The sequence below is a fragment of the Myiozetetes cayanensis genome, unplaced genomic scaffold (genome assembly GCF_022539395.1).
Source record: "Myiozetetes cayanensis isolate MyiCay16 unplaced genomic scaffold, myiCay2020 scf5-8, whole genome shotgun sequence".
NCBI lineage: Eukaryota > Metazoa > Chordata > Aves > Passeriformes > Tyrannidae > Myiozetetes > Myiozetetes cayanensis.
Window position 1 is genome coordinate 1,780,439 of NW_026087742.1, and position 140,345 is coordinate 1,920,783.

Consider the following 140,345-nt stretch of genomic DNA (forward strand, 5'->3'; position numbering starts at 1 on the left):
ACACAGTGCAGAAACACTGCCCTCCACCTTGTCCCCACGGCTGTCCCACAACCTGTGCCCCATCACCCAGGCCAGGAGGGAGCTGCCCTGCACATGGCATCCTGCCAGAGCCCCCTGCAGCCAGGAGGGGAAAGGGCAGGAGCTGCGGGGCTGAGGAACACGCGGGGGGAAAGGTTTCTCCTGGGCCGAGGAGGAGCTGCGGGGAGAGACCCGCGGGGGGACAGGGACAGCTCTGCACCTCTCCCTGCCCCTGTTCCCGTCCCTCTGCCTGTCTCTGCCCTGTCCCTGTCACAGAATCACAGAATGGCAGAATCACAGAATGGCAGAATCGCAGAATAGTGACTGGAAGAGGGTTGAGAGGGACCTCTGGAGATCACCCAGTCCAACCTCGCTGCCAAGGGGCAGGGTCACCTGGAGCAGGTGACACAGGGGCGTATCCAGCTGGAGACGGGGTTTGGAATGCCTCCAGAGAGGGAGACTCCGTGCCCTCCCCGGGCAGCTGTTCCAGTGCTCTGCCACTGTCCCTCTGTCTGTCCCTGTCCCTGTCCCTGCCCCTGCCCAACGCGGGTCCGGCCGTGCCGGGGAGCGCCAGCACCGCTCCGCGCTCGTCCCTCCGTGTCCCCCCCACCCGTGTGCGCGGATCGCCGGCCCCGCCCGGCCCCGCCCGGGGCCGCCCCGCGGGAGGAGCCGCCCGTCCCCATCCCCATCCCCGTGGCCGTGCCCTCCCTCGCTGCCGGCGGCGGCGGGGGGCGAGGGCAGCGCGGCAGCCGCGGCGGGAGCGCGGAGCCCCCGCGCCATGGGCCCCGCCGGGGGTGTCCGCCCGCCGGGCCCCCCATGAACTGAGCATGGCGAGCGCCCTCGGCCCGCGGTGGCCCCGCCGCACGGCCCCGGGCGGCGGCGGCGGTGGCGGTGGCGGTGGTAGTGGTGGTGGCGGGGGGCTCCTCTTCGTGCTGCTCTGCGCCTCGGCGGGGCTGCCCCGGAGCGCCCAGCAAGTGCTGCGGATCGGTGAGTGCCGCGGGGGGCTGCGGGAGGGACGGGGGGAGGCTCCGGGGATCTTCCCATCCTGCGGGCAGCGCGTTGTGCCGGGCAGCGCGACCCGCGTCCCTCTCGCTCGGGGAGCCGCCGCTCCGCGGCTGGGGATGCCCGGCTCCGCCGCTCCGGGTTTGAGGATGCTCCGCTTCTCTGCCGGGATCCGCTGCCGGGATCCACCTCTTTGGATCGGCGGGGCTCCGCGGGAACCGCTCCCGAAAGTTTTACCGCGGGATGTGGGAAGTTGGGCGCGGGCATCCCGGCGGATCATCCCCCGGAGCCGCTCGGGGCTGGGCGCGGGGGTGGCAGCGCTGGGGGGCTCCGCTGAGAGGTGCCCCCCAAAGCCGGGCACGCACCGCCGCAGGAATGATTCAGTGACCTTAAAATACATCCTGGGTTTCCCGGGTGGGACCGGGGAACGAGCGGCTGTGGCATGGGAAGGGAAACCTCGTAGGACGGGGATGTTTGCCCTCCCGGGGCTGCACGGAGGTGTAGCTCCGGAAAACAGGAATTTATTTTCTTTTTTTTTAAGTAGAAAACTCCGCACCATGGAAACGGGGCTCGGTTCACAGGAAGCCTCGCTCCCTACAGTGGGTTTCTTGTGTCAGTCAAGTGCGATAGTGAATACAAAGTATCACAGGAGTTCGGGGTGAGGGAAGACTGTGGGAAAGATGTAGGCAGAATCTGCCACGCTTCTGTTTCTGTCTATCCCTCTTTTGCTTGACAAACACTGAACATGAGGCAAGAAAAAAAAAAAAGAGAGAGAGAGAAAAAAAAAGAAAGGAAAGAAGCTGTTTATGCCAGCCGGGGAGATGCTTTCCGCAATTCCCAAAGGCGCGTTCCTGCGCGGACCTAAAGATTGATGCCTTTTGACCTGGCAAGCATTAACCCCACTCAGCTTTCCTTTAAACATCGAGTGGAAGCATCATTCCTCTTGTGCTCAGAGAGCAGAGGTGACTGAAACATTTAAATAAATTAAGGAGAACAGTCCTTCAAACTGCGGGGCAAAGTCAGCACCAGCGGGGCGAGGGGGAGCAAAGCTGAGGGCACTCAGCGCCTTGCAGCTGAAAATCTGTGTTAAATTCCTGACCGTCCGTATCCAGAGTGTGCTCGCTTTCCCCCCGAGGATTCAGGTGGAGTTGGCTGTTTCTCTGCTGGCCGCTGCAGTGTAGCCGAGGGGGATGGATGCCCGTGCACACGCACAGAGCACACGAAACACGGAGTTGTGTGATCCCACAAACGGGTGAATTCAGGGCCAGCTAAACTGGGGGGAAGGAAACAAACCGTGTTCAAATAAGTAAGCCACCAGCGCCCAGTGGGATGATTTGGAAATACATCCCAAGCATCATTGCTGCCAGGCTGCCTGAACTTCCTCCGTTCCTTCTGAAGGAAGAAGGAGCATACCTGAGTTTAAATGGGAGAATATTTGCTTGAGCTCAGCCTAAATGCACTAAACCCTCGGCATCAGCATTGCAGTGACCCAGGCAGAGCTCTGGGGTCTGCACTCCTCCCTCTGGCACCCTCTCCATTGCATAACTTCTTGTGCTGCTTCTGTTGGGTCTAGCAAGGCTACCAGGCAGTTGCCCACGTTGTTTTTCCCTAAAATTGCTCTGTGTGGTGTGTTGACTCTGTGCTGCAAGGTCTGAGGGTGTTTCTGGTTTGGACTCACCCTGTCAGGGCGCACAGTGATGGGACCCTAACGCTGAGTGCCCTCTGTTCCTTCCACCAGGATACAAAGAGCCATTAAGTGTGACAAACTGCTCAGCTTTTCAATCACGGCAACCAAACACCCATCCGGGGAGATGTGCAGCAGAATAAATGCTCCATGTGTGTTACGTGGCTGTGAATGCATAAAATATTAAATGTATTCTTACTGCTATAGTTATCCTGCCTATAAAGTAATGATGTTATAAAATATTAATCCTTCCCATCCGTTAACAGCAGCGAGTTCCTCTGCGGAGTCTGCCACTCTGGGAGGTGACAAAGAGAAGTAATGGCAATAACTCCTCCAACACTCTTTGTGATAACATAATAAAATCATCCCGAAGCGTTTCTGACAGTGAAGAAAATGCCATTAAGCCATCAAGATTTTCTTCTCCGTGTTTTAGTTAATTAAGGAAGGGAAAGCACTTCCACACAATGGTGCAGCAGTTTGCACCAGAATTAATACACTGAGAGTTTAATTGCATTTTCCACTCTTAGGGAGCTTTCAGGGTTTTTTTCTATTATTATTATTTTTTTCTGGTGTATAATACAAATGAATGGATTCTCATGTTGGTATTTAATTAGCTGAGAAAGGACATGTAAGCAATATGAATTTAGTTATTTTTTCAGCACGTAGCTAATGACTCCTTTTCTAGCCCTCTAAGCAAGAAAATTAGGGATGACAATGTGATCAGTAAAACTGACTCGTTAGGATAAAAGTAATTGATTTGGAGATAAGATGCAGTTTTAAGTCTCAGGTAATAAAATAAAGTGTTAATACCTTTCTGAGTATTTCTTTCCCAACCGTGTGGAAAAGCTTTTCCCTTGATACATGAACCTATGGAGCTGTCCAAGGAAACACCATCTTTATCTACACATTACCCACTAGACTATGTTATATAAAGGTATATTTAAAGTTCATGACCCTAATATTTTTGATTTAATACCGAGGAGTTCCTAGTTTTTACACTGAGTCAATCTAACCTTCTTATCTATCCTACTTGTATAAAATACATGAAACACAAGGAAGAATAAAAATTAACTCAAGCAGGTGTTAAGTTGCAGAAACAGCTTCCAAAGAAATCTCAGCAACAACAGAATAATTCATCTGTTAATGCTGGATTCAGAGCTTTCTCATTTCTTACTGGATGTCCTTAAGGCCATTACAGTTTCTGATTAGGTTGTAAGAATGTAATTCGGTAATATTATGTGAAAATTTATAGGTGCAGCTCATTGGAGCTACATTCTGGTTTAGAACTAACCAATAGCAAGTTATTAACAAAGCTCTGGAGTTAATTAAAAAGAGAACGTGGCAGTTTTCAACAAATACCTGCGGGAAGCTACTTGGGTGAATCTTGGAATTATCTCTAAAATTAACAGCTCCTGGAGATGAGCAAATGAGTAGACTTTGTAGGAGTTGCTGTAGGTGATGAAATAGAAACCCTTCAGTTTGTACCAGAAGTAATTTTCAGTAATTTGTGTGTTCCTCTAGTTAAATGGAATATTTAAGTACGGGTTCATACTCTGCACTGATTTATTCCTTACTTAAGCAAAATTCCCAGGGATTTAGTGAATTGTGTTTTCCACAATGCAGAATTAGCCCCATAATATTTCTCTCCAAATGAGAAATATTAGATTTAGAACCAAGCACACATAAGTCGACCTAACCCACAAAATATAGTTTTCTAATAAGTTGAAAATTTCAATAAGGATTTTAAGATCTATGTCTGTACTTCCCCAAGCAGGGCTAAAGCTGTGAGTTCTTTTCCTGGGTGGTATTACCATCTCCACCTCGTGACAATGATAAAGACAGAAACCTCATTAATTTCGCTGCAAATTTGCTATTTTTTGTCAACTCTTTTTGAGGTTTTGTTCGTGAAAGGAATGATGTTAATACACATCTGAGCTTCGTCAGTGAGACACGGCAAAACCCCTTCCTGGAAAAGTCTCTATCAGACTTGAACATCATGAAAATTGTTAGTTTTCAGAAGTATTTCTTACTAGATGTCTGCAAGTTAGTCTGTTTTATGATATTATTATTATAGGAAGTGTGGCTGCATTTTTACCACCAGATGATGAGACATTGAATACACTTTGTTCACTGGATCCTGAAAGCTCAGTGGTTTATCAGGTCACTGTGATACAATTTACCTACATTTCCTCATTCTACACCGAAAAGAAAACTATTTTCCTGCTAGTATTTCCGAAGGAATACTGGCCAAAGCAGGTCCTATGTGTCTTTAGCCCTTGTTTTATGAGCTGGAGTTGCTTCTGTCCCGGACCTGAGAGCAGGAAGTGAAAACTGAAGAAGCAAGGTTGGATTTGTCCAGCTTGGACAAGAGTTAGGATGGTGAAAAGCCAAGTGAGTTATAGGAAAATGAAATGGAAGCAACCCAAGGCACCGATACCTGTGCTGGGGTATTTTTTATTATTTTCTCTTAACTCCTGCAAAGTGTATCCTGGAGTGCCCCCGTGCTAAACACGGCCCGTGGAGCTCCAGATGGGCTGGTAAATAGGGCATCCTGCTGTGCTTCTCCAGGGCCTCAAGTGCGTTTATGTAACATGTGCAGCGGTTCAGACAGCGAAGATCTTCACAGAACGCAGGATGAAATCTTCGAAACAGGGAAAGTGCTGAGGTTTTGCCAAAGGATAAGAGTTTTTCCTGTCAGATATTTTGTTTATGTGAAGTGGCTGTTACTCACCTGGGTACTCTTCCAGTTCAGGAGGAATGTTTCTTATAAATAAAATAAAGTGTGCAGTTTCTCTGAACTTCATTTCTTGCATAACAGCCTGTTTGGAGTGTCGAGGTGCAATAGTTTTATATTTAATTCCCGTGACTTGCCCATAACCCCTAATTTCACTTATTCAAGAGGGCATTTGCCTCGGCATCAGTTCTTGCTGGAACTATAAGCTCCTCCATATGGCCCTGCCTTCGCTCAACAATTTCCATTCAGACTTCAAATACAATCCCAATGCTGGTTTTTTTTTTTTTTTCATTACAGTCTGCTTTGTATATCCTGGTCGGTAATAAAGCTTAAATCCTGCTCCCCCTTCAATACTTTAAACAACTGCCTCTAATCTTCTTTTCTCAGAAAGGCTTGATTTGACCAACTAGACCATAGATTGTACTGCAGGGGGAAAAAAAAATCCTATCCAAGAACTGATTAGTTTTACTCCACAGCTTTGGATCTGTAACCTGCAAGCCCAGTATGTCCTAGTTTTTGGTTGACTTTAGATTTTAGTTTGCAGTAATGAGTTTATGATTTTGGGAAAACTTTGCAGTGGGAATGTTATTACCCTCCCCTCTCCCTTTCTGCTGAAGGTTATAGGGTATTATCTAGAAAATGATTAGCTTTCAAATGATGAATTTGCTTTCTTTCTCTGAGCAAAATCCAAATTCAAAATTAAAACTGTTTCATTATCCCAAATAGGCATTGTTTTCTCTTCAGCTGGGGGAGTGAGGATCTGATAGGGCTGCTAAAGTATCTTCTTTTTTTCCTCCTTTTTTTTTTTTTTTTAATTCCTCTGACAGTCCAGAAGGTTCCTTAAATTATCTTTACAGCTTCACCTGCACAAGACACTAAACTAGGGTGGCACAAACACAGGGAAACGTGAATCATTTCTATGACCTAGCAGTACAAACAAAGAGTTAGAACTGTCTCAAAAACCCGGTTTTGAGCTTCTTTTCTTGGGTCCATCAGGCTTTTTACAATCACACCTCCTAGTTGTTGCGGTGGTTTTTTTTTCCCCTTGAGCTTTCAGGCTGCACCAACACAAGTTTAAAAGAGGAGAGTTATTTAAATTCCTTTAGCATTGAAATTGTTCCCACATCGTGCCATCGGATCTGCCCATGCAAACCGGGGCTATTTCAAGGAAAATTCTGTTTACAGCACATTGATTCTGGCTGGGCTTCAGGCCCTGCCACCCTCCCATATTGCTGAGCAGCACTGAGGTCCTGCTGCAGTGCTGAGGAGGTGGAAGTGACAGTCAGTGTGCAGGAGCACCTCCAGAAATACACAGCAGGGCTTGTTCTGGGGCGAGCAAATGTGCAAAAATCAAAAAACCTGCAGTCCCCACAAGTGTAGGAGCAGCGAGGCATCCCATGGCTGTTGTGACCAAGTGACACTGTCTGGGAGCGTCACACGGATGCTGAGGCTTTGCTTTGGCTCTCAGGGGGGCAAGGACAGAGCCCCCCTGAATTCAGAGGTACACCACTGAGACCTTAAAATCACCGTGTTTTTGCATGCTCTCCTTCAGAGAAATAAAAAAAAACCCAAAAAACCAACAAACCAACAAAAACCCAACACTTTTTTTTCTTTTAAAAGATCAAGCAAGCTGAAATATAGTCAGAGGCACTCAGGACGCTGTGAGTAATGCAGGCTCTTCAGTTCTAAATGTTTTGGGCAGAATAAACAGGAAGAGACATTGGTGTCTGCTGCAGATCAAAGGGTTTGGAGACAGGGAAAAAAGCTATTTTAAAAGAACAACATTAGGTAGCTATAAGAAAGGGGAAAAATTTGATTATATAAATCAGGTTCAATGTGATTCTGCAAGACAGCACTGAGGAGAAAAGCTGTATATATATATTATTTTTATATATATATATAAAATTAATATATATATTTATATATAATATATATATTTATATATAATATCTATTTATATTAATATATATATTTATATATCTTTATATTTATATATATATACTCTTATACTCTTGAATCATGTAATTAGAAGGCAAATCCATGGAAATTGGTGCTTTTGTGGTATTACCATGTGATGGAATGTTATATTGAACTAACCAGAAGCCTCTCAGAGGCCACCAACATCCATGGAAGGGCCTTTTTCCCACTCAGGTTTCTTCTGAGCATCTTTTCAGCACTTGTTACCTTGTCCTCACCAGCCTCTGGAGTTGCATCTGCTCAGCAAAGGGGAGTTCTGCTGAAGGTCAGGTGTGGTAACTCTTAGCAAGGGTTGGACACCTTTAGAGTAGAGGAGAATTTCCAGTTTTTGCCCCCTTATTTTGGCACTCCCACAGACTTCTCCACTATGGCACATGTGCCCTCTGTAATAATATATATTTTAAATAGAGAAGCATTTTGTTCTTTAAGCCCTTCCCAGAAAGGTTTTACGTACCTTGGGAAGGCAGGTAAGTATTTTGCTGGTCTTTAACTCACTGGAAAATACAGAATTGCCCTGACTCATTCTCTTGGATCATGTTTGTGTTTCCCTCTTCCACTCCGAGGTCTAAGCAGTTGGGAAGAGGCTTTCAGGGCACTCAAGCCTTTTGCAGGGGTGAGATTGTACCATCAAAAGTGCTGAAATCTTCCTCAAAACTGCAGGTGTCCTTCTGGAATCCTACAGCCACAGGAATTAACTCTGGCTTCGGGAAAGACACATCCCAGTGCTTACCATCCTTGGCTTTCACTGTCTTGGTCTCATCCAAGGGATGAAGATACGGAGAAATGAAAATCAGATGCACAGGGAGGGGGAGAACAACCCTCAAGAATTTAACTTGTACTTTGACAGAAATGATCTTTTTTCCACTTATGTTCAAGACAGAAACACAAGAGAAGCCAAAGCCAATTTAGGCCTTCTTCCCATGATGCAAACGACTTTCTCCTGAATATCCTAGGGGCCCTGTGCCAACCCAGTCATTCCTGTAAAGGTCAGGACTGGGAAAGTCAGGGCTGGCGGAATGTGAGGAGAAATAGTCGCTTCATATTCGAGGAACTGCAAATTAATCCTGATTTCTCTGGAGCTGTCCCAAGGGATTAATCCCAAGGCATCTGAGCCCACATCAGGCTCGGAGGCTGCCTACCAGCAGTCAGGGGAGAGGAGGCCAGGTTGCTGCAGCAACAGTGTGACATATGTAAAACTCGGTTTGATTATGTCAGGATCACAGAGGAAGCTGTTTAAGAGTTAGGTCAGGTTTTTGAGCTGTACTCCACTTTTTCCAGAGACTGTCAGTCACTGTCAGGTTGGCTGGGGAGTGGAAATGCACGATGAATAACTTCAGCAGTCTCCCCTGGGTTGCAAGTTAGCTGTCCACATCCAACAACGTGGCTATAAGCTGTTGAGAACTGTTAAGGGAACTGGTAGTAAGCCACTTAAGGATTCTGCCCCACAATTTGGAGACAAAGTTACGATTTCTGATTAAAATATTTATTTTGTTCTGGGTTTGATTGCCTTTATTCATCTTAGAATTCAGAAAGAGCATAGCAAATTATTTAAAATTCAGACAGATGATCTTTGATAGTCTGTTGGAATGGGAGATGAATGAGTAAATATCTTGCACAGGGCACAAGAAGGACGTGGAGTCACCGCTGTGCTGTTTTCACTTACGATCGTTCCAATGCCTTTTGTGTGGTGAACTGTGCTCAGGCTCAAACAAATGGCTTTGTTAATAGAGTGCTATAACCCCAATTTATTTGCCCACACTTAAAAGTATTGAATGCAAAATACTACAGTGAAGAAGTGCAGTAAGTGAGGCAGAAACCTCGAAGGGTAGTGATGTAGTTAGGTAACAAAAATGGGATTTGGAAGTTGCTCGGTCAACATTAGTGGGATGTTTCCCATCTTCTGGGGTTTTTGCTTTTTGACAGTAGATGTTCATAAGAAAAGCTTTTGGTGTTGTTCTCTATCACTGTGTAAAACAAACACAACCAGAAGTGCCAGGAACGTTCCCCCCACACCTTGCAGACCCAGCAAGGATCCTCAGGGCAGTGTGGGATGGAGAGCTCTGTCACCCATCCCTGCAGGTGTGGCTGTTCTCCCTACAGAAGGATGAGGTGCTCTCCTGCTGGTGTTTTCCAGAGGCATTTGGTGACGGGAAGCTTTTGTGCAGGAAGTTTATGAGGAGGTTATGAGGAAGCTGAGTGTCATTGCAGCTCGATGGATTGGGTGGATTTGCTTCCCTGACCTGAGAACCTTTAAGCCTCCCAGCCTTGCCCCTTCTGCTTCTTTTCCCCCTTCCCTCATGGAGACGCTCCCGTGCTCTGGTGTCGGATTCCATCCTGCCACCAAGGCCACTGGCAGAACTTTAGTGCAAAAATGATGTCTTTCTCTTTTTTTGCTATCTCTGATCCAACAACCCGTACACAAAAAGGGTTTCATTCTTCCAAAGCTGCTTCCTTTCAACTCCACCAAACCTCCCCAAACCCTTATCAGTGGGGCACTGCAGCTGCAGCCTCATGTGAGCTCGTGCTTTCCCTGCTGGAACTACCTTGGAAACTTTCAAATTGTTTACTTATCTGCTAGAAACACATGTTAAGGGAAGTCAAGGCTCTGTTGCCCAAGGTGCATTTTAAACCGGGGGAAGAGCCTGCTTCAGATATTTCACGTTACATCTTCCAGCTTTATCTGGTGCTGTAAATTATAGAGCTGCTCCATTGAGCTGAATGAAGATTAAATTTTTGAACACTGTTTTCTGAAGAATGGGGATTTTTTTCTCTTTGAAATGAAGAACCTGTGGTGCGTCAGTGTGGCTCCCTGCACGCTTTGCTGCCCAAGCCTTCCTCTTTTCTCTGAGGGTGCCCGGCTGTGCCCTGGGGACCGTGTCCTGTCGCTGATCCATGTACTGACATTAAAGAGCATCTGCAGAGGGAGTGAGTGTGGGATGTGCCCTGAACAGCAAGCGGTTGGGGAAACTGTAATCCTTCTGCTGTCATCTGGAAATCAGACCTGTCATGAAGGAAAACTGGCTGGAAAAATTTATCTTCTCGTCTGTGCAGGCCTTCTCCTGTGGATGCCCGATGCACGTGTGATGTACAGACGTATTTCAAATAAACAAGTGGAGTATTTACACACTGCTGTTTTCCTCAGGTGCGTGTCTCTGTCAGGCTGAATTCCTGGCTTCCAGCCCTCATCTCTCCCAGTGTGGGGAGATCTCCTCTCTAATTTCTTCCTTTGCCTAACGCAGGCCCCCAGGAGGAAGCTGAGTGGGTGCCTCCTTCAAAGCAGCATAGTACCAAGTGGATCCAGTTTTATTGAAATACTTTGTACAGCAAACTGATGAGAGAAAAAAATATTCTTTGTTTAAATCCTGAATGATTGGTATGACAGCTGCTGTTTTAGGATGACTTGTGTGCTAATTTAATTCTGCAGGCCCTTAAGCGAAACGGTGATGAGATATCCCACCTTTCTTACCTTCCACAAAGGTAATTTTCAGGAAGCTGTCGTATAAATGTTTGTTCCTGAGTTTTATTGTGAGCACTAAATTGCTGCCATGCATTGTCAATAACCAGGGCAACCTCATTCCTGGGCACCTGTGCGTATCCTTAGCCCTTCCCCTCTGTCCTGTGGGAATCACAGAGTCATGGAATAGCCTGGGTTGGAATGGATTTTAAAGGCAGGGGCACACAGGGTGATTCTTGGGGTGTCCTGTGCAGGGACAGGAGTGGGACTCGATGATCCTGATGGGTCCCTTGCAACTCAGCATATCCTGTGATTCTGTGAGTGCAATTCCATTCCCCATCCTCTCTGTACTACTCAGGGGGAGGAGGTAGAGGAGATGGAAATGAAGTTGTGAAACTGAGTCTGGGTTAAGGGGGAAGGATGTTGTTTTAAGTTGCCTTTGCTATCCCAATGTATTTACATCGGGAAAAAATTAAACTTATTTTCCCCAAGTGGAGTCTGTTTTGCCCATTACAGTGACTGTGATCTCCCTGTCTTAGCCTTGATCCCCCAGCTTTTTAATCCAAGTGTTCTCCCTGTGTCCTGGTGAGGAGAGGGAGTGAGAGAGCATGTGACAGCCAGCCATGTCATCCCACCACAACTAGGGTGTGGAAAAATCGAGAAATTTTATTTCCACGGCATTTATATTGGAATTGATAATTCAAACAACTTCTAACAAGAATAGATGAAGCTGTGTGATGGCTTTTAACTGCTGTTGTTGAGCCTGAGCTGCTCAGTGAAACCAGCTGACTGTACATCTGCACAGCAAGAAGGGGGTTTTTTAAATAATTTAAAACAGATAATTTAGGAGATGCAGAGCAAACTTTGCTGGGGACCTTTAATTACTGCTGGAATTCCAGACTTTTATGTTTGTACTCATCTGTTTGCAGTACCAGGAGAGCATATTTTATTGCAGTTCTTAGAAAGAGGCTTGATTCCTGCTAAGTGAAGTAGTGCTGAGAAGCTCATGCATCATATTAAAACCACTTCCTACTTCTGGCAGGGCTGAAGGAAGTGGGTACAGACTTTCAAAGATTCAAAACTTGGTCCTTTGTTATAAACTTCATTGGCCACAGGTAAAGCCCAGTGAATTCCCATCCAGCTTCCCCAGGACATTTCAGCGACACGCGCTTTAAATTTAATAGATTAACTGCAAAACTTCTTTGAAAACCAAACCCTTGCTCTTATCTGGGAGTTCTCACAGAAAATCTGTGAGAAAATTGGGTACAAAATCATCTCTTCTGGTTCTCTGCCCTTTGTTTTAAGTGGCAGACTGCTTTTTCTCGGGGGGAAAAATAAAAAATGAACAAATGACCCAAAGGCTACTTCAGCTCTGCCTCTCCCAGAGTCAATGGAGCTGCAGCAGTTTATAGTGATGAGGTTCTGGCAAGTGTATTATTCTGCCAGAAGAGAACAGTTGGGCAATTTACTGCAGCTCATCCAAACTGCACATGAAAATCCTTTATTCCCTTAGTTTGAGGAGATCAGAGGGAAAAGGCCTCCTCCTCTTTCCCTTTTTCTCCAGCTGCTGATTTTGCCAAGGTCTCCCACTTTTGGAAAGGTTGCCTTCTCTGCCCTGCTTGTTCTCAGCAAGGCAGAGGCGTGGAAAGAATGCCAAAATCCACTAGTTTGTAGTAAGAACTGATGCCATTGGGTATAAGTCATTCCAGCTCCTGATGGTGCTGGAAGAGGAGAGCTGGAATGTCTTGTGGCCACAGTTTCCAGAAATAGCATTATTGTTTACATATAACCACATGGCTGGAGCTTGGGCAGCAGACAATAAAAGCACAAACCTCTATTTATATAGAAGAATGTCTTGTTAGAAAAGAATCTTCCCTTGCTTTGTGCAGCTTAGCACAGAGCTGCTGATTCCGTACACGAATATATCAAATAAGGTCAAGTATGACACAATTTTGGTGTCATGCTGAATTCATGGTGGAGCTAATATTGTTACAGTCCTGTTGTGACTGACATAAAGCTGTCACATTTTCAATAGGGTGATTCATGAGAGATCCAGGAGAATCAATGGGGATAAAAATAGGTAATGCAATAGCAGCATCCATCTCATCATAATTTTTGCTTGTATTACACTGAGTAACCTGATTAAAAGAGTCATATTTAAGCATAATGTGGCAAAACTGCTTATAGAAATGGGAGTGAGAGAGGAGCAACCCAAACAGGTGAGCAACCCCAAACTGGGGGTGTCCACAGGGCCACCAGCAGCGAACTCCCTGCATGAAGTGGGGGGACAGTGGGCAGCCCCCACCATTCCTGAAGCCTGTTCTCAGCTGGAGAACTGCAGCCAGCCTGGCACATTCCTGCCTGGTGGGAGTCAAAGTGAGATAAGCCCCCCCCCCTCCAGAATGGTGTGCAAAGAGGTAAGAAATCTCCTTTGTGTTCATTTAAATACAAATATATATACTAGAACATGTATAATCTAGAGATGAATGCTTTGTCCAAGGATCTCCAGGTCCCCCTCTGAACATTCTGAGGCCATTCAGTCACTCCTATCACTGTTTTAGGATGGGCTTATCTTCTGCCATTCTTCATGACATACTCAGTGGGCTCAGGAGCGTGTTATCCAAACAAGACAGCTCTGAACATAGAAAACAGCTCTACAGCTTAGCTATAATTTATTAATTTTAACTATCCCCCCACATTATTGAGCTCTAAATGCACACGGGTACTTTGGGTGAGGCCTGATGTAAATCTGAAGGGATCCCTGACCTCCAAAGAGCCACAGGAATTCATGGCATCCAAGGACCAGAATCTGTTCAGTTTGCACTGCATCCCAAAAAATGAAATGTTAGTGCTGCATCCCTTTTGCTGGCTAATGACGCTGCCTTAATTCTGAGACACACTGAGGTGTATAAAGCAAATCAGAAGGAAGGAAATAAAGAAAGATCCAAGAAACAAACTATTTGTGGACCTAACGAAGTTTAGACTTGTCTTCTGCTTCTCCCCATCCTACAGTTGGTGAAACCTCAACTGACCTTCTTGTTCCCTCCTTGCCCTTTTCCCTGCAGCAGCACCTGTGCTTCTCCTTCTTCAAAGTCCCCCTGCCTAGTCCCAGATGACAAGTGGCAGGAGACATTAGTGTTGTTCCCAAGAGACACAAAGCCAGCAGACCAAACCTGCAGGTTTTGCAAACACCTTGTTCCCCTGGAAAACCTGCCTGAAGAAGGGATTCGAAGTGTTTGGATTAATGTTACCCACAAGTTAGATGATACCTAGGATAGCCCAAAAACACAGGTTTCCCCAGGCTACACTCCGTGAAGATGTATAATCAGAACCCAAGTGGTGTTGCTCTTGCCATGAAATTTGTGCATTTGCAAAAGGTTGGATCTGGGGACATTCGTGTTCCTGGTAGGGCAAGAGTGGCCTAAGATGTGGTGCCACTTTCATTCCAGCCATGCAGCATTTTTGCCAACAAGATCTTTCCTGTCCCTCCAGCCCAGGATCGGTGCAATCAGGACTCAGACAGACATCAAAGGGAAAAGCTTTGATAGCAATTTCTGGAATATCAGAACCCATCTCTCTTCATTCCAGGCAAACATGTTTCAAGAAATCAAGGCTCCTGAGAAGCTCAGAAGTGCGCTGATGTTTGTTATTCCAAAAGTGTGATCCCCATCCTCGCCGCGGCCCAGAATTCGGGCTGCTCTGTTGTGCTGGGGATGATAAGCACGAAATCAAAGGGAGGATTTTTCATCTCGCCATAAAAACCCTTTGCAACAGAGAATATTCATCATAAACAGCTATGTTTGAATTAGGAGGAAGGGAAAAATCCCTGCAGCAGAGACAGCAGGGAGCAGTCGAGGGAGATGATGTCCTCTTGCTCCCTAAAGTGGAAGAGGAGCTGGGATGGGAGTGCCATTTTGTCGGTGGCTCAGGCTGCTCCATGAGGACATGGAGGCACTCAGAAAGCAGATGATGTGTCTGTGCAGTGACACCTGCATATGGTGACACAGCTGATGTGTATGGACACATATGGGAACAGCCCCCGGAGCAGGACTTGCTTGGCTGCAGTGTTTTGCTGCCGTATTAACACAGGTTATGGTCCTCCAAATTCCTGCCATTTTTCAATCTGTGCTCCTTTCCCCAGCCCTAAAAACTGGAGCTGGAGGTGCTGGCATGTCTGGGATTCAGTGGTGGGAGTTGTGCTACAACAGCTCTGCACTGCACCCTTGCTATCTCCTGTCATCACGGGCTCAAGCACCGGTACACAAGCAGGATAAAGAAAAGGAAATAAAATGGGAAAAAAATCTCAGATAAGAGGGAACTGGCAGGTTGATGATTATCTTAAGTATGTGGAACTGTGTTTATGCACGTTTTCTAGTTAAACTCAAGTGCTTTCCATGCTTAAGAGATTACAGAGTGTGGGGTTTATTGCAAGAGCTGTCAGGAAATTCTCGAATACACTCCTTTTATCCTGGCATATTGTGTTGTGCCCCAAACTTGAAAGAACACCACAGTGGGAACTCAGGCATCTAGCAAATCATCTGAATGTGCTTACAAAACCACCAAGATGGTATCAGAATGTATTTGCAGCTAATGGGGAGTCAAGGATTTATTCATTTTCCTTTCAGGGGTACCTTTGTGTTAAGACTCAAAGACGTTCGCTGTTTCTTGGTAGGATCAGAGGAAAAAAAAAAAAAAGACTAAATTGTGAGAAAGACAGCAAGTTTCCTGTCTTTGTAAGTCTTAAAAATTCAAATAAGTGGCAGTGCCCAAGCAGCAACGGCTCTGACTGCTGCTGACAGTCGGTTACTTTTACAATCACCTTCCAGAGCTTTATTGTTTATCATCAGATAGAACAGTTGGCCCCCATGGAAAAAACAGGTTGCTGCAGATGACAGGATCTTTACAACGGGCAATCATGATGGTATTAGTGTTTATCCACTGCAGTCAGTGTATAAATCACAGCAAATGGGCTTCCCCTCCGAGATGGAATCTGCTGTTGTTATTTTTGCCCAGCCACAAATATTTATCCACCAAATGGTGGAATTGCCAGACACATTTCCTGCCTAGTCCAGTGAGCAGTTAAGAGATTGCTGGCCACAGATCACAAGCCTGGTATCAGGATGCCACTGGGAGACACAGAGGTTAAATGAAAGGTGGGTTGTGGAGTTATGAGAGAGTTCTCCCCGCTCTCTGTGTCTTATCAGTGGAAATGAGCACGGGGTTTAATGGGTGCTCTCCCTCTCATGAGGTCTCTGGTGGGACAGTGAGGTAACAGATTCTGGACATGGAGCTGCAGAATGTCCCCAGGTCATGTAGGAGACTCACTGTTGTCAGTGGTCTTAGAAACAGCAGGTTAATTTTACCCAGGTAGATACTGATATGCAGCTCGAGCTCAGCACTCAGTTTATTTTTACAGAATAGGCGCTTCCCAGAAATTGTTACATACATCAGAAGAATTACAATATAGGCATCCTCTGGAGCTTTCTCATCTCAGTTTTCAATGTCAGACTGTGTTCAGTGTTTGAAAGGAAGAAATTAGAAGCCCTGTAATGGAGTATTATGGAAAGATATCCCTCAAGAAAGCTCTTCCCAGCTCCTCACCCTCTGGTGTTTCGCCTATTACCAGCACGCGTGAATTGTGCATTTAATCTTATCCCATGTAATCATGTTCTCATTCTCCCCGTGTCTCATCTTTGCTTGAATCCCACTGAACTCTCAGTTCTCAGCATCACCTTGTTCCCCAAGTTAATTACTCCTTGTATCAAGCAGCGTTTTCTTTTATCCCTTTCGAATTTGGTGCTTTCCTATTTCACTGAGCATCTGCATGTATCCACACAAATGGAAAGGATCAACTGGAGAGGATAATCTTCCTCCTGCATCCCTCTTGCTGTTTGCTGTATCTGCATCCCATTTTCTCTGCTTGGTTCCATCTGTTGGCCTGTCCATCCCCCAAGGCTGTGAGCTGGGCTGTGATCTAGCCTTCAGCTCCCTTAGTATTAACTCTCAGTCCCAAATTTGTGTGGTTAAACACCATGCTGGTTTGTGGAGAGGGAAGGAAAGAACCAGCTAAGAGAACAGAGGCTCGACTGCTTTTCCTTCCAGAGGCATCCTAATGGGAATTTCTGGCCCTGAGAGGAAAACTCCAAGGTTAAACAACAGGAGCAGAAATTTCACAGCTTGGAGAGTGCTCTCTCTCATCCCTTTGTCAGGAAAGGATGCCCTGAGAGGAGCAGCATCTTCTGATCTCCCAAAAGAGCCCTCCCATTTCTCTGCCTGCCCTGCTGAGTTGAGGTCTCATCTGTAAAGCCCTGCTGTGGCACTGGGGCTTTTTTTGACACAGCACTCTGAGGTCACCCAGAGGTGCTTTTTATAGTGTTCCTCCCTCTGCCTCTCGAGGAAATGTTCTTGTACAGAGCAAAACAGAGAGCTGGTGACTTTGGCCTCTAGAGATACAGCTATAGATAGGTATCAACTCCCTCAGGTGCTGAGGTAAAGGAAGTGGTAATTTTCTGTATGTAAATCAGAACATCAGGTACAACACCAGGCTCTCCATCTGACATAAAGTTCGATTTTCTCAAAGCAGGTTGTTGCACCTGCCAGACAAGTCTTCCTTTGAAAACAACCTCTTGCCTTTCATTCAAAGCTCTGTTTCCTGGAGCTCTCTCAGTCATTCCATTCTGAAGGGGTTTGGTCACTTTATGAGAAAGAAAACTTGGACTCTTGTTTGCTATGTTTGTCCAGGGATGTCTTTCCCAACCTAAATGTTTCTGTGATTCTGCGATTTTCACTCACCCCCTGACAACACCCTCAGCACCCTCACCACTGACCAAGCTCTGTGTGTGCACACCATGTGCCCCAGATCTCAAAAAGGAGATGATGTGGCTCTGTGTGCTCCAAATTTTCGCTCGGTGCTGGATCTGTCACTCCCAGGTTCGTGAGCCAAATGTGTTATTTGGCAGCTGCCCTCCTTTGGTGATCCAACAAACCCGGCTGTGCTAATCACAGAACAGACCCCAACCACTGCCAGTTGTGGCATTTCAAGCTGCAGCTTTTCATGGGAGCATGGACAAGGCTTTCTAGGAGTGCAAACAGCAGCAGCATCCCCCTCCTCCTGCTGAGGAGGATGTGTGGCTGTAAATTGGGCACGTTGACAGAAGAGACGGCAAGAGCAGGTAAAGGAAGTGGGAAAAATTGGGGGAAAAATTGCACACATGGCTGTGATGAAGTTGGATAAGGAAGCCAGCAAGTGGAAAAGCAAATGTACTGTCTGGAGGGTCATGTTATACACATCGGGAAACTGTGTCTGGATGGGCTGAAGCCCCTGGAAACGAAGCCCTGGCTGGTTTTGTAGGGAGGATTTCAACTGAGTTCAGCCTTGCCTGTTATAATGGGAACAAGGAGCAATAAACTGTAATTTCTTAGACGTTTCTGTCCTGTTTAGGAGGAGGTACTTGAAGGCCAAAAAAAAAATTCTAAAAAAATCCTCCTTTGCGCTATTATTCGCCCCTTGTCACGATGAAAGATGCTGCTTTGGACACTTTGTGCCTCCTCACTTTATATATTTCCTGTTCAAAAAGAAGCTGGGAGCTCTCACAGCATGAAACTCGAGTGAAATGTTAATGCTGGGACAGTTTTTCTCCAGGTGGTGTGATCTGAGTTCTCCCAGGAAACCTATTTTAACTGTCCTGCACTGACACTGTTCTGTGTGCTGCTCCCTGTGGTTTAGCCACACAGAAACTGAAGAAATCATCTACTTGGAAGTTTTATTCATGCCTAGAAGATTAAACCCCTATTTATATATTTCAATCCTATGAGCTATAAAGCTCTTTTGGGCTTTACTTTTTTTTTCTTTTTTTTTTCTTTTCTTTTATTTATTTATTTTTTTTATTTCTTACCAGTTTTGTTTTCATTATGTTTTGGTTTTTTGTGGTGTCAGTCATTCAAGTTTGGGAAAATGTGCTGGAGTTGCACACTTTTGCAATGTGCAAACATGTTTCCCCCCACAGATCTGCCTATATAGAGAGGAATAAATTAGTGAATAAACCTCCAAACAGGCAAATAAAATATTTAGTGAGCCTGTAAAGAGTATCCTTCTCATGAACCCCGAAGTGGATGGCTCAGCACCATCTGACCTGAGGTATTTTTAAGCACTCAAATGTCACTTTTATTAAGTTCATTAATTTTTCAAAACTAAATATCTGTGGAGGAGAGGGCAGAGTGCGCTCACACGAGCACTGTGTGTGTGTGTCAGGTCACTTGGTGACTGTGCTCCCTGTTAGTGGGACTGGAGTAAAGAAGAAGTGAATCCCCAAACAAACTCTGTGTCCCACTTTTAGCTGCCTAGTTTTGAAAAGTCCCTCTAGGAGCCACGAGTTTGTAAGAGGGAACAGTAGGACATTGTGCTTTTCCTGAAAAATGACATTCTTTGATATCCATCAGTAACCTCAGATGCTCCCAGCTGCCTCAGTGCTAAATTCTCTGTGTCTACAGCTATTCCTCCTGCTTTCTTATTGTTATTTTTTTATTATTGTTTATTTATTTGTCTGTTTATCTTTTTTTTTTTGGTTGTGTGTGCTTAGAGGTGAACAAAAATCTGCTGACCTCACATTTAAACTTATTTTTTTCCCCTCATAAATAAAAATATTCTGCTATGGGAGCATTCATCTGCTAAAAGCAGTGTGTGTTACATATTTTATTTACACAGCAATAAATAGTGTATTTGATGGTTCATATTATTTGATTCCTGACTTAAAGAAAATTGAAGGATAAGCTGCAGTTTTATCTGATGGGGATAACTGTGAGCCCATGAGACTCGATCAGCTTCAAGAGCTAAACTGACCACAAAGGAAGTTTATGGGAAAAGAAGCCAATTTGACAGGATCCATTTGTCAAAATCAATGGTGTGCAACCCTGATGAAAAAACAGTAACTGCATATTGTCCATGTGGAATTGTGGTAATTTTTTCCTGCTGCTCTCCTAAGAAATATGAAGAGTGCCACCAGTACCTGTCCAGGCTGAGAGTTATTTTAAGTGGCAAATAAAACTCAATTCTCTGAAGAGGTTTTTTTGTTATAAATACGTATTTGACTTGATAGCTTGAGCGCAGGGAAATGATTTCAAATTGCCTTTTGGGCTTATATTCCAGTCCAGATTTTCCCAAACAGATGCTGTGTTTGAGAAAAAAATTAAGTTGTTTGCTCTTTAGTGTGTTTATTTATTTTTTCTTGTTGCCTTTTTGGATATACACACTGGTAGACAGAGCCGGCTTTTTTAGAATGGGTGCAGCTTCTTTTCAAATACACAGCAAATTGGACACTTCCAGCAAACCTCGGGGCAGCTCAGCAGGGGGAGGGAAATCAGGCTCTGATTTTTTTACTTCTCCTTTCGGGTGTGTTGAGCGTCAGAGAAAAGGGAGTCAGGTAACAGGGACGGTTTCCAGAGTTGTTCACGTTTGGAAGAGGCAAATGTGGTCTGGAATAGCCCACAGTGGGCTCTCAAATATCCTGGATCCCTCAGGGATGTCGGTTGTTCCCCCGGGGTCTCCTCTGCCAGGAGCACTTGCACCGTCTTTGGAGAGGAGTCAGTCCCTTGCAAGTGTTGTCTAAGCAAAAGCAATGAACTAATCTGGTGGATTAACCTTAATTTTAATAATTTTCAAGAAGAATTTTGTTCTTGGGAAGGGTTTTCAGGCACTGATAGGCACTAGAATGGAGGTGGTGGAGTCCCCATTCCTGGAGGTGTCCAAGGAAGGACTGGCTGTGGCACTCAGTGCTCTGGGCTGGGGGACAAGGTGGGCATTGGGCAGAGGTTGGATTTGATGATCTTGGAGGGCTTTTCCAACCTAAATGACTCTGAAATTACTGCCTCAGCACTCTTGAGACACGCTGTAGTGCACTGGCTGTCGAGTGTTTGTGGCTTGCTCACACAATGTAGAACAAAGGAATATGTTTATTCATTTATTTATTTACTAATCAGGAATAATGCATTTTGCAGCTGGATTTGAAGCTGCCAAACATGCTGCTGTGGGAGATGAAATTTTCTGTACTAATTTGGGATTTAAATGTCCTTAGCACCGTGATGGGAATTCTAAGCATGAGTTTTGCTTGGGGTTACGGGGTTGCATCCTGCTTCAAACTGAAAAAGAGGAGGTTTAGATTAGATATTAGGACAAAAATTCTTTGCTGTGAGGGTGGTGAGGCCCTGGCACAGGCTTCCCAGAGAAACTGTGGATGCCCCATCCTTGGGAGTGTTTAAAGCCAGGTTGGATGGAGCTCTGAGCAACCTGGTGTAGTGGAAGGTATCCCTGCCCATGGCACAGGGTTAGATCTAGAAGATCTTTACAGGCCACTTCCAACCCACACCATTCAATGATCCCATGGTTCTGTGATTCTGCTTGCTGAATGCAGAGATAGATTCTCCCAGATAGGTTGGTTTCCTTTGTGTGTGTCCCATATTTTGGATTATGAAAGCTCCAGGCTTCCCTTTCTGTGCAGCAAAGCCAAGTGGAATATTCTCCAAGATGGGACACTAGAACAGTTACCAGCACTGCGTGAAAATATCAGCTGTCTCCACTGGAAGAGCTGCTCTGTGGAACTCTGAAAGGGCCCAGACTGTTGGGAATACTTTTGGTTTGGATAATTTCCTGGCTACATCCAAGCCACCTCAACAGTGTGCTCCCCTTTTCCCCTCAGCCCTCCCAGGCACCACGGTGTTTTATATCTGCAATGTTCTTTAATATATTCTTATTCCCAATTTATAGACCCTTTTGGTTTTGTCTCAGAGAGCTGTGGAACAACCTGAGCCATATCTTCCTAATGTTTTCTTTTCCTCAGGCACAAAGTCTTTGTAAAACTGGCAGCTCACTTAACCAGACCAGGGGGTAATGGCATCACTGACACATCCCATGATGTGTGCCCGGTCCTTTCCAAAGGTGCAATCCATTCTAAGGAATTAATTTTCCTTTGGGATAGTCAGTAACTTTTTAGTGTGGTTTAATTACACCCTCTTGCCTTTCAGACAGTGCTCTCTGATCTCTGTAGCACCATCCTTTTTATGAGAATTAATTGTGCTGCTTAGAGAAAGAGCTAGTATCCTTTTCCCAACTTCACTTTTGTATTTTCCTCTTCCTTGCTTTTGTTTCTTCCACCTTGCCTATCATGACCCTTGTATTATACTGCCTCTTCTTTGCTGTTGTATCCATCTGACTGTTTTCCCATTTTTGCTGGATTTTACTTCCTCCAGTATCATCATTGCTCTTTGTACTACAGATCCACTGCTCCCTGTTCACTCTGTTGGCTTCCAAGTGCCATTTAATAATGTCCTGACCATTTCTCCAAAGAGATTTTCTATTGTTTAGTAGAAAATATCTTTTAGTAGAAAATATCTTTCCTTTAATTAGCTATCAGTATTTGGAGCTGGTGAACAACTGGGAAAAAAACCCACCCTGAATCAAGAAAAATAATTACATAGATGAATATCTAACTTAAAAAAAAAAAATATTCCTTCCTGAGAAATCAGGCTTTTCTTCAATACTGGTTTGCATGCTTGCAAAGATGTGAAAATTAGTGTATTAAAGCACCTGAAGTCACATAAAGCATCCCTTAGTTTTCCTCCCAGAGATGTAATATTATTAATTCAGGGAAACAATTATGCAGTGCTAAGATCCCTCCTCGTTTTGTCTCCCTGCAGCGTGCAAACTTCTTTCAGCATGGGCTGTTCTAGCTGTTCCTGAATTTCTTCTGAGTCCAAATTCAGGGAATTGTGCTTACTCCTATAATCCAGCCCTCCTTTGGGGTGACCCCACACAGTTCTGCTGCCAGTTCTGTGCCCTGGCAGGAGCAAAGGCTCAGGAAATCTCCAATGCCTGGGACTTCCCCTGAACTGGGCAATGATTGTGCCACTACTGGCAGGACAGGGTGTGGGATCTCCACAGTATCCTCCAAGTGCATTTGGAGGGGCTGCCTGGGGCTGTATTTGTGGGACATATCCTCCAAAATGGGGATCTCCCTGGGAATGGTGAGGGTACACATCCAGCATGCCTTGTTTTTGGCCAGACAGTGGCTGCCAGAGCTCGAGGAATGTTTGGACAACACTCTCAGGAACGTGGGATTGTTGAGGTGTCCTTGCAGGGCCAGGGGTTGGACTGGGTGATTCTTGTGGGTCCCTTGCAGCTCAGGATATTCTGTGATTTTGTGATCACTGTGTGACAAGCTGGGATTTGGTTTCACTTCTGCATCTCCCTGGAAAAATGTTTCACGGAGCAGTTTTGACCAGCTCTACCTGCAAGGCAGAACTGGAAATGGGATCCCTCTAACAGGGGTCATTCCCTTATTCAGCAGCACCTCTGCCCCTGTTTTACATGATGACATATTATCCTGTAGTATTTTGCCATGGTTAGCTGCCTTGGATAGATGGAATATTTGCAGTAGGTGAATTTTGGGCACCAGCTTTGGTGCCTCAATGAGGAACCTGAGGGACACATTGGCACTGGAGACATTTCTCCCTGTTTTCCATGTAGGCATCTCCCTCTTTCAACTGACTTTATTAGATTGATAATTTATTATTTATTTATATATTTATTTATTTATTCGTTTATTTAATTTTCATTTGTTTGTTTTTTAAACTTAGCCAATTACATGCCTAAAATGCAGTGATGTGAATTCTCCACTGGCTTTGGTGTGATCCCATTTCTGCCTCCACCAATCCAGCTGACACTTGGCTGTTCTGATTTGGCTTGGTGGAGTCTCCAGGCAGAAATGTAAAATCACAGGGAACACAATCTCTAACTTTTTGGAGGAAAATGAAAACAGTGATCCAAAGATAATATTTCTCATACGTTCTTCTTATCTGATTTTATTCCCTTTTCTGAGGAACATAAAAAAAAAATGAATAAACCCCAAATTCAATCTCTTCCTTATGTTCTTATCACAAACATCTCGGTGTGGGGTATTTTTCCTCATCTTGTGTTTACTGTAAAACTGTAAAACTGAAAACTACAGGTATCAGATCAGTCCGTACTTAAGAATTCTGTTGACCCCAAAAAATACAAATTTAACCCCCCCAAAATGGATTATTTGCTCTTGTGGTAAGATAGGAAATATCTTTGTGTTAATAAATCTGTGATTTGACATCATATTTAATTAAAAAAATAAAAATAAAAACCAATTTCCAAATTATCAGAATTAATTGAAAGGTAATTATGTGTGAACTTCCCTGAACTGATATTCCTGATGAGCTGAGCTAATCCTGCACCACTTTCAACCTGAATGGAACTGCAGTTTAAAAGTCAGGGCTCTGGCAAGTTGAATATTTGGGGAATTTGGGGTAGATGCAAACACTGAAACGATGAAACATTTCCTGGGTCTTATAGGTTGAACCAAAAGGCCACAAAGATCTTTATGGTTCATAACTCCATTATAGTTTTTGAACATTTAAAAGTTCATATAATTTTTGTTCTGAAGCTGAGTGGGACTTAGTTAGGGTGTGGATCTGAGCTCTCGCTGTGGGATCAGCACTGTGTTTCCATGTACAGTTCTCTGAGGGATAAGCATTGGTAATCACTCTTTGCATCCTTCCCTGGTGCCTGTGAAAGTCTCTGTGGGCAGAATATACACAGAACATAAATCCTGCTCCCAGAATCAGTTGGTTTTTTCCCTCACAAACCTCACAAAAAAAGAGTTAAAGATCATAGTGCAGGCTGAGCTAATTAATGATATCCTTAAACAATGATGGATTGATATCCTAACACAGAGATGGTGTTTTCCCCCTCTGTGTAGGAAGTTCCTCTTAAACCTGTGTGTTTCTTTGTCCAGGTTGTCAGACAGCTCTGCTTTTATGTGTATTGATAGAAGAAAATTGATTCTTAATCCTGGCCTAACATCTCACTCGGGTGCTTGTGCCAGCATGCCTGACATGTGTTTTGGATCCTCTCTTGAGTGCAAAGACAGGCTGGGAGGTGCAATATTCCCAGGCAAAAGAAATGGGCAAATTCCTTTTCGGTGCCTGTTCTTTTCTGAGGAACAATGCCCTGTGTCACTGGCACACAGTGGCACTGCTGGCATGCAACACTTCTGTTCTGATTAATTTACTACACGGCTGAGATCATTCTGCACTGCAAGATGTCTCGAAAGTGATGGTTCTGAATGTTTGGCAGGGCTGTTATAAAACATTGTTCTGGAGAGCAATATATTCAGAATTCACCACGTGTTTTGGGGTTTTTTTTTATTCCACTCCTGCTAGACCATATGCAAGCAGACAGTCTGCATCAGGCCCACTCCCCACCCCGGTGCCAGCTCCTGAATTACCGCCTAAGCAGGGAAATATTTTGATAAAAGCAAAAAGCTTTCTGATGGCATTTCATGCCCCATTGGAGACTCGAGGGCCAACCACTAATAAGGTTATTCCAAATGTGTACTTATTCATGTCCTTCCCTCTCCCCACCCTGCAAACGCTTCCAGCCTTCCCCCATTAGGAGCGTCGCGGTGTGCGGCACGCGGATCAATCCTGCCGGTGCAGACACGGCGGAATGAGAGGTGTAATGATGTGGGAGTGAAGTGTCAATGCATAATTCATGTCTGACAGCACACTCTGTGGCAGAGAGGTCCTGGGGAAATTCATCTGCCTCGGCTCCTCATGGCTCCCGCTTGGGTGGCGAGCTCATCGTCGAGGAGGGAAGCGCCGTTCAGAGGTGCTGTTGGGGTGGAGGGGAGGGGAGGGACAGTGCAGCCCCCCCAAAAAAACCACTCTGGTGGAGAGTTTCTCCTTTAGCTCAAAAAAACCCCCCACCTCCAAAAAAGATCCAAATGCCTGCGACACGGTGATTTAGTGTGGCCAAATTACAGAATACGGGAGGGGGTGCAGTGGGATGGGACCCACAAAGACCACCTTGTCCAGCTGTCTGACCAACTTAAAGTGTTTTTAAAGGCATTGTCTAAATGCTGCTTCTACAGTGACAGGCTTGGGGCATCAACCACCTCTCTAGGAAGCCTGTGCCAGTGTTTGAGCACCTTCTTGGTAAGGAAATGCTTCCTAATGGCAAATCCATAACTCATCTTAAACTCATAAATGCCCTTTCAGCTCCATGTATTGACCCGAGCTCAGGACCCAGGTGTGGTCTTGCACTAGCAGGCAGTGGGAACGGATCCTGATTTCGACCCTAAAGTTCCAGTTGCAGCTGAGTGCACTTTGTCAGTCAGTTTGAGCCTGGAATTTCATTTTATCTATGGTTGGTTGGTTGTTTTTTTTATAAGCTTCACTTTTCTGAGCGAGTGCTCTTTGTGTACCGTGTTTAGTGATTCCTTGATATTCCAGGATCATAATAAAGAGGTTTATTATGTTCTAACCCGGCGTGTTGTGACATTATTGCAAAATTATTGTTTGGTTTCTCTTAAACTCAAGATTTTTTTGCAACAGTAATAATAATAATAAAAGACATAGAGGCTGATGAATTATCCACCGTATCAAACTGCAGCACAACCGAGTCTGAAATAGCTGAGAGAGCAAAACAGAAAAAAAATCTCAATTTACGAGTGAAACACTAACACACACTAAACTTTTTGCTGCACTGTTCCTCATCTGATTTTTAGTTTTCTCTTCACAAGCAGACAAGACTCACGCTTCTCAGGTGATAAATTTTAACCAGATTACAGGGATATTCAGCACAGGCTTTCTCTGGAACGCATAAATTGGGTTTTATGTGCAGATTCAAGCTCAGAGAAGAGCAGTACTCCTCAGTCTGGCAGGGGATGAATTTCCAAATGAATAAATAATCACTATTGGTGTGCAGCTAGATAATAGCTGGCTCCTTGTATGATAAATCAGGTAGAATAATCTGAAATTAAATTGCTGCTGCTGATGCCACGCACTCAGTGTTTTTCGATATATAATTCTTGCGAGTTTTACAACTTCAGCCACTGGAGCTGGGGTAGTTGTGATTTGTTTCCAGTTGCACCAGTGGGTAGTTGAATCATCTGAAGGCACAGTAGGAAATGTCCACTGGTGTCTGCTTCCCACCTAAATTAAGGTTTTTCTCATCCTGGGATCATAGGAAGGAGGAAGAGGAGTGGTGGTATGGCAGGGAGAGCTCCAAGGCTGGACCTGCCCCAGCTTTCCTAGCTGTGGATGCTGCTACATCTCATCTTTCCCTCTGCTGAGGGAAATTCCCCACCTGGAATCCGAATCCTTGGGCAGGAACACTGAGCTGCTGTGGGATTTCTCTGAGCATGAACTGCCAGCTGGCTGCTGTTCTGAGGGATGGTTTGCCTCAAACCCTGGATATCTTCTGGTGAGAGGATTTTAAATCCAAACCTGAGCCTCATCCCCTGTGGTGCAGCGCATCACCTGCCTTCCCCCTGTGAAATCAAACTCCCCTGAACATGAGGAGCATGGCTAAGTGGGAGTTATCTGAAGAAATTCCTAGGTAAAGGTGGGGATATTAATTGTCTGTCACTGTGGCAAATATTTATGCCTCACAAAAGGTTGTCTCTATTTTGGGAGACGAGCCGTGCAGTTTAACAGCTGTTGAGCTGCGCGAGCTGCTTCGCATTAAACTCACACAGCCTTTAAATTTCTCTGGGTTTGGGGCATGTCAAGGGCACGGTGCCCTGTCTGCCCTGGGTTTGCAGGCTGCTGGCACATTTGGGCACCCAGGTTATCTGGTATCCCATCCACAACAAAACATGGAGCCTCAAAAGAACATCCTGGTGGGACTGTGGATGTTTGTGTGCCCTACTCTGGCTCTCGGGCTGCGTAGCTCGATGTCCAGTCCTTCCCTGCACATCTCCAGGGGTGGGGGCTCCACCACCTCCCTGGGCACCCCCTTCCAATGCCTGACCACCCTTTCCATGGCGAAATCCCTCCTGATGTCCAAAAATATAACTTATGCAAATCTGTTTCCCTTTCCTCACTGTTCATCTGCCATATGCTCTCATTGGATCCTGTTTGTGCTTTCCTGTGTGCAGAATTAACGTGAATCCCTCGCTGTGTACTGCAGAATTTTTAAAGACAATTTGGCTTTGGTTAATTCTAGTTGCAAGTGATTGCAAAACGTGTACGAAGGACAGTTGCCCTACAATCTCTGTTAAATCCCAAAGTTCCTGGTACGGAAATATTAATCATTATCTCCCCAGTTGCACATGATAAGGTGCAGGCTCGCTGATTATGGGGGAAATAATTTTATTGGTTGCAATTGGGAAAGCAATGCTTAATGAAAAGGTGCTTTTCTGTGCAAACATCCTTGAGGAATGTAAGAGCAAAAAGGCCAGGAAAACCAACAGGATTTTTCTTTCACTCATCCCTTCTTTCCTCCAGCTCGTTTGGTGTCACAGAAGGATGTGGAGAGGTGGTGTCATTGATTATCTGATATTCCTGGGAAAATATGGTCAGGCTTTTACATCCATAGTGTGAACATCTCTGCTCTGCCTTCATGCACACCCTTCTTCTTAGTCTGAGCAATAACATACCCTGCCAGTGGGTTCCTTCCCTTAATAAAGATTATTGCAGTTAATTTGATTATGAATTAAAATGTCATTGGCTCTCTGATAATGTAAGTAGATTCACAATGAAGCTTTGCCCAACAAAGGCGAGATGAAGCCATGGAAGGGATTCATTGCTTATTGTGTCCCCCCTGATCCTGTACCAGATATTTCCTGTCCTTACCTTTGGGCTCTCTGTGGATTCTCAGACTCAAGGGGGTTTCTTTCCTTTCCCATAAGCAGCCAAATGATGCCCTCAGGTCACTCTGTGCAGCCCTGGTACCTTCAAAGTGAATCCAGTGTTGTAAAACCTCATTAAATTTGGGGAGTTTGCATATGTTTCTCCAGAGGCACAGCCTGAAAGTAGTGGAGTTAGGGAATATTACGTGAGCTCCAGAATATCTTTCTCCTGATGCCGGTAAGGACCCAGCTGCACTGGCAAATGCAGAAGTTCCAAGGGTGAAGAAAATATTTAGCAGAAAAATGTAAGATGAAGTAAGCGGGGGGAAGAGTAATTACACGGCTTTGATCTGTTTTTACAGCCCATTTGGTTCACATTTTCTTACCAACACTTCCAGTAATCGAAGGTTTCAGTAAAATAAGGAGTTAGCAGAGCTTCTGGTGATTTACATTTGCACGGTGCTTCTTTTATGTCTCTGCTAAAGGAGGCATTTCGAAGCACAGCATCCCCAAAGGGTTCAGGCACCAGATTAAGAGATACTCAGAAGTACTAAGCAAAAGCAAACACCAGGAATCACGTCACAGAGGACAATGAAGGGTGTATTAAAGGCAGCTTAATTTTTCATAAGAGTTCTAATTACTTTTTCTTACGCTGTGCCAACATTACCGCAGGAAATCGAAAGCCTCATCACCTGATGTGTCCTCTGCAAAAAGGGCATTTCTTGCTTTGTCTTTTCAGACCTTTTCTGGAGGGGAAATGCCCAGTAAGTTCTTGGAGCTGGCAGTGGTGCCTTGCCAGCTGTCCTTTGGGCTGCCATGGTGTCATTTTAAGTATCTGTTTTGAGAAGCTGCAGCTACAACTTCATGACCATGAGGTCCAGTTGGACCAGGCAGTGCTTCTGGAGAATAAAACACCATTTTTCAGTCATGTCATTGGTCTCTTTTCTCTCTTTTGTGACAAGTTCAGTAAAGCTTGTCTCTGATCAGACTGAAATAATTTCTCCAAATGGCTCCATAAATTGAAGTATTTGCTCTGTGTTGAGCACCAAGGGAAGACAGATTGTGGCTCATTCACCATAAAAGGTCAGCAGACCCAAATGAAAATGCGAAAAACATCAACTGTTTCCATTCACTAATCATATATAATTGGTCTGGCTCACCTGAAGTAGAACACATTTGTTATTATAATGCATAATTAAAGTTCTTTTCATTTTGCTGCTTTCCAGTTGCAATTATCTTTCTTTTAACGAATGCTTGAGAAGAAAACTTCTTGTAAAATTGAAGATACATTTGACAAATTAGTATAATTAAGAAAATGTCCCTGAAAGAGGAAAAACTCTGTATATGAACATTTTCAGTTCCAAGTTACTTATGAACTGTCTTCTGAGACTTCCATGAGACAGAAGAAATTCCAATTTTGTCTCCTATGGATGTGTCCAATTTTTTGTTTGTTTTTTTTAATGCTGTTTTAATTTGTGCTTGTTCTTTTCATGCTGTCAGGCATATTGGGGGACCAACATCCTAAAAGAAATCATTAAAGAACAGGGCTAGTTGTGATTTTAACTAAGTCCAACATTAAAATAAAACAAGTAAAGACAACAACAAACAGTAGAAAGACATAATTCCCTGGAGGAACTTGAGGAGATAACAAAAAGCAACTGAGCTCTAGATGTTTTAGTGTCCAGCAACATTAAGGAGGTGCACTATATAATAACAACACATTTTTATGTTGTGTGATATCTTTTTGATGCTACATATCTTCTCTCAGTAGGAGGATTACAGATCTCTGTGGATGGACCTTTCCCACTCTTCTTTTTCTTTTCTTTTTATTTTTTTTTTTGGTTTTAGCAGATAACTGTTAGAATTAAAGTTTTCACAGTAACAAAACTGCTCATGAGGGATGAAAGTGTCCAGATCAGCAGGGCTGAAAAATGGATGGTTTAGTTTTCCTTTTCGCTTTTTCATCTTCTTGTTTTGGTTTTGCTCCTAGAAAAATAGATTTCTGCCTTTCTTTTTCCCATTCCCCCTCAGTGGAAATGCCCCTCAAACAGCTCTCCTGAACTTTCCCAGTCCCACCTCCTCCCTTGCAGTTCTGTGGCTGATCAGGGGCAGGGGCCACTCTTACACATCATGCTTAGACAAAGTGGATTCAAGTAAAAGATGATGTAATTCCCTTTGGGAAGCCAGAAGGGAAAAAATAAAAAAAAAATCCTTGAAAATTGAACCTCTAAAGTGAGATCATATATTAAGGTGAAGCAGAAGATACTGCTTTTAAGCTTGCTCAACGTGGGCTGGGCTTCAACCACTGAACCAAAGGCTCTTGATCCAAATCAAATACCCCAGGATATTTTGCTGCTCTGTCCAAGTAGTCTTCTGGAGACTTGTATATGTGTTGGATATAATAAGTTTAGCAATCTATTAAATATATAAATCTGAGCCCACGAGCTCATGAGAGGCAGAACAAGCCACTGATCCTCTGTCACTGCCGTGCTCCTCTGGTGAGATACAGTGAGATCTGGAATTAAGTGATGACAGGATGAGAGGTTCAGGTTGGACATCAGAAGGAATTTCTTCATGGAAAGGGTTGTTAAGCATTGGTAGGGGCTGCCCAGGGAGGTTTGGAGTCCCCACCCCTGGAGGTGTCCAAGGAAGGCCTGGCCGTGGCTCTCAGTGCTCTGGGCTGGGGGACAAGGTGGGCATCAGGCAGAGGTTGGATTTGATGATCTTGGAGGTCTTTTCCAGCCCTATTGATTCTGTAACATTCTGAAAATAAGATCTTTTCAAAGGTGGATGTGTCCCTGTGAAAGCAAGTGGTTGGGGGGAATGGGTGCACGGACATCTCCCTCCAAATCCTGCCCATGAAGCAAAGAGCAAAGGTGAAGCTCTCTGACTTCCTCAGGTCCTGCCAGTCTCAGTCTGGAAGAAACAACTAGTAACTGGTACTCCCAGTAATCCTGAAGAGTAATCCTCCCCTCAGGTGATGGCCACAATCTGACCATGAGTTCTGCCATCCCTTGCACAAAGTTTCTGCCTGAGCTCTTTTTCCACCTTCGGGGCAGTTTTTCTGCCGACACATCACCAACCACTCCCCGAGTTTGCCAAGCCCATCCCCAGAGGAGAATAAGCTAAATTTGAACAAAGCAACCCCTTTCGAGCTGAGTCAAAGAAAGAAACCATCTCAGCTGCTTCCCTGTCACCCATGATTGGAATATGTGCAATCCATGAACTCGAAAGTTTAAGTTAAACCTCACATTCTGAACCATCTGTATCATGCCTTTTTCTGGTCTGTAACTACTTCCTGTGACTTCTAGCTAATTTTAAATGATGATGAAAGTCAGTGATGGGTTAGAGAATCATTAGTATCTTCAGGGATCTGAGATTAAAGATTACAATATTAAGGAAATGCATGCAGTCATTAATGCAATTTGGAAGTGTAAAGCCTGTCTAATCTAATTTACTGTATTACAGTATGAGATATAATTTTGACTAATTAAATGTCTCTAATCTTTTTAGTAGCTTAAGCTTCGATTAACCAATATTTATTTTATTAGGGTAAGATTAAATCCCTCAGTTTCCAAGAAAAACCTTTAAAAAGTTTAGCATCCCAGTTTTGATTGGAGCAATGAGGCACAGGGATACCAAGAGCCGTGTTAGAAAATCAAACTGTGTTCAGTGATTGAGCGCAGCATTTACGTAACAAGCACTATTAAACTGCTAAAATGAATTTAATGTTATAAGCACGGTACTTTGGCAGCACTGTTATCCAGAATTTAGGGTGTAGAGAAAGAAAATGACTTTATTCTTGTCTGTTTGTGGAGCACACAATGGGAGGCAGGTCTGAGGCAGCTTAAGGTTCACCTTCTGTGGGTTTTCACCACAAAACAGGATGGGTAATAACTATTTCTGTGCGCAAATAGGAGGCTCAGCAGACAGAAAATGCAGCACGACTGGAAGGCAATTTATTAAAATCCTCAACACCATTAACTGTAGAATGAAAGCTGCATTTACAGACCAGGGAATGCATCAGACAGGACAGGATATAATAATGATAAACAAACTAGAAAGCACAAAACTTCTTAGCAGAAACAAGCAGGGGCATCAGAGCAAAGCCCTGCTTCAAAATGTGTCTGCTATCAGATATTTCATGCAGCACAGCAGCAATTCATATTTAAGGCTTGTCAAATATACCTATTCTCTGTATAATAAAATACCCCCAAACCAACACAAACAGTTTTTAAACAGTCACCAAAGGAGAGGCAAGAGCCTGGAAATCATTGCCTGTCATTTCCTGCTGAGTGATGAGCCCATATAAACACAGCTTCCCTTCCCCTGAAGGGTGGCCAGGAATCCTGAGCAGTCACTCCTTTCCCTCCCTCTCTCCCTCACCCCACCTGAACCAGCACCATTTTTTTAAGAGGAGGAGGAGGCAGGGGTGGAAGAGGGGACTTTTCCCCCACTCCCCTCTAAGATCTTATCTTTTAATTTGTGAGGAGGAGGAAGGCTGCTCCACAACCATATTTTCATTACTGTCTTTGACTTCTTCATTCATATCCACATCTCCATGTGCTGGTTGTGCCCTTCAGCCTCCCCTTTGTGTTACACCCCTCCAAAAATTGGTTTTAGAAAGAGAATCCTTGTTCTATGGCAGCCTTTACTGTGCTCTGTGATTAAGCCTTTCTCATCTGTTCTCCACTGAGAAGATGGATTTTTCCACTTCCTGGGCACCTTGGCAGGCTCTCTCAGCACACCTTTTTGGAGTATGTAGGTAATCCTGGTGAGCTGTCACCAGGACTCATGAGTATTTTACTCTTTCTGGGGGATGGAGCTGAACAGAGGCATCCAAAGATTTCATCTTCCTCACTCATGGGAGCACAGACAATTAAGAAAATAAATTTCTACATAAACACCAGTCTACTGCAGCTTTGCCAGTTCCTTTGAGCCCCAGAAGCTGCTCTTCATTCAAAAGGGAACATTCCCTTGCAGTAGCAGCTGTGGAAGTTCAGCATCACCCTGAGGTAAATCAGGCTGCTTCTTGTCCAGTCACCATCTGGCTGCTGATGGCACAAAACAGAATCAGGGGCTCGTTTTGTGAGAGCCTCAGACAAAAGACAAGCTTGTCAGGGGGAACGGAAGGGGGGATGAGTCACTTATTTGCTGAGAAATGAGAACTCAGAAAGGCCAGTATTGTTGCTGCATTCAGGTTGGTGGTTTTGAAGGGTTTTCACTTCAGTATTTCAGAAATTGGGGTGGATTTATACATTACGACCCTGCTGACAGAAGAGGAAGGCAAGTGCTCTCCTTCATCCCCCCCGGGGCCACTCAGGAGCATCCCTAGGAGTTCCACTTGATTCTCCTGTTAAAAGGCAAATAAACAACCACTTCAGGTCTCTCAGCCAGATCCTCATTTTCCAGCAATCCTTGACTTTTAAGTAAAAAGTGCTTGAAAGTGCTGCAGGCCCTTTTAATGTTTGTTTGTTTGTTTAAAAGGTGTTTGGTTTCCAATCTTCCCTGCCAGTATTTGTTTTGGTTTTGTTGTTTTGGTGTTCTCTGCAGGCAGCTGGAGCCTCAAAAGAATCACAGGATGAAAGAAGGGTTTGGGTTTGGGAGGGACCTTGAAGCTCATCCATTTCCACCCCCCTGCCATGGGCAGGGACACCTTCCATTAGCTCAGGTTGCTCCAAGCCCCATCCAACCCAGCCTTGGACACTTCCAGGGATCCAGAGGCAGCCACAGCTTCTCTGGGCAACCTGTACCAGGGTCTCAACACTTCACAGGGAGGAATTTCTTCCCAATATTCAATATAAACCTACTAAACTCTCAGTTTGAAGCCATTCCCCCTTGTCCTGTCCTTGCTCTGTCCAAAGTGTGTCTCCATCTCTCTTATAGAGTCCCTTCAGAAAGAGGTACAGTCAGAAGCATTAAATACAACCTATACAAATAAACTCCCTTTGAAACCTCTGATGAAATAACACTTAATTTTTTTTAAAGCTCACTAATGTTCCATATTCATTACAATTTTCACTTAACAGACCAAAGCTGGGCTCTGAAGCATACAGGCAAAGCACAAGGAATTTCTTTTTTTTTTTTCCTTGAAAATAATGTGATTTAAAAGCATTTTCCTAACACTTTACAGTGTAATATGTACCATTTCACGCATGTTTACAGTAATTGCTTTAGTTGGATGCCTGATTTAGCAAGGTGTAACACCAAGCAGTACACTGCCTGTTTTGATCACTGCAGTGGAACATGAATGATCAAATTAAACCCATATGATTGCACTAAATATTACTGTGATGGAAATAGAAGTTAGAGCAATTGTCATAAACTGAAGTTAAACCAGGAATAGAAAAGTTTCTGTAGTATGGCTGCAAAAAATATTCCCATAAAATAACCTGGATGTTACACAGCCCTTGTGTGTCATGCAGTGCTTTGAAAATGTTGTTTTCACTCCAAATCACTTGGTAAGAAAACCAGTCTTTGTCCATTGCTGAGTTAAAGCAATACCTGCCATAATGTACAGGAATTTTTAGCAGTGGCTTGGGCCAGGAGTAGATAAGAGAAGTTGTATCTAATAGAAATGACACAGGAGGATGTGGGGGGAGACAAAACCTCTGCCATGAATTGGAGCTGGTCATGGCTTTGGGTGCAATACTCCCAGTGAAAACAAGTCACAAATGGCCTTTATTTTCCTCCAACAGTCAGAAGTACTGTTATTTTCTGCTTTATCCAAACACTGGCACGACAGAAAATTGATTCAGCGCTGAGCGAGACCATTGTCAGCTCCTGAGTCATCCCCAGCTCCTGGGTTTACCCTGGAAATCTGCCACCCCTGAGGTGGCCAGAACTGACCCTGCAGGGAATTGAGGAAGGCAGACATCCTGTAAAGGAATTTTTGGACATGACATCGACCGAAAATTTTCCTGTGGGTGGAAATCTTAGAGAAAACAAACTATTGCTGAGTGAGGGGAATTATCACTTCCTAAGAACAGGGCATGAAGAACTATGTTCATGTATCATAATGCTGGGGATATTTATAAATATATTTAAAAAGCAGGAGGGGACATAGCAGGCAATTGTGCTTCCAGAACATAAGTCAAGTGCGTATTATTAAGCCTAAATAGCCTGGATTTATCAAATGTCATACTGGCACTTCCAATAATGACCCAACATTTCAAATTCCATTACCTGGCTTTACCAGCCAGGAGAGAAGCCACAGAAGATCAATTAAACAAACCTTTTTTTCTTTGTAGCCCGTGACTTTCAGCACTTACAATGGTGCTGAGATCCTGAAAATTAAACAGGCATTTGCATAAGATTAATAACTCACTTGTTTTCTACCTAAGTCACTGTAGGTTATTTAGGACCCCGGAGTTATCAAATGTCTGCTGGAGGGGGCTGGGGACGACGAGAGAGAATTAAAAACGGCTTAAGATGTCAGAAAGGATCACAGCATTTTAACATGGCTCTCTGACGTTTATAAATGCACCTGCAGCATCCCAGAGATTAATGAGTAAGATTTCAGCAGGATTAATTTAAGTAGGACGCCGCCTAAACGTGTTCACCAGAGCGCTTTCCTGCTCGGGACCGTCCCTGTCCTGGGAATGGGTGGGAATGGCCTCTTCAGGGACCTGTAAGGAAGGAACCTAAAGTTTTTGTGATTATAAAGCTTCCTGGTTATACCATGGGTGCATTTTAAGGGATGCTGGTCAGAAGGATTTCTTCTGCCCCACAGAAGAAAGCGAGGGGTGAATTTTTCCTCCTTTCCCCCCATGGCATGGAGGGCAGGATGGGTTTTCCACCACCAGCCACGTGGCACAGGAGGTGGTACCACGGGTCAGGAGATCTCAGATGTACTGAACTCTTGCAGCTCAGGGTTTGGAAGAGGTTGGGGCCATTTCTGTCCATCTCCATGGCCAAAAATCCTTCCTCTTGGGGAGAGTCGGTGCCCAGTGGCACGGAAGCAGTGCCGCAGGCACAGGGGTCCTGCTTGTGATAACGGGGCTCGTGGACACCAAAAAAACTCAATATAGGGGGAAAAAAAAACAAAAACAGGTTGGCTTGACAGTGGGAGGGGAATAAACATTTCTTGTGACTTATTGGGTGGCCCTGGCCCAGATGGGGTGGGGGATCTTGCTGGGCCCAGGTTCGCACAGCCCGAATAAATGCTGCGGTTGTTACTCCTGGAGCTGCTTAGCAACGGTTTGGGGGAAGAGGGAACTTCCTCCTCCTTTCAGCGCTGGCTCCTCGCAGGATGCTTGGCCAGATGGTGCACATAAGATTACTGGGAAACGCTTTTCAGATAAACCAGGGGCCCGGACAAACTGCTGGAGTTCCAGGTGCGGTATCTGGTAATCCGTGGCAGAAGATCATCGCAGAGGAAAGAGCTGCTGGCTCTGTCCCTGAAAAACCTGCAGCTTTCTGTGGGTCTGTCTGTCTGCAGAGCCCCAGCAGTGGTCTTACTTCTTTAAGAAGTGAGGATGGAGGGTGTTGGAGGCAGGCAAAAATGTATTTCAGCGGCAGTTCTTTGAAAAGAGGCACGGAATGTGGGCAGCCAGGATATGTGGGGCTGAAGGGATGAGGGCAGTGATCCTTTTCATCCAATCTGCAGGAGAACTTAGTTTCTGTTAGGGTGAAGAATTGGGAGTAGCTTCATCCCCCCCCCAAAAAAAAATAAAGAAAAAAGAAAAAAAAACCTCTATCATTCCTTTTTTTGGTACATGAAATGTATATATACTTAAAAAAAAAAAACCAACAACAACCAAACAAGAAACCCTTAGCATTTGGCAGTTAATTCCTCCATGATTAAAGGATGCAGAAACATATGAGGGAAAAAACAGCTTTTGAGGGTGATTAAATGCTGAAATGAATCCAGAGACATTTGATAACTGCTGAAGCAATTTACTGAGAATGTTCCTTCTAATTTTGATGGTCTTCACTGAAGGAAAATAGGTTCAAGAAAACCCCAAACACAGACTATATATATATATATATATCTCCATATATGTATATAGTAATTATAAAAGTAGGAGTAACGTGTATTTAGTAATTATAAAAGTAGGAGTCTAAAAGCTTGTGTTGCTGCTGGGGGTTTGGTTTTGGTTTGTTGGTATTCTGCGTGGTTTTTCCACACCGAGATCAGGCTCAGCTGAGCATTTATTTGACTGGCGCTCACCAAATGGATCACCCTTGAGAGCAGGATTAAAAAGGCAAATAACATTCAGAGAGGGAGCGCTGGAGATGTGCAAGGGGCTGTATTGGCAAGCTGCATTTACAAAGGTCATTTGGTCCCAGCGTGTGCAGGATGTCTGCACATGCTAATTGAGAGGCAGCTCTGGAAACCTGACAGCCTGTTATTCTGGGGCAGCGTGGCTTGTATTTCCAGGAATAAGGGAGCTTCAGACCAGGGCAATAAAAACCAGCTGGAAGCACGACAGGAAGGTGTACAGAGCTGGTGTGCAAGGGTGGGAATGTTTAGCCAGAGGGCTGGGAATTCACCATGGTGGAGCAGGTGAACCTGGAATGAGCCTTCCTTGCCTTTCTGGATTCGAGGGCTCAGCAGCACGAAATGCAGCTACCAAAGGCCAAACTGGCAGCAGCAACAACACAAAGTGGTTCCTCACACAGCTTGCATTAAACAGGGAAACTTCTGCCATGGGGCACCAAGGAAGCCTTCCATGGGGTCAAAAAGGCCATGGAAAAATCCTGGGAAAATAATCCCTCGAAGCCTGCTGGATGCCCAGACATCACCTCTGGCTCTGGAGCTGAGGGAGTGACACATACTGAGTACTCAGGGGGAAAAGTGTTGAGTATTCATGAGGTTTCCTAAACATCCATGGATTGCCACCATTGGACATAAGAAAGCAGGAGAGCCTGCCCTTTGTTCTGAGCCAGCATCTCAGGATGGGCTGGGAGAGCTGGGGGGGTTCCCCTGGAGAAGAGAAGGCTCCAGGGAGACCTGAGAGCCCCTTGCAGGGCCTAAAGGGGCTCCAGGAGAGCTGGAGAGGGACTGGGGACAAGGGATGGAGGGACAGGACACAGGGAATGGCTTCTCACTGCCAGAGGGCAGGGTTAGATGGGATATTGGGGAGGAATTCTTGGCTGTGAGGGTGGGGACCTGGCACAGCTCACCCAGAGACTCCAGTCCAGAGTCCTCATTCATCCTGTTGCATAAAATTCCTTTTAATTTACCCTGCCATTGACCAAATCCCAGGGTTCAGTCCACAAAACCAAAGATGATGTGGTCTGATGTCTGTGTAATCAACACTGAGTGGGAGGAGGGACAGAAAGAGGCTGTGTTTCACCAGTGGCTTTCTTGGGACTGGATCCTCTCCTTGACATTGCTTGTTCTATGATCTCCAGCTGTACTGGAGGAGATGTAGGATAATATTGTACAGAAGCCATGGTTTTCATAGTCAACTGCTTTTTAAAACTCTCCTACTTCCATCTGAACCATTTGACATTGGTTCATGTTTGCAAAGGGCTCATCTTTTTTTTTTTTTTCACATCACATTATTCCCATTAAATCAGGGCTCCTCTCTCCAAAACAGTTTATACTCACATTTGGGCATCTATTCTGCACAGAAGGTGCAGCCTCTGATACCACTGTCTGAATTTCAAGAGTTTCTCGATGCAAACAGGGAATGACTTCCCCTGTACCTTTCCCAATGTGTTCCTTTCCCTTCTGTAGGTCTGAGTGAATCAGAGGAACTTCACCACCTGCAGTGGGAATGTTCTTACACCTTTGGGGTTGTTGCTTTGCTTGAAAAACATTGATGTTATTTTTGAGCTACACGAGAAAGATATTTATGAAAATGTATCCATGTGGTGTTGAGTTTAACCAAAAAGCCTTATCAAACCACAGCTACCCTGAATAATATCTGCTTAATATCTGAATAATGTCACACTGGCAAATTAACTGCAGTATATGTGCTCAAGGGCTCCAAGGAAAATCTTGGTTTGACTGTTCATATAAGAGGCCATTCTCTGACAAAGTACTAGAAAATGAACTGAGTACATTCTAGGATATTTTTTTTTAAGGTTAAATCCACTTGGAAATGAAAGAAACCAGGTTCCAATTACTCTTTTGCCTCATACCTATAAATGACTGTTTGCAGACTCCATGAAGGGGTAGCTTATATGTAGCTAGGAAACAGGTAGGAACTAAAACTCCTAACGATTTGGTAGATGGAAAATTAAAAGAGTGCAGAAAAAAACCCCTCCCACACCCCAAAACCTGCACCTAAAACTGAACCCCAACCCCCTAAATCTGAACTCAGCAAGACTGAAAAATTTCCTTTGAGTTTAGTTTTGGTAAGCAAGCGAAAACACACTCCAAGTGAACCTAAAAATGTTCCTATTTGGAAATATTCAATTAAGTCATCCTAGTTAACATCTAATCTGTCTTTAAATTAATGATATGTATGCACAATTTTATACCATCTTAATATACTTTTGTCCTAGCATCTCCTTGGTTTTATTAAAATTTTAATAACTTTTTAAGCGAGGGAATTATGCCTGATACTGACTAAGTTATGGCTAAATTAGTACCTGGCAGTCTACATCAACAGATGAAATTATGCCTCCTTGAGATCTGACTGTTCATTTAATTCACAGTTCCAGACTAAATTGTCATAGACTGTCTTCACTCTCCTTAAAGGTTATAAATCTATTTTTAGGCTAGAATATATATCTGCGGTTGATTTTGACAACAACATCAAATTAGGCTGCCATCTGATTCCAGTTGTGGCTGTGTTTTCAAGCTCTAACACGAGCCCCTAGAAACAAGATGTGAAACTACTGACAGATGTGCAAGTGCAGCATGCAAATAGTGGTGCTGCAGTAATTTTAAAGTTATTATTTGTAAACGTTTCCAAAAAAAAAAAAAAAAAAAAAATCAAACCTTGTAGTGGTGATAGTGAAGAACTCTGTTTGAAATCTCTGAGTTTGACAGAGTATTCCTTTAAATCTTTACATCTTCAGGTGAAAGACTGAGGCAGTTAAGCCATGAAAAAAAAACAGCTTTGACAGAGATGTGGTCACTGAGCTTCCAAAGGCCAGCTCAGACCCGCCTTTGTCAGCCCAGCATCCACGGGACACTGGGATGGGAGCTCATATTTAGCTGCAGTGCTCTCCAAGCTGCAATTCCCATCCCAGCTGCCTTCTGGTGGACTTGAGAGATGTCTTTATCGGGCAGCAGACGTTTAGTTTTAATCTGAGAGCAAATCAATGCGTTTGCTTCCTCGTCACCGAGCGAAATCCAACAAGCGAGAGACAATTACCGAGGGATGTAGGGAACAAAAACAACTGATTGCTGCAGGTTTGTTTTCTGTGCCAGGATGGGCTTTCCCACGTGAAACAGTGGATTTTCAGCTGCCTGAGCAGAGGCCATCTGGAGGTCAGAAAAGGTGGAGGAGGAAAGGCCTGCAAGATGAGATGAATGCCAGTAAAAATCAAATCTCTTGTCTCCATGCCATTATCCAGTCTCAGGCATCTGCTGTGACCAGTATCTCCTCACTCCTGTCAAAAATCTAGCTGTGCCAGGAAAAAAAAAGAGCCACCACAGGGGAACAAACTACTGGATTCTCATGGGAAAGGAGGGAGAGAGAGGTGGGACTGCAGCAGGGACACAGTTAGGAATGACAAGAATGGTTGTTGGCTGAGCAATGGAAACTTAAGGGTGAAAGTAATTCATGGAGAAAAGTGAAGGGGAGAAGGTGAAAGTGAAATAAGAAGTGAGAGGGAAGAGATGATAACAGGAAAATGACAAATAACAAAGTAGCTAAATAAGGGTTTGAGAGGAAGGAAATATCGTAGCAGTTGTTACCACCTTTGGGCTTTTATTTTTTTTTTTTTTTTTTGGATAGGAACCCCAATTTTATGCAAGAATAAAGAATAAAATGTAAAACTCAAAAAGCTGATTAAATGTTGGTTGGGATGGGTTGCAAAAAGGGAATAAAGTGATTTAGGAAGGAAAATAATGGCAAGGAAAGTCAATGCTGGTTCAGTGTAAAAGAACAAAAGTGACAACGCTTGTCATGGAGAGTGAATAAAAGTAGGGATGAGAAACAAACTGGTGTACAGAAGGAAAGAAAACGGCTTTTCTTGGTAACAAGGACTGGCAGAAATGACTGAGGGCACCAGGGGAAAGGCAAGAACAACTAGAGATTCAGGTATTGTTTTGTTAGATACTGCAAAAGAAGTGATGGAATGGAAGGAAGAGCAAAGGAGGGCAAGATCAGAGAAGAGGTACGAGAAGAACCTGCATTCACCAGTCCTGGTGACGTTTTGTGGCTGCCAAACTCCCAGGAGCTGGGAACCATTTTCAGCCTTTGCAAGATCACACTTGTGATTTCTCAGGAAAGCTTCAATACCTACAAGTGAGAGCTTGTGTTAAACCTTTGAGAATAAGGTTCCTTTTCCATAGAGATAAGGCTGTTCAGTCAGCTCCTGACCTCCTTGAGGCTCACCCAGACAAGATTATGTGCTGCCTGGAAGCAGACACAGAGAGAAAATCCTGATTCCCCACACCTTGTGGAAGACACAACTCCCTTTAAATAAAATCTCCCCTTAAATCCAGCCAGCACAGTCACCTTGAGCATCACATTTTGGTCTGTGCATGAGTTCACACAAGTGTTTTTCCAGCTGTGGCATCCACAAACTCTTCTAAGATTCCAGTATTGAACTTTTGCCTTTTTTTTTTCTCTTTATAACAGTCTAAGTCATACCTGAAACTTTATTGTGTGACTCCCAGATTCATGAGGAAAACTTTCTTCCATGTGCATGACATGGGCAAACTGCAGGAACAGTGCTTTGATCCATTACAAACACTACCCAGAGCAGGTAGATGGATGTTAATTCCAACATTTTTCCAGAGGCTAAACCTTTCTTACTTTCTCCTTCTCACCATGAAAGCAGGACACGGACCAGTAACTGCAGAATATGCAGTCAAATATACCAGCAGTAACTTGGTCTCTTTCTCTAAAACATGCTGATATGTTCCAGTAAATATTTATCAAGGGTCAAAATGATTTAGGTGGGAGATTTCAACTAATTTTCTTTGTTCCTGTACTCATTCTGTTTATCTGGAGGTGTAAGTGGTGTTTTCTGGATTGCTGCCACCTCGGGGCAGGGATGTCTCTGAGTTTGAAGAATGTCTGGGAAATGGAAGAGGCTAAAACCAAACTAGCCAGGACACTGTTAGTTTGCTGGGTTTTAGCACAGGAATCTCTCTGTGATGAAGGGGACTGAGTAACATTGATGAGAAAATAACCAGCACAACCAGTTCTAGTGGAAGATGCTCAGCAGGATGTCATTACTCTCAGAATCAGGGAATGGTTTGGGTGGAAAGGCACATTAAGGATCATCTCATTCCATCCCTCTGCCATGGGCAAGGACACCCTCTACTAGCCCAGGTTGCTCCAACCTGGCCTTGGACACTTCCAGGGATGGGGCAGCCACAGCTCCTCTGGACAACCTGTGCCAGGGTCTCACCACTCTCACTAAAGAATTTTTTCCTAATATCTAATCTAAACCTGCTTTCTTTCAGTTTGATTCTGCATTTAGACATTAATCAAAACCAGTGTTACTCGAAGTCCCTGTAATTATATACCACAGCCTGCACTGTGTCTAGAACTTAAATACATTTGGAAAAACCCCTCAATTTTTGTGACTCAAATTCTACCATTTAATATTCTACAGTTTTCTTGACGCTCTTTCTCTTGATGCCCCATCAAGGAGTGAAAAGCAGGCAAGGGTCATGTGACAGCTTTAGGAGATTTGCAAAAATAAAATATTTTACGGGTGTTTTTTTTTTATAACCTTTGCAGGGAAGGGCTGAAGTCACAAGCATACAACCTGCTGTTAAAAGCCTTACCCCTTCCCTGCTTCGCAGTGGAGAGCTGGCACCTCCACTCAGCAAGGGAAGGCTGGGTAGAAAATAAAGCAGCAGCCTCCCTGCAGAGAGACATATGCCTGCCACAGGGATATTATGGCCTGCCACAGGGATATCATGGCCTGCCACAAGGATTTTATGGCCGTAGGCACAACCTGGCAGGGTGAAAATGTGGGAGCCTTCACCCAGAAGCCTCTGAAGGATCTCTTCTCCCAGATATTCCCAGCCACCTGCTTTGCCTTGTACTGACTCTGTCAGGGACAGTGCTGAGGGGAGGGGGGAAGGAGTTTAATTTTGGCTGCTCCCAACCACCTTCTTGTCCCTCACAAGGGCTGGAGGACAAGGTGGGCATCGGGCACAGGGTGGGACTCGATGATTCCAGAGGTCTTTCCCAACCTGAATGATTCTGTGAGTCCCTTTCCTCCACCACCTCCAAGGGCATTCCCATGCAGATTTATCCTGCTTCCCACCACGACAGAAGCTTGTAGGACCACGTCACCCTGGTGGGGCTGCCAGTTTTTCACTTCATCACCTACAGAGAGAGAGTTCACAGCCCTCAAAAAGCCTGAAGACATTTACCTGCCAGTCCTCTCCTGGTGAAGTCAGATTTGCTTCATCTCTCCAGGAGAAGGCAACAAGTGCTCCTGGATCACAGTGGCACATTCTGGAACTGCAACCTTCAGCAGGTGTCCGTATTTCCATCAGTGCCATATATTTATGTTCCCAGCCAGTGTGAGCTTTCTGGAACCTCAGCTCTGAAGAAAGTTTAGCCTGTGCCTTTGGATTTTTTTTTTTTAACATACTTTGAATAAAACATTAATTCCCTCTCCTTTCTGGGTGGAATTCCTACTTTTTTAACACCTTTTTTTTTATTGATTTCAGAACGGTTTCCCAGAAGTTTCTTCTGTCTGGCATTCTCTAGTAATACCAAATGGGAAGATAGGGTGAAAAATGTGAGCAAAGTCCCGCTCCAAACATTTCAATTGAGATTACAGTTCGGATCCATCCACTAAATCCTGCCCTTGTCCTAGAAAATGCATGGTATATTTATGGGCTGCACCATTATGCAAGCCTGTGTATATGGATATTACCATCTCTTTATCAGTACCATGATATTTGCATTAAATTTCACTGTAGCTACAACAGTCTCTGGAAAAAAAATAAAACAAAAATAAATTCAAAACCAACATTCCTTTGTTCCTCAAGGAGGCACAAACTGTCTCTCCTTTAACATAAAACCTTTATTTATTTTTTTTTGTTGTTGTGGTCCTTTTATTTTTTAACTAATGGTAGCCTTATTTCCTTTATGTAAGTCTACTATTTTCAAATAAAATTATATAATATACCCCATGCTTCGTAAATCCAAATGCTGGAACATGAAAATAGTTTTTAGAATGACATTAAGGAAGATCTATCTTTCTTATGTGCTCCAAAGGCACATTTTTAGGTGAGGGACCATAAGTTTGCAAGTGCAGCAGACCCCAGGGAAATTATGATAACAATAGAACACATATTTAAACAAAGATTTTGAAGATTTTTAAAGCTGTGTTGCAAAAAGATATCCAGTAACTGTATAATTACTGCTTAACTTCAGGGTTTTTTTTGAGGGGACTTCAACTCAGGCTTTAATTTTATGGAAGCCAGAGACAGGTTACTCTGGGAACATTTTATAGCACATAACCATCTTTTTGTGGGATAATCAGGTAGGCAGAGGTCTAAATCTCAAAAAAATGCCCTTGCACCCATTTGCTCTAAATTGTACCTGTGATTATTTGCAAGCAAAGAATTGGAGACTCATTCTGAAAACTGGGGCCTTGATATTTTAAATAATTTCTAGGAAATGGGTTTGGGTGATTTGTAAGTTGTAAAGCATCATAAAATCCAGGGTATTTCCTGTATCCATCGGGCATATTGGTCAACATGGGCCAACTTAGGGTGTCAAAGCAACTTCAACACTAAAGAGGCAAAAGGGCTTTTCCCTGCCTATATCAAACCACAGCAAGTCCCCTATTTTTTTTTCTGATTTTTTTTTTTCTGGCTCTGGATATCCAGAGGATTTAAATATTGCAATGATGGATGACATGCATAAACATTATGGAAGTCAGCTCCTACCTAAAAATTCCCTGGAGAGCACGTGCAGCTGCAGTTTCACCACCACTCTTGTGGTGGGATTTCAGGCACAGGGGGCTTATTCAGAGCAGAGAATTCCCTTCCAGCTTGGACCTCACCTCAAAGCACACATCCCTTCGGGTCAGGGCTCACACAGCTCCTGCCACAAGGCAAAAGGAAGCATTGGGTCAAAAAGTAGGACAAAAAGTCGCAGCCTTTCCCCAAAAATGCAATGCAAATGCCTGGGACAGGCAAAGGGGGAGGTCAATATTTGAATCTGTACGTGGAAATGAGACACCCGTGGTTCTGCCCACTTTCCTACATCCCTCCAGGCGTTATAGATGGGAATATCTGACATTAAAAATGGCAATGGCTGATATTATCAACAGGAGCACCAGCCTTAGTGAAAAGCCAAAGCTGGCCACAGCCCAAAAGGAAAAGAGGGAATATATGAAATATGTAAAATCCATACTCTCTTTTCAGCGCCGAACCGTGCACTGAGACAGATCCTCAAAGAATACATTTGCAGGGAACTAATCTGCAGAAATTCTGCTCTCTCTGTTTACTCCTTGCTACCAGTCCCGGGGAGGAGGTGCTGGAATCTGCAGGGAACAAAACACACAGCCCAGGCCAGGCAGAGCTGGGTGTAAATGTTCTCATTTTAAGGGATCGATCAAACCAGCACTTTATTTGCTGTGAGCCACCAAAGCAGTGCAGGAGGATGTGTGTGCAGGCAAAAACTGGGAGAAGAGCCTGTGGGATGTACTGGAAGGGAACAGAGAAGGCTCTGGGGTGACCTAATTGAGGCGTTCCAGGACCAGAACTCAGAGGAAAGATGGAGAGAGAATGTTTATGAGAACCTGGACTGACAGGACAAAGGGGAATGACTTCAAACTGACAGAAAGTAGATTCAGGTTGGATATTAGGAAGACATTTTTGGCTGTGAGGGTGGGCAGGCCCTGGCACAGGTTGCCCAGAGGAGCTGTGGCTGCCCCTGGATCCCTGGAAGTGTCCAAGGCCAAGTTGGATGGGGTTTGGAGCAACCTGGGATAGTGGAAGGTGTCCCTGCCCATGACAGAAGGTGGGACTGGATGAATTTAAGGTCCCTCCCAACCCAAACCATTCTGTGATTCTGTGATCATCTGCATTATTTCACCTAAACACCACTCTTCCCAAACTGCTGCCTGGCCCCTGTCCAGTAAATGTGTCCAGCTGTTCATAGGACAAGGGGATAATCCAGGCTGGAAGGGACCTCAGGAGCTTTGGATAATTCCAGAACGTCACTTTGCAGCAGGTTTTGCTTGACTATGATCCTTGGAATCAGGTTTTCATGGGAATGGTTCTGTTTTCATGAAACTGTTCTGCTGTGAACACTTTCCCATGGAGCAGAGCTTGTCCTTCCAAATGTCTCTGTGCTTTCTGGAGCTCGACAGGGACTTTCAATATTTAAAAATAAAAAGAAAACAGAAGTATCAAACTTTGTGAAGGGGCACGTGCTGTGCTGTGTTTCTAAGCCACTCCAGGATAAGGGAAATTTTGCAGAAGCTGCACTTTGCTGGATGAGGAAATTTGTAATTCATTGCCACTGAGTCTGAATAGTGCAAAATGACTTTCATAACAAAAGACCCACATGAAGAAAAACTTTATTTCTCTTTTTTTTTTCTTTAAATCTTTAATCAAGAAAACCCCATTTCTTCCAGCAGATAATTTAGATATAAGACACATCTTCAGCACATGCATGATTCAAATAGTCTTTTTAAATAAAGTCTTTTGATGAAATAAGGGAATTAAACATCAAAACCAACATCCACCAATGGCAAAAAAAGTCCTTGGTGTGCCAGCTGGTCAGCTGAGCAGCAGGGAGCTGACAGCTCTATCACTCAATTCATTATCCAAATGTTTCAGAACGTGAGATAATTTTATTAAAACACTGATGTCAAAGAGTTATTAGGAAAACCAGTGGAAAATTCTTCTCAGTCTCATGCCTCCATGACATGGAGTTAATCCAGACCTGTCTGCTGCCCCATCACTGCCCTCCTCAGCTGGACAGGGCAGAGGAAATATCCCAAAAGGCTCCTGGGTTGGGATAAAGCCAGATAAGGACACTCAAGCCGTGGGAAATTAGTTTAGTTTATTATCCATCAAATCAGAGCAGGAAAATGAGAAGTAAACCCAAATCTTAAAACACCTTCCTGCCACCCCTCCCTTCACCCCAGGCTCAACTACTGAAATCCTGATTTTCTGTGTGAAGTGTGATGTGGACTTGTTCTGCCAGCAACTCATCAATATGTTGTCTGTCTTGTCTTAAGAATTAAATCTGAAAACATGGAAAGAGTATTCCACCCTTTTTCAGATGGTTTTCACATCCTCCATTTTCAGTGGGGAAAAAAAACAAAGCAGAGAAGGAAAATGAATTAACTTGTGTTTGCATTGCTTTTGCACAATCCCCCTGATTTTTGATTTCTAATTTGATGAATAGCATAAAGCAGTTTAAGTAAACTTCACCTCACCATTTCCTAAATCATTTGGCTTTCTGTGGGACAAAAACGTCACGAAATTGAGTTTTACACGTTTTGGCTCCAAAGGCACAATCTCTGCACTGAAGTATTTACAGACATGACACGGGGCTTTCAGAGAAAGAGATGAATTCATTTGTTTTATTTATTTATTTATTTGTTAATTTCCAAAAAAAAAAATACCTTTAACAAGGAAGCTGTTCATTCACAGGGTGCCCAGGGAACAGCTGAAGGAGTTCACTGCTCAAATAAAGCATTTGCCACATTAGGAAAGGAGAAATAGCTTTTCTCACAGCCTGCTGAGAGGGACATGTGTGGACTCCACACTCTGCTTACAAGAGCAATAAAAAGGACTCTTAGGCAGCACAAGTGTGATCCATTTACACCCAGAAATGGGAAAGACAAAGATTCACAGGAGCTCTGAGCTGTCCTTTGTGAAGAGCAAGATCTAGAGTGATTAGTTCAATTTTTAAATTAACCGTCAAATATATTTATAACTCAGGTCGTTTCCCTCAGCCGTTTTACAAATTCCATCTTATCATTTATCCTTTCAATGAGAATTCTCAGCATCATTCCCAGCATTCACCTTTTCCTAGAAACTGGTACAGTATTTGCTGCCTCTGAGCCTTGTGGCCATGATTCCTACACTAATGAGAAGCTGCATATTTTGTTAGCAGCTACTTTGCTTTTCTGCTGGTTTTTCCCCCCAGACTCATTGAACACTTGCCATCTGGACTCATTTGCTATTTAAAAGGTGTCTAGTTGCCACATAAAAAGGTTTTAAAGTTATACACCCCCTTTGAAAAGATCCAAATTATACTCCAGAAGCTAAACAGAAAAAAAAATTGCAAAAAACTAATGATTGGGAAAACAGGGATTCATCAGTCAGAAAATTTTTTTGTGATCTTTTTCTTTTTAATTTTTTTCAGTCTTCTCCTGCTCTTCATTTTTTTGCCAATTCTTATACATTGATTGAAACGTATTAAGGACCAACAGCAATTTCTTATATTAATAAGCTAATTCAGCTCACTGGTGAAGCTTTATCGAACAGAAATGAATTCTAAATGCCTGGTAATGTATTTTTACTGCCTTCTTCTAGAATTCAAACCTTCAGTCTTACCTCTGCTCACACAATCACATATAGGACAAAAATCAGAGTTCACAAAAGGTAAATTTGACAGAATCATTAAGGTTGGAAAAGCCCTCTAAGATCCAACCATTCCCCCAGCACTGCCAGGGTCACCCATGTCCCCAAGTGCCACAACCACACAGCTCTCAAATCCCTCAGGGATGGGGACTCCGACCTGATCCAGGGCTGGACAACCCTTTCCATGAAGAATTTTCCCAAATATCCAACCTAATCCCTCTGCAGACTCTTCCTGCCCTTCAGCAGATCAGCACTCCCACTCAAGGCAGTGCCCTCTGCCTGAGGGTGCCCTTGATCCCCTTACCTGCAATTCAACAGCCTGAAATGATTTAATATTTCAAAAATTGTATTTGCTACAGTGAATACAAAGGCAAAGGTTTGTCTCAGAGAGTGCTCCTTATTTTGAAATGCAATAATCCTTAGGGGGCAAAGAAGAATCCAAATGAAGGCTTTCAAGTTATCCACACACTGAAAAGTGGGAAATTTTACAGGCAGTTTGTGCAAACTACTTTAACTCTTTTCTTTTTTTTTTTTTTTTTTAAAGTGCTTAGTGTTTGCTCTCCTCTCAAACTCATTTAGCTGATTTCTCTTTAATACTCCTTTAAATCCCTGGTTTCCTGTAAGGCTTTCACTGAGCATTCAACCTATATTTCACACCTGCTTTAGCTGGGCAATACCTGCACCACCCGTGAGAGATGGAATATGCACAGAAGACACGTATAAATAGCTCGAAATCAGCAGAGGGGACATCCTACTTCTGAGCCAGAGCGTTTATTGGTCCGTGGATTGCAGGGATGGCTCTGGTGATGGGAATTGCAGCTCCCTGCCGTGGGCTGGTGCCAGTCCTGCGTCCCACCTGGAGAGGGTTCTGATGATGCACGGAGCTTAAGCTGCCTCACTTCCCCACCCTCGAGGAAAAACAGTCTTTCCAGAGTGTTTCTAGGCTAGCAAGGAGCGCAGTCCTCCCCTGTAAGGGCTGTTTCTTGTAGGAAAAAGGGTTGTTGGCAACCTGATACAGAATTCTCCAAGCTTCCTGGTCGTTATTTGCTTCCGACTGAGCAGTGCAGCAGTTTGAGTTGGTGTCTTGTGCTCCCACTCAACAACACCCCCTGCCAGGGTTTTTTGCCTCCAAGCAGCCAGCAGCTGGGTAGTTTTCCCCACAGTGCATTAAGGAACTAATTAACACACCCAGGAGACCTGGAAGAAGTAACCCATTCCTTCCCAGAGCTCCTAGAGACTGGAACAGAGTAGCCAACTAGCTGGCAAATCTGAACGGCACCACCGGCCATCCAGTATCTGAACAGGAGGAGAGGACTGCACCAGGGGAGGGTCAGCGTGGACATCAGGAGGAATTTCTTCATGGAAAGGGTTGTTAAACATGGACAGGGGCTGCCCAGGGAGGTGGTGGATTCCCCATCCCTGGAGGTGTCCAAGGAAGGACTGGACATGGCACTGGGTGACAAGGTTGGGCACAGCTCGATCTCTGTGATCTCAGAGGCATTTTCCAACCTCAGTGATTCTCTGTTTCTATAATAATGAATTAACCGCTGCTTCAGATGTCCTCAGCCTTTCCCAAGCCAGCTGGGCTTGTGCTAGAGGGAAATTACACACTCACTTTGATTATTTACTCTCACCTGCCCTCTGTGTTCCCCACCCTCCCACTGGATTTACCAGTCAATGCTGTTAATAAGGGCCGGAGCAGTGAACAGAGGGGTCAGTCCAAAGGCCAAAGAATTTAATGGAATACCTTTACATACTGCATCCAAATCTCATTTTCCCTCTCAAACAGCCTCTGCACTCACCTCCTGTGTCATTCCAGCAGGAGATGCGCACTGTAGATGTTCTGTGGGGAACATGTGGCTGCTAAACACTGCGGAGTGGATTTCATCAGCATGGGGAGGAACATCCCAGGGAAGGTCACTGGGAGCTCCATACTTCAGATTAAGTTTAAGATGCTACCAAATTTGCTGGTGACACTTCTGAATCCACAGGTTCCTACAGTCAGCAGCTCACTGGTGAGTGTTGGTACAGATAGACATAAAAATGGAGAGTTGAGAAGCTTCTTTTGGGATTGGATGACCAGTTCTTGCTAATTTTCATGGGAACTAGGTGTCCAAAGCCTGTTCCCAAGGGAAATAGCTAGACCTAACAACTGAACAAATACAAGGACACAAAAATGTTGTTCTCTCATCTGATTGTTCTGGAAACTGGTTAAACAAGATGTGTGGGGAGGTGAAAGTGTCAGAGGAGCCCAGAGTTTAGATCCTGCAGGAGGTAGAGGAAATGTCCACAGAGGATGATCCTGAGCTGAACACCAAGCTGCAGGGTAACACATAAGTGTCAATCAACTCTTGCAAATAATTTGAGCCCAATGCCATAAGTGCCTTAAATGAAATCCCTCTCAACAGCAGCCAATCTGAATCATTAAACATATGTCATGTAGCGAGCTATAATCACTACGAGTGTCGCCTACACAGCATTTAATTTACATGCAGAATGGATTGCAGTTGTTAATTTGGCCATTTTTCAGTGTTCTGTGCCTCCCAGAAAACACACATAGTTAGAGGCAGTGTTTGCTTTGTCACTGAGTGAGACCCCACACGTGCACATCGTTCTGTTCCCCAGTTTGTTGTGACATGTGGCCGTGAAGGAAAGCTTTCCTGCCACACAGGAGCACCCACCCTTCCAGTCTGAGATCCCTGCTATGATTTATTACTGCCTCTAGAGCTTGATAAGGTTTTGGGCCAGGCAGGATCATTAGAGGATCTACAGTTATCCTCCTTCGTAAGCAGGCAGCTGAATTTCCTCCCCTTGCCTCAAAAGTGAGACCCAGTGACCTCTGTGTGACTGTGGCTCATCTTTTCAGGGTTGGTTTGAATTAATGGCAGCCTGTCAGGGAGTAGCATTTTGGGCTTATGGGCTTTGAAACATTACCTGTTTTAAAACAAAATAAAACAAAAACAAAACCCCAAACACTCGTTTGTGTGTTAGGAAAAATAATAACTCTGTCCTTACTGCACTTCCTTTGAACAGCTTATTTCTTGGCTTACTGGAACCAGTGTGATAACACTAAAGAATGTGCATATGGGGTTAAATCCTGATTTTGCTGAAATGTTGCATTCACATCATATAATCCAAGAGAAATAGTCTGTATCTTCCTGCAAGCACCTGCCTGAATCTGAAGGGTTTACAGGATAACCTGCAAGACAAGGGTGCCCTTTAGGAGGCCCTTTAGTCCCTCATTCTTCTATCCCTGAGCTCTGCCACATTTCCCTCAGAAAGCCTTTTTAAGTAACCCCAACAATCCCACCCCAGACCTTTCATAAATGTAGAAAAAGAGAATTCAAAGTCCTACAATGTACAGGAAATTTGACACACACAGGGGAACACTGAGTCACTGAGCAAGGACAAAATACCTGGTGTCTCCTTAAGCTGAGTTTTTAATTTTATTTTGAAGTTTACGTTGCTCTCTCCTGATTGATGGCAACCCATTGAAATTATGGCCATTATGGCCATAATTTGTTCCATAAATTATGGAATTGTTTAATTGAATTGAAGCCATCCTTTACACACTGTACTAATTGTAAGTAATTACAGTTTCCTCTTCGTGGCAAGGTTATTTTATGGGCTTTTGATTGGAATTTCTTACAATGAAGTTATGAGGCTAAAAAACCTCCACAGCAGCTATAACTAGTGTAGCATCAGCTTTCATATTTTAAAAGTATGAGTCATGATTTAGTAGCTCAGGTAGTCACCTCCCAGACCTGGATGTTGCATCCAGTGTTTTAGATACCTGTCTTTTTTTTTCTTTAATTATTTTTAGTAGTTTTTACAAACAGTTTTGGACCCATCTGTGTAATTACCCAGGACCAAATTTTCCTGCCTTTTTTTTTTTCAAAGTACATATCTAACTTTCCTATCAATAAGTACAACTACAACAACTACAACTATAGTTTTTATGTAATAAATTAGTGTGATATCTGTAATAACATCTCTAACCAATATTAATAATCCCTGATGAAGCTGTTCCCACTGAAGCTGTTGGAGTGGAATGTCTCAATCTGAGTGTGATTTCTGGTGAAAGACATTTCTGTGTGCACACCAGGCATGAATGTTAAACATTTCATGTTTGGGTTTTATATGGATATAACATTCCTGGCTCAGGTATCCCAAAATTTGCCTACACAGCATGAAGGTGGCTGACCTAAAACCCCCCTTTCACAGGTTTCATGAGTGATTTGAGCAGGAGCCTCTCAAGTCCCCAGATTCACACACAAATGAAGAGTTGGGTTCCAAAGAACCTCTGGGGATATTCAACATTAAGAAAAGTGATGATGCAACCTGGAAAATTCCCCCAAAGCAAGAATTTCTGGAGTTAATTTAGGCTCTGTTATGCACAGGAATTTCAGCACCATATGTGTCTCCATCAGGTGGTTTAACACTGCTGGGAAGTCTTGGTTTCCTCTGTGGACTCCGAGTATTTTCATATCAGTCTTCCTAGAAAATCGGGATTTTTAAATAATTTACTTTTTTTGGGTGGGGGAGAGGAGGGGGGAAGAAGTAGCATTACAAGAAGAAAAAAAGTTCCTGGAATTGTTTGTGCTTCTATTCCAAATTTCTCTTGAAGTCGTAGAATTCAGCACTTCATGTAAAGTTGTGATTAGGAGCAGGAGCACTTTGTTTACACTTGGTACTTCAATATTTGCAAATGTAGCAGTTGAATAAGACATTTTTCAGACACAAATGGCCCTCAGTAGATTGAGGAGCAGAAATGTTCCAGGTTGATAATTACCAAGAAAGCTTTAAATTGCAGGCACCTCAAGTAAGTGTCTTTTCTAAAGCCAACCATCATTATTATAAAGAAATATGGCATCTCCAAGCACAGGTGCTGATTAAACATTACTTGTAAGAGTGGATCAGTTGCATAATCTACAGCCCCCACCCTCAAAAGCATCGTTTCAGGTGAACCTACTTAGACATTAGACTTTCCAAGACTGAAAATGTATCCTGGTATTTTCCCTTAAAGCACCTGCAATGCTGAGGCTGCAATAAAAATAATACCCTGGTTAGCAAGATGTCAGCTCGTTTTCTGCGTGCTCCTTTTCGACACTCGAGGATTTGAGGATGAAACTGCACTAATGCTGATAAAAAAAGGGGCAGGACAATCCAGCAGAATAGAAAACCCAAATTTCTGTGAAGTTTAAAGAACAATAGGCAAACCCTGAGCAAAACCTGCAAATTTCCTCCTATCTCCCCAAATCATGAGGGGACCATCAGTGAAGTGTCCCCACCCCATATGTGTGTGTTTGGGGTTTCAGGAGAACCACGTAAATTTAGCCAGTGGCAAACCTGGGGTTAATCCTTCCTCTGTCCCAAGAAAAGCTAAATTCATTACTTATAATGAAAATCAGTGAAACTACTCATGCCTCCCTTGAGTTTTTATTTTTAAACTTCGGGTTTATCCCTCCTGAATGCCACCCCCTGACACGGCCTGAGCAGCTGGTGGCTCTCAGACCTGTCAGCTTTGTGTGCTGCTGGTCCTCTCCTGCAGATCAGTGATTTTAAGCCTTTCCTCCAGAGCGAGAGGACCAACTCCAGACTCCAGAGAAATCTGCCACGGGCAGTTCTTGCACGTGAGAAATAAAGCCAGGTTCTAATTCGCTGTGGCTTCATGCAGAGAGTGAGACAGCAAGAGCGAATGGAATCTTTGTGCCCTCAGTGTTTGAACTCTCGATTAGGTGGGATACTGTTTTTTGCACCCTTCAAAGTGCAACAGTGATTTATAAATTAAGATCTCTGCGCTCTGAGGGCTCCTTGGCATCCCCCACGTCAATCAGTCGAGGATCACAGGCAGCACAGACTTTTTAGGGGAGTTGCAACAGCTGGATTTCAGAAAGGAAGCAGTGACTGACTGAAGCTAGAGTTTAAAAGGTCCCCCCCCACACTTTTAACCTCCCTCCACCACCACCCCCTTTCTGGAAAGGATGTACTTTTGGATGGGCCGTGATCTGATTTTATCCCTGCTTTTGGAGGATAAGCTCAGATTTCTTCAGCTTTAATAAAGACCTTATGTTCCTAAGCATCTTACAGATAATAGTGCTTAATGGGCACTCACGAAAAGAAAGGCTGTGTAATTTTTAAAGATATAGCCCTGACATTTATGCACAAAGCATGCACTTTTACTTTCGAAGTATTGTCTTGGATTTTGAAATGTCTTTCTATTCCTGTCTGACAGCTGGAGGAAAATGGCTAATCCTGAAGTAGTTTCACTGCCTGTGCAAACTCACAACTGCTTTGTAGTGGGATTTTATTCCCTCACCTCGGGATTCCTCTCCAGAGTAAAGTTTGCAGGGCCTCAGTCAAGTGGATCTTGACATCTTTCGATGGGTCATCTGCTGTCATAGGGCAGAAAAACCCCCCAGCTGCACATTCTGGGAAGGGTAATATCCTGCCACCACCACAGGGGACTGTGGTAAAGCACTTTGTGCACAGTTACACCTTCTGGTTTAACTGGGTGCCTCCCTTAAAGCAGGTGACAAAACCCCTCTGAATCCAGTTTTCCTTGCTGCTGTCCCAGGCAGGGTCTCTGTTGCTCAGTTTGGTTCAAGGTTTCCTCAAATGTAAGGTACAATTACTTTGTACCTGCAAAAAAAAATCTTCCTATATTTTAAAGCAGTCTAATACTAATACTAACAAATAATCAGATAAAAGCAGTGACTAAAAATTCCAGCAAAGTCTGCAGCTCAGTGCCACCAGTCTTTTAGCCTTCGTTCAACCACTTTCCACTCTCCTCATCTGCTTTTTATTTCTGTCAAATTCTTTTTCCCTTCTTTTACTCCTCATTACAAACATTGATTTATTTTTTTTTTCCCTGTGCTTGTTCCCTCCTCTCTGTTTCATGTTTCCTTTCTCAGAAGCACCTCGTAGTCCCTCACATGCTCGGCAATTAATATGTCAAGAAGTCTGGGTGTCTCAGAGGGAAATCCTCTGACTCAGATACGTAGGAAAAGCGTATCTGTGAAGCAGGGCTTTGAAAGATTAAAAAGGACATGGGAAAGTAAGTTTCTTTTCCAGTGGGACTGTTTAAGTCCTTACAACACGGTGGGAGAACTGCTGAGCCATGAGAGAATTTGATCAAAACCTACTGAAATCAGGAGAAACATCCAGAATAGCCTACAAGCCACGTCACATCACCCACTTAAGACACCTGTGCCACCCAAAATCTAACCCTGGTCTCTGCAAGGCTCATCTGCCTGCTTCTAGCTCCAAGAAATAAAAGGGAAATTATCCTAATTCCCTCTTCCTTCCTGCCTGGCCAGAAATAGCACCTGATGGGACCCAATGTTGCGTGTGTAACTGGGTAATTAGAACCAATTTTCTCCCTCTCCTGGTTTTGTCTTGTTGGAAATTAATGCTGCAGCGCCTGGAGAGGTGTTTTGCCCAAGTGGGTATGGTTATGTGGGGGGAAGAACAGGAAATCATATAAATATCTTATGTACTTTCCTGCATTTTCCTGATTAACATCGAGGGAAAACAATAAAATAGAGGCAGCAAGGCAATAGGTTTAAAACTTTCCATCAAATAGAGAACTTGCACCTCTAAAATGATACTTTAGTTTTTGACTAGTATTGCAAGGGATACCTAAATCAGGTCAACCAATATTTTTTTTTCTTCCCCTTGTTAAAAAAGGAATAAGTTCATTACTTAGAAATTCTATAACACGAATCATGCCAATTGTGCCTTTGGGAAATCTCTCTGGACTCACAGGCTGAACTGAAATAAATCCCACGGGAAAAAAAGCAGATCTTTGTATCTCAATAAGCTCAACTTTTTGTACATATACATAACACCCGTGTATTTTTATCCCTCTGCTTTCCAAAGGATGAAAGCACCACTGAATGCACCTTTCTGGGGTGCAGACAATCATAAAAACCTGGCCCTGGCTCACGTAGAAAATGTTTGGGAAAGACAAATGCCTTAACATTTTCATCGAAGACTTTTTCCTGCCCTTTGTGCTCTTCATCCCAGTCTTTACCCAGCTCTTGTTTGCTCAGACCCAGCGTAAGGGGTTGCAGCTCTTTGGCAGTCACAGAACTCACAAAATGTGATTTCCACCCATTTCATCACCAGTGTAATTAAGCACTGTAAACCATGTTGCATGAAAACAGCAGAAAAGGCTGAGTCCCTCTGAGAGTTCAGCAAAGAATCAAGCAAATTTTACACAATGTTGTTACAGCTCAGAGCAAAATCTTCACAAAAGCCACTGGAACACAAGCACGTCCTAAACACGTGCCCAGAGCTGGATTTCAGATGGGCAGATTGGAACCAAGGAGATGCTCAGTTTGTCAAATAGGCAGTGACCTTTCCATAAACAAACCCAGTCTTCTTAAAAAGCCCCATTTGCTGAGTTTAACACTTGGGCTGCACCTCCTTCCTTGCTCAGGTTTCAGGTCCTGAGCCTGTCCCAGGTTTCAGTCTCCAAGTCCTATCCCACAGTCATAGAAAGGAAAATGAGACCATCACCCCAAACCCCAATGCCAGCCCTGTATTTATTAAATTCATAAAATTTTCTTGCTTGGCAGTAAATTTCTTATAGTCTTGAGAAGCTTGTAATCTCTAGAGACAAAGAGCATTTAAGTGCAGGGCTGGGGATAAGGGAGGCAGGAAATCCAGAAAGGGATATTTGCCTTTCTGTGCCCACTGTCTTTTCTTTTAAATTTAGATGGCTGAACAATGAGGGTACAAAGGACAAGGACTGGGGCTTTGAGTTTTGTTTGAAGTGCATCCTAAAAGGAGGAGCCCACAGATGGACAATGAGTTACAAAGGGAAAATGAGTTACAGAGGGAAAATGATCCAGGATCTGGCAGAGGCAGTGGAATGGCAGTGACATTTGGCAGGTTATAGCACTGAGGAATAGAATCCAAGGCACCCTGGACAGGAACCAGACTGGGTGAATGCAAAGATGATGGATGCCAAGGTAAGGACAGGGGCTTGGAAAGGGTGGGAATAGACTGGAACACAGCACAATGTATGGAAAGCTTCCAAATCAGCTTTTGAACAGATTGAAGAGGCAATGATGGTAGGGAAGTCGCTCTCAGCTCCACTGTCTGTAAAATGAGGGTGATAATAGCTGCCTAACTCAGAGGTCCCTGGAGCAGGGCTAAATTCAGCCGTGCACAGAATGGTAATGCGTGCAGTTTGTGCTCTGAGAGCCAGATGCAACCCCCGTGCCTCTAATTCCACAGAAACCTAGGGGAGCAAACTCAACTTCAGCCTGCATTCAGAAATGCAAATTGCAATTACTGTTCGTTACAGGATTGGGATTGTTATGGTTCTTCCTGAGAAACTTTTAATACACATCACACATAACGGAGCAGTTTACAGGTCATGTATAAACTAGAGGTAACAGCCAATTTCTGGACTAATCTTACGCAGTCAGAGCTAACTTTTAAAAGGCAGATACTGCTCAGCTGCAAGTAATAACTCCTTTGATTGTTCTTTTCTGGTGAGATGAATGCCCAGGCTTATCTCTGTAGCGAGGGCACATGCACTGGACACCTCGTGGCACGGGAGAATGTGTCCTTTGGCAAGAGATCAGGATGGAAAAAAACACACTTGGAGTGGGTTTCCAATAGCAAGGGCTTTAGTCCAAGTGGAACTCTGTAAGTGGGCATTATCTGGAGAAAAGACCTTCCTCTTCTGCTCTGCCCTGCTCCTTTTTGAGCCTGCACCTCCCTCCCAGCACCCCCCCCCACCAAGCTTCAAAAGCATGTGGGAGTTCCAACTTCCCCTGGCAGTGCAGCAGTGGGAATCCATATTACATCAGAGGGAGCAAGGGCAAACTGTGTTAATGTGGCTTTACAAATCTCCTACATTAACTTGGCATCGGCAGCAGCTCCTCTTTCGGGAAGCCAATGACACAGAGCCGCTCAGTCATTGGGGTTTTACCTCTCCTTTCTCTGCAGTGACTGATGGAGCTGGGGGGGGCTTGAACGAGCTCTCAGGGACCTCCTGGGGTTCAGATGGTGCCGTGGAAAGGAGGGCAAGCTTCTCAGAGCACAAACCCCTCCGGGAAATAGGTGTGTCGTGGCACTGCTTTGCCTTCGGAAGCCGCGGGAGGCTCAAAGCTGCGGGGATGGATGGGGATCCAGCAGGCACTCTGCTTCCACATCACTCATCCCACGTGTCAGCCTGTGCCACCAGCACCTCCCCAGGGGCACAACTGACACCCAGGCTATGAAATGGGGTATCCTTGTGTCAGCCTGTGCCACCAGCACCTCCCCAGGGGCACAACTGACACCTAGGCTATGAAATGGGGTATCCTTGTGTCAGCCTGTGCCACCAGCACCTCCCCAGGGGCACAGCTGACACCTAGGCTATGAAACGGGGTATCCTTGGAGCAAGGAGAGGAAACCTGGACATCAACCACGTAGAAACAGGGTTTTATTATAAACCATGAAATCCCCCTTTTTCTCTGCTAAAGGGAAAACCACCCCTGTCTTCATGAGGAATATCTTAGTTGTTAACTATATTTTTCCTCTGCCATCCCTCTTAGTAGGGGTGTTTTAATATTTCAAGTGTTTCTCACGGCATGCTTGCTTTCAAAGAGCATTTTTTTTTTTTTTTGAAGTGTAGAACCTGAATAAGAACACGAGCAGCTTTCAGGTTATTTAACACCTCCCGGTTCTCACCGGAATTTCTGTCAGAATATCAAAATGCTTGGTGTTAGTAGCACTATGGCTACTCCTGGAGCCATATGCATATATGAATAGCTGATCTGCTGTCTCCAAATTGCTGGTATTCTTGGCTGTAGGAAAGAGCTGGTGTGCTGGGAGATGAGAATCTGGCAGCAAATAAAAATCCCACCGGTATATCTTTTAAATCTCACTGTGGCTGAACTTCTGGTCCTGGAATACGGGGTCTCTGATATGCAGCAACACTTTTCTCTGGTTTAACAGTACAAGCAAATGACTTCCCTGCACCACCAGCTTTTGCCACTGTCCAAAAGTAGAGAGAATTGTGTTAGCAATAAAGAAATAGTATTAAAACATGTCTGGAGGACAGTTCAGCAGCTGCTACACGGGGGAATCATGGCAGGAGAGGAAGGTTGGCTGCTGTTCCAGAGGGTGAGCACTGACATGGATCTGCCATGGAGCCGCCTCACGCAGCTACCAGAGAGCTGGAGAGGCTTTCAACAAATTTAATTGGGAAATACGATATTTACCCACCAAAACAACAGACAAAAAAATGTCCCAGAGCAAGATCCACATCTGAAAAAACAACAGTTTTCCTGTGGTGGCCACTGAGTCTCAGGCTGGCTTTAAGAGCAGGACAGGTTTTTGCTTTCTCGGTCTCCTTAGAAGGAATTACAGAGCTGGAAGAACATGGCTTTTCCCCACCTCTGTTTTGCAGGCTGTCAGTCCTGTCTTTCCCTATAAACCTGCCTCCATTTCATCTGCCTTTCTGTAGTGTTGCCATAGACAGTAACAGCAAAAAAACCACCCCAAGGCTGTCAGACACCGGTCTGATGTTTGCTGGGGAGTAGGTAAGGAAAATCTCTCTGAAGGCATGATGTAGTTTTTAAAAGCATTTTGAAAAGTTAACATTTCACTTTGAAAGTGATAGCACTGACTGGAATCACAGAAATTCCCTCAAGGCTACTCTGTGTATATGCTGTTAAAAAATAGTACTTTACATCTGCTGTATTCCTACTGAAAAATGGGAGTGAGATGCTTTGCATGGAGGCAACCTGCCCAAAGGAGCCTGAGGTGCCTGAGGTCCACAATTGCCATCAGAAAGGTCAACATTTTTTAACTGCTGCTGTTTATGACTGGTTTTAAAACAGGGAGAGAGAATTTTCCCAGGAACAAGCTTTTGTGCCGTGCCTTGTCTTGAGGTGGAACGCCGAGACCCAAGGGAAGGTGTGGAAATTGTTCAGCCATGACCTTTTCTAAAGCTCTCTCAGGCCTGGTTGACCCCTTTAAATGGAAACATTTGCAGGCTCAAAAGGACTGGAGAAGCTTTTTCAGGGGATGTGCTAGCGAGGTGTGCTTTTATATTTTTGACATTTTACTTGCTGTAGGAATTTTTTTTTTTTGTCTTCAGAGGATGAACGGAGCTGCTGCCCCATCATAATTTGTCAGTCAGCACTCCCTGTTTGGCAGAGCAGCTTTAGCCAAGCAGTCCTTTCCTCTTACTTTCCAGAGCTAAATCCCAGGTAGGGGCAGATACAGCTTTTTTTTTTCCTTCATCCTCACAGACATCACTTGACAAAGTAAGTGCTGAAAGTGAAAGGTTTCCTCTCACACTGGAATAGGATTATCAGTTGAGTGCATAGGATTGCTGGGTTCTCCTACTGATGTGCTCACATGTGGCTGGCAGAGAGTGCAATAGGATCAGGGAACCTACCTCTGGCATTGCTCAAAAAAATTCCACTTTTCCTATGCATGTGCTACCTTGAAAGCCAGGGCTTGTTTTTGTGCTTAGCAATAACAGCTTCATTCCTGGAACATCATTTATATCTTGAGTTAACATCGATTTTTTTTTTCCCCCTTCCCTTGCAGAATGCCGTGGTTAATTTGTTTTTAAAATGTTGTACAGTAATTACTTTATTTAAATGAATCATCTGACAAATGGGTTCTTCATCAAACTTGTCACTTACTCTGCAGTTTTTCTTTTAACCTGGACCTTACAATAAATTCTGAGCCTGGCTGTCAGTCATCAGCAGAACAAGGAGAACAGAAACTCCTTACTGAATTGCTAGATTTGATTGAGGATATATGGGTGAAAATACTGCAGCATGGAACAGACTGATTTTATCTGCTGGCTTGTTTGTGATGCAAATTCACAGACTAATTCACCTCTTTTTTTACACACAGAAGAATCAAGCTCAAATAGGTACAGCCCAAGCTTTTCTAATGTAACTATCCCAAAATTCACTCACAGTAACCACTAAATTACTTACTCCATAAACTCTCTCATGGACTTTGGGGTTTCCTTCGAGGTTTAATCAGGAGAATTGTCAGTGAAGTAAAGATTTACTGACTTGGTGGTGAGGCCCTGGCACAGGTTGCCCAGGGAAGCTGTGGCTGCCCCATCCCTGGAAGTGTCCAAGGCCAGGTTGGACAGGTCTTGGAGCAACCTGGGCTAGTGGAAGGTGTCCCTGCCCACGACCAGGGGATTAACACCAGATTTTTAAGGTCCTTTCCAACCCAAACCATTCTGGCTTTCCATGTTCTATCCAGAGTACCTCACCAGCAAACTAAAGCCTGTAATCAGAGTTCCCTGTAAGTGCTGCATTAACGTGTACAAAAGGAACCTGGAGTCCCAATTCCATGATTGCACAGCTGAATTCCAGGGAAAACGATTGGAATACATTTGAAGTGTGCATAATGCAGAATTTGGATTAGTTTGCTTAGAAAACACATCCACAAAAAACTTTCCCTCTTTTCATCACTCCTCCTTTCCCTCCCCTCCTTCCCTCTGCCCAGGGAGCTTTTACTCTTTTCCAAAGGGGACCAAGCAAAAATTCTGTGAAATTCTGCTAATGGAGTATAAATAGTTCATGGTTATACACCAATTAAAATTAATCTTCATTTAATAGGCAATTGATTAGAGGACTGGAAATAGATCTGGCCCTGGAGTGAGAAAGTGCTTGTGTACATATAGGTATGAAGGTTGCCTCAAGGGTGGTTGGATGAAGTAGTTTTAATTAATTTTTTTTAAAAAGTAGAAAGGGATACAATACACAGTAATAACTTCCAGGATGGAGGACATTTTTTGCCAAGATCAAATGGCAAAAACCTCATCCTATTGGAAGTAGGGAGAGACTGTGGTCCCCCTGTCTTATTTCATAGTTATCTCAGGCTGTTCCTTTTTTCCAGTGGCATCCACCTTGCCTTATGGAATAGAGCTCTGCTCATTCCAGTAGGGGTTCAAGGAAAACCCAGCACTTGGACCTTTCTGGCTCAGGACCAAACTGGTAGTATAGCTGACTGAAAATACTGAAAATAATTGTCTTCTTCAGGTGAAATGAGCGGGGTGAAAAAACCCTGTATTTAACCCATAAACTTGTTGGTATCATCACTGGTATCACCACAGGCTTTAGATTTTTTTTCCCTTCTGGAGTTTGAAGCTCTGTAAAATCCTGCTGAATTTCAGCATTCCACATGATGTTTCATGTTTGGTTCCAAGACCTGCCCTTAAAGTTTTCCCAGCTCTTTCCGTGTGTCCCAGTCTCTTGTAACCACTTGTATGTTTTATGAGAGAAAGGGGAAAAAAAACCCAGAAAATCTTTCAGGTTTTAATACATCCATACAGCAAATGAGAAATCCATGTAGTGAAGAGCGAGAAAATTGCTTAAGTTGGCAAATTGCTGAAGTCACATTAAGGCATTGCTATATGTGGATTCAAGAGATAATACAACGCTCTGTATTCAAGAGTAGCTGGAGATTGCATTGCCAGCTTGGGTCTGATAGCCTCCAGTGCCTTCATTGCTGGGTTAACATTCCAAACAGGCTTTAATTCCACTGTTTCTGCTTGTCAGCTAATGGCTGCACTATTCCTGTATCGGTGACATCAAAACTGCAAGAGATTGCAGCTCCCAGGCTGAATTCATTCAGATGCTCAGAAGATATAAAGGTATCTGGGCCTCAAATTTCACGTGGGGAAATGTGGAAATATGTAAGTGAGAAATCCAAAGTATCCTCTGGTGACTGGCACTAAATGAGTAAATTATACTTGCAAAATCAAGCAGTGAAGCTGGAGATTGCTGTTTAGAGGAGCTTTTTTTTTTTTTTAAATTAGTTCTGTTTATTATGCATTCATCAAATCCCAGTGCCCCTGGACAGTCAGGATATGTTGTTTGGCATAATAAAGCCTCTGGAGGGTCTTAGTCACCCCAGTCTAAGTGGGACAACCTGTTGACTTGAAACACAGCCACCTTCCCCATCTTGGAATTTGTGCCAGAGAAGTTCATTCTGAAATTCTGGTTGCTTATTTACAGCCCTCTTTTGGAAAGCTTGCTTCCACGTTAAAAAACAACTCTGACTCACCTCATTTTTAATAAAAAAAGGAGACAGAAGTGTACAAAATTTCAGTTTGAATGGTAGGAAAAAAAAAGTTCTGACCATCTGAACAGCACTCAAAGAGCAGCTGCCCAGCTGGAATTGCAGTGGACGGGTCCGGACACCTCTTGGTTCAAAACAGATGGTAGAAGAAGATTCCAGAGGAAGGACGGGAAGCTGGGAGCGATTGTGCTGGGCCCAGCACTGTCCTTGCAAGGACACTCCTGAAGCAGAAGGCTCTGGTAGACACCTCCCCACTGGAGATGTGACTCACCACCTTGGCACGGAGGTGAATCCTCTGTGGGAGCAGTTCTGGATCACCAACCTCAGTTCATTCAGCAACAAGCTTGGAAAAAGCAAAAATATTCACCTGGCCCTGAGCAGGCTGGGAAACGACCAGTGACACTGCCTAAGGTTTATAAAAACCCCAGAGCCCTGCCACAGCACAGACCTCGAGGGGAAACTTTCAGTCCGCTTCCTCCCAAGCTCCTCAATCACTTCCGAGTGCGGATCTTGCACTGCCAGGATTTGCAACGCTTCAGGAAACGTCTCCAAGCTTCATCTCCAAATATGGAGTAGGTTGGAGCAGGGAGGGGGACAAGACCTGTGGAAGCCAGTGCTTTCATTAGAGGGAAGTTTTCACAAGCATTTAAAATCTTCCTTTGAAAAGCCTGAATAACAAACACTCGTCGTCTTTCCCAGGTGTTTGCCTAAGCAACATTCATAATATTGGGTTAACCTGCAGTGCCACTGGAGATAAAAACTAATAATAATCCAATGTGCTTTTGCTGTAGTGCTTTGGTTTTCCTTTCTAAACACTCAGAAATTATTGCTCATCATTTATTTCTCTCTTTTCATGTGCAGCGACGGAGAGGTGAATAATCCTTCTCATTTATCTCTGTTTCAACAGGAGGGATATTCGAAACTGTGGAAAATGAACCTGTTAATATTGAAGAATTGGCTTTCAAGTTTGCTGTCACCAACATTAATAGAAACAGAACACTGATGCCTAATACCACATTAACCTATGACATCCAGAGAATTAACCTTTTTGATAGTTTTGAAGCCTCAAGAAGAGGTAATTATCTCAATTACTGTGTCAGTAGCATACATGTTTTGTAGTGTACACCTTTCCAGCCTGATCTCCTTTCCTGCTCTGATTGTATCATGTATACGAACAGCAACATAAAATTAATCTCTTTCAAAGATATTTGAACTCAGAATCAAGCTGGGCTTGGACTTGACACTAGTTTCTGAATAAACTCCTCCATCCTGCCTGCATGCTAAGAGCCCCAGATGGAAGGTGGCAAGTCCAACCCATTTTTCTTTCCAAAACATAGATTTGCCACCTGGAATTCTGCAGAAAAATGATCATGGACTCACAGGAAGCACAGTGGGATGGCACAACCCATAATTAGCACAGATACCCATCATTCCTAACAAAGTATTTCTATTCAGCTCTAAAGACCAGAGGCTGGTAGTCTCCCTGTCCTGAAATAATAACACTCAGTGGCTTAGAGACAGGAGTTTCTCTTGTTGAAAAGAACATTCTTTTTCAATTATCCAATATATGCTGGAACTATATGCTATCAAAAACTCATGTGTGCTGTTTTTTTTTAATCCATATAATCCAGACTGATAAAGGATTTTAGATTCCCTACAGAGTGAGAATCACTTCTCTTGTGACTGTTCCCACTCTCCATTTAAAGTGGAGTAAGGAGTTCATTAGAAATATTTTGTCAATCTACATGCAAGAAACTCGTGCAGACAGTAGTGATTCCTTCTCATCATGAATTATTGATAGTATTTATGCAATTTGCACATTAAAACCTATGATCCTTTAGAAAGGCTTCTGAATTAGACCTGGAAAGCCTGTGCATTTTATGCTGCCTGTAAAACACTTGTTTGTAGACTGGAAACAGAAAATAATTGATTTTCTGTCATATTCTATTACAATCAGAGAGCTAAATATGAATTTAAAAAATCTCAGCTCACTGTGGATGTTTGTGTACTTAATATTTCACTCAACCACAGTAATTTCTAAATTTCCCACTGAGAGCACCCTTACAAAAGGCCAACATTGCTACTCAGTGCAGGGCTTTGTCCCTATTAAAAGCATCTGCAGTAAATGCTACTAATGGGCAAAAATAACTAATATTGCTTCATCTTCTACCTGACAACCTGAAAAAAACACAGGAGAGAAAGGAAAATTACCTCCAGGAGGGATTCTTTGGGCTGAGGTACGGGCACAAGGAGAAAGAAACCTTTGCTGGTGTCGGTGTTTGATTGATTTGGAGGGGTATAAAAACGTCAGTGCGGGTTGGTTCTTTATTTCCCGTGTTGTTACTGAGGGCTTTAGGCTTTACTGCCTGTTTTGTACACACAGATTATGGAGCTCGGTGAATCATGGTGCCCTTTACTGTTTATGTTCCTTCAGTAGCCTGAAATTAAAGCAACACACAGAGGTAGAAACTTGCCAGTCGGGGAGGGAATCCACAGAGTGTCTGTTGTGACTCCCTGAACATATTTCCTGACACGTTGCCACGAAACTTAATTCATGTGATGTTCCTTTGGCAAGCCCGGAACCTGGAAGCTCCTGGTTTCTCCAGGATAAAGCCATTCTGAGAAAAAGGCAATTTAGAAATCCAAATTAGAAATTCAGAAATGAAAATGCTACCTGAAGGTAGTAAAGCAGAGAAGTGGGTTGGGTTTTGATTTGTAGCGAGCAGGTTTTAGGATATAATAATAATAATAATCAGTAAAGTTGTTTTCAGAACTACAGAATCATTTAGGATCTGGATGACCAAGCCCTCTGAGCCCATCAAGTCCCCCCTGTGCCCGATGCCCACCTCGTCCCCCAGCCCAGAGCACTGAGTGCCACCTCCAGTCCTTCCTTGGACACCTCCAGGGGTGGGGACTCCAAACCTCCCTGGGCAACCCGTACTAATGTTTAACAACCCTTTCCATGAAGGAATTCCTCCTCATGTCCAACTGAACCTCCTCTGGTGCAGCGTGAGGCTGATCCCTCTCCTCCTGTCCCTTGTTCCCTGGGAGCAGAGCCCGAGATTCCCCCCAGCTCCCCCCTCCTGTCAGGGAGTTGCAGAGCCAGAAGGTTCCCCCTGAGCCTCCTTTTCTCCAGGCTGAGTCCCCCCAGCTCCCTCAGCCACTCCTTTAAATAACCTCACCCTCTGAACCACCTCTAAATGCTTTAGGAACCATTCTCAGTGGGTCTGGGAGCCGCAGAGCCGCCCGCTCTCACTGTGAAAGGATGAGGATGGGTGGAGGATAAAAGACCTCAGCAAGCATCACACAAGCTCCTTGGTTTTGCCAGTTTTGCCAACCAACCCCTTCTGTGCCCCCCTGCTCTCCCCTCAGCGTGTGACCAGCTGGCCCTGGGTGTCGCCGCCCTGTTCGGGCCCTCCCACAGCTCCTCGGTCAGCGCCGTGCAGTCCATCTGCAACGCCCTGGAGGTCCCGCACATCCAGACCCGCTGGAAGCACCCCACGGTGGACAACAAGGACGCCTTCTACATCAACCTCTACCCGGACTACGCGGCCATCAGCAGGGCGGTCTTGGACCTCGTGCTGTACTACAACTGGAAGATAGTGACGGTGGTGTACGAAGACAGCACAGGTCGGTGCACGGCGGGTCGTGGGCTTCTATTTAAGCACACACACGGAATTCCGTGGGAGGGAGTGCCTGTGATAGTTCAGTTTGTCGTAGTTGCAGCAGTTCTCCCAGAGCACAGAAGGAAAAGCCTCCCGTGAGGTGCGGCTCTCCTGCTGCCCCTGCGGATTTTGGAAATAATTTTTCATTCCATCAGAATTTAAGGAGTCAGCAGGAGGCAGGCCCTGGATTATGAGTATTCAATTCCCATTTTGCTTCCTGTTTGTGGAACTGATAACACAGCTTCAAACTGATCCCAGAATCCCAGAATAGCCAGGGTTGGAAGGGACCTCTGGAGATCACCCGGTCCAACCCCCCTGCCAAGGCAGGGTCACCCAGAGCAGGTGACACAGGAACATGTCCAGGTGGGTTTGGAATGTCTCCAGACAGGGAGACTTCACACCCTTCCCTGGGCAGCTGTTCCCGTGCTCTACCACCCTCCAATGGAATAAAGTTCTTCCTCAGACTGAGGTGAAACTTGTGTTTTAGTTTAAGGCCATTGCTCCTCATCCTGTCACTGGTACTATTGAACAGAGTCTGGCACCTTCCTGTGGCAGCCCCTGGAGATATTTGTGTGGATTGATGAGATCCCCTCTCAGCCTTCTCTTCTCCAGACTAACCAGGCCCAGCTCCTGGAGTCTCTCCTCGTAAGTGAGGTGCTCCAGACCCCTCATTATCTTCGTGGCCTCTGCTGGACGTTCTCCAGTATCTCCTGGATAAATATCCCAGACAAAATAGGAACAAGGCCAGGCCTTTTTCAGCCCACCCCATTACCAAATTAGCATTCCAAAACACCAAGTGCTGTGAACGTGTTCAGTTACAAAAATGACTGATTTTAAAGAGACTTCATTTGCAGAGGTGTTTACAAAGTAAATTAATCATCAATCATCTTATTAACTCGGAGTCAGGAAAGTAAACAGGTCAGCTTTGATCAATATAAATAGCCTTTGGATTTTGGGTCAGAGTGATGCCACTTAAACTCTTTTTATTTCTCATCTCTCATTGTTACACTACAAGAAGGAAAAACATATTAGCCTATTTTTTAATCTTAGAGACTACAGTAGGCCAAGAAACTTAATGGAGGTTTCCATCCTTGCTGATTTTGTTTCAAAGCCCTAAAATGAACCTTTCCTCTCAGTGGTGAGTGTCCCAAGCACTGCACTTGCCCAGACCCCTCCCCACTCCCACTTGGAGCCAGCCTGAGCACTTCAGTTTTAGAATCTGTCCCAAATCAAGGCTTGGTGGTATCATATCTGAAGGTTTGGATTTGTTGAGCAGAAGGAAGAGGAAGGTTGTTCCCCTGTGCTGTAAATTATCTGGCAGTCAGCTAATCCAGGATTTTGCCTCATCCGCCGGAAAAATAACTGCACTTCTTTTCACTGCTGCTTTGAACTCTTCAGTGCACCATTCCTGGGCTTTATCTTCATGTAGCAGTGGGAAGGGCTGGGAAGGGCAAGGTCCAAGTCTGATGTGACCAGGGTAGATATTTTAGGGCACACAGTAACTTCTTTCCCCTAAAAGAAGGTGGAGGTGGGTTGGCAAATCCTTTTCTTTCGCTCTTCACCACCCTTGCACATAAGCACTTTTAGCTGCTGGAAAGAGAAACAACAGTACTCAGTCTGAGGCTGTGGATAAGAGGCAAGTTTCTGGACCCTTCCTCCCGAATCTCAGCTTTCCCTCTTGGAGCTGCCACTGATTACAGTGGCCAAGACACTGCAGCTGAACCCTCGGTACAACCGAGCTGCAGCTTTACAGCCAGATTTCACAAACTCCCCTCCTTGTTAGTCAGTGTTGGAAGCATGTGCCCCTTTCTCCTAATAAGGAGCTCAAATTGTTCCGTATTCCCCCGGGCTGGCTCCCGGCCAGGCTCCAATCCCCTGGCAGCAATTTACATTTGAATGCTCACAATGCTTAATATTCTATATTGATTGTTGATACTTGAAAACCTGCAAAGAACAGGCCCAGCCTCGCAGGCAGAGGGAGAGATTAGTTTTTTTCAAAGCACTCTGCCAGTACTTGAGTGAAAGCCAGCAGTCCTCAAGGCAGCAAACCCTCAGTAACCCCAGAAGAAATAGGGATGTTTTGTCTCCCCTTGGACGCACCGCTGGACCACTCAACCCAGGACAAATATACCCAACTCACAGCAGGAGAACCAAGGGTTTTTTTCATTTTAATAATTTGTTTGATTTTCGTTCAAGAAGTGCTTCTTGCCTGTATTCCCCCTCTCCCTCTCTCTCTTCAGGCGTATTTTTAAGGCAGCCTTTTGCTTTCGCTCGGCGGGAGATCACGAGGTTTTTTTTGTGGGTAAATTGCGTTCATGGGTAATGAGAAAGAGACTGTAATCACACACCTCAAAGAGCTCTTAGCTATCTTTCTTAGGTTTTGGAGGCAGTACAAATTGTGTAGGAGTGCTGAATTAGCTGGTGGAATTGCACTGTGTTTAAACACTTGGACAAGCCTTCAGCTGGTTGAGCTCCGCTGACTTCAAATAAGGCACGTAAACCTGTGCCAGCTGAAGAGAGAATCTAAGAAATCCCATTCTTTACAGATGTGTTTACAGCTGTAGAGCTGGATCTCAAAGTGTTTTGGTCCTTTGCAAGGTCTCACACTTGCTGAGTGACCTTACCTTAGGCAGGAGAGCTGGGAGGAGGTTCCTTCACTTCTGTGTTCCTCTTGGTTGATATTGGAATAATAATTGGCTGCCAAGGAAGAAGCCTTATGTGCTTTTTGCAATGAACTATGTCAATTTAAACGTATTACAGTATGTTTACATTGTATTATATCAATGCAAACACACCCTGCAGGTCAGGCAGTTAGAAACACCTTTCAAAATATTCACGTGTTGAAGCCAAGTACAAACATGAAAATAAAAAGCTTTAATAATGTTAGTGGGAGGCTGGCAAATAGGGAGCTAACAATTATCCTTAGGGAATGTGAAATATGTTGGGGACTGGTAAGAGACCCTGTTTCAGTGGCAGTCGATCCTCGTGGCACAGGAGGGTGAGTTGTGTAATTGCCTGTGTGATTTTCCAGGTCTGATTCGCCTGCAGGAGCTCATCAAAGCCCCTTCCAGGTACAACATTAAAATCAAAATCCGCCAGCTGCCCTCTGGGAACAAGGATGCCAGGCCTTTGCTCAAGGAGATGAAGAAGGGCAAGGAATTTTATGTGATATTTGATTGCTCCCACGAAACGGCCGCAGAAATCCTCAAGCAGGTAACGGGGAAGGGGGGTGGCAAAGCACAGCAGGGGTCTTGTGTCCCAAAAGTCCTCAGCTTTCATTTGCTGGGATACACCAAAACTGAATGCACTCCCAGTTAGGCCAAAGGCTGGTTAATACCAGGGACAGAAACTGCTGCAGCAGCCACAAGGCTTCCCAGAGCCATAAGGACCGGCAGCAGGAATGACTTCCAAAGAGAAGCCCATCAATATCCCACAGAAGGAAATGTGCATTTCTTTTCAATACTTCAGGTTCTGCTTGACTAGGAAGATCATTACATTTATTTTAGCTTGTCCTGGCTTAATCAATAGAGTTTTTATTCCTCTCCCATTAAAAAAACCCTGGAAGGGCCCATTTTGTGGTGCTGAGCTGTTGCTTCTGTGGAGGTTTGAGGTCATCCTCAGTGCTGACTGCAGGAACAACAGGGCATTAACTCACTGCAGACAAACCTAACTCTGCTTACACTACCCTGTGTCCCACAAAGGTTCCTTTCTTCTTCCATCCCAGAAGGTTCCACTGAAATGTTTAAGCTGTTCAGAGCAGCTTTCTGTGTCAAAGTTAGTTGTAAGATGACTTAGTCTGTCGAGCCTAAAACCTTCCTCTCCAGGCTGGAGGATCTGGGTCCTGAGAATATGGGCTTGCAGGATGATGTCCTAAATCAGATGCAACAATGTGAGCTCGTAGGGTAGATTTACTGCTGTCAGGAAAGCTGGTCTGTACTAAATTTTAGGATTTTCTTGGTGCAAGTTATTTATTCGAGCTACAGCAGGGCCAGGTGCAGGCAAGACGTTGGGAATGTGAGGGAAAAGCAAGGGGAGGTCAGGAGCTGGGCAGGAGAGCTGCTCTCCCCTCACTCTGCTCCCTGCAGGGCTGTCCAAAAGCATTAAAGCATGACAAGCTGCTCCAAAAGGAGATTTCTGGGGGAAGAGTTAAACACAGCAGAGATTTTCAAGGACCTGCAAGAAGAAAGTACAGATGTCTGGCAACACTGCAGGAGGCACAAAGCTTCAAATATGCCATGCTGAGTATGGAAAAAAACCCCAAAAAACAAAACCTTGAGTGTCAAAGGAAGAGGAGGGAGTGATAAAAGATGCACTTAAACAGGGCAAAGCAGCAGAAGGGTTTGTGTGGGATATGGATCAGGGAGACAACTGACAGGCTGCAGACACAGATAATGCTCCCCAGTGCCTTAAAAACTCGGAGAAGGACGGGGAATGGCAGTGTGGGAGAAAACAGGAGAATTAAGAGAGGTGCACCTGTGGATCAGAGCTGAGGGAAAGGGAACAACATAAATATAGGCAAGAAAGAAGGGAAAATGGCTTTTCTATGAGACAGTTCTGTGGCTGAGCACAGGTTCTGGCAGCAATAACTCAGGGGTGGAGGCTCCTCACTGCCAAAGGCAGCTATGAAATGTGCAGCGTGGAGGGCTCAGAATTCATGGGGGACTCATCTGATTGTAGGTTACATGAAGTGCCCTGGTTCCCATTCTCTTCCCTGCACACACAAACCCCTGTAGAATTTTACCCTGAATGAAAGCAAGGTATCAAAGACAAATTATTTTAGGAGAACTCGGCGATATTAATGGAGAATATTTTTGACTTTGCAAACGATCCACTAGATGAAAATTGAAAAAAAATACATATTGTTGTTAAATTATATAAGATTTCCAACAGGGGTAGGAATCAGAGTCACCTAAGCAACAATTTCTTGTCTTCCCTCTGCATTTAAATGAAGATGTTTAGTAAGCCACACAAGCAGGGGCTGCTCGTGTGAGTGCTCAGGGGGCACCAGGGCAAGGGATGCCCAAAAACTCCTTCTGGGAGCAGAAGTGTTAGCACAGAATTAATTATGTGCTGAAAGAGTCATCCCAGGGAGCTCCCCGAGCCAGCCACATGACTGGGCTGTGGGACCAGGGGAGGTGACTCCTCCACTTGCCTCCTTCAGCCTTTGGTTTACAAAACAGCTCAAAAGACAGATTTCCTTCCTTAAACGAGACCAACTTTTGCTTATTTATAGCTTCAGCTAAAACACCATTGAGCTTGTGCACAACAAGAGCAGGCAGAATCAATAACCTAATTGAAACAAAATACAAAGCCTGCACAGAGCTGAATAACCTATTCCCTAAACACACACACGGTTCCCCTTCTCTCTGACGTGCTGCAGAGTCCCTGACCACCTTAATGAGGCCTGGCCCTCTCCTCACCCCCATCTGGAAGGAGCAGGAGGAAACTGTGATTATTAATTGCTGCCTTTTCCAACAGTCACTTTGAATTTTCTCTCTGTGTTACTTTAAAAGGATCAGGGTCAGTAACCTCAGGGTTTTTCAAACCAGACATCCCCCACCAGCAGAGCTGATGGAAGAAGTTGCCCCTGGGTCTGTCACTCCCATCATCTCCTTGAACACCTTGGCTGCTGGAGCTTTAAAGCTTGTGAAGGCTGAAATATCACATGACAAGGAGGGAGATCTACTAGAGAATTAGAAGCCAGAAGCAGGACCTGAGAGCAGCTGTGGTTTCTTAGGGTAAAATTGGGATTACCAAAGTGCCATTCAGGACCTTACTTAAGCTCTGTAGGAACCTCCCCGTGCGACTTCAGCACTGACTGTCCTGCTCTGCTCCGAGGGTGCCCCACATCTCTCTCCATTCCAAGCTTAAAATAGATATATCTGAAAGAGTGTGAGATGATAAGGAGCCCTCCAAACTTGCCTAAAACCAGCAGGGCTGAGTCCCTTGCACGTGGAAGATGGGAAAATTTGCTGGTTATGACCTTTACCTGAAATATTCGGTGGACGGAAGTTTGGTGCTCTGCCTGGGTTAGGTAAGCAGTGCCCGAGAAAACTAAACCTAGCTGTGGAAAATTACAATCTGTTTGATGCCCCAATCTCCCAGTACATCCTGCACACACTGTATTTAGTGTGACATTGCCTTTTTGCACGAGGAACTCAGCTGAAGAGGTTGAGTTTTAGTGGTTAACCTTCCGTCTGTTCTAACACCCCGAGACTTGACACGGACTTTTTACTGCAGGAACGGAAATCATGTTCCTGCTAACCTTAAATTACCTACTCCTTGCTTCACACCTCTAAAATAAATTCTAGGAAGTGTGCTGTATATTTAATCAGGGTTAGGACACCGGAGAGCATTCTGTAAAGATTTCTGTGTTCACTTCCACTATGTGACAGACATGGGGGGGAAAAAAAAAAAAATTAATTCAGTTCCTGCAGAAGTATGAAAACTCACTGTCACCCTGGTGGGCTTTCGTGGTACAGTAATAAATGTGAGAATATAATAAATGTGAGAATATAAATCTGCAGCTTTTGGACACCTGGGAGGTGAGGAGGCAGAGGGGTTTTTATTCATTGAGGTGTGTCTTGCTGATCTTAGAAAAGAGTGGTGGGACTAATTAATTGGATAATGAAATGCATTCATTTAATGGCCATGGAATGAAATAATAGCATGAGTGAGGAAAATGCAGAGTGAAAGCAAGCAAAGCATTTGCTTTCCCCATCGTTCCAGTTGCAGCCCCTCTTGAAGGAAGATTGACAATAGCTCTAAATAAGGCAGGGAGTTTTTTATAAGAAGTTGAACAAATGCAAGTTGGAGCTGGGATGTGATCCAAGCCAGGAACAGGGCACCCAAAAGAGATTTTCAGACATAAGAGAGAATATTTTTATCTAGCTTCTCTCAGCCTGCCATATATAATCTGACCACTGACACTTTGTCAGATCCACGTTGCTGTTCACGACCCGCAGCTAAAAGGCAAGGCCCAGCCTTCTGATCTGAAACGGGTGATTAGAGACGGAAATCTCTTTATCTTTTACTGTTATTTATTTGTTGTGCAACCATACCTGAGTTTGGCTGAAGAACAAATTTTATACAGGGTAAGATGGGTAGGAGACCTACAAGGAGAATATTTTAGGCTGATTTCACTAGTTTAGATTCATCTGAGTTCCACAGTAAGTAAAAGCAATTATTGTTTAAATAGGACATTTTGTATCAGGTGCATAATTGGTTACAAAATTACAGGCAAAGTTATTTAAATAGGAGTGTGTAATGAAATCTCATTTAAGTTTCCTGTGGGCAGCTATAAATACACATATGCTGCCTTTCCTTCCCTCTTCTGGGCTGCTGGGCCCTTTTTCTCTGGTGGGGAGGTCCCTTGCTCTGTGGGTAGTGCCCATGCAGCTGCTTTGGAAGGTGTCCCAAGGTGTCCCAAGGTGTCCCAACCTGAAATCCATCTTTGCTCCTAACAGCCTTTTATTGCTGTGTCACTCCTGGGAGTTCCCAGGAAGCTGCTTTCCCTGGATCTGCCGTGTTGCAAACACACAGCAGAAGATGAGTCCTCAAAACTCTCCTATTTACACTAATAGGAGCATCCAAGTAATTAAGGCTTGGGAGTAAGTAATGTTTTGGGATGTCCAGCATTATTCTCAGCATCCCTCTTGCTTTTCTTTAACTTGTTTTCATCTCCTGCCCACTAAACAGTTGTTAATTGGAAATTTTATTTAGTGAACATATTGCCCTTAAACACGAATAAATTCTTGTTGGAAGTCTTTCTGATTCATGGATAAAAAGCACCCTATTTAGGTCAATCTACAGATCTAACTCAGATATCACAGGCGTGTCTAAATGCTAAATAACTGTTAACTAATTATCATCCTTAATGACTGATATTGGGGAGGACAAGCAGTTAAGGCTGTTCTTGTCCCCCAGGGCAGAGCTCAGTTGCAGGTCAGGAACAGATCCAACCTCAGCTCTTACTCCTTAACCAGACAAGGACATTATTAAGGTGTGTGTGCCACTTACAAACACCCTTCCAGCTGTCTGTATCTTCAGATCTTAATTGAGTCACTGTTAATACAGAAAACACAAAAGTGACACGTTGATTGGGCTTTCCTGGGCTGCTGCATTACTTTATTTGGAAGAATTTCAACGAGCATCTCTCCTGGAGCTCTTGGGTTCAGCGTCCTTGGCAATTCCTTCCAGCAATTTCCATTGGGAACCCGAGTCTTGGCTATAGCAGGGGAATCTCAGTTTTTACATGAAATTACCTTGAGCTGTCAGGGGGTTTGTTTCTATTTGCTTGGGATTTTTTTGTTGTTGTTGTTTGTGGGGGCTTTGTGAAATTTTGTTTGTTTGGTTGGTTTGGTGTTTCTTTCTTGTTTTGTTTTGTTTAGAAGGACAATCCTGCAGCATGACTCTTGAAATCATTATTATTCCCAGCTGTGTTTGTGTCCTGCCAGCTCTGTTTATAGGGCATTACTTGGCAATCAATATTCTCATAAAAAGTGTTCATCAGAGATGTGTTCAGGAGGTGAACACTCCTCTCAGGCTACAACCCTTGGATCTGAGAGGAAAGCAGCAACCTTGGATCAAGCAGCAGTGCTTCCCAGACATCCAGGCCACACCCTTTCCAATCACTGCAGTAAATGCATCTGTCTGCTTAATGCCAATTTGTATTTCGAGGCACTGTATGGAGTTGCATTGTCCTGGTTTTCCATTGTTTTGCTATTTCTGTGCAGGCAAATTGTTTATACCTTCTGATAGCAGCAGTGCAATGGCCCTTCAGCTCTCCTGTCTCCAGGTGGGATCAAAGCTGGGAGGAATCAACCACTGAAATCTGAGCATTTTTAGCCTCCCATTTACACTGATTAGTAAGAACTTGCCTTCATACTAATGCACCACCATGGACTAACTGCAAACCAAATAAATTCAGGCCTGAGGGAGGATCACCTGGGCTCAGACTATGTTTGTTTGACCTGGCAGCTCTTTTGTGCCCCCCCATGAACCCACTGGGCTGTTTCAATACGGTTTCAGCTCAAAAATCATAAAACCCCCATCCAGTGGGCACCTCCTTCCCACAGACAGAGAAATCCAATGGCTCCAGGGAGTGGAAACGAGTCCAGCCAGCTCAGCTGGGAAGCAGAGCACACAGAAGTTTCCGTGGATGGTCCCACATGTCGTTATCTGTGCGTGAATAGGGCAGGAACATCCTCCTCCAGGGTCGCTACACTGCTCCTTTCTACAGGTGATAATTCTCAGAAACAGAATAGAAGAGGATTAATAAAATAAGAAATAAAAAAGGCGATTTTGATGTGTAAATTCAGTGGAGAATTTCAATAAAATACTTGCCTTCTGGCTTGACTTTTAGTGGCTGGAAATGGATTGTTTGTTTGAGATGAACACTGAGCTGTTTTTATTATCTACTGCAGCTTAGAAAGTTCAGGTTCTATCTTTCTTCCTCCTTTTTTTTTTTTTCTTTTAATGTGAGGAAATGCCATACACAATCACTCAACTGATTTTCAGAGGCTTTTGCCATGAAAGAGAATTTTGGTGAGCCAAATCAAACTGTTTTCCCCTGTCTTTCAAACAGCTATTCAGGTACTGCCTAAAAATGTTTTAAAATAGTATAATAGCAATTACTTACATTACAGTGATCAAGAGTGAATAAGAGTTAACCTTTGTCTGTGTTACTGTCATGATAATGAATTCCTCAGTAGTTTCCCAGCTTGTAATTCCTCCCCCTCTTCACAAAATCCCAAAATACAAAAACCTGCACCTAAGCACTTTCCCTTACAAATTGTGTTGTCTGCTAGTAAATTCCTTTTTAACTCTTCTAAAGTGCAGACTAAAGAATTTCACTTTTAAAAAATCAGTTTCCCGTTATCTCTAGTAATTTTTCTTGTCCTAGAAGCTTTGCAATCTTTAATCTCTTTCCTGAGCAGAGGTGATAAAAACACAATTCAAATACAAGAGGGTATTTTTTGGCTCTTGAAGAAAAATGTGGGGTTTGTTGTAATGAAGTTTTCCTGACCCAGGCTGTGTTGTTCCAGATTAACTCCTGCTTTTCAGAAGGCACTGCAGGACACTGGAATATTTCAGAGTAAAATACATTCACCTTTCAATCTCTTCCAACAGATCCTCTCCATGGGAATGATGACAGAATACTACCACTACTTTTTTACAACACTGGTAAGAAACACTAAAGATTTGGGGGTGAATTTTCCCTGCTGCAGGAAAGACAACTAAAAATTCCCCCTTTTTCTAGGAGGTCTTTGTTGCCATTATTCAAGGAAATCCCTGGAGGATGAGTTCTGACACTTCATATTAATATCAGGACCCCCGATTTTGTAAAGAAGCTGTTTGGCCTTATATGTAGGGCTGGTTAACACTTTAATACAGTGAAAATTAATTGCAGTGTTGGGATTAAGGAGGAACCATCAGTACAGGTGGATCAGAGTGAAATGAAACGATAAATCCATGGCTTTGCAATGGAGCTGAGATCATCAATAAAATGTTTAATTTACTTATCAAAACACAAAATCCCATATATATAAAATCACTCAGGGATTTTAGAGTAAAAGTAAACCTGTAAATCTATAAATACTTATTTCAGCACATTTTTCCTATATTTTGACTTACATATAAATTTATGCTTAAGGTTCATTTGCATTGTAGAGTAGAGAGACAGCAAAGAACTGATACTGCTAGAATAGTCCTAGAGGGCTGGGTTATATCAGCCTATATAATTCTCTGTTTATTCTTTATTTCCTTTCCAAATAAAATTTTAAGTGGAAGTACAAAAAAGCTTTGAATCCAACAGTCAGTTGATTAGTCAGAAGAGATGCTCTGGCTGTTGGGAACTTGAAGCAGTTTACTTTGAGGCCATTTTAGCACCAAGGAAAATGTGAAAATTTAGGATTTACCGTGGAACTTAAAATTTTATACACTAAACAATAACAGAAATCTACCATAAAAGGGTAACCACCACCAGCAACATGTAGGAGATAGCACAGAGCACATATCAGGACAAGCACTAAGCAGTGCTGGTGGTATCTTCTCCTGTAAATGGTTTTGTTTTGATGCCTGATATATCCATCAGGCATCCTGGCAGCAAGTCACCAAGGCAGGAGAAAAATGGGATTCATAAGCAGTAAAAGTGCATTGCTCCCGACATCTCTTGGAATTTTCCTTCCCCAAGCTGAGAAATAAGCCTGACACTGGCCAGCTAATTCCTCATGTTGGGTAGTCAGAGCTATAAATTAGAATTACACAGTGCTGTGCAGGTTGGTTGAAAAACGGTGTTGTTTGGGGGAGCTGTATTTTTTTTCGTTCCAAAAAGCAGATGTGTGGTTTGTCATCCATTTTCACAAACAGCTTTGGTTTTAGTCAGGCTTAAAACTGAAGTGGTCATGGCTAGACTTTGAGGGTGTTCACAGGGGAAAAAGGGCAACATTTGGGCTTTAGATTGAAAATCAAACACAAACAGGGGCTAGTGGTGCTATCTTGCTTTAAAAATGCTAGACATGGCGGGATTTGTCTTTTTTAGGACCTCTTTGCCCTCGACCTGGAGCCCTACAGGTACAGCGGGGTGAACATGACGGGCTTTCGGCTCCTCAACATCGACAACCCGCACGTGTCGTCCGTGGTGGAGAAGTGGTCGATGGAGCGCCTGCAGGCACCCCCCAAACCCGAGACTGGGCTCCTGGATGGCATGATGACAGTAAGTGAGCCACCACGGTGCCACAGGGCCGTCAGTGTGAGCTGATCCCAGCCCTGCAAACGTCGCCCCTGAGCCGGAATTCCTTTCACCGGGTTCCTGCACCGGAGTGCGTTTGCCCCCCTGAACCAACGCTGTGCTCAGCTCTGTGACAAACCCCTCCAGAAATGAGTGCCTGTTCTCTGTCACGGTGCTGCCCAGCTGACATCAGCCATCTGATCGCTCTCAACAGCAAAAATGCTGCCTCATTCCTCTGATTATGTTCTGTGTGCAGTGAGGAAAACAACAGGAAAGAGGAACTTTTCGGAGCAGGTGTAGGTTTGTAACCTGCAGGGAAAGGTGTTGTATTTGTGGGCAGGGAACAGCATTTTGAAATGGGTAAAGTGCCCTTTCTCCTAATTTCCATCTCTACAGAAATCTGGCTTTTAAGACATGATTTAAAGATAGATGAAAGGTGTCATCAAGCCAGGAAATTAGGATTTTTTTAATAAAATCCTAGCACTCCCCCAAGAAGTCAAGGGAAGAACAGGAACAAGCATGTGGACAACATGACTCCATTCAATTTTGCAGGGTGAAGGGTTACCATTTTTTTGCAGTGTAAGATGATATATCCCCTGTTCCGAGGGGATTTCCAAGTGATAGGAAATAGACTTCATTGCAGATGATTGCAGGGAAAAAATTTCAAATACCTTAACATCCTGAAGAGAAATGCATTATGTGTGTTATCTCCAGCATTTTAAAACATTATTGCCTGTGTGGGCAGTGACATTGTGCTCACTCTCTGCAAGGCAGGGGAGAAAGCTGTCCCTGGGAACCCCTGCTGGGAACTCACACACAAATTACCCAACTGGAACACTCAGAAAAACAAAGTTCTCACCAGACTGCTGTGCTCTCCTTTGTGCCTCTGGTTCTTATCCTCTGCTTTACATCTCCATAATCTCTCAGTGTCCCTGATGCTCTGAAGCAGCACGAGCACCAAGGAAAGCATCTTCCTTGCTGGCTGTGATCATTTCAACATTCGTAGCAGGTTCTGCTTATTCAGTCTGATGGAGAGCTGCAGCACTGCTCTATTTCATTTAACAATAAGGCTGTACAAGCTGCACAGTGCAAAGAGATCAGGATTACATGCTAATTCAGGATTTCTCCCTTGCCCTGATGTCCCCTTGTGGGGAGTCAGCAGGGCATGACCACGACAGTTCTGAGCTCATGCCTCACTCTGTGCCCAAACTGCACACAGAGGCATAGTTGTTCTAATGAGATCTTTGGGCTTCTTTGCAGTGGTTTAAGTAGGATACAAAAGTCAGGAAAACAAGTTCCAGGGCTTGCTCCTAGTCCCTTTCTGATTACACACAGTACAGACAGCAGGGTAAGGTGATTGTCCTCGGAAAACGAGGTGAGCAGTTGCACCAGGCAACCCCAAGCCCTAAAAGAGAGCAACAGTGAGGGAAGAAATAAAAGGGCAAGGGAGGTGGTACAACTTCCTAGTTGCTGCATGGAAGGAGGGATGAGGATCGAGTTGCACAAGCACAAGATTCAAGCAGCCAGGTGTGGCAATGCTGCCAACGTGGAACCACTGCAGGATGCACCGTGTTGTCAAATAAAAGCATCAGTGGTCCCAGAGAGGAGAGCAAAGTGAGGACACTGGAGAATTTTGGCCAAGAATCTCCTTCCTGAGTCTCCAGGCCTGGGGCACAAGACTGACTGGATTGCAGTGGTCATGTAAAATTCAGTCCTGAAAGGACACCTGCCCAGTCTAAGGTAAAAAAACCCTCCTGAATTCCACTGACTTTGATGGGAATATTTCCATTGATTTTGAGGGATTTTGGATCAGACTGAGTGTGGTTGGAACAACTATCTGTTTTAAGACACTTGACAGTGAGAACAGCTGTTATTGTCTCCTCCTGCTTGGTTCAGCATTCACAATGTTTTCTGATTCCCCAATTTGCTCCAACTGTGGGATCAGTATTTTGTGCAGATCCTTAGGAGCACACTGAGAGAGATTCCTCATCTGCAGTATATTAAGATTAATCCATAGATTCAGATACATCTGACTGCCAGCAAAAACCTCCAATGCTGATAAGACTGAGGCTGTTTTAATTACCTTAGATAAATGACATAGACAAAGAATCAAATGCATTAATTTCCCAAAGTAATTGCATGAAAAAGAAACTAAAAAATTAATAGCTTTCTAGTTCCTAAAAATGAGCCCAGTTTCTCATCTGCAGAATTAACATTTTTTTTTCAAGGCCCCTGCTTAATTATGCATTAGCTTTAAAGAAAGGTAAGCACTTGATGTGTTCAGCATCCTGTGCATTAAGGGAACCACAGCCATTCCCACCTCACACAGGAGAGCACTGAAGCAAAATGCAGGTGAAGGGGAGGCTTTCCTAAAACTTCCCAGTGCTAAAGGGTGACAGGGTGCGTGATCTCAGTTTGAGGCCACGCTTTCAAACCAATAAATCCATTCTCAAAAGAAACAGAGGTGCACAAAGTGAATAAACCTACCTGGCAATATTTAAGTACCTGAGGGCTGTATCCCTCTGCAGTGAGAATTTAGATGTGGAAGTCCAACTCAATCCCCAAAAGAGACACCTCAAAAGGACAGTTCACCTGTCCCTAAGACAGCATCGGGAATGTGGCAGGAGAGCAACCCAAGCCAAATATTTGTGGGGCCATTTCCTATAGAAAAGGCAAGATCCTCGAGGGCAGTAGACACTTAGAGCCAGTAGATACCCGCCTGGTGGGATTGGTTTCCCTGGAAAGCAAGGGGTAAGGAGGCTATCCCAGGAGTGCCATGAGAAGTGTGTGCATCACCTGGGGCTTCTTAAAACTCCTTTCCAAGCCACAGAGCTGCTTGTGCCCTCCTTCCTGTGCTGGACCCACTGACCTCTCCTTTCCTTCAGCTGCCTAATGCGGTTTTCTTCCCAAAACTCACCTGAAGATACTGTGAAATTAATATAAGCTAGAGAAAAAAAAAAAAAAAGTATTTTTTGCTTCAGGTTTCCATGGAGAGCCTTTCCCGTAGGAGCAGCCCACCCAGATCAGCGGTGGTCAGGAGATGCAGTGAGGGACCAGGCATCAAGTTGCACACTGAAGAATTGCTCTCTGCTTTCCCCTGCAGACCGAGGCAGCTCTGATGTATGACGCTGTGTACATGGTGGCAGTGGCCTCCCAGCGTGCCTCCCAGCTGGCCGTGAGCTCCCTGCAGTGCCACCGGCACAAACCCTGGCGCTTCGGACCCAGATTCATGAATCTGATCAAAGAGGCAAGTGTAGACCATCTGCTCGAGGCCTGCATCACCCTCCCTCTCTCTTCTTTGCCACCCTGCTCCTCCTCACAGGCTGTGCTCTTGTTTCTGGTGCTCAGATAAGAAGTTCTCCCTCACTTTCCCGGCAGAGAAACACTGATTTACGGGCTCCATTCTGGTGGAGACTTTATCTGCTCTTGCAAAAAGAGAAGCTGCTAAACCCCGGGTGGGACAAAATCCCTATCACACCTTAAAAATTCCCAGGTTTTTTGATCAGTTCACGTTTATTATGGATGTTGATAATTTATAAATTTTCCAGAAATGAAAAGGAAAGTGAGTCTGGAGCTCTGTCCTCACTTCACTGTGTAATTCCAGTTGTTTTGCAGATTGTTTGATCAGTAATCGATAACCAGGAAACAGTGTTTCCAAAGAAGGAGATTGCTTCATCAAGCACTGCACTATAAGAATCCATGGCTGAGCTGGCTTGATCCACCCTAAAAAATGTGTATTTTAGTTGAAATGCCTTCACTCTTTCAAAAAATTCAGGTTTTGTTATGAATTTCAAATGGAAGCTTTGCCTTTGGGGACGAGCGTGGAAATGAAAATAGGAAATTACGTGGAGCATCCTACACATGCATTTTAACTTTCCCCCCATTCCCAGTTCCTTGCCAGTGTGATTCCCACCAAAGCTGCTTTCCTCAGCACTTGTGTGGGTGCAGCAGGACCCGTGGGCTGAGGGACAAGGTGAGCGGTGGTGGCACGGCAGGGCAAACACCTGAATCCAGAAATACAGCAGGAGCAAACTGAAAGACAAGCCATGTGGTGGCTCCAGAACATGTTGAAGAGCTGTCAGCACCTTCCCCAAACCTCTCCAAGAGCAGCTTTTAGAGTTGCCACGGGCGATGTACGACGTGGTGATTCACCTACACGGGAAGCGCTGGGGGTGACTGAAGGCTCCAGACCGGAGGGTTTTGGGGACTTGAGAACTTTTAGGAACTTCAAGATTTCCTGGGCTGATCCCACAGCGTGGGCAGCAGGTCAGGGGGGGGATTCTGCCCCTCTGCCCCCTCAGGTGAGACCCCTCTGCAGAGCTGCCTCCAGCCCTGGGGAACAGCACAGGGAGGACGTGGAGCTGATGGAGGGAGTCCAGAGGAGGCACCAAGATGATCAGAGGGATGGAGCAGCTCTGCTGGGAGGAAAGGCTGGGAGATTGGGATTGTTCAGCCTGGAGAGGAGAAGCTTTGGGGTGACCTCACTGTGGCCTTCCAGGACCTGAAGGGAGCCAACACAAGATGGAGAGAGACTATTTCCAAGGACCTGGAGGGACAGGACAAGGAGGAATGGTTTCAAATTGACAGAGGGCAGGAATAGATGCAATATTGGGAAGGAATTCTTGGCTGTGAGGATGGGCAGGCCCTGGCACAGGTTGCCCAGAGAAACTGTGGCTGTCCCATCCCTGGAAGTGTCCAAGGTTGGAGCAACCTGGGCTAGTGGAAGGTGTCCCTGCCCATGGCAGGGGGTGGCACTGGATGATCTTTAAGGCCCCTTCCAATCCAAACCATTCCATGATTTTCCTGTGAGCTTCTCCCTTTGCAAGTATAAAGAAAAGACAAGAGTACTCAGTCCCAGTACTCAGGGACCTGACTTAAGAATTCAGGAGGACACTTTGAGATACTTCCCTCACCAATAGAATCATTGGAACACTCAGGGAGTCAGGGAAGCAGCCCTGGTAAAGTTTATTTTTGATGAATTACATGATTAGGTTCTGGTTGAACTTCCGTTATATCCTGTAACATTTACCATGTCACCAGAAACATTAAAATTGCAATAAATCCCGTGTGAAGGCATGAAGTCTCATCACTGGCTTACACAGTCACACAGCTCCTGACTGTTCAGAAAGTTCTGCTTCACTTCAGTTTGTTAATTAGTGAGAATTGTGCAACTGCTGCTTTCTCTGTTTGCCTGAACACGTTCCCTAATAGGCCTCCCATCCCTGATTTCCCTGACAGGCAGGTGGGATACAGCTTTGATTTCAGAGCAGTGATGCTTTTCACTGTCTTTGGATGCAGCAGGCAGCTGCTTTAGGGCTCCTAATAAAGGCTTGGAAGTTTTACCATACAATTCAGAGGGGCTGAGATGGACTATTCCCAGCTCATCCCTCCCTTTGTTTCTCAAGGAAAACTTCTGTTTCTGCCCAGGAAGGAACCATCAGCTGTCTGTGCAGACATGCTGCACACACACACCCCAGCACTGCCTTGAAGCTCAAGAAACACAATTACACTCGCTGGGCTCAAACACAAATGCTTCATTTTTTTTTGTTTAGAAGAAATAAAATCGATAAAAGAAACATCAGAAATTCAGTTTAGAATCCAAACGGTACTTGAAGCGTGCGCCTCACGATTAAGGGCCTGAAAAGCCCCTTCAACGTTTAACTCATCTGACAAACACACCCTGGCTCCTGTTTGGAATTTTAAGTCACATTTGGGTCATTTGATAGTCTAAGTGGGACTGAAGCGAGACAAAGGCCATATGCACTTCTCTGGGCAAATTCAAATTTAAGCACGCACCTATGCAGCTTGTAACACCTCTTCCTTCCTGCTTATTTTAGTGTGGAGGCAGGAGCACCAATTCCTGCTTTCAAAAGTGAGATGCTTTTCACCACAGAAAGCTTTTTTTTTTGGTTTGTGTTTTCTTTTTTTCTTTTTTTTTTCCCCACAAGGAGGCTCCTGATGCCGTTTCCCAAAATAACACGTTGGGTTTTTATCCCAGATCATATCAGGTTAGCAGAGAAGCCGAGCGTGTGATGTGTAATCAATAAATGGGAGCCTTTCACAGCAGCAAATTGCCCTCTGTGGAGGGATTGATCTCTAAAGATCGTATTTTAAAAAATGCTCCATCTCTGTGAATAAGAGATGGGGGGGGTCACGTCAGAGTAATGAAAAGACAGACTGGATAAGAGATATTATGGGAGGAAATGCATCCACATGCATCCCCTCCTGCTATCCTAATTATATCAGCTCAATAAACAAATAATAAATAATAAATAATAAATAACCCTGCAAGTGTCTAGCTTTTTACAGCAGAGATTTTTGTGTATTCCTGGATTATTAAGACTAAAAATCCCACAGCAAGTTTGTTGCATTGATGCTTCTCCATTCTTATTTTACTTAAGCATGTTCTGAACTCCTGCTGTATTTCCACAGAATTCCAGATGCACCAGATTTGTCTGAGACATGTGGTAGCAACACCCCAGCATCCAAGATAAAAACCCTGCAGATTCAGGGCTGGAATTTAGATTTAACAGGCTGGGGAGACACCAGTCTGGAAGTCTGGTGATTTTTAATGCATCTTTCCTTATGTCCTCTGTCTCAGACAAATTCAATGAAGCAGAGAACGATGTGCAGTAGAAAAGCCTGTAATTTAAAATTATATGGCTGACACACGTGAAGGAACAACACCATCATTTATTGTCAGCTTTCCTTGTATCTTTGAGGAACTTAATCTAATGTGGGAGCCCCCAAAAACAGGTTATCAAAATTGTCTGCGGTTGGAAACCCATCAAACACTTTCTTTTATAGATAAGCACCAGCTCTGGGGACAAAGTGGGGGCTGGATGAGAGACAGGGGAATTTTGAGAGGCAAATGAGGTGGGTGGGAAGTTTACAAGACATAGAAAACTTAAATTGTGGAGGAAGTTAGTTCTTGATGTTGATCCTGCTGCCCCGAAAAAGCATTCCCTGGCACAGGGAATTATCCTGGATGTACAGAGTGATGGACTCTTCCACCTCCTGCTGCCAGTGTTTCAAACAATTAATTAATCCACTGATTTATAAAATGCTACCTGGACCAAAGTGGATCACAGGCAACTCATGTGCTGTACTTGAGGCATGAAGGTAGGACTACAATCCAGCAAAGTCTGGGGCAGTAAAACTCCATCACTGATGGGGGACATTTGACAACAACACTCCCAAGGAACCAAGCAAGGATGGCAAAAGCTCATCTCTTCCTGGGAAAATCTGGATTTCTGGGTGCTGAGCAGCCCAGGCAGATTCTGTCACACGCAGATTGAAGTGTTGAGAAAGCTCTGGTGGTTTGGGATGGGCAAATACCCTCCTTCAGGAAGGACCTTCTGCTTGCTCCTGTTCAGCACCAATTGCCAGTTGCTGCCTGTTTTTTAACTGGAGAACTGAAAACATTTCCAAGCTGGGACAAAGAGGATCATTCCAGTGAGGCTGGTGGGTTTATGTTGTCACATTCCAAGGTTCAGACCTGCAGCTTGGACAGAACAGACTCCTCTTTTATTTTCTTAATGAATTCTTATGCAGTGCAAAACCTCCCTGTCTTTGGGCACAAATAATACATATTTTATTTTCTCTTTCTCTTTACTCAGTCTATCTTTTTTTTATACAGTACTAGACATATGTAAATCAATATATATGAACTGTGGCAAACTTGTAAAACACAAAACATATTGGAGTTGAAGAAAGTGGTTTTTTTTAGCAAAGCAACAAAGCCACATATGCTTAAAAAAAATATTTGGAAGTGATTCAATGCTGTGGTTAACTTAAAATTCAATACTTGTTGTGGCTTCAGAGTAGCTCCTGCTGATTGTTACAGGGCAGAGTGTTTTTGTGTTCCCACAGGCACGGTGGGATGGCCTGACTGGGAGAATCACCTTCAACAAAAGTGATGGCTTAAGGAAGGATTTCGATCTGGACATTATCAGCCTCAAGGAGGAAGGAACAGAAAAGGTAACCACACGTCTTGTAAAAAAAACCAAAAACCAAAAAACAAAAAAACCTAATATGAAAAAAATTTAATTTGACAAGGGAATAGGAAAGTCCATTCTCCTCAGTTTGAATCTCCTGTGCTTGGGGTAAAAACCCCACTATTCTTGAGATTATTTGAGTCAAGGATAAAACAGACCTACTAATATTGGTTTGCTATTTTGCAATGCATTCTGAGTTGTGGGGTAGGAATCTGGGACTGGCAACACTGACCTGATGGGGACAATAATTTTAAGTGCACATTATCTTCAGTTTTTGCTGCTGCAGCTCGAGGTATTCAATTCATGTATAGAGACAGGTAAATTTATATGGATATATAGAGAGATAAATGTGAGCCAGAGGAGAAAGGAAAGAAGGTACTTGAGTAACAACCTCAACAAGAGTTGAGATGTTGAAGATTCTCCAGGTTTTTGAGATTAGATCAGTTCTTTTGCTCTTCCCCTGCAAACATGAGCTCTCAATGGGCACCACAGGGCTCCCTCCACTGCTGCCTGGGCGGTGGCTGCTGTGGGTGTCCAAAAAACCCTCACACAGGTGGCACCAACAGCTCCTGGAACTGCAGACAGAGGCTCTGTGTACACTGGCTGGAGTTCTGAGTGATAATTCCTGGTGGGTTAATTGAGCCTCTAACTGCAATTGCTCCCACACAGCTCCCCAGACGGGCTCCCTTTTCATTTTTAATGAAGAACTCTGTTTATTTCTCTCTGTACCAAGGCTGCTGGAGAGGGTTCTAAGCATTTATATAAAGTGTGGAAGAAGGTTTGTACCCGGACAGGTGATGCAAGAAACCTTTGGGCTGCGTCTGCAGGCTCAGCCTTTGGGTTTTGATAGCGACTCTCCTATTGCAGTTTAGAGACAAGGGTCTGAAAGCAGGAATTTTTCTGGTAGGATGAGCTTATTACATCTTAAAACACTGTAATTCCAAAGAGTAAAAACCAAAATCTTGGCAGGATTCAGCTTTTTCACCAAAGCTGGGGGGTGTCAATTATTATGTTGTTTATTGGGGGTTGCACTTTTCTCTTCTTTGAGTAGAAGCTGCAGCAAAATCAGTCCTTTTCTCAGCTGCTGTCCTTCCTGATTCACCTAAGATTCACCATGAGTGGTAAATTTAAACTATTTTGGAGGATGTTTTGGCATCAGCTGCAAGGGCTGTTTTAATGTGCAGGGCTGGGGGTGTTTTGCCTCACACAGAATGCTCAGGGCTGGCAATGTTTGAGCATTATTGCCTCAAAATTTTGATGAGTGTGTTATTAGCTCCTTACAGAAAATAATACAGATGATTAAGTGGGTGCTGCCATTCACTAACACATGGAAATTGGAGCTAAGCTTGTTCATAACAGATGGAAATTACCCCAGGAATCTCATCCCTCTGTTAGCATGAGGTGCTCAAAGTGGGAGTTGGAGACCAGCTCCTTGCACAGCTCCCCACTGGAGTTACAACCTGGGGTTGCTGTTCTGTAAGGAGGAGATAAAAACCACATCCACCAAGCTTAAAGTGTTCTGCAGTCATGGGACAGGGATCTTTTATACTTCTTAGAACTGTATTTTGTACAGAGTTCCCACAGCTCTCATTATTCCCCACCCCTCCCTCAGACGTGGTTGAAAAAAGGGGTTGGTTTTGTGTTGTTTTTTGTGAGGGATTTTAATGCCCCAGAGTAGAACCATCCTACAGAGCTCTTTTTGTGTTCTTATAAAGCACATACATCCTTAATAACCTTGCTTCAATCTCCAGTGGATCAGGCTAAGGCACAAAGGCCCCTCTTTCCCTCGTTACTGGTGAATAGATCATCCTACCTGACATGCAGAACCAATCTCCCTTCTGACTGTAGGCATTTCGTGTTATGCTGAATTGATTTAAACCAAATTACAGTCGGTTCAGAGCACGGGCTCGCCGAGAAGGGCCACATGACACCTCTCCAGCTTGTCACTAAACTGCAATAAATCCCCTGGGTTCCCCACAGTGATGTACAACCTCCACCTCGTTCTTCCAGCGCCCCTCCGACCTCCCCCATCCCTCCAACCAAGGCTGGCCTGCGGTGTCCTTCTTTTATCCGGGTGTGGAGCGGTCTCCTGGTGTATTTTGTATGCACTGTGACTGTGTTGCTCAGTGTCCCTCGTGGTTGTTCTCCTCCTCCCTGCTGCCAGCCAACCAAAGCCTCTCAAGTCAGCAACAGTGGGCAGAACGGCTCCTCCAGCCTGGTGCAAATCCAAGGATAACACCGGTTATCGACTGTATTCCTGCCACAGGCCATCATAATATCCAATATTTTATTTCCTGTGTGCTTCCCAGATCAGTTTCCCAGCCTGATCTGGTTTTGGGAAACAAAGGGAATGACTGACAAATGCTTGATATCAATTTTTTTTATTTTTTTTGAAGAGGCACAGCTCTCCCCACGAAGCAGAATTTGGGGAAAAAAATGTTTGTGAAAGGCACTCAGGGACACAAACCCAAAGTTTGTTTGAATTGGTGAGTTATTACCTCAAATCCACACTCAGCAGGCACAAAGTGCCTGAGCCAGCTCCTTGCCTGGAGTTGTCTCACATCAGCCCTCAGCCACGCTGTGTTTGTAAATCCAAAGGCAAAAATACTGGAGAGGCTTTCAGACTCCATACAAGTAAATATTTATCTCGACAAATCAACATGGTTGTAATTTCTGCCCCCACAAGGTGCTGAAATCGCAAAGACATTTCCCTTGAAGCTTTGGATTGGGCATTAAATACTTGAATTCTTCACTGTCTCTGGGGCTAGAGAGGAGTTTGCCTTTGGCCACTCATATTTGCTGAACAGAATCCTGCTCAGTGTGTGAAATGGTATCGCCTCTGTCATAAACAGTACTCAAGGAGTGACAGAATAATCTTTGCTAAACCTGCCGAAGGCACAGCAGAAGCAAAAGGCCAAGTGCATCCATCAATCTGCTTCAAAGTATTTACTCAAGCTTTTAGTCTGTTGTATCAGAAGAGAGAGGTCTTGCCATGTGTCTCAACTCTACCATTTACGAAATTTAAACAAACAAACAAACAAACAAAACCATTAAAATAGACATTTGACATTTTTTTTAGCAGGGAACCGAGTCTACGTGTCCCACTTTGGCAGCAAAAGGGTGACACAGCACTGTGTTGACAGCCCTTACACTCTGAGGGTTTATGGAGTTGCACTTTGCAGTCCATTCCCTGTGTTTTCTGAATTTGGTGTTGCTGCCTCGCTCAGACCTGCAGCTGTCCCCCTTCTCCAGCGTTTTGTCTCTCCTTGTGGTGCCCAGAGCCACTGAGGGGAGCACCTGGGAGGACACTCTGGGGCCTCTCACCCACTTTTCTCTGTGCAGATTGGGGTTTGGAACTCATACAGTGGCCTTAACATGACTGACAGCAACAAGGACAGATCCACCAACATCACGGATTCCTTGGCCAACCGGACCCTCATCGTCACCACGATTTTGGTAAGGCTGGCAGGGCTCTCCAGCAGCACCTTCACCACCTCCACCCTGCACACCAGCCTTGTTCTCCTCCACACTAAACACTGCTGTGCAAAACCAGTCTGTTCTCAGGCAAATGTTTTGATTTAGACTCAGAACTGACATAAAATCTGTCCACAAGATTGATTCAAAAATACCCCACTGCCAGTGAAAGACTCTCAGGAACCTCTGCCTCCAAAATTGCTTCAATATTTCACAGACAAACCCTGTGTAGTTTTCTTCCCAGAAGAGTTAACACATACAAATACTCAGCTTTGTAGTCAGTTCTTATACATCCTTCTCTTTTTTGCTGAAAATGAGACAAATAGGGCTGAGAGAGAGCAACAAAGGCTGGACAGACAGATTGAGTTATGCCCTAACTGTGATGAATAGAAAATATGCAGCTGGGTCTTTCTGCCCTGTGCTTTCTGCCTGCCCAGCAATGCCACTTCTTTCAATTATTCTACCTAATTCCTCAGGAGGAGGGACAGAGCTCAAAGCCTCCCTTCTACACTACTTTTCTATTGCCAGAGGCCTTTTTGCCACATTAAACTGCAGAAACCTGCTTGCCCAGATCTTCTCCTATCCAAAATCCTTTAAAGGGAAAAGCAACAAGGTGCTTTGCACCCTACCTATGCTGCTCTCCGTTCCCTGTGTGAATGCCTGTTCCACTCAGGGATGTTTGCTACATTTGAAGTTTTCTTATCAATAAAGATTTATTTCCCACAGAATACAAAATGTTATGTTCCCCTTATGGATTCTTTTTCTGTTATTTAGACTCTCCTGTACCCCTTTCTGTCCCTCAGAGAGTGTGGCAGTGTAGGGTCCAGATCTCGGGTGTGATTTTGGAGCTGCTGAGCTGTAATTAAAGCTCCTGGGAGCCATGAATGGTCAGTTCCACTGTTAACAAATTCATTCAGTGAATTTATTAACACACCTAAACAGCTTTTATCAGATGCAGTAAATTACTGGTTTCCATCCACTTGCAACCCATTTAGAAAATATTAATGTGATGTAGAGAAACTGATATAATCTAAACCAAACCTCATGTCTCCTCCTACATGTCTACTGTCTTTTTCTGTAGGAAGATCCCTATGTTATGTACAAGAAGTCTGACAAGCCCTTGTATGGAAATGACAGATTTGAGGGTTACTGCCTGGACTTACTCAAGGAGCTGTCAAATATTTTGGGCTTCATCTATGAGGTCAAACTAGTTTCTGATGGCAAATATGGAGCCCAGAATGACAAAGGAGAGTGGAATGGGATGGTCAAAGAGCTCATAGATCATGTAAGACTGAACCCTTCTCTCTTTATTCTACTTTCACCTGTGGTATTTTATATGTAATATAAACTGAGGTCTTTGCTTTAGTTTTCATATTTTAGAACCACTTTATTGCCACTAATTTTATTATATTATTATATTATACTATAATAGAGTCTTTATGGCCACTTTTCAGAGTAGCAACATCTGAACCAGCAGTTTGAAGGTGTGGGGGGAACCTCCAGCAGTAGCAGGTGCTGAGCTGGCACATCCTGCCCATCCCTTGGCTGCAAAATCCACCGGTGGAGGCTGAAATTCCCCCTTACCCATGCCCTGTGCAGGCCTCTGGTCTGCACACATGGAAGTCCCAAATGCCCCTCTGCCTTGCAGAGAGAGGAAACAGAGTTATCATGCCCCCAGATACCCCAGAAATGTTGCATTTTCTTGCGCGCTTCGGATTTTTGATCAAATTTAGTTTAGTTTTCAATACTGGGGGAAGAAATGGAGGGAATTGTTTCATTGCTGAGCGAGAAGGAGAATGAGCGTTCTCCCATCTGTGCTTTCAGAAAGCTGATCTGGCTGTTGCTCCTCTCACCATTACCTACGTAAGAGAGAAAGTCATCGATTTTTCCAAGCCCTTCATGACGCTGGGAATCAGCATCTTGTACCGGAAGCCCAACGGCACCAACCCGGGTGTTTTCTCCTTTCTAAACCCTCTTTCTCCTGATATTTGGATGTATGTCCTCCTAGCCTGCCTCGGGGTCAGCTGTGTCCTCTTTGTCATTGCAAGGTAAGCCCAAGACGTGGGTTTCGGATGCGTCCACATTAACAACCACCTCTCCTCCCGTAGGTGTTGGGCTCTGGGGAGTACAGAGGGTATAAAAAATATAAAACTACCCTAAGTGTTTTATCCAGTCCTAAAACATCATGTTCTGCAAGGTCCCTTGGTATTTTCGCATCCACACTGCTGTCACTTCTATGCATGGCAACGTGATGAGATTTTGCTTTCCTTAAGGGCTGAAGGGAGAGGAATACAGGATTTTTGTTGGCACACCCCACCTCTGTGTTGAAAAGCAGTTTATACGACTTGCATGTAGGCACTTCTCCCTTCCACTCACAGTGCACACAGTGAAAAAGTTAAAATAAGAAAATATGAACGTATTTATGCTGAAGGATTTTAATTAGTTCAGCTAATCCTCCCACCCACGCTTGAAAATGCAAGATAAAGTGGTTGGGAGGCTGAGGGGACACACTCAAGGTGAAGCACAGCCAAGGCTCTGCCTGGGGTTCACTATTCCTGCCTGGTGATGTCCCTATTCAAAACCAGCAGGAAATAAGCACATACACACCACTCTTCCAAATAAACCCAAAGCTTGTAACTCTCTCCAAGGCTCTCCACAAAGTTTCTGGATCAGTGGGCACAGTCACACGTCCAGTGGGCCAACAGAGAACTCTGTCCCTGAACTTTCCCTTGAAAACTCCAGACAGCTGATGTGGTTTCACAAAGTGGGTACAAGACACTTCCCTTGCCCTCAGAGACCACTGGAGAGGCAGTTACTTGAGGGCTTTGAACAGGAGTAAACCAAGCATGAAAGAAAATGAACTTAGAAAAACTTGTCAGAGGTTTTGCCCTTTCAGGCACGCTGTTTTTTTGTACTCCTGAAAAATACCCAGACTCTGAACTGGCACAGTTATTCAGGTAGTGGCCTTGGAATTTCATTTCCAACTGTCTTGTTGTGGTTTTTTTTTTTTTTTTTTAATCTCAACCTATCCTTCATTTTTTCATATGAAATATAAGAAGAAAAGTAATGTATTATTGGAAGCCCACTACACATTCACATCACAGCAAAACAGGGATGGAGCACTTCTCCCATGGGGAAAGGCTGAGAGAATTGGGAATGTTCAGTCTGGAGAAGAGAAGGCTCCAGGGTGATCAAATTGTGCCCTTCCAGGACCTAAAGGGAGCCTGCAAAACTGATGGAGATTATTTACAAGGGTCTGGAGTGACAGGACAAGGGGGAATGGCTTCAAACAGACAGAGAGTAGGATTAGATGGGATATTAGGAAGGAATTGTTCCCTGGGAGGGTGGGGAGGCCCTGGCACAGGTTGCCCAGAGAAGCTGTGGCTGCCCCATCCCTGGAAGTGTCCAAGGCCAGGTTGAATGGGACTTGGAGCAACCTGGGCTAGTGGAAGGTGTCCCTGCCCATGGCAGGGGGTGGCACTGGATGAGCTTTAATCTCCCTCCCGACCCAAACCATTCTGTGATTCTGTGAAAGTAACAGAAATGCTGCAGGTTTTATTGCAGATGATGGCACTCAACTTTAAGAAGTCAACAATCATGTCTGTATTCCAATGTATACGTACATATACCCGATTCGAAGGTCATAAACCAGCTGTAATCTGAACCAATGATCCTGATAACTCAGCACACTGGGCCTGACTTTCACTTCTGTGTGGGCCAGGTCAAATGAGGCTCTTTCTGCTCGTCCTCCAATTCCCTGCAAGGCACAGCCCTGCAAAGCCTTGGCTCACATGAGCAGCTCTGCTGGGGGACCGGCCTCAAACACACATTTTGCCACGGCCCACTGAACAACCCTTGGCCCAGGGGGCCGAACCTGTGTGAATGCTTTGCTCATTTCCATGTTTTTAAGCTGGTACCAAAGCAGAGACATTTGTGGGATTTGCTTTTTTTTTTTTTTTCCTTTAAATCACTGAGAGTGAGAAGGGGGAGAAAGGAATCACAATTCAGTTGACCTGGTGGCGATCAGTCAAAAGTTGGACTTGATGATCTTCCAGATCTTTTCCAACCTGAATGATTCTGTGAAATAAAGCAGGAGGGGCCATGGGTTAAGTTACCAGTACTGGCCCCAGGTAAAAGAGGAGTTTATCCATCCCTGGCAGCTGTGGGATTGTGTACAATTAGTCATGACTTCCCACGAGCTCTTAGTGGCTCACTGTGCCATAAATAATAACTCCTACTGTACTCAAATCATGATCTCATTCATGACTAATATTAAATCTGCTCGACTCCGACAGATTGACTTTTCTGCAGTTGTGTGCCAAGGCTGAGAATATCCCACAACCCTCAGCACAGTGGAAGGGAAAACAAAACCCAAGTTACCCTCAGTGCTTCTGTTTTTTAAAATAAGGGCATCAGCTTTGGAAGAATAAATAGGTTTCAGGGTGCTTGGTCTGCTCGCAGACTCGTGGCCAGGAGCAAAGCAAAAGGAAATGAACCACGGTAAAAAAAAAAATCATTACCTATTTGCTTTTGTCTCTTGGCTGTTAAAAATTGCCCCCAAACACAGCCTTTTGGTAAATCCATAGGTTTGCCCTTTTCCAGCTGCGTTCTGTTAAAAAACAAAAATTCCGGGAGCAGCATAACCAGTGAAGCCCGATTTCCCCGCAGATCTGTGTCTCCTGGTGGGTTGTGATCACCACTTGAAGTCAGTTTGTGTGTTCATTTGCTTTTCCTGCAGCAGGAGGATTTACAGGGGATCTGATTAACAGATACCTAAGGAGCTGTGAGCTCATCCTGCAGCTCCTCTCCTGGTGGGGCTCCTACTGCAGTGTTTCACAACACAATAACCTCTGAGGCCTCTGCCTATTCGTCAGACATGGCTAAATTAAATGGCTTAAATTAAGGGCCAATTAATGGCTAAAATTAATGGCCAATTAATGGCTAAAATTAGCTGAAAGGCTCACATGTCACTAGAGGTACAGACACCGCACACACGTTCACAACACACAGCACAAACCCAGACCTGCAACGACAGAAACAGATCAAGTAGAAACAACAGGAACAGATCAGTAGACCTCATTTTTATAACCCACCTCTTCTAGAAAAAGAGAAAAAGAATGCCCCAGTTCGGCAGAAACCATCATTTTCTGAATGCTTAGGTTTTTTTCTGTCACAAATGCTCTCCCTGAGCTGATGCCTAAAAGCAGTGCTCTGTTAAAATGCATCTGTGGAGGTTGAAGGAGTACAGAAAATTGGGTTCACGTGTCATGTTAATTTAGATTTACAAATTTTAAGCTAAGCCCTTCTTGCTGCCCACATCTAGACCTGCTCATGTCTCCAAATGCATCAAGATTTCTGTAAGATTTGTAAAGTCTTTCGGCAAATATAGGTTAGATTGGTTCTAAGGACCTCATGTACCATCCAATTTTTAGCACTGCCACAGTAAATTAAACAGTTAACTGTACTTATACATCAGTTCATGGAAGACAAATACCTGGGAATAATTTCCATAGAATGGGATAATCTTCCTATTATTTATTTAGACTTTTCAGCAGCTGAATAATTTCTCATTTGTCTCTAATCCTTGTGTAGCCCTGTAATAGTTACATTAATTTTAGAACTCAAACACTGAAGTTTTTATCACTGTGAAGGGTTGCAGACTGACAAAGCTCTGTTCCAAGTACGCTGACAGTGAATGAACAAGGTGTTTTCTGCCAAAATTTCCTGCTAATGCCGTGTCAGCTGTGCTGCTACGTCAATGAAGGGAGAGCCAAGTAGCTGAGGTGAATAATGTCACACAGAGCCCGTGTGAAAAAGGTGCTGAGGTGACCTTGAGCATCTCATACTTATCAGAAACCTCAGCACAGCTATTGCTGAAGAGGGAGAAAACCATGGGAAAAAGGCCAGGAAAACAAAAGGTCTGAGCAGTGGAATAGAGCTGAACTGTAAACCAGCCTCTTCCTATAGCTCAGCACAGCAATAGGAACACGAGCAGAAAATCAGCTTTTGTTTAGAGGTGGAGAGGAGATCTATACCCTACTAACACATTAAAATACATACCCAGAGCCATAAAAATCTCTCCAGTCTGGCAGCAAGAGTTTTGCTGCCAGAATTTAATTGCCACTTTCCAGCAAATGGCTGTTTTGCTCTTTCCACCATCGAGATGTTTGTATCCAACCTACTGAAGGTGGTGGCTGTCTGAAACTCTGCAAGATCCCAACCTTGGGCTTCCCAGGCAGGTCAGGCAGAGTTATTCACTGCTCTTACTGTCCTCTGTGAGCACTCTGGGATGCTGTGGAGGGGAGACCTCTTCACTCCTGTGGCTGTCAGCAGCCTACTGGCCCTAATTGTGGGGCTCTTGCTGAGGATGTGTTTCCCCAGGTGTGCATGAAGTGAGTTGGGAACAGTGTGGTTACTACACAGCACCTGCTTCTGTTATTCTGGCATAAATCTGAGACACACAACTTGGTAACTGCTTTTCTTTTAAGGGGTGTGTGCAGAGCTGTTGTGTCTTGAACCCGAAAACTGCATGTTTTGTCACGGTTTTTGAGGCTCTCGTTGTGGTGGTGGCGGTGATACTGTGCAGCTGGTGGCACCCTAAGCTACTCTCTGCTCCAATTAGTGGGGTTTGTTATTACCAGGGAGCTCATTGCTTCAGCTGAGCAAACTCCATGCTTATTTATATCGTTGGAACAGTAATTGGAGTGTATGGGCATGATATTTGCAAAGAATATTCCTAAACTTCAGGAGGAGTATGCAGGAAGCCACGCAGCGGTGGGAAGCAACAGCAGGCAAAGGTGCCTGGGGGAGAAATGGCCCTTTCACGTGGTCCTGCGAGGTGCTGTGCAGAGCAGGAGGGGCACAGTGTGTAGTTAGACCACAGTTCTACCACTACAGGCAGAATTCTCTCCCAACAACGACAAAACCACGTGTCCCTGTGGCTTTCTGGCCCTGCAGCTGCCCCCGAACGCCTTCCAGTGGTGGGCAGCTTTTTGTTCAGGGAGAGGATGTCTGCTGGATGCACCTCAACCACAGGCAGCTCACTCTGGCTGCCTTTAGAGGGCTGCTACTCCTTCCCAGGTCCTAAATGCTCTCCCAAGGAGCAGCTACGTGGCTTCCACTTGTCCCGCCCGAGGGCCCTGCAGATTCGGAGCAGGCAGGGAGTGGCTGCAGCCTCTCCCCCTCGAGGGCTCTACACAGGAATAACCCTGCCCTAGATGCAGGAGTAGCCCTGTCCTAGATCCAGGCACGAGGCAGCTGCGAGATGTCCTAAGGGACAGCCTTTCAGCTGAGGTTTCCCCCTCCTTGTGTCCTTCCTGCCCTCCCCACCCTCCCCACGCGGCGCGGTTTTTTCGGCAGGCTCGCTGTGTGTACTCGCTGTTTACGGACTCTTTCTGTTGACTGCCACAGGTTTACACCCTACGAGTGGTATAACCCCCACCCATGCAACCCAGACTCAGACGTGGTGGAAAACAATTTTACTTTACTAAATAGTTTCTGGTTTGGAGTTGGAGCTCTCATGCAGCAAGGTACACCGGTTACACTTCGTTATCGCACACGTCCCACAGTCTGCTCAAGGGCTTCTGTGCTGGTAAACTCCACCCCCCCCTGTAAATGCAACTCATACTGTAAAACCTGATCTCAGGGAGGCTAAGGATAGAAGAAAAGGAAGAGAAGGATGTGCCACTGCACACTGGGAGCAGGCACAGGAGGGGAACCTGTGGAACCCAGAGCAGGAGGAAGGAGGGGAAGCGTCTGAGAGAGAGGGAAAGCAGGCAGGGCCACACTGGAGCTCCTGGAGCTGAAATGGAAAATAATTGCAAGAGGGCTATGAGGTGCTTCGTGCTGAAGTTGAGTTTGTTGGTATAAGAGGTTTGGCAACAGGAGGATGTTGGGCTCCCTCCCAACAGTAACCGGCCTTAGCCACCCTAGAAAAACTGTTCTGTCTGCCAAACAAAGGAAAGATGCTCTTTCTTCTGAATGGTTGTTAAGTTTGCTGGCACTTGTCAAACTCGTTGTTCAAAACCAAACCCAAACCCTTTTTTTTATGGCTTTTCTGCAGGTATGAGCCCCATCCTTCTGTAAAGGCATCCAACCCTAGGAGCCTTACCCCAGTCACAAGTCCCTGTTGCTGATGATTTTGGAAACAACTGGCATTTTACTCAGTTGACAAGGAAGGGCAGTGAAGTTTACTCCATGTGGAAAGTCAAACAGACATATGCAATAAACACAGTTGTTTATGTTCTAAGGTTTCCAGTTAAATCACTATTCACCAAAACTGGGCTCCACTGAAAGGAATGAAAATATTTTCTGACAAACATTTCAAGTTAAATCAAAGTTGAACAAAACAAAACCAAAAAAAACCAAAAAAAACCAAAAAACCCTCACCTCACAACAACAACCAAAAAGGCAATCCAGAGGAAAGCCCAGTAGTACCTTGATATTAAATTCCTAAACATTAAAGTAAGGAATATAAAACCATCTCTGCATTCATACAGGTACAGTTTATTCTTTCCTCTTTAACAGACATGAGTAGCAGTGACAAAAAAGCCAAACATGAGGAGGATTTTTTTCCTAGCTGTGGTAGAGAATAAAGTTGGTATTGAACCTAGGATGCACTTGCTTTTAGTGGCGCACTAATGTATTGAGAGCACACAGAGCTTCCCCACAGAAATTACTTGGAAGGAGGTTGGATGAAAGAAGAGCATTTCTGCATCGCTTTTTTGGGTTTGTCTGCCTTCCAAGTTACCAGTAAAACACAGGCTGAGGTTTTACAGTATCAGGCAGGTGTGTGTATCTAACTGTGACTGCCCCTTTGTGTGAAAGTGCCCCAGGATTCTGTGTTTCCATGTACTGCCTTTTTTTGGAGTTTACCATCATCCACAGCAAACTGTGGGATGCAGTGTCTGCTCGTTACCACTACCTTGGGTACATGACAGTCAGCCCCAACCAGACTCTGCTTGTCTTTTAAGAAGATTAAAACAAACAAACAAACAAACAAAAACAAAACAAAGAAAGAAAAGGAAAGAAAGAAAGAGAAAAAACCCCAAACATTTGTAAGGCAACACAAATGTTTCCATGTACAAACTTGTGGTGCGTGTGACTGTCTGTGCATCATTGTCAATGTGAAGAGTTTGGACATGATGGGAATGGTCGGGAAACTCTGCGTCCAGCGTTGGGCTCTTTCCTGTTGGCAGCAGCTGCTCGTTGTGCTTGATTGGAAGCCACTCTTTTTTGTTTTTTTTTTTTAAATTTTAAAATGTGATGATCAGACTTTCTCTTTTCTACAGAGCGTGAGCAAAGTCTGGATCAGGATTGGCTGTCATGTCTGCCATAAAAAGGCACTAGAGAGACTTCAGCAAGTATTGTCTCTGCCCCCGAGTCTTGCTGGCAACGTTTTTATTTAGATGCTGCTTCCCCTGTTTTCCCCTGGAAGTCTTGGATGTGTTATTCATGTTCTGAAACCATCCAAACGGGGCACATTTCATCCAATTCATTCAGAGAAATTAGCACTCGCAGATAGGAAAGCTTTCCCCTCAGAGCCCCAGTTCAGCCAGGGAGTGGGTCAGCCCAGGAGCAGCTGGTTCAGGAGAGGGTGCAGGTTGAAGGGGGTGAGCATGGATCATAACCTGTCCTGATCCCACAGCGTGGGAAGCAGGAGAGAAGGGGAATCTGCCCCTCTGCCCCTTCAGGTGAGACCCCACCTTGCAGAGCTGCCTCCAGCCCTGGGGAACAGCACAGGGATGTGGAGAGAGTCCAGAGAAGGCATCAGAGCTGCTCCCAGGGCTGGAGCCCCTCTGCTCTGGAGCCAGGCTGGGAGAGCTGGGGGGGTTCCCCTGGAGAAGAGAAGGCTCCAGGGTGACATAATTGTAGCCTTCCAGGACCTGAAGGGACACCGTGTGAAAGATGGAGAGGGACTTTTTACAAGGGCCTGGAGTGACAAGACAAGGGGGAATGGCTTCCCACTGCCAGAGGGCAGGGTTAGATGGGATATTGGGAAGGAATTCCTGGCTGTGAGGGTGGTGAGCGCCACACAGAGAAGTTGTGGCTGCCCCATCCGTGGGAGTGTCCAAGGCCAGGTTGGACAGGGCTTGGAGCACCCTGGGTATAGTGGAAGGTGTCCTTGCCCATGGTGGGCTCTGCTCCCCCCCAAAAGTCACTCACTGCACAATTAGCAGGCTGGGGGTTCAAAGCTCAAGTGAACTGAATGTATTCTGCTGCTTTCCACAAACCCTATTTTGCTGTGGGAGATCACAGGAGGTTTGGTGTCTCACCCCACGAGGGCAGCACTCAGGGCTTCTCCGCCTCCTCCTGTGCAGCACTGACAGATTTCAGGGCTGCTGGTTAAGGGGTCTGCAAGGTACCTGCTGTTGTGCATTCCCAGGATGTCAGAGTGTATGTCAGAGTCAGGTCCAAGAGCAGAAATTCTATTTGTGTTGCTGTCTAAGCTTAAAAGCAATAACACCTTCAGGATGACCTGAATCAGCACTCCTAGAAGCAGTTTATGCAGGTCAACCCCAGCTTAGAAATACAACAACATTACAGAATACAGCAACAATAATAAAAAAAAAATCAATTCATTGTATTTTAAAAAAATCTGTTCTGCAAAGCTAGAAAGTACAGCAGACCACAAATATAAACCCAGACAGAGCTACAGCTCTGGAAACAAGTACATTTGGCCTTGAAAACTTAAAGTGAGAGTTTTTGCTTTTAGACTGCCCTCACATTTTGACAGTTCTGTCAACCCTTGGGCTATGCTTAGCTTTGACTTTAAGGAAGTGTGTATGTGTTTACAAAGCTAAGTTAGACGTGTTTGCTGGTTGTTTGGGAAGTTTTTACCTTTTCAGTCTCTGCCCCAAAAGTCACTTTCAAAGTTTTTGCAAAGTCTAAAAATATTCTCTGCCACAGATTGAAATTTCTTGCAGAACTCACAAAATAGTTGGGGAGAGATATCAACATGATTTTCCAGGAATAAAAATGTGTTTGTCACATCAAAAGCTTTACCGTGCTGAGATCTCCCTTCGCAGGCACTTAAGTGTTTTCTTAAGTCCATCCTTCATCAGGAAAATAATTATGCAAAGACTTAAGTTTGAGGTCGAAAGTACTCAAGTGGCTGCCTAAGAGCTTTGCTGAATCAGATTCTGGTATCCCACACAATGAGGGGAGCTCAGTGGGGATGCACCTAAAAGAAAGAGCACAGAACTTGTGCCAAAATGCTTAGAAATACTTGTGTGCCTTAAATACAGGTGATCTGAGCTGTTTAGAAAACATTTCAGTGCTGTTCTGCGGGGTGTTATGGCAATGGCACTTTAAACAATGTACTTCAGAGCCAAGGCAGCTTTTTACTTGGGCAACTCGGAGAATCTGAGACAGTGCTTGAGGATTTAACATTTGAACAGAAGCAAAACATAAGGTGTGACCTGCAGGCAGATCTCCTAAACCCTTTTCAGCAACAAGGAGTGTTAAATACACCGGCCAAAACTTTGCCCTGTAGATCCAAAGGATGTGCCCGTTCACCCCCTGAACTTTCAAACGTGAAGCTCATGTTTATAAAAAGAGGTTTTCTGGGGTTGGAGCTGAGGTTCTCACAGCTGATGAGTTCAATGGGACTGCAGTGATCTCCCTGTGTCTGCTCAGATACGTCAATAGGATGCACAGGGCAGGTTTCTCCTGTAAGATATTTCTGTCAGGCAGCCTGTAAGATTCTGCTAAAGATCCTTGGTTAAAAATTGATTCCAGTGTGCAGGCAAAAAGGGATTCAGTAAACAGCCCAAGATACTAGGATAGCCTGCTGGGGGTGGAAGAGGTTAATATTACAATGATGGTTAGCTCAGGGATGTAAAGGGGCTTAGACCCAAGGATCATTCCATTTGTCATGTATCATGGCATACATCCCCTTCACAGTGTGTTCCCATTATAAATGTTAGCTGTGCATCTGTGAGATTATTGTTTAAATCATTTTATCATCCTGCAGCTCATAAAAGCATTCCGTGCCTTAAAAAACAGTCTGTGGCATCAGGAAGGGCATCTTTCAGCATCATTTTAATATGATTGTTTTGGTGGTATCGTAACAGGATCAGAGCTGATGCCCAAAGCTCTCTCTACCAGAATAGTTGGAGGAATATGGTGGTTTTTCACCTTAATCATAATCTCATCCTATACTGCCAACCTGGCTGCCTTCCTGACCGTGGAGAGGATGGAATCGCCCATCGATTCGGCAGATGATTTGGCAAAGCAAACCAAGATAGAGTACGGGGCTGTTAGAGATGGATCCACAATGACCTTCTTCAAGGTAAGACGGCACCAGCCAGGCCTGGCCGGCCGGAGACTCCCCCCGGCGCTCCAGGAAAAATGGTGAGCAGGAATCGCAGATCTTGGCAGGATTAGCAGGATTAGGTAAATATCAGCATTTACCCAAACCCAGCAGTAGGAAAACTGGGGGGTTTTTCCCCAAGGCACATGGAAAAACAGTCTGGTGATTTACTGCTGTGAGGGCCAAACCCACCTGCCTGTGGATGGGGGCATCTGAAGGGAGCCTGGGAATCCTCTCCTCCAGGTTGCTTCAGGGTGGGATCTCATTTTCTTCCAGCCACTTGCCTGGAAAATTCTACTTCTCCTTCAGAGAAAGTCGCATTTTTACACTGATAATACTGCCAGCAAGTCCAAATGCAACTTTATTTGTCCCTTTTTTAAGTGCTCCCTGGTCAACATTGCACAGACTACCAATACAAAGGCCTCATAAACACATGAACACATCAGTAAGTAAAAGGCAGTTTTCTATGGCTAATTGCTTTGTAGATATCTGTGCTCTTATTTTTTTTTCCTAATTATTAGTATTAATTACCTGCAAAATGAATAATCTCATCAAATGTCAACGTAAAAGCCACCAAGCTATAAATACAGAATACGTGCCCAAAAATCCTGTGACAGTCAGAATTAATTAGCAGCTCCATCAGCAGTCTCAGCAGGGAAGTTAAGCACGGGATGAACTGGTGTCAGGCTTCTCCCTGGAGCATTTAAGGATGGTGTTTGTAGACAGTCCAACATGCAGTGCCTTTCAAGGGGATCAGGCGCTGTGGGGAAGCAGCATTTGGGCAAAATAACATGAGCTGCTCCAGCCTGAGTCCCTGCCCTGCTTTAAGCAGAAGCCCTGATGAGGCGAAAAGGAATAACATTCATCCAGAATGTTTCAATGCTGTCATAGATATGAGGGTCCAGCAGAGGCCACAAAGATGATGAGGGGGTCTGGAGCATCTCTCTGGTGAGGAGAGACTGTGGGAGACTGTGGTTAGTCTGGAGAAGAGAAGGCTGAGAGGTGATCTCATCAGTCCACACAGATATCTCCAGGGGCTGTCAGAGGAAGGTGCCAGACCCTGTTCAGTGGTGCCAGTGACAGGATGAGGAGCAATGGCCACAAACTGAAACACAACAAGTCCCCCCTCACCATGAGGAAGATCTTTGGCTGGCTTTCATTATAGCCAGTCCTTGAAATGATGAGCTGACATCTCCATTGAGATGGAAACCCACCTGGAGATATTCCTGGAAGCTTTGTAAGGCAAGGACCAGACTCTCCTCAGGGGTATAAGGCAGCAGGAATCAGCTGTGCCATCTTCTGAAAGACTCTGGGAAAATCCCTTGAGCTGAGAGCTCTTCCGTGCCCAAAGACAGTCACTGCCATTGATATTCTGAAGTCAAACCCAGCATCAGAGACAAAACCTCAAAACCTCTTGTTTCCATGTGGTTTTAGAGGAAATAGCTTCTCAGGTTCAAAATGAGAAGTTCAAGCAAATTCCTGGAGCTGTTTTCAGCTTTACACCGATTTCTTTTTGCACCATTAATCCCTCAGGCTGAAATATGTGTCGGCTTAAAAGAATGTATAGGCCTTCAAAAGGAACATTTCAGATGAGGTGATTAAATATTTATACACTGCACATACTGCCTTACTTGTGCCCGAAATACAAGTGTACACAAGCACAAGGGAAAGTACACTAATTTTGTTCAGAAATTGGGGATGGATTCCCTGGCAGAGTGAAGGCGACACAGTGAAAGATGCACGAAAAATGCAATTTCCCCCACTTGTAAACACACACAGCACAAACAAACAGATAGAAGGTGTTTTTGTTTTTGTTGCAGAAGCCCCTCCAGATCCTCACAAGATTAGGAGCTCTTCGTGCTGCCCAAAACTAAAAATAAAAAATCCCGGAGTGAGTCTCTGTACAATAAATGTGACAGGTACTTCTTTATGCCAGGGGAAGATTCTGTGCTCTGTGAGGGCACAACTGTGCCTCCCTCAGACTGTAAAATACTGCATGTACATCCTGAGCTAAGCACAAACACAGGGAGAGACTTGGGAATTAGGAGAAGGCAGGAGCAGGGATTTCTGGGCAGCAGTTACTCCATCCCTGCACCCCACCTGTGTTACAGCATATTTAAGGAAAAAAGCACCTTTGCCATTACATTCTAAGGGTAACTCAGCCCCTTTTTTTGGGAGCTCTGAGGCCCTGAGCTGGCCTGGGCAGACATCCACCCTGGGGGCACCCCCATGCCCAGGGGTACCCAAAAGCCACGAAGCTGCGACTCGAGGGCTGGAGGAGCTGAGCTGGAGTGAAAAGGATCTTTCCGTGCCACAGGACCTCTCCTGTGATCCAGGCTGAGGAGTATTTGGCAAGTGCAATCTGGGTGCTGGTGTGACTGTCTGCCTTCCTTTGCCCCCCCTTCCCACCTTCCCCTCAGAAATCCAAAATCTCCACGTATGAGAAGATGTGGGCGTTCATGAGCAGCCGGCAGCAGACGGCCCTGGTGAAGAACAACGACGAGGGGATCCAGAGGGTGCTCACCACGGACTATGCCCTGCTCATGGAGTCCACCAGCATCGAGTACGTGACCCAGAGGAACTGCAACCTCACCCAGATCGGGGGGCTCATCGACTCCAAAGGCTACGGCGTGGGAACCCCCATTGGTAAGGGGCTTTTGGGCACAGCTGGGCTGGAGCTCGCCCAGAAGCTGAGGATATGGCCTTTTGAATCGGTCCTGGGCTCCTGGAAACAGGACAAGGGAGGATGGCTTCACACTGGCAAAGCCAGGGTGAGGTGGGATATTGGGAAGGAATTCTTGGCTGTGAGGGTGGGGTTTCCCCAGAGAAGCCGTGGCTGCCCTGTCCCTGGAAGTGTCCAAGGGCAGGTTGGAACAACCTGGTCTAGTGGGAGGTGTCCCTGCCCATGGCAGCAGAGTGGAATTGGATGATCTTTAAGGTCCCTGCCAACCCAAACCATCCTGTGATTCTATAATCCTATGGAACAGGAAAAAATCTGGCTCCCCAGGGCTGATTATTCCCAAGCACAACAGCACAGAAAACTGACACACTTTTTAATTCTCTACCATCAGAAGATCTCAAAAAGGGCACTGGATATGCAAAAAAAAAAAAAGGTCTACTGGAAAGAGTTCAGAGAGATTGATGCAGAACCTTGCAGCTGTTCTTACGTGTTGCTTTGGGGTCATTAAATGAGTCAGAGATTCATCTCCCTTCATGCACCTCTCTTTGGGGTGCAGATGGAATTATAGAATGGCTTGGGTTGGAGGGGACCTTAAAGATCATCTCATTCCACCTCCTGCCGTGCCCCTCCACCTCCAGGGGCACCTTCCACTAGCCCAGGTTGTGGGCCTGGTTCATCCATTGCTTGGTAGAGCCGATATAAAAAAGGGAGAAACACCCCCTGCACTTTGAACTGTCATTCTTTCTGCTGCTGAGGAGCTCAGACTGTCACACAGACAACATTTACTGTGTGTTTTTTTCCACTGGCTTTGTGAGCACAGCCTTCACAGCCCGAGGAAAATGATACAAAAGCTAAAATCCTGAAGAAAGACAAATGTATGGCAAGAGCTTCACTGCAGTTATAAAGCTGCCACGCTTTAAAGCAAGAACAATGAAGGAATAATTGGAACAGATGGTAATCCTCAGAGAGAGTGCATCCATTGGAAATAACAGCTGTGAAATATATTTATAAGATGTTTCTTGTATGATAAATGCACCTTTATTTTTTCTTAAGGAAGCCCAGCACAATTCAAGGGAATAGATACCCCCAAGCACTGTGGAATAATTCAGTACCATCCAGCATCTTATAAAGGATTGATTTCATGAACAAGATAAACCTTCCACTATTCAGGTGGACCCCAAAGGCTCTCTTATTTTTCTCACAGCATTCCAGAGTATTGATTGTAGAGGCTTTATGGAAAATAAAAGAGACAAAAAAGGCTTGCCTGTGACCCTTGGCATCAAAGTCTCAGCAAGTCTTAACTGGTCTCCTGAAGTTGTTCCTTCAGGAGAATGTACAGCCTCAGGGCCAGGGTTTCCAGCAGCAAAATATGCCTTGCATTCCAAAATTTGTGTGAATGATCTGAATATTATTAAACGGCTCCCAGTGAAACAGGAAAGGATAAATTTTGAAGGTTCTCCAAATCCAGTATCACTGTGAGTGCTGATGCAGGTAATTCCAACACTAAAGCTATTACCAGCTACTTGGGAGAGTGCTAAGAAAGGAGATAAATGCAGTTCTTGGCCTAAGAGGTAGTTTGTTAACAGCTCAGAGGCCAGAAATTATGTGCTGAATATTCAAAGAGGGGTTGAGATGGATTTGTGTTTGTCTTTTTTTTAACTTACCAATAAAACACCACCAACTCAGCACTCCACGCACACCTGACAAACTCTAAAAGCACAAAGAAATATGGATGTACCTGTTACCCTCAGGATGAATGGTGATAGTCCTGATGGCAACATAAACATCACGAGAAAGGATGAACATTCCCACAAATCCTGCGTTGTGACTCTGCCTGCTCCACTTTACCCAACAGCTCTGTCCCTTCAGACAGGGGAGAATGGATGAGTCCCACAGTCTATCAGGGCCACAAACATCTCCTAAGCTAGAAACAATTCTTCTCTCTCTACTGTTTTCACTGGCAATAATTCACTTCTCCGTGCAAAGCCAGTTGCGAAGTTGTTTCCGGTTTGTTTTCTGCTGTGTGATTTTGGGGCCTTTAACAACAGGCATACAAATCATCTCTCCTTACAGCAGGGCATATTTTCCTTTCAAAGCTGGCTCCCTCAAGCTGTGGCTGCTGAGTGCTGGCTTCCCAGATGGATTTTGGATAGCCTGACACGCGTCTCTTGGCATCTGTGGTCACAGCATGGCCTGGTGCCGGCAGTGGGACGCTCCGAAAAACAGCTGAGTGTTGGCACAGCAAATGAAGAACTGCAGTGTTTCTCCTGCTGCTTCTCCTCAGACAGGGCTGGGGGCTAAAGGAAATGGAAAGCAGGGAGGGGCACTTGGGTTCGTGGTACAATCATTTTTAATAATGTCCCGCACAGCAATATGAGGAAGACACCTGAAGATTTGAAGCCGAATTTCCGAGGCTGTTTTGATGTGTAAAGACACAGCAGTGGTGCCTTAGTGAGGTTTTTCTAAGGAGTCTGTGTCCACATGGACCACAAGATCTCTGGAATGCTGGCACACGATCTGCCTTAAAAGTTTGTTTGCCTTGATCATGTAGACAATTGCAATAGCTTTAATTGTTGGCCTGCAAAACATGAAATAGTTGCTATTTTCAGCTTGCAATGCCACTCTTGTTGCAAGTCCCATTAAAAAAGGACTGGGCAGCCCCATGTTCTTATAAGAAGCTGAAGTGGAGCTGTGGGTTGATCCAGGTATAAATGAGAGGAGAAAGTCTCTGGGTGGCTGTGGGCTTTTCTCAGCAGCCACTCATTTACATGCAGTAGGAAAAACAAACAGATGTTGAAGTCGACAGAGGAGAGGCAGAGCGGAAATTCTCCCACAGGATGCTCAAAGCGATATTCAAATATGATATGGAGGAATTACTGAGCAAGAAAAACCCACTGCCAAGGCTTAAATAAACCTCAGGAGGAGACCCTAGAAAGGATAATGAATTCTCAAATAACTACACCAGCGGAGCCTTCTGGTTTTAAGTCCCCAGGGCGGACGCCAACTTCCCACCTGTGCCGTAGAGAAAGCAAGGAATGATCAGCCTTGAGATGAGGCAGCACTTTGGCTGCAGAGGGTGGCACTGACAGGCCTTGCTCTCCCATTTGCAGGGTCTCCTTACAGAGACAAGATCACCATCGCCATCCTCCAGCTGCAGGAGGAGGGAAAGCTGCACATGATGAAGGAGAAGTGGTGGAGAGGCAACGGGTGCCCCGAGGAGGACAGCAAAGAAGCCAGTGCCCTCGGGGTGGAGAATATTGGGGGCATCTTCATCGTGCTGGCTGCAGGGCTGGTTCTGTCAGTGTTTGTAGCCATCGGGGAGTTCATCTACAAATCGAGGAAGAACAGCGACATCGAGCAGGTGAGTCAGGCCCTGCCAGCATCCCTGTGCTCCTGGGGGGATGAGGTTTGGGAATGGGGGGGTGGGGGGAATTGTGTTGCAGTTCTCTTTGCTGGAGTGTAGGCTGTGTGTTGCTGAACTCTCAGCAGGCATTTCTGGCCCTAATAACAAATAATTTATTAATAAGAACAGGGAAGTGCTTCACCCACGGTCCAATTAGTGCTGCTTAGTAGGGCAGTGGAAAACAAGGGTAGTATATTTCTTAAACAGTTTCTGCTTGATCTTTAAGACTTCAAGCATAGATTGCATTGCAAAGGAAGAAAACACAACTGGGGTTTTGGTTTTTCTGGTTTTGTTCGGTGTTTTTTTGTGTTGTTTTTTTTTGCTTGGTTTGTGTTTTATTTTGTTTTGTTTATTGGGGGGGTTGTTGTTTGATTTGTTTTTTGTTTGTTTGTTTGGATTTTTGGTTGTTTTTTAGGGGGGTTGTTTGGTTTTTTTGTTGTTGTTGTTTGGTTTTGTTTTTTGTTTGTGTTTTGTTTGTTTAGTTTGGTTTTTTAATATGGCATTAACGTCATCCCTATGAGTAACACAGGAATGAATGTCCAAATCCCCAAGTGTGATTCTCCTCTCGCTCTAGAGAGCAATTTTTTTCAGAGTCAGGGGTTTACAGGCTGTGCTGAAGGATGCACTTCAGAGCATTCAGGAGAACTCCTGAAAGGTGATGAATGCCACTGTAAAAGCAGATTATGGAGCCAAAGAAATTCTGGTTATAGCTCCACTGAAGTGTAATGAGCAATTTGAAAGGGCAGATGGAAAACAAAGGAAATGCTGTGTATAAATCATGCCTTGAGCATTCCAGCAGTTTGTGAGAAAGAATCAATCATTGCAATCGAGTATAAACACCCATTTACTGACCCACCAGCCACTGCAAACAAAGAAAGGCATGAGCAGGGAAGCTGCCAACCCTCTTGCTCTGGCTGCCTACCCTGGTGCTGTTTGTCCTGGCCATGTCCTGGACCCTGATGTGGCCCTCCTGTAGATGCCCTGATCCTCTTCCCTTCAGCAGGATTTGCCATAGGGACAATGCTCCCTCCACACTGAAGGGTTGGTGGGTGGCCCTGACGATCAGGGTGGCCCCTGAGTCACCAAGAGGTTCCTATCTCCTCACTTCAGACTTCTAAGACAGGATCCCTCTCCTTCCAAGGGAGTTTTTAAAGCTCGTTTTGCACTTTGAGATGTGAAAGGAGCTTTCCCGTGGGCATTTCATCCTCCTGGTCCAAAGTGTGATCCTGCAAGGCTGATGAGTGCCTAGAAATGACTGTTGAGACAAATGCCCTGAACAAAGGCAGCAGGGGTGAGTGGGAGGAGAAGGAGAACACTCTGATTTCGCTCTGGGAGCTGCAGTTTAAGCCATGTACAGCAGTGGGGGTGGGACGTGGGAGGGATTGACACCTGAGCGACCAAGCAGCCAGGGCTGAGGGCCTGGAGAGGATTTTGGATAGGATAAATCACCTGCAGGTCCCTGCTGCCAGGAAGAGAATGCCACAAACCAAGGCCCCACACCTGCTGAAGGGAAGGGAGCTGGTTCCCTACCAGGCATCTTCTTTTCCCCAGTGGTGCTATTTTGGGTCCATGACACCTAAAGCCCTGTCAGTGGGCTTGGTCCTCTCAGTATCCTGCAGGAGAGGGCAGTTCCTGGCCATGCAGGAGCATCCCCACATCTACTTGAGCAAACCCTCACTGAAAACAATGTCCAGGAAGAGACACAGTTCATGTGGAACCATCTCAGGTCGTATAAATCAAAGTGTCCCTGTTTTGGAACAAGTCAGAGACAAAGGATTAATGTATTTGCACATATTGCAGCTTTCTGAGTAGTACTTTAATCCATTTCAACACAAAATGCACGAAGAATATCTTGATATCTTTGTTTCATTCATGTCTCTTCTATTCAAATACATTTTAAAGAACAATGGCAGCTAATTAAGATGTTTGGTATAAATGCTAATGTGGCACAGAATATCCTGGAAGCTTTTCATGAGTCTGTAAAAGGCAATGCATTCCTGAAGCCGTGACTAAAGCAGACCTAGAGCTTCAGATCAGGAGGGGATGTTCCTTTACTGAGCAGTATTTTGGATGAATATCACGGCATTCAGGGTTCCACAGATGTGTGTACATACACCGTTTCTGGCACTGCACTGCAAGGTGCTTCTTAATAATTAATATCTTCAGATGAGTTAATGTGGTGGTTTCTTTTGCAGAAGCAATTTTACAGAGAGTTGAAAACCAATGATTTCGGTGTCACCTTCTAATTTCTCTCAGATAGTTTTCCTTTTCATCTGGTGAAATAAGAAGCTTATGTGGAAAATGCTGTACTGTTCACCCTGAGCCAATCCAAAGCACTGAATGCAACCTATGCCTTTTCTGTTTCCATAACTAGAGCCTCTTTTGGTTTAAATAGATCTTTTGGAGTCTCATTCTCATGTTTGCTTTCGATTTTACCTTCTTTGGTTTGTTTATTTATTTTCTCCATTTTTTTGTTTTTCTTCTTTTCTTGCATGCGAAGGCCTTTTGTTTCTTTTACGGACTGCAGTGTAAGCAAACCCACCCGTCCAACTCCACCTCTGGCACCACCTTATCTACGGATTTAGACTGTGGCAAGTTAATCCGAGACGAGCGAGGGATTCGGACACAGCCCTCGATTCACACTGTGTAGTCAGGAGAGGAAAAAACCAAAAAACAAACAAACAAACAAGGTGTGTCCCGTGGGGGAAAAAAACCCCAAACAAACAAAACATGAAACCCAAACCAGCTGGCACAAAAATGGCAAAGGCTGTACCCACCAGCACAGCTCCAAAGTGCTCTCCTGCTCCGGTGGGAGGGCCGAGCGTGTGATGTAAATTGGCTGGTCGAGCCCCTGAAATCTGGGCGGTTTAAATGCACATCACAGAAAATAATCACCCCAGAGGGAGCGTGGTAGACTGGAGTAGCTTTTAGGAGCTGTCACATTCTCTTATGCACAGTTGTCACCTTGCCATTTCGTGGGGTGGTTCACCTCTCTCAGGTAAGAAAAATTCTTTGCCTCCTTCTTCGTCTCCTCCCCGACCCGAGCGGAACAATAAAAGCCTCATTACTAAAAGCATGGAGAAACATTTAGCTTGGCCTCTCTGCTGAAGCATTCAGCAAGTGGGCCAGGCAGCTCTTTATAAACCTCCAAAAAACAACCTGCAGGGCTCCATTAACTTTCTGAACCCCTGTTACAAGCAGCCAGAGATTTTGAGCTGGCATATCTTATTCCCAGTGTCAATATTTAATGAATTTTAATTCACCCATTTAAAATTCATTAGTCAGAGCCTCCAAGTAACTATCACACCACAAAAATCATATCTATCAGTTAAATTTTATGCCATGTAACCATTAAGAACATGTTCAACAGGAGCACCCTCAGGCAACACCCAGATATACCATTAACAGGATAAATCCATTGTCTTGCTTGAGCAACTCATGATGTTCATTGTAAGGTTTTGTAACATAGAAAACTCCTTTGTGGAAAAAAAATCAGGATATCAGTTTGTATCAAGCAGTAAAGCTTTGCATATTGAAACACTTGTGGTATTTCTTGTGTAGCAGGTTGCCACTGGGTGGTTTTTATACCCTGGAAGGATAGCAGTTGGATTTTTTCTAGTCCTCAGCCAGCTGGGGGACTGACAGGGCAGGAGACAATGGCCTCCACCTGTTTTTGCCACCAAAAAAAACATATGACAACGATCTGAGGCACACAAAGTGTATAGAAATGCCAGCTCTAGAATGTCGTGAACTGTGACAAACCTGTGTTCTGGAAACCTGATTACCTTCTACTGTATCCCAGGTTACCTCCAGCTTCACCAATTCATCTCCCTCCCCTTGCACCTACTTTAGGTTTCCCTGACCAATGAAGTTCCTGCTCATCACACAGCTTAATGACCTGTTTTATTGGGGGCCATTCCTGCACTTCTGTGCAATTAGAGAACTTGTGCCTTCACACCCAGCACTGCTGAGGTGCTGCAGCAAAGCTCTGCTCTCCTCTTCAGTTGTTCCTCTCGTGCCTGGCTCCTGGGAAAAGCCAGAGCATGGAGGGAGCTGTGTTTTCCTTCCATTCCTGCTGCAGTTTTTGATCAGCAATCCTTGTGCTGCCAGCAGGCTGTAGGTTTGTTTTTTTTTTTTTTGTGGCTGTACCAATTCTCCTCTGCTCAGCCGTGGATGTGAGTGTTTCTGCTCCCCTCCAGATGCTGCAAGAAATTGTCTTTGCTCAAAATGGCCTTTCAGCTTGTTTGAATAGGGCCTTGAAAGCTTTGGTTCTTCATAAAATGCTCCTTCTTACCAGCAAAGACCTGAATTAGATGGTCTGTATATCTGATTTAAGAGAGCACTTTTTATTTGCAGCTTCCCAGTAGAAGAGACTTAAAACTAATTGAATTCAGCTCCTCTCAAGTCTCAGAGGAGGAGGGAAATGCCTAATGTGTTTATCTCCATCATAGCTCTACTCAGGAAATCTCCTGGGTTGCAGCTTCGACCAGTTTTTCTAATTGTTTCTCAGATTAATGAAGAATCCAGAGAATTTCTGTCACTTTTTGGGTAAACAGTTTCTCATCTGTCAAGGAAACAGTCCCACTCTTAGTAACACCCATCCTTTCCCTGAGTCCAGCTTTTCCCACCGTCAGTAACATCCATCCCTCCCCTGTGTCCCCGCAGACAACTCCACAGGCTGTGAGGAATTCCCTGTGGGAATTACAAAGCAGCTCCTCCTTTCCCTAACACAGCTACAAAAAAAGAGTTGCCAACCAGCCTCCCTTGCTCCTTAGAGCTGAGGCACCCCACAGTTCTCACCAATCCAGGTTTGTAAAGGTAGTTTTTTCCAGGGAAAAGGCAGGTGCTCGAGGAAGGCACAGCATCCCCCGGGAAGTGTGTGACCCCTGGGACAACTCCTGCAGAGACACCACAGGCTTCCAGATCTCCCTGGATCAAAGCCCTGAAGCTTCACATCTGTAGCTTTTTGGGAAAAAAAAAAAAAAAAAAGCAGGAGGAGAAGGGGCAGAAGGAAGACATCCCCTGGCTCAGTGAGCTTCCTGCAAAATAGGATTTTTTGTGGAGTTGTCAGGGGTGCAAATTCCCTCTCTTCAGCAAGCATCAGCTCCAGCACCTCTGTTTTCGGGTCTGATCCTTGTATGGGCCATTCACTCAAGGGCTGGATCTTAGTGATCCTTGTGTGTCCCTTCCAAATCAGAATATTCTGTGAAATGGGGAAATTTCCTGTGGAACTCCCAAGCACTGTGGCTTCACTGGGAAGTCTCATTTGTGTTTAGAAGGTTTGGGAGACCAGCAAGCAGCTTTAGTTATTTTTTTTTTTTTTTTTTAATGGTAGAGAGGAAGCAGAGGACCAGTTTCTATAACTGAGGAAGACTTAAATCAACCCATGGACTATTATCATACTGCTTTGGCAATCTCTGCTCGGTACACTCTGCCAGGTTAGAAGTTAATTTGGTGATCTCCTCATGCAATTAGCCATCAGTGACAGAGTACTCACACGGATTCTTAATGTGCTGCCACAGCAGTTTGCTCACTTGGAGAAACTATTATGGATATTCTTCCTGTGGTGCACTAGGCACAAATAAATCACTTTTTTTTTCAGCAGAAGACACATCAGTGTCCCAGCTCTGGGTCCTTCACAGCAATGAGGGCACTGCAGAAGGAAAATCCTGACTTGCACTTCCTCCTCTCTCCCTCAGCTGCTCAGAAGTTCTCCCACAATAAAACCTGGCCCACATCCTTGGATTTTCACAGTCCTCAGTTCTTCAGCATAACACACCGGGCTTGGGGTGCCTTTTTTATTATTATTTCCTTGGTTTTGCAAGGTATTAATAAAATGCAATTGAAAAACCTTGTCCCCAGTGGTAGCCCTGCAGCATAAACAGCAGATTGATAAATCCTGGCTGCAGGTTCTTTTTTTTTTTTTTTGTCCCCAGTCTTGTTTGTACTTTATTTTATGGATTTTTTTTTTAAATACTGAATCTGTAATTATCCTCAAGCTTAACACAGACCCCTGTATGGAAGGATTTGGGAGGTTCATGACTAAGCTTTAACAGCCTGCTGGAATGACCGAAGGGCGGAGAGAAAGATTCTCACATCCCAAACAGAGCAAAATCTGCTCTGTTTTTTTAAAGGGTGACATTTCCTCTTACATGCCACGTCCTGCAGCATTTTGACACTGCCAGAATGAGAAAGTTAAGCTGACTAAAAGCAAAATGTTAAACTTATCACTCTGCTGTAAAAGGGATCACTCTGTGCCCGCCGTCCTCCTGTGCTGGACGAGACCTCAAAGGTGCACTGAACAGCAGGTAAAAAAAAGAGGTTTTGAAAGAAACCCTTTCAGTTTGGCTGCCTGAACATGAGACTAAAAGAATGGCATATTACCCTTTGAAATCAAATTTTAATGTCAACCTCCCCCTTTAAAGGCTACTTTGAAGGTGCTCTTCAGGCTATTGATGAACAATTGGGCAAAAGCCTAATTCTTAGGCAAGACCTAAATATCAAAGCCATTCCTAAGAATAACTTGAAGCCTTTCTGATAATATTTGTTTCAAAATTCAAGGCAGCTGGAAGTGGAACCACTTGGGCACTTGGCAGCTCAGGGAGTCAGATATTAAAACCCCGACACAGTTAGTGTCAGCACTGGGGTTTAGGCATCTGTCTGCAGATGGAAAGTGATCTTCATGGGACTCTTTTGTGGCTGTGAAATTGAAAGGCATTATGATAATTGCCCAGGCTGAATAATAGGAATCCGTTTGGAAAATTAAAACCCGAGCCTATTAACAAGGCAGTAAAATGAACTATTTCATCTGCAGGAATCATCCCTGTCTGCACTTTGCAGAGACTGATGGCTGTGATTAAATGCACAACATCAGTAGGTTAGCAAGAGCAACAGGGGAAGAAAACAAAAATAAACATAAACCTGATTGATCCCACAGAGGGTTAATATGATCCTTTCATTATCTACCACGGAGCTCTGGATTCACTTTGTAATCTAGATTTTAAAAGCTCAATTAAAAGTAAGGCAGCAGAGAGCAATAATCTACACCAAGTCAGCCACTTAGAGCATCTGGGTTTATTACTTTGGAAATAAGTGGTTCTTCTCTCTAAAAGCAGCCTGGAGCAGTGTAAAAATAGTGTCCCTTACCTGCTTTTCCTGCTGCTTCCAGAGGGCAGTGATTGGGAAACAAAATCAGTGCCTATCCCTATTAACTTTAGGGGCTGACATGAATTATTAGGAGTTTAATTGATGCATCACTCAGAATTTGAGACGAACAAAAATGAAGCACCTCAAAGAAAGGACATATTGGAGCATAAATCTGAAATACTCTGGGATCTCAGCCTGTGTTACCCACGTTATAGGGAGAAATCACACTGGAAAGGAAGGAGCACAGCCTGCTTTTAATATCTGACTCCATGAGTTGTGAAGTGCCCAATGGTTCCACTTCCAACTGGTTTGAATTTGAAAATAAAAAAATTATCAGCAAGACTTCAAGCCTCTGGGGTTCACTCCTCTGTGGTTCCTTTGCTCCCTCAAGCAAATTATTTACCCTTGATCCAGGCTACCCTCAGGCTCCGGTTTGCATTTGGAAATATTCCTGTAGAATAGCTGGATGCAAGGAAATCTTTGGGGGTTCTGCTTTTCAAATCATATATATCTGATTTTGCCTTTTTAAGCCCTGCATAGCTGAGGTCACTGTTGGATAATTCCTGGTTACGAACTGGACATTGCCCACCTTGCACTGGTTTCACTCTAGAAGGGAATTTCTGTTTGATACAGAGAAATAAATAAATCTCTGCTGCCACTGCCATTTGACAAGAACTGTAGTTTTATCCTGTTTTAAAGCTGCTCAGTTCTAAAAGGGTTTGGTAGGAAGGATTTATTCAGCTTGAGGAAGGTAAGGTGGTTAAAGTTTTGTTTCACGCTGCTGCCATCACTTCATTTTGCATATAAATAATCTGCTCCTATTTGCATGGAACAATTTTTTAGTTGCATTGCCAGATACTCCCACTTAAAGCCTCCTTTTGTCTTTTATTTGTGTTACCTGTAATTATTCCAGCTGTAGATTTTAAAAGATGTTTCCACTTACCCCGAAATGTCTTTGTTAATGTAGTGACGGTGAGAAAAGATCTCTTCTTTCTCTCTAAACTATTCAGCTCCCTTATTCCTGTGGTAAATATCTCATTTTCCCAACACACTGTGTTTGAAAAGATTCCTTCCAGAGAAAGAAGAGGATTGAGGGCTGTGCTGTATTTTAGAAATAATTTCATGGGGGGAGCATTTCATGAGGGAAAAATAACTAAACCACACACACAAACACACAAATCTTCAAAACCTGTATTTTTTGTTTTCTCCTGTATAGTGTTGGGTTTTTTTGTTTATTTGCTTGGTTTTTTGTGGCTGAGGTTCATGGCATTTTAAGCAAGATCTCTTTTCTTTTGAGGTCAGGAGGAAATGAAAAAAAGGGTAAGTTTTATGATATGGCAAACGTGTAGAATTGCAGAAACATTCACAATCAGCTAAACTTAGTGGAGGCCAAGTTGGGAAGTGAAAAATGATGTGTGGAGTCACCTGTTGTACCTTTGGGGAGGGGGTTGTTCAAAGCTGGGTCTCAGCAGAGAAGCTCCCTGAGCCCAGATCAGGTCTCTGCCTCCCTCAGCCACGGGTTTTACCCATGCTGGGAAGGGTTTTAATGCCATTTCCATCTCCCACCAGTGTCTTTCTTTCAACGCCATCATGGAGGAGCTTGGAATTTCCCTCAAGCACCAGAAGAAGCTGAAGAAGAGGTCGAGAACGAAGGGGAAATCCTCCTTCACGAGCATCCTCACGTGTCACCAGAGGAGGACACCGAGGAAGGAAACCATCGCTTGAGCACCGGGATGTGACAGGAACCAAACGAAAACAAAACAAAACAAAACAAAACCAGAAACAAGGCAAAACAAAACAAAACAAAAAAACCCCACACAAACATTGCTGCCTACAAGTGGTGGGACTTCTGAAATGGAGACTTTTCACGTCGTTCTTCAGGAATTCTCTGTGGTTTCTTTTTTTTTTTTTTTTTTTCTTTTTTAAACCTAGAGGTGCAGCAGTTGGAATGCTCTCTCCTGGACCGATGTACTATACTAATCCTCTGGGAAGTGGCTCACTCTTTCTTTCGGGATGGATTTGTATGCTCACCTGGTTTGCATCTCTCCCCCCTCCCCTCCCCTCCCCGTGCATCGCTGTGTGTGCTTTCTAAATAAATCAATAAACAAGAGACAGGGTTCTTTTTTCCAATAGTCTGGGAGTGGAACTTGTGTTTTTTTCCCCCCTCTGAACAAAAGATTGCGGTTCTACTGGGCACAAAGAACTACTGAGTTGTTTAGAAACCAGGTCCCAGAATACCTAAGTAAAAATTCACACCTTTGATTTGTAAAACCGTGACTACAAAAATGCACTAAACACAACAGTGAGGCTTTTTTATTTTCTCTGGTATTATAAGGACAGGATGATATCATAGCCTCTTCAGGCTCATTTCTGTGAGAAACTTATTTCTCCTTCTCCCTTTTCCACTGCTCTTAAAATGCAATTATTAGGTAACACCACGGCTCCAGGTGCTGTGTGTTGAAAAAGAAAAATCAAAATCACCCAAGGAATGAATGATCAGTGAGTGGGGAAGAGCTGCCACATTGACGTGATCACACTGCTTCATCCTCCAGCTCCTGATGCCAACGAAGCAATTCTTCACTCTTAGAAATTAGGGCTGAGAATGTCCAATTTATAACAAACCTCGACCAGAAAGATAACAACATTTGACAGGAATACAGCTCAGGAACTGAAACCTTTTCCTGCAGTTAGTGGGGGCACAAACACGATGTTTTAGCAGCAAAGGAGAATTTTAGTCTTTTTTTTTTTTTTTTTTTTTTTTGTGAAGAAAACTGAAGAAGTGATGCATTAGAGCAGCAGATCTTCCCCTTCCCTCCCCACAAAATTTATATTGCAGGGAGGTGAGACACATTTATACTTATTTCTATGTTGTCTCTGTGATTAATCCTGGTGTTCCAGGGGCTTTGATGCACCAGTTGGAGATGCTGTGGAAGGAAAAGGGCTGGAATTCAGGCATGTCCACACTCCAAGGGACGAGGGTGGGTGTAGGACACGTTGTGCCCCTTGTGCCCCCTACACAGGTTAAATATATAAATATATATATACAAACCTGCTCTTCCAGGGCTATCCCACCACCTCAAATCCTGAGGCAAGGCTGGAAAAAGGGGACTGGAGCCACTGATTGCTTTCCTGCACAGCACAGGCAGCTGTGTCAATAGTATTTGCTTCAGCTCCTGGCAAGGTTCATTACCCGGGCGCTTCAGCCAAGTGTTAAGTTTTATTGTCCCTCTGATGTTCCCCCCAGGGAGCTTCGTGCTTACCATCGATTACCTTTCCCTTGTATCCCTGTATCCATGGACATTTCCTCTGCCAAAGGAGAAGGTGAAGTGAAAGCCTTTGAGTGAAAAATCTCTCTTCCAGCTTCACCTCACAGCACCACTCCCTCAGCCCCCCTGTCAGTCTGCAGTGGATGGTCTTGCTTACAAAGCGCTGCTTCAGAAGTGATAATTTCGATGTTATTATAGACTGGAACCCCCCTCCCTCCATTCAGCCTTTCCACAGGGATCCAAACTCTAAAAGTCCTCCTATTGTACCCATTTTCCCCGAGGCTCTCTGTGGTTACTCCGTGTCCTTCTCAAAATATGATGCTCGACGCCAGATCTGCTTTTCCACCCATGCTGAGCTGGGTGGGAAAACATCTTGTGTCTGTCTTGAAGGCCATCCAGGCAAGGAGAACTTCAGCCCGACTTCAGGGACATCACCACATGGAATTGCACATTTTTGGCTTGGGTTGTTGGGGTTTTTGTTGTACTGAACCTTTTCTGCAGAGTGCCAAGGTCAGTTTGTCCCCGGTCCTGCTGGATGCCTGCAAATACAGCAAACACACTCCCTAAAAAACATCCATAAAGGAGACTCAGAGGAGGAGGATGGACCTCTGTAGACCCCTCCAGTTGGAGAATAGGACATTTAACAGCACTTTTGTGTGTGCCCTCTTGCCTAGTGCCTTATTTGTACCTGAAAATGTCGTGAGGGCTGGATCAAAGGCTTATTAAAGACCCTTTCCCTCCCACACAGGGTCCTTGAAGCTCTTAAAGAAAGAAATTCATCAGATTAACAAGACCAGGTTTTGACAGATCCATATTAATTCTTGCTCATTTCCTACCACTTAATTAAGAACCAGTTATTTCATCCAAGTGTTTGTAAGCCAGCCTGGATTCTTCTTTCCCCGTCTTTGAAGGTAGGAATTATTATGGCTGTTTCCCAGCATTTCTTCTGGACTTTGCCTATCCCTCAGGAGTTTCTCCCAGGAGTTTTGGGGCAGCAAGTTCTCTGGGAAAAGAAAGAGAAGGGTGTCTTTAAAGAGACTTCAGTAGGAAGCTCAAACATCAGTGCTTGCTTTTGGGAAGTTTAATCTGCTGTGTGCACCGGGCTGGTAAGCAATGATTAAGAAAAGCAGCCCCTGGCTGTGAGATCTCATGGAGAATCTCATAATAGGTAGTTTCATTTATTTATGTCATCATCAGGTTGCAAACAGGCCATGCAGGCCACCAGCACCATTCTAATGCCGTGATTGAAAAGCAGGTTATTATTTTTTCAGTCTGTGTTAACTCTATTGCTCTGCCATCCACGGCCTCCAGCCAAGATGTTTTTGAATGACTAGGTTAAAAGTGATAAAAGATTTATGATCAAACCCCTTTTTTTTTTTTTTTTTTCCCCATCAGTATTCGTGGTCTCTACCACTTACAAAAAGGTGCTGGGGAAAAAGAAATGGAAGCTCTTTTTGCTATCTGGGAAGAAAATGTTCATATATAAAATGAGCAGCACAGCACCACTTTGCTGGCCTGTGGCTCTCATGCTGATTGCCCTCCTTTTGGGAAAGCACAGAAAGGGTTAAGAAGAGGCTGTGAAGGAGTTCAAAGGACATTTGTTCCTGGTGATTCTCCTGCCTCAGTGACCCACTGCCCTGTGGGGACCTTTTCCCACGTTCCTGGGACGTTCCTGTGCTCCCCTGGCCTTGGCACAGCTCAGAGCACCCACTGACCTGTGGGGAGCTTAAAACCACCGTGTGTCCCCCCCTGAGTCAACAGAATATTTTGTATTTCATCCAGCTGATGCTGTAGCTGAGGGAAACGCTCAGGGATGCATTTAAATCCCTCTGGTATTTAAGGATTCAGCTCGGGGCTGTCCTGATTTGGAGCTGTGACCTTTCCTACCCCTCTCCAAACGTGTTTAGGTTGCCAGCTTGGCTCAAACACTGCTCAGGCAGGTCCCAGTCCCACACAGCCATGCACAGGCACTCCCCTGTGCCTGCTGGATTCCCAGCCAGGCCACTCTCCCTCTTTTCTGTATGCAAATGTGCTTAAACCAAACCCAAATCCTTTCCTAAAGAACCTCCCCTCCTGCAAACCAAGCTGCATCCCTGGAAATCTTTTTCCTTGGTTTCAGATGCTGCTTAAAAATTCACTCCATGACTGAGAAAACTCCTTTGTCCTGAGGAAGGAGGGACAAGCACGGGGAGTTGTACATATTGATGTAGCAGCAGATATGATTGCAGTGACCTTCTTGCTGTATCCCAACAAACACTGTTTTCCTGCCTGTCTTCCAGAGCATGAGAGAGAAGCCTGGTTAGGGATTGCCCATTAGGAAATCCAGTGTCCTCATTAGATCTCTGCCTTGGCAGCAGCAGTCTCTGCATCCTTGTTGGTTATAAAAGAGAAATAGAGTGTTGACAGATGCTTCTGAACGTGTGCCATTCCAGAAATGCCCTTGGTTTAGTGCCAGTGATCTTTTCTCTGTGGGCTTAGGAAGGTTTTGACAATCCTTATTTAACACCCCTTAACTTCCTTGAGAAAGTGGGGAGACAGGCTCAGTGGGAAAGAAGGAGTGTTGGAAATATCTAAGTGACTTTTAATGGCCCAGCCCAGAGCGTGATTCAGAAGACACTCCAGGACAAATCAGGACCAGCTCCCTCCCTTTTGGGGCTTCTGTCAGGGGGCTGCATCTCATGGGTCTGCATGAGTCTGAACTCATGGGGTGTTTATTGACTGCTGGGCTCGTCTCTTAATTACTCACTGTCAGGCTGATTCCTCAGTGACCAGAACAGCCACAGTTTAGAGACCCATCACTTACACTTTTATCTGACTGATTGATAAAGATGCATCTGTTTTTGCCTGCCGATGAATTGACCCGAGCCCCACTCAGGTCACCTCCCCAGATCCAAACCCACTGCTGTGCAGCTACTGAGATGTGAAGCTCTCCCTCTCATTTCTATTTTGGTTGTCCAGCTCAAGCCTCTGCCAGGGAGGAGCTGTGCTGTTTAAAGAACTCAGAAGCCCAAAGGCACGGGTAGAGCCTTGCAGAATATTCAAAAGCAGTTGCTTTGTTAAGAATTTTATTCTGTGGGAATAGGAACTTTGGTATAAAAAAAGGTTTGTAAACTTTCAGTTCTGTTCCAGAGGAGGCACCAAGATGATCAGAGGGATGGAGCAGCTCTGCTGGGAGGAAAGGATGAGAAAGCTGGGATTGTTCAGCCTGGAGAAGAGAAGCTTCGGGGTGACCTGACTGTGACCTTCCAGGATCTGAAGGGGCTACAAGAAAGATGGAGAGGGAATATTTACAAGGGCCTGGAGAGACAGGAAAAGGGGGAATGGCTTTAAACAAGGTTTAGACTGGATGTCAGGAAGGAATTCTTGGCTGTGAGCGTGGGGAGGCTACTGGCACAGGTTGCCCAGAGAAGCTGTGGCTGCCCCTGGATCCCTGGAAGTGTCCAAAGCCAGGTTGGACGGGGCTTGGAGCAACCTGGGATAGTGGAAGACGTCTGTCTTTGCCCATGGCAGGGCGTTGGAATTAATGATCTTTAAGGTCCCTCCCACCTCCAATCATTCCATGAATCTATGGAAAGGACAAAGCCAAAGAGAGGGAATGTTGCTCCTTGTTGCAGGCAGTGCTGAATCCCCCTTCCTTCAAAGAAAACAGCATCTTTTGAGAAAGCAAAGCCCTAAATATCCAGAGAAAGAAAAACGAGTTGCCTTAAGAAGCAAACAGCAAGAAATGCTGCTTCTAGAGCTGCCTCAAACTTCAGTCACCCTTCTGCAGGTCAGCACCTTGGTGGTTTCCTAATTGCCCGTGCAGTAGTTTTTCACGGGCTACCGGCTCTAAATGAGGATGGAGGCTTTCCATCTGAAGGAGTGATGTCTTTAGCAGTTAATCTCTCTAATCACGAGGTTTCCTAACTGCTAATCCAGCGTTTTGTTATGCAGCAGGGATTTACTCCCGGCTCCATTCAATCAGGTTGGATGTCAGATTAATGGCCCGCTCACAATTCAGGGGTTGGGTTTGGGTCCCCCCACCTCGCCGGGGCCAGAGGGGCTGGGGAGAACATCTGCATCCCGCAAATCCTTCCCGGGGATTTCGCACTCCGAGGTGTTGACCAGGCTGCTGTTTATTTCTAACGAGCATCATGAATCTGCATGTCCACCAGAACAACAAAATTAAGAGTTTCTACCGCTTCTGAGGGGAGACAAAAAGCACAGGGACCGAGTTTCACAGTGTTTTTCAAAGAGGTTCCTCTTGCCAAAAGGATGTCACCACACTAAGTCCCCACACATGGCAGCTTTCTGTATCACAAACTTGTTTTCTGCTTCCGAAATGAATACCTTGCTGGAGGTACCACCCGCTACCTCTCTTAAAAAAATTAAACCCCAGATTCATGATTGATTGAATAATCTCCCTGTGCTGATTAAATCAGTGTGAGCATCTCTAGGGAATGCTCTGAGGTTTTTCCAGCAGGCTGTCACTGTCCCTCCTTTTCCCAAATTATTACCTACCTTCCTTCACACAAAAATGTCACCCCAGGGTGATCTGTGCTCCCCACTGGACCCCAAGGTTACCTCCTCATTTCATGTCTGGAGCTCAGCAACTGCAATCCATCTGGAAGGCCCAGTAGTACAAAGCCAAATATAAAGCTTTATCTGGCTGTTTAATTAAAGACAGTGAACTTGTCCAGCTACTGATGGCTAAATTATCTGTCCTGGTTTCTGCCCACACCTCCACACCCCTGCACAGAGCTTGACTGACACCTCACAGCCATCACACTGGTATTTCAAGGGTCAAGACTTGCTCAGGTATGAAGAAAAATCCCCTGGAAGACCATCCCTGACAGCAGCACTTGGTGACAGCTGGCATTATCAAAATAAAATTGCTTCAAATAAATCCCTAACAAGCGTGACCTAACTGCCACTTAATTATCTACGGGCTAAATTCAGTAAATATGCCCTTTTGTTCTGTGTTCCTTCTATTGATTTTAATGAGAGCTACTGCTAAGAAAGAGAAGTCCAACAGGGGGACTACATTAATTATTTAGATTGCTTTCAGCTTTATCTCTGTGGGGAGTTACCAGTGGATCACTAACAGATCCACCTCACATGCACGTTTTTTAATTTTAAACAGAGCTGGACAAAACGTGCCCACAGTGGTTTCTCTCTGTAGGAAACGCCACAGTGAAAGGGAATGTTCCCAACAGCAGTTTGGGGTATTTCCCTGACATGGAGCTGAAGGCAGTGAGGCTGGAGGGACTTTTGCTCCTGGCTTTTTTTTGGACGTGGACCAGTGTTGGGCAGGGACACTGGCTGAGGATGAGCCACCGGAGGACCAAAAGCAGCACCAAAAACGGAGGCAATTCCTCATTTAATACATCTTTTGACTCTATTTTGCAGCAGAGGCACAGACCCAGTGCCAGCGTCTGCCAAGCCTTGAGCAACTTTTAACTCCTGGAAACTCACCCGTGGTATTTAAATGCAGATTTCAGGCAGGTGAAGGAGTAAGTCTGAGGAGAAGTGACACATAAATCGTTCCTGTGTTATGTTGTCTGGTTGGATCGCTTTCAGCCGTTCTGTGAAAGAGTTTGGAGATGAAGCAGCTGATGGCACACCCAAAAATTTGCATCGTGCAGGGACCGTAAGGGAGGTTCTGCAAAGCTGAGACGTGGATCTGCTGCTTTGAGGCAGCAAGCAACTCCTGGCTGGAGCTGTGACGAGCACAGTTATGCTCGTAAGATCAAACAGGACTTTTCAGCCTAATCCACAGTTCTGAAATTATTTATATCACAGCTTTGCCCAGCCTTAATTCAGCCAAGGCCAGCCCGTGAAGTGACTTTGCCATGAAAAATGCTGTCTCCATTTAGCTGAGGTTACCAATTTCCCCCAAAGTTTCCGGGAGAATCTGCATGTCATTTGCAATTGATTAACCATTATTTGGCAGGCTATTTGTGCAGGGAATTGCTGACATTTTGAAAAGAGCCGTTTGATGATTTAACACCCGCCTTAAAAACGTGACCTTTTGGTTTCTACAAAAATGCATGTAAAGTGGGTGAAATGAGGTGCTAAACTCACTGCATCAGCCTTGTCTGGGAGCTGCGTGTCCTTTCTCCTCCTGCTTTCCTCGCTTCCCGAGTTCTCTGCGGGAAGATTTGGGTGGATTTCTCAGGGTGGTCTGAGCATCATCCATCCTGCAGTGCTGTTTTGAGAGGTTAATAAACAACAATGACGATCCAGAGCCAAAGCAGCAGCAAGATGTGTCATTCTAAATGCTAACAGATGATCCATGTTTATTCAACTCAGGCAGTGTTGGGGTTTGTTTTAATAAGTGACTGCACTTCTGCATTCTGTGATCCTGTGAAATCTCTGCCCACAGTGAAACATCTCCCTGAGTTTCCTCAGGGAACTGCCTGACATCTGCCTGTATCCCACTGCTTCTTGTTTGTTGTGATCTTTAAAAGAATAGAGGAGATTAATGTGTCAACAGCAGCTTGGGAGTTAAAGGTTGTTGTGGGCATTTTCTCTTCAAATCTGACCTTTCAGGAGTACTGGAAAGACCACAATAATGGGATATATATATATATATATAAAAATATAAATATATAGGCAGGATCTTTTCTGCTCCTTCTAGATATATTGCAAGCTACAGAGGGAGGCCAGAAAATTGAACTGGAAGGAGTCATGAGAGGTCAATTAGTTCCCCTGCACTAAAGCAGAGCTGCAGATACCCATGGATTCCTGACAGATGCTGATATTTAATTCCTCCAGTCAAAGAGAATCCCAAAAGTCTCAGAGGAGGGTCCCTTCTGGGCAAGAAATAGGAATATTAGTGGTTCCTAAAGGTTTTCCTTAGGATGTCAAAACAAGAGAGAAATTGTGACTTTTTTGGATGCTGTAGCAGAGGAAGGAGAAGAAGGAGGGTATTTGGGTCAGAAATGTAATACATAAACTAAGGAAAGCCCATGGGAAGGGAGGAAGAAAACAATAAACTCTACCTACAATATATTGAGACAAGTCTCTCCACCTTCCCAAAAAAGTAATTTCTGCCTTAATTTTGACTGCAAAACATATCACAGCGAGGCCAGGCAGCCTTTGAACTGTTGCAAGACAAAATTTTGGCTTTACAAGCCCAACATTTTTCACCTTTACTCAAATCCTGCCCATCCCACCTCTAACTCCCTATTCCTGGTCTTTGAGGTCTTTTCTGTAGAGCAGCTGAAGAAATAAATAAGTCTGGGGTGTTATTGCAGAAACCAAAGGGGAGGGTTCAGAGGAGTTTTCTCCACTAATACAGAAGGTGACAGAAAATTTGATTTGGCACCTCTGCAAATGACCCAAGAAGGCCCTAAAACAGCCAAGGGGGCATTGAGGGTTTGTGCAGCTACACAAAAGTCTCAGGGGTAATAATTCTTGGTGGGTGTGTGATTTCCCAGCAACACTCGGTGCCTGAAAAACTGGTCTCCATATTTCATGAAAGAGAGATCCCTCCTGAGACTTTATGTCTTATTTTTGGCTAATTCAGGAGGACTGTGATTGATCACAGCCTCTTAGAAAGGCAGCACTTTGAACCTGCAGGCTGCTCCACCTCAGACAGGAGCATGAATTTACAGCTTTTCATTAGGAAAGGTATGCATTAAGAACAAAACAAAACAAAACCAACCAGGTCTCTCACAGAGAATTAAAATGTGGTTGTCTCTCATATCAGGTTTTCAAGCACTCATCATTTATTACCTCCTTTCAAGTGAACTGTTCAGGCTTCACAGGAGTGTAAGGCTACCAAAAGCTTCAGCTGGTCAGGTCACATTATGCTAAACATTGCTCAGGAGTGAAATATGGGGCCAAAGTGAGCGGATGACACTTCCCACCCACTTAAAATAGAAAGTGCAAGTGAAAGCAGAGAGAAATCTCCTCCCATTAATTGTAAATTACACAGAGTGACCCATCCCAGAGGTGCGAAGCAGTTCGATCAAGGTCACATCAGACACTGCTGGCCAAGAACCAAAGAATAGCGAAGTCTCATAGGAATTTCCAAACTCCTTTGTCCTCTCCTTATTTAAATCCTTATAATAATAAGGGCAAAGGCATAACTAACATACCCAAAATGACAGATTTGTGTGAAAGTCTGTATTGTAGAGGTTTTATGTCACACAGACAGGTCTGCTTTTCTTTAGCTCTGGTAAAGATAAGAAAGAGAATTTCAAAAATAAAGACAATTAGACACCTTCCAAAGTAGTTTTTCCTTCGTTTTTAAGGTGATTTGAGCAAAGCAGCTGCCCTGACTTGTGTAAAGGGGCACAAACCCTTTTGCTTCATACACAGGAAAAGGCAAAGCAGTGTAAAATCATACATGGCAGAGCTGATATAAAATGCATTTGCCCAACCTCAAAGACCCACGTGAAAAATGCAGATTTTGCCATCCAGTGGAAAAATTCAATATTCCTGGTTCTGGCTTGAGCCCAAACTCTGCCTGCAGAGAGGCTGCTTTGCAATGTGTGCCTTTTCCCAGGAAAGCTCCTCTTTGGTGCTGCTCACCCCTCAATTCTGACGTGGGAATCAGTGGATTTTTGTGCTGTCAGGGGACAGACCCAGGTTTGCTCCATGTGGATCCATGGCTGGGCAAGCCCTAACCATCAAATCTTTTAAATCCAGGAAGATCCCAGCTGGCAATCTTCACATTTGCAGGGATCTGAGGACCACAGAAAGTTGATGACTTTCCTAAACTGGTTTCCCTCCCTGTTTTCAGCATCATTCCCCTTCCCTGTCTTCCTTGTGGCTTCGTATGTGTGATCAATGCATGGTTAGGAGCAGCATTTCATCTCATAAAACGTGGAGAGGAAATTGCACATACGGTACATGACACAGCCTAAAGATTCATCAGCCCCTGCTCTGCCTGTAGCTGGTGAAAGAAAAATCATCCTAAAAGTAACAAAACAGGGAGGGAGCTCAGGATCTGGCCCTGGGAGAAGCCACTCTGAAATCCTGGGGAAAGATGGGTTTGAACATTCTCACTGATTTTTGGTTTCTGACCATAAATCTTTAGAAACTGTGTGTTAGAGAGAACTGCATCAAAAAACACTGTGAAAGTCACACACAGAGCTGCCAAATTAGATGTCGTGCCAACACATGTTATTTGGGGTGATTACTGTGCAGTGTCCTACTATTCTGTCATGAAGAAAATAATCCAGAGGTGATGCTGATGGCAAAGCTTCCAGCAACACCTGCAGCTCCTGGGGCAGCAGTGGCCGAAGGAGGGCTCTCCTCCAGAAGCTCCAGAAGCTCTGATCATCTTGATGCCTCCTCTGGACTTTTCTTTTAAAATATTTTTAAAAATACCTTAGAAAAAGAGATCTTAAGGCAGCTTTTCTTATTTAGAGATGCGGCAGTAGTTAAAAGAACTTGACTATTCCCGGCTAAAAGGCTTTACTCTACAGCATATTACTGACATTTATCTGGCTATAAACAAACACCCACTGAAGAGCAGCACGTTATCATTAATTAAACAACAACAGTTGGGTGGGGGAGGGAGGAGGAGGAGGAAATAATAGTCATTTAGCTTAACTGGAAAAACGTGCAGAGACTTGTAATGTAGCTACAAATCCAGTCAGTCAAAAATACAAGTCTAAAGTTAATGTTCCGAGCGCAGGCAACGACAGAATCCCAGGGCTCAGAGCTCATGGATCAGCCTCCTTTTGTTAGTGGGACCAGGCAGAGATTTGTTGTATCTGTGATTTTAAGAGAAGGTGAAATGGATGTATTATCATCATAGAATCATGAGCTGGTTTGGGTTGGAAGGGACCTTAAAACTCATCCAGTGCAATCCCTTTGGTGTTGGTTTTCCTGCCAGGGCCCCTTCCCAGCAGGATTTGAGCTGGCACCACCAGAGATGTCATTCCAGGCTTGAGGGATGCTCTCTTCCTTCCAGCTCTGAAGTAGAAGGGTAAAAGCAGCCAGGAATACAAATTGTTGTGGGAAGCTAAAAAACCACTCCTACCCCACGTTTACTCCCAGCTCATCTCTGCCCTTCTTTTTAATAACACATTAAAGATACATTATATGGCAATTTAATAATAACTCTTCATTTCCAAAGCAGACAAGTGTCATTTATCAGCCTTTTATAGGGCAACAAATAAAGGTAGAGGCTAAATATGGCCCAGTGCTGACAAATCCATGAGGGCTGCCCTGCCCTGGGCTGTGTCCATCCATCACAGGACAGCCAGATCCCAGACAAGATGACTTATCACACAACTCATCTCTTTTTGTTTTTTTTTTTTTTGGTTCTGCCTCCAGATCAGGTAGCCAGAGTGTGTAGATGGGATGACAGAGGCCAGGCACACTCCAAAAACGCAGAGCTCCACAAAGCGCTCGGAGCGTCGCGGGTGGTTTGGGTGGCAGGGCAGCCTGGAGGGCTCTGCTTCTTCTTACCACCCAAAGCAAGGCCAGCTCTGGGGAGATCACACCAGGCTGCTCCAAGCTTTGCCCAGCTGGGTCTTGGAATCCTCTCCAAAGATGGAGATTGCACTCTCGAGTTGAGCAGTGAATCAATCCGACCTTTAAAGAGGAAAAACATTAACTGGGAAGCAGGGATTGGGTGACAAGAAACCCAGATCATAACCCCACCCTTACTAAACCACCACCCCCCCCGCATCATTACAGGTGTTTTGGGGTTTGGGAGCCTCAGATCCCCCCTCTGGAACAGGTGAACATTCACTCTGAAGTGACTGTTTATCAACTTTGCCGTTCAGCCCTTCAGCTGTGTAAGAAGCTTTTTAGATTTCCAAATGCGAGGTGCCACAGCTGAGATGGAAGATGTTCCTCCTGTGATAAACAAGGAAAAAAAAAACTACACCTGAGTGTTCCTGTGTGGAGAGTGCCCTGTTAGGCTGCAGCCAGCGGGGCCTCCCTTCGTGGGTTCATGGGAAGCGTGCATTTCAGCACATTTTCCCAAAACTCGTCAGCTCAATCAATTTTAATCCATTTTCTGTCTTCCCCCAGGGCGAGCAGAGGAGGAAAACACAGATAAAGAGAAGAAATGTAAGCAATATCTGCAGATGACATCTTGGAGCAGCATCTGATAACCTCCCCCTGGCTGTCTTTGAGGCAAAGGCTGTAACAAATTGTTGCTGGGCAGAAGGAAAATGTCAAGTGCTCGGAATCACAGAGTAGTTTGGGTTGGGAGGGACCTTAAAAATCGTCCAGTTCCACCCCCTGCCATGGGCAGGGACACCTTCCACTAGCCCAGGTTGCTCCAACCTGCCCTTGGACACTCCCAGGGATGGGGCAGCCACAGCTTCTCTGGGCAGCCTGTGCCAGGGCCTCCCCACCCTCACAGCCAGGAATTCCTTCCCAATTTCCCATCCAACCCTGTCCTGTGTCAGTGGGAAACCATTCCCCCTCGTCCTGTCCCTCCAGGCCTTGTAAACAGTCTCCATCTTTCCTGTAGGCTCCTTTCAGGTACCACAAAATGCCCAGCAAATGTACACCTCAAAATGCTCCAGGATTTAATGCATTTTGAATTTCTCCCTTGTACTGCCACAGTTCGAAGTTCCCCAGATCTTATCTTTATCAAAAAATTAAATGGAGTCATATTCATAAGATAAAATATGTTCATTTGTGTATAACTCCTTTTTCCTTATTCTTTTTCTGTCAGTGGTCCAGAAAGAGCCATTACACACTCAATTACCTAAAAGACTCTATCAAAGCACAACTGCTCAGCCAGGTAAGGAAGAGAACTTTAAATTCCTCTTCCCAAAGGCACAAAAGCTGGTTTTTCCTCTACAGTTTTCTGTTTTCTTAAGGAAAAAAAAAAAAAAAAAAGTATTTTTTTAAGCTTTGTTCCTGCAGGTGGAACTGTGCCACTGCTTGTGCAGGAAAGAGCAACATTCAATAACCAGGGCTCTTAATTGATGGTATTTTTTGGTCTATGGTGCATAATGTACATAATGAAGTAGAGAGCAAGTGCAACGTGGTGTTCAGAATGCAAATGAACTGGTAGGATTTTGAAAAAGAGTTAATTAGAGACCTCTAGTGCCCAACAAGATCGAGGGCTCTAATGCACTTGAAAGAACCAGCACAATGCAGCAGCTGAATTGCAGCCATTGTGCAATTATTAAAAGAATTCTGTACAATGAAAAGCTTAATTCCAATATGGTTTTCCAGCAGTAAAAATATACTAATAATAACTGTGTTTCTAAATGTTGGATTGTTTTGTTTTTTTTTTTTGAAAAAGGAACTCAGAGCCTTTTCTTTCTCTGCTCAGTAGCTTTCCTTCAGAATTTTTATTGCCAAAGGGAAAAAAAAAAAAAAAAGAGATTCCATAGACCAGCAAATGAATCCAATAAGGAATTTGACATTAAGTAAAATTGGCAATAAATAAAAATTGATCATAAATAGATTTGATATAAAATGCTCTAAAAGAAACAGGGGCGGAGAGTATTGGAGGTTGTTGTGAGTCCCTTTCCAGTTCTACCTGTACCTTCAGCACCCATAATTGAAACCATCAACAAGGGAAATTCAGACATAAAAAAACCTGACAGGAGCAGGATGCCAAGAAATTCTCAAGCAATAACTGTTTTCCCTCCTCGTTCTTCCACAGTTCTTTCCCCCTCATCTTTACTCCAGAGGCACACATTAAGTTCTTCTTTTATGAAAACCCAGATAGTTTGAATTTTATTTGCTGAATGAAAGCGTTTTCAGGTTATATACCCAAAACAAATGAGATCAGGAAGCAGTTGGCAAAAAATGGTGGGAAATCATTACAAGGAACAAATGTACCTTTTTTCCCCAAAGCTCAGGGGTTTATCCCTTGTCTTCCACCATTTCTAGGCAGTAACAACAAAATTGTATGTTTGTATCACTTGTGTATATATATATATGTGTGTGTTTGTGTATGTGTACTATATATATGTATAATAGGTATTTATATGTATGTATACTTACATAGTATTTTTCAATATCCCTTAATAAAGAAACAGCCTCAAAAATGATCACAAGATACAGAGCAGCCAGAAAAAAAGTCCTTATATTTATATATTATCCTTATATTTTATTATACAGTCCTTATAATTAGACATTATTACAATACATAAGTATATCAGTGAAGACAATAAATTTCAATAAAGAACACAAATTTGACTTTTCCTCTTTCCAAAAAGAACCCTGTGTGATTTAGGGGATAGCTTTGATGTTTTGGATAAGACAGGTACATGGGAAGGGTTAAAATGGGAGTTTCAAAAAGCTGAATTGTTGTTCCTAACTCGTAAAAAGAATGTTTGAAAAAGCTCTTTTGGCACAGGGGGAACAGATTCAAATTAAAACTTTAATTAGCACAGCATTTAGGAACATTATTAAGTTGTCTTTCGTGGAGGCAACCCTGGAAAGCACAACCTTCCTGTAGCTGAGACAGCCAAAAATTCTATAAATAAAAATGGAAAGGCCGCGATTTATTACACTGAAAACCAGGGGAACATTTCACTTTAATGCATTACAGCATGAGCTTTAAATAACATTTCTGACAGCTGGTAAAACACATTACCAGGGTGGTTATTTGCATTAGCAGGTCCCTGGATGTAAGCACCCTCCAGAATTCCAGGCCTTCCCTAATTTCAGCTGGAACCACCCGTGGTGGGGAAGTCAAAGATGGTTCGAGGTGAGACGAGCTGGAAATGCGAGACAATAGCTGGGTTTGTGTGCAGAGCACAGAACTGCAGGGGGAATGAATAATGTTGTAGACTGAAGGACATCAAATCAGGGTTCAGGGAAGCTTTGCACTAATCCTGTGTTGTAATGACAGCTTAAAAATTTGGTGCTCTGATGAGTTTCGAGATTGACTTAAACCTCTTTAATTTGGCTTGCCGGCATTTAATCTTTTAACTTTGCATTCTTAATCAAAACTCAAAGCAGATCTTTAATCTTGTATGTACAGAATGGAAGATTAGGGGACCCTGAGCTGCCTCTGGTAGACAGCTGTTTGCTTCCCCTTTTCCTTCCTCACAGCCAGAGCGAGGGAGAGGCATCTCAGACCTGGACAAAGGTCTGAGGAGGAAAAGGAAAGTGCATAAATATCCTCTGGCAAAGGGTTGGGACAATCCTCTCTCTTCAGGGAAGAGTTAAAATCCATCAGACCCCCTGCATGTGCTTCTTTTAAAAATAATTTTGTTGTGACAGGAATATAATTCACTTTGGGCCAGATTTCTCATGGAAGAGGGAGAGCTACAGGATCAGGGAATTGTTTAGGTTGGGAAAGACCTCTAAGATCAAGTCCAACCCCAAACCTGGCTGTCACTAACCCACATCCCCAGGTGACACATCCACACATCTTCTAAATCCCTCCAGGGATGGGGATTCCACCTCCTCCCTGGGCATCCTGTGTCAGGGCTGTGCATGAACAAAAATTTCCCAATATCCCATTTAAACCTCCCCCTGGTGCAACCTGAGGCTGTTTCCTCTTGTCCTGTCTCTTGTTGCTTGGGAGAAGGGACAAAATCCCTCCTGTCAGGAAGTCATAGGGTGAGAAGGTCCCCCCTGAGCCTCCTGAGTCTATGGAAAAGTAATTTCCTGAAGTTCAATAAGAGTTTTGAACTCTTTTCAACTTAGTTTGATGCCAGTGAGCTAGAATTAAACTTTTCTTAATCTGGATTGTTTCCTTAAAGAGCACATAAGGCTGGACAGAACAGCAAAAATTATCTGGGGTTTTATTTAGAGGAGCAGGGAAAGGTCAAAAGGAAAAAGACATTTTCTATACAGCAAATAAATACAGTGAAAAAAAAACAAACCTCAGGGAATAAAAAGAACATTTCCAGAGTGGCTTCTGACATCTTGATTTTTGTGCAGTGCCTTTGCAACCTAAATGTTATTCCCATAATGCAAGGATTAGGATGAGATCTTCCTGTCCCCCTTAAGGAAGCTCAGGATTTAGAAACTTTTTAGAAATATCCCTTTCTCCACCACCTTTCCTAATTAAAGCTTATCCAGCCCCACTTGATAATCATCTCCACTTTTATCAAGAGGTCTGGTAATGTCACCTGAATTGTAAGATTTTTTTTCCAGTGGGTCCTGTCCCAACTCTTGGTCTTTGAAAGGAACAAGAACAAACAGTGGGAATAACAGGGAAGATCTTTAATCCTCATGTTTAATTTTGGAGTGGGGAAAAAAAAAATCAGCAAACCAGAGGTCAGTTGTTCAGCTTTTTAGAAGCTCCAATTGCTGTTTGACTGTTGAAAAATTAGGAAGTTGAGATGTTGTGTAAATATTTAGTTAAGCCATGGTGTGAAGTCATTTTAAAAACCTGTGAGGAGTCGTGCCCAGTACTACATCACTTTTCCCTGTGTTTTACTTCCCACCTGAACAGCACAAAACAGGTGCCAAAAGGGATAAAAAGAGCAGAAGAATATCAGCAAAAGCCCAGGACTTCTCTTAAGTCTTGCACAATAGTTTTATGATTTATATCGAGAAATAAATCACGAATCTCATTCTGGTGAACGGGAGAGTCCTGGATCTTACTCATTCCCAGGCTTGAGTGGTGATGCTCCAGGATGAGGGTTCTGCAGCACAAATGGGAAGAGGATTCTTCTTTCTTCTGGATGATGAGTTGCAAACTGGGAGGAAGAAAAAGGCAAAAAAAAAAAAGGACATTATGAAAACAGAAAGCCTGTGCAGGGGGTTTTCCTTTCAGTAGATAATTAACAACACAAGCAGGGTCTGTGCCAGTGCCTCTGAGCATGAAGGATGTCGTGGTGCCCTGGGACATCAAACATTCCCCAGCACTGCTCAGTCTGACTTGAGATTCCAGGGGAAAATCAAAACTGCTGCTGCTTGTCAATAATGTGCCTTTTAAAGGATTTTTTTTTAAGACAAGACCTCAGCAGAGACAGCCAGAGCTCAGCACCAACAGGACTATTTTCCCAGCCACCTGGAGGAGATGAATGAACAATCTGCACCATGCATGCACGGGATGTGAGACCACATTTCTCCCTGAGCAGCTTTCCCTGGGAAAGATTTGCACATCAAGAAGCTGCAAGGCCCAAATGCCAACCCCTGAACAGCAGCTGGCTGAGCCTGAGCCTCAAATCCCAACCCCTCCCTGGGAGACAAACCCAGAATCCCAGCGATGCTCAGCAGCTGCATTCTTGGCATAAAGGGTTTTTTTTTTTCATCAATAGGTTCCCAAAATTTGGGAGTCAGCCATAAGAAAATCACAAAATCACAGAATCAACGAGGTTGGAAAAGATCTTTGAGATCATCAAAAGTCCAACCTGTGACTTGGCACCGTTGGGTGCCACATCCAGTCTTTCCTTGCACTCGTCCAGGGATAAATACCTTGGGAAGTGTTGGTATTCCTGGGTGAGTGCCTCAGTTGCAGCACTGAGATTTCCCCCTCTCGGTTTGTTTTCTCCCCCTTTAGAGTTCCACAGGGCACTCCAGACAGCAAAGAATATTTTTGGGATCAAACACCTGATCTTCACCTGAACAGAACAGGGGAGGAGAAAAGAGGGATTATTGTGCTGTATTCCAGGTTTCATCAGTGTTTCAGGCTGAATATTCAGAGTTTTATAGCCCAGTGTAAAAACTCTCTGGGTTGAAGCACAACTGATTGATTTGAAGATGGTGGGGAGAGAAATAATTTCTGATGGCTCAAATAAAGGATTTTTTAAAGCTGTATTTGGGGTTGGAATCATCCACAGGTCACCTTCCCATACTAAGAAAAAGCATTTGAAGTGCTTGGAAATTTCTCGTAACTTTAAAGCAACAATCAGCCTTGAAATAATGATTTTCTTTTTATGACACCAGCAGACTCTTTCTTTCAACATTTGCATTTTAATACCTCAAGAACAAAGGCTTTTCTACACATTGTTCAACCAAAAAGCTGGTTTTCAGTCCAGCTTGTAATTTTTCAACCACATTAATATCCCTCAAAGCACTTTTACTACTGAGTTTTATAAAGACATAACTGTGGCTTTTGTAAATTATGGCTAAATATTTTGCCACATACACACACGTGGACTAAAAATTTTTTTTTTTTTTTTTTTAAGCTGATGAGGGACAATAGATAAAGATGCACCTGTGTAGTACTGAGTTTTCAAGTATTTTATCTGTGCAAACAACTGAAAACAATACATAGAGTCAGCCCACAACTGACATATGAGCCTGTAACTTCATTTATTATACACTCCAAGGCTTAATCTGGCATAGCATTAATAGGAAAGATACTCCCATCGTTTCTCAGCAAAATAATTAGACACTTAAAAAAAAAATCTATGTTATTATAACTAAATCTAGATCCTTATAATTAAGGATCTGTTTTATCACAACTAATTCTCAGCTCCCTCGGCTGCTCCCGGTGCTCCAGATCCTGGAGCTCTGCAGAGGGTTGTGATGACCTAAGGGTAGGACTCGGCACTTTGGCCTTAAGTTTCGCCCTGTTTTTCTACAAATAATTTAAATTCGCTTTTCTGCTAGTTTTTGGACTTGGTTTGTGGTTTTTTGTTTGTTTTTGTTTGTTTGGTTTTTTTTTAATTAAATGAAGCTGGGATGGTTGTTCCCACTTCGGGAAGCTGCAGGGAAGGCAAGACACAGGATGGTGCTGCCACCTGTGGTTTTAAACCAGAAACAAAAACCAGTTCCAGTTCCACCCCTTGCCAGGGGCAGGGACACCTCCCACTAGATCAAATTGCTCCAAGCTGTCCTTGAACACTTCCAGGGATGGGACAGCCAGTTTTGCAGAAATCTGAAGGGTTTTTTTTTTTTAAATAAAAACAAAAATTGTGATAAATTTCCATTGTAACAAAACTAGAAACCTCTTTTCCTGTTAAGGAATATATCAGAAAAGTCTTTTTTTGATGTGGAAATCCTGTGATTTCCCGATTTCTGCCTTCCAGAATCTGACACATGCTGGGTTTATTTACTTTGGTGGTGGTTTGGGGTTTTTTTAACTAAAAAACCTGAGACAACAAACAAAGGAGCTCCTTATTTAATTTGGTGCTGACTGAAATCCCCAAAGCAGATGACCCTTTTCTGATGTCCTCAACAGGCATTACAAATACATTCACTTTGACCTTCTGATTTTGGAACATTATGCTGACAAGTCAGTTTTCCATCAGCAAAAATGGCTTTGCTGTGCTGGATCTTCCCAGAACAAAGTATTTTATCAGCTGGTTCATTCCTCAGTGTCCTCTCCAAAGCAGCTCCAAATACAGTCAGGAAAATGATCATCCAGCCTGGAATCCCTGTCTAATGAAGTGTTCTGTAGGTAGCAAGTCAAAACACTGTCCTAAAACTGAGATGAGATTATAGTTTACCTTGTGCTTTGCAAGTCCTTGTCACTGGGGTCTCTCACACCCCTTAATCCAAATCTCTGTGGGACAGGGTCTATTTGTGCCCACAATATCCAGTATAAAGGAAAAAACTATTCTTTAATGGTATCCTTAGAAAGCTACACTGTTCTGAATGAGAATTATTATAAAAATTATTTCATAGAATTCCAGAATGGTTTGGGTTGGGAGGGACTTTAAGGATCATCTCTTTCCACCCTCTGCCATGGGCAGGGATGCCTTCCACTATTCCAGGCTGCTCCAAACTGGCCTTGGACACCTCCAGGGATGGGGCAGCCACAGCTTCTCTGGGCAGTCTGTGCCAGGACCTCCCCACCCTCACAGGGCAGAATAATTCCCTGAGGACTCCTAATTAATTCCCATCACATGCAGCAAGGGGTGGGGGGTGATGCCTGGATGGGGCTGTGAAGGATCACCACTTGCCAGCTGTTTTTTCAAACTGAATTCCTAAAAGCACAGAGGCCTCTGTCTGTAAATCTCGCTCTTTGACCCCGTATTCCCAAGGGATGAATTGCAGTAACAGACTCAGAGCTCCCCAAAAAGTGCATCTTGTGCAACTCTGCAGCATCAGAAACGCTCTGAGCTCAGGCAGCCTCGGTGTTAATGCCCAGCTGGCAGGGTGTCAAGTCACAGCACAACCTTCGGGAGAAATTATTCCTCCTGTGTGATTCAGAAAAAAAACATCCTCATATTTTGGAAGGTTTTCTGAGGCTGGAGACATCTCTCACCTCGCAGGTGGTGCTGTCCCAAAATACTGCCACCAAGGGACTGGACTGGCAGTTTCACAAGAACAAAGTGGGGGAAAGTTGTACTTTTTCCCTTTCTTTTCCTTTCCTCCTCCTTACCCAAGACAGGATTTCTCCCTGCTCCTTCCCAGCTGTTGCTGCAGATGTTGAAGCCCAGCCCTGCTGCCATTCCTCCCCCTGCCTGTCTCTGTAGCACCGTCTGCTCACAAGAATTGAAATTCCAGTTAAATATCCGCCTCGACATTTCCCTCCTCCGCTGCTACAGAAGAATTCCAGGATGACACTCGGCAGCAGAATAACGAGGATAATTCTCACTGCGTTTGCACAGCCCACGAGATTCCTTTCTTCAGGACAGGAAGGAAAGTCCCGGGGCTGAGGACAGGAAAGTGAACCACGAGTTCAGCCCGTTTTGGTTTCCCTCTCGTGGGCTCAGCAGCGACATCCCCAGGGCAGCTCCTACACACATCAAAAGGCAGGATTCAGGCAGGGATTTAGAAAGCAGCCCCAAAATATATAAAACATTTCCACCAGTGGCCTCCAGCCTCCCAGTTTAAACCCCAGCTCTGCAAACACTTTCTGCAGAACTCCAAACATTTGTGTCCCGGCTTTTGGCCGGCCCTCTGCGAGACGTCAGCAGAGCCCAGCTGGAAAATCCCAACCCTAATCCAGCTGTTTTCCTCCTAACCCCACATGCAGAAAAGGATCAGCCTCAGCCCCACAAGTGCAGATGTGACTCATTTCCCACGCAGGGCACTGAGCTGCTCCTTTGCAAGTCCCAGTTTGAGTCTTGGACCGAGAGCGGAGCTGGAGAAAGCAGCAGATCCTGGGAAAACATGGGCTTCCTAATGAGGCCTTTTCCAGGCTGGAAACCTCAATCTACCCATCTGTGGGCATCTATAACCTCAGACACGTGAGATTTTCTGATCTCTGCACAAGATAAGTGCTTCTGTCATTTCCTGCAAGCAGCTTTGAGTGTTCCTCCCTCCACTTCCTCCAGAGGATTTAACACCCCTCACCTGGCTGAGCTCTTCATGTCACCCACTCAGTTTGAGTCACTGGGACTTTCTGGATGCTTGGATTTTAATAGGAATTCTCCTTTTCACTCACCCATTATGCACTGCGGGTCTGCATGTCCAAAGATCTGAAGGTCCAAGGCTTGCAAGGACCTAAAAGCTGCAAGAGCCGTGAGAAAGCTTTGGCCAGAAAGTGGCCAAAGCAGCAGGCAGGAGATTGCTCTGGGACACACGAGGTTACAGCTCCGGGAGAAACACTTCCCTTCCAAGGAGTTCACGGGCATTTTTAGAATCGCAGGATGGCTTGGGTTGAAGGGATTTTAAAGTTCATCTTGCTCCACGCTGT

The 140,345-nt window shown here is 44.4% G+C and overlaps 1 protein-coding gene across 4 annotated transcripts; it reads left to right on the top strand.

Moving 5' to 3' along the window:
• Positions 1–830: 830 nt before the first annotated feature.
• Positions 831–118,792, top strand: GRIK1 (glutamate ionotropic receptor kainate type subunit 1). Of its 4 annotated transcripts, XM_050333460.1 has the most exons (18): positions 831–1,005; positions 65,159–65,326; positions 67,624–67,881; positions 70,948–71,129; positions 78,048–78,101; positions 79,459–79,632; positions 82,751–82,894; positions 87,520–87,627; positions 88,378–88,422; positions 90,987–91,100; positions 92,200–92,403; positions 92,943–93,166; positions 98,529–98,647; positions 103,193–103,410; positions 105,852–106,077; positions 109,222–109,472; positions 112,015–112,204; positions 118,230–118,416. In XM_050333460.1, the coding sequence occupies exons 1-17, from the start codon at positions 846–848 to the stop codon at positions 112,162–112,164; spliced, it is 2,799 nt and encodes a 932-aa protein (XP_050189417.1). In that variant the 5' UTR covers positions 831–845; the 3' UTR covers positions 112,165–112,204; positions 118,230–118,416. The 4 variants fall into 4 exon arrangements, with proteins under 4 accessions (XP_050189417.1, XP_050189416.1, XP_050189419.1 ...); XM_050333459.1 differs by lacking the exon at positions 112,015–112,204 and having other exon boundaries at positions 118,230–118,792; XM_050333462.1 differs by lacking the exon at positions 88,378–88,422.
• Positions 118,793–140,345: the final 21,553 nt, after the last annotated feature.

What these genes read in the sequence shown, in the direction of transcription:
- GRIK1 (XM_050333459.1), top strand. Translation starts at nt 846, where the DNA reads ATGGCGAGCGCCCTCGGCCCGCGGTGGCCCCGCCGCACGGCCCCGGGC. An exon ending in CCGCAGAAATCCTCAAGCAG is followed by an intron (nt 71,130 to 78,047) that starts GTAACGGGGAAG and finishes CTCTTCCAACAG; the next exon opens with ATCCTCTCCATGGGAATGAT. An exon ending in CGGCGTGGGAACCCCCATTG is followed by an intron (nt 106,078 to 109,221) that starts GTAAGGGGCTTT and finishes TCCCATTTGCAG; the next exon opens with GGTCTCCTTACAGAGACAAG.